Genomic DNA, 144,179 nt, shown 5'->3' on the forward strand with positions numbered 1-144,179 from the left:
GAGCCCATTATCTGTTGCCCACTTCGACTTCCCAAGTGCTCAGTCCAGCGCTCTGCGCACTGTAAGTGCTCAATAAACGATTGAATGAATGAATTTTACTTGTACATACTTATTCTATTTGTTTCATTTTGTTACTATGTTTTGTTTTGTTGTCCGTCTCCCCCTCTAGACTGTGAGTCCCTTTATCTGTTGCCAACTTGTACGTTGAGTGAATGAATTTTACTTGTACATACTCACTGTATTTATTTTATTTTGTTAATGTGTTCTGTTTTGTTGTCCGTCTCCCCCTTCTAGACTGTGAGCCCATTATCTGTTGCCAACCTATAGTTCCCAAGCGCTTAGTTCAGCGCTCTGGGCACAGGGAGCACTCAATAAATACGACTGAATGAATGAATTTTACTTGTACATACTTGTTCTATTTATTTCATTTTGTTAATATGTTTTGTTTTGTTGTCCATCTCCCCCTTCTAGACTGTGAGCCCATTATCTGTTGCCCACTTCCCAAGCGCTTAGTCCAGCGCTCTGAGCACAGTGAGCGCTCAATAAATACGATTGAATGAATGAATTTTACATGTACATACTTGTTCTATTTGTTTTATTTTGTTACTATGTTTTGTTTTGTTGTCCGTCTCCCCCTTCTAGACTGTGAGCCCATTATGTGTTGCCCACTTCGACTTCCCAAGCGCTTAGTCCAGCGCTCTGCGCACAGTGAGCACTCGATAAATGCGATTGAATGAATGAATTTTACTTGTACATACTTATTCTATTTATTTCATTTTGTTAATATGTTTTGTTTTGTTGTCCGTCTCCCCCTTCTAGACTGTGAGCCCATTATCTGTTGCCCACTTCGACTTCCCAAGCGCTTAGTCCAGCGCTCTGCGCACAGTGAGCACTCAATAAATACGATTGAATGAATGAATTTTACTTGTACATACTTATTCTATTTATTTCATTTTGTTAAAATGTTTTGTTTTGTTGTCCGTCTCCCCCTTCTAGACTGTGAGCCCATTATCTGTTGCCAACTTGTACATTGAGTGAATGAATTTTACTTGTACATACTCATTGTATTTATTTTATTTTGTTAATGTGTTCTGTTTTGTTGTCCGTCTCCCCCTTCTAGACCGTGAGCCCATTATCTGTTGCCAACTTGTAGTTACCAAGCGCTTAGTCCTGCGCTCTGCACACTGTAAGCGCTCAATAAATGATTAAATGAATGAATTTTACTTGTACGTACTTGTTCTATTTATTTCATTTCGTTAGTATGTTTTGTTTTGTTGTCCGTCTCCCCCTTCTAGACTGAGCCCATTATCTGTTGCCAACTTCGACTTCCCAAGCGCTTAGTCCAGCTCTCTGCACACAGTAAGCGCTCCATAAATACAATTGAATGAATGAATTTTAATTGTACGTACTTATTCTATTTATTTTATTTTGTTAATATGTTTTGTTTTGTTGTCCGTCTCCCCCTTCTAGACTGTGAGCCCGCTGTTGGGTAGGGACCGTCTCTGTATGTTGCCAACTTGTCCTTCCCAAGCGCTTAGTCCAGTGCTCTGCACACTGTAAGCGCTCAATAAATTATTGAATGAATGAATTTTACTTGTACGTACTTATTCTATTTATTTCATTCTGTTACTATGTTTTGTTTTGTTGCCCGTCTCCCCCTTCTAGACTGTGAGCCCATTATCTGTTGCCCACTTCTACTTCCCAAGTGCTCAGTCCAGCGCTCTGTGCACAGTGAGTGCTCAATAAATACGATTGAATGAATGAATTTTACTTGTACATGCTTATTCTATTTATTTTATTTTGTTAATATGTTTTGTTGTCCGTCTCCCCCTTCTAGACTGTGAGCACGCTGTTGGGTAGGAACCGTCTCTATATGTTGCCAACTTGTACTTCCCAAGCGCTTAGTCCAGGGCTTTGTGCACAGTAAGTGCTTAATGATAATAATAATAATAATAACAATAATAATAATAATCACATTTACTAAGCGCTTACTATGTGCAGAGCACTGTTCTAAGTGCTGGGGAATTTACAAGGTGATCAGGTTGTCCCCCGTGGTGCTCACCGTGTTAATCCCCATTTTACCGATGAGGTAACTGAGGCCCAGAGAAGCGAAGTGACCTGCCCAAAGTCACACAGCTGACGAGTGGTGGAGCCGGGATTTGAACCCATGACCTCTGACTCCAAAGCCCGGGCTCTTTCCACTGAGTCACGCTGCTTCTCAATCAATAAATGATTGAATGAGTGAATTTTACTTGTACATGCTTGTTCTATTTATTTCATTTTGTTACTATGTTTTGTTTTGTTGCCCGCCTCCCCCTTCTGGACTGTGAGCCCATTATCTGTTGCCCACTTCGACTTCCCAAGCGCTTAGTCCAGCGCTCTGCGCACAGTAAGCGCTCAATAAATACGATTGAATGAATGAATTTTAGTTGTACATGCTTATTCTATTTATATTATTTTGTTAATGTGTTTTGTTTTGTTGTCCGTCTCCCCCTTCTAGATTGTGAGCCCATTATCTGTTGCCCACTTCTACTTCCCAAGTGCTTAGTCCAGCGCTCTGTGCACAGTGAGTGCTCAATAAATATGATTGAATGAATGAATTTTACTTGTACATACTTATTCTATTTATTTCATTTTGTTAATATGTTGTGTTTTGTTGCCTGTCTCCCCCTTCTAGACTGTGAGCCCATTATCTGTTGCCCACTTCGACTTCCCAAGCGCTCAGTCCAGCGCTCTGCGCACAGTAAGCGCTCAATAAATACGATTGAATGAATGAACTTTACTTGTACATACTTATTCTATTTATTTCATTTTGTTCCTATGTTTTGTTTTGTTGGCCGTCTCCCCCTTCTAGACTGTGAGTTCATTATCTGTTGCCAACTTGTACATTGAGTGAATGAATTTTACTTGTACCTACTTGTTCTATTTATTTTATTTTGTTAATGCGTTTTGTTTTGTTGCCCGTCTCCCCCATCTAGACTGTGAGCCCATTATCTGTTGCCCACTTCGACTTCCCAAGCGCTTAGTCCAGCGCTCTGCGCACAGTAAGCGCTCAATAAATATGATTGAATGAATGAATTTTAGTTGTACATGCTTATTCTATTTATATTATTTTGTTAATATGTTTTGTTTTGTTGTCCGTCTCCCCCTTCTAGACTGTGAACCCATTATCTGTTGCCAACTTGTAGTTCCCAAGCGCTTAGTCCAGCGCTCTGCCCACTGTAAGTGCTCAATAAATACGATTGAATGAATGAATTTTACTTGTACACATATATTCTATTTATTTTATTTTGTTAATGTTGTGTTTTGTTGCCTGTCTCCCCCTTCTAGACTGTGAGCCCATTATCTGTTGCCCACTTCCCAAGCGCTTAGTCCAGCGCTCTGCGCACAGTGAGCGCTCAATAAGTGAGGCCTTCCCAGACTGAGCCCCCTCCTTCCTCTCCCCCTCGTCCCCCTCTCCATCCCCCCGTCTTACCTCCTTCCCTTCCCCACAGCACCTGTATATATGTATATATGGTTGTACATATTTATTACTCTATTTATTTATTTATTTATTTATTTTACTTGTGCATTTCTATCCTATTTATTTTATTTTGTTGGTATGTTTGGTTCTGTTCTCTGTCTCCCCCTTTTAGACTGTGAGCCCACTGTTGGGTAGGGACTGTCTCTATGTGTTGCCAACTTGTACTTCCCAAGCGCTTAGTACAGTGCTCTGCACATAGTAAGCGCTCAATAAATACGATTGATTGATTGATTGATTGAATAAATACGATTGAATGAATGAATTTTACTTCTACATACTTATTCTATTTATTTTATTTTGTTACTATGTTTTGTTTTGTTGGCCGTCTCCCCCTTCTAGACTGTGAGCCCACTGTTGGGTCGGGACTGTCTCTAGATGTTGCCAACTTGGACTTCCCAAGCGCTTAGTACAGCGCTCTACACACTGTGAGTGCTCAATAAATGATTGAATGAATGAATGAATTTTACCAGTATATGCTTATTGTATTTATTTTATTTTGTTACTACGTCTTGTTGGCCGCCTCCCCCTTCTGGACTGTGAGCCCCTTATCTGTGGCCCACTGGTGGTTCCCGAGCGCTTAGTCCAGTGCAGTGAGCGCTCAGTAAGTACGACTGAATGAATGAATGAATGAACGTTGTGAGGGGAAGGGGTGGCGCTTCAGGGCGGTTGGGGCCGGTTGGGGCCGGTTGGGGCCGGGCCGGCCGTGTTCCCGCGCGCGCGCGTGCGCCCGCGCCTGCGCAGTGGGTCCCCGCCGGGCGTCCGTCGGCGGGAGGATGCGGCGTTCGGAGAGCGGCGCGCGCTGGGCCCACACCCGAGCCGCCCTGCGCCGGCTGGAGACCAGCCTCGGCTGCTCGCGCTGGTAAATCCCCCATCGTGCCCCGCGCGGGCAGGCTCGCGGCCGTGTGGGGTGGGGGGAGGGGCAAGCCCGGAGGGCCGCCGGGTGGCGCAGTGGGAAGAGCCCGCGCTTTGGAGCCAGAGGTCACGGGTTCGAATCCCACCTCCGCCACTTGTCAGCTGGGTGACTTTCACTCAGTCGTATTTATTGAGCGCTTACTGTGCGCAGAACACTGTGCTAAGCGCTTGGGAAGTACAAGGCAACATATAGAGACAGCCCCCACCCACCAACGGGCTCACAGTCTAAAAGGGGGAGACAGGCAACCAAACCAAACATGGAGCCGGGTGTCACGTCACTTCTCTGGGCCTCAGTGACCTCATCTGTCAAATGGGGATGAAGACTGTGAGCCCCCCCGCCGTGGGACAACCTGATCACCTTGTAACCTCCCCCAGCGCTTAGAACAGTGCTTGGCACAGAGTTGACTGTGAGCCCACTGTTGGGTAGGGACTGTCTCTATATGTTGCCAGCTTGTACTTCCCAAGCGCTTAGTACAGTGCTCTGCACATAGTAAGCGCTCAATAAATACGATTGATGGATTGAGCCCACTGTTGGGTAGGGACTGTCTCTATATGTTGCCAGCTTGTACTTCCCAAGCGCTTAGTACAGTGCTCTGTACATAGTAAGCGCTCAATAAATACGATGATGGATTGAGCCCACTGTTGGGTAGGGACTGTCTCTATATGTTGCTAACTTGTACTTCCCAAGCGCTTAGTACAGTGCTCTGCGCACAGTAAGCACTCAGTAAATACGATTGATTGGTTGAGCCCACTGTTGGGTAGGGACTGTCTCTATATGTTGCCAACTTGTACTTCCCAAGTGCTTAGTACAGTGCTGTGCACACAGTAAGCGCTCAATAAATACGATTGATTGATTAGTAAGCGCTTAATAAATGCCATTATTATTATTAAGGGGGGGGGGGCAGCCCGGCCTTCCCCCACTCTCCGGGGCTTCGGACCCACCTCGGCATCGCTTCTTCTAGAGAAGCAACCTGTCTTAGTGGGAAAGAGCCCAGGCTTTGGAGTCTGAGGTCATGGGTTCAAATCCCAGCCCCGCCACTCAATCAATCGTATTGAGTGCTTACTGTGTGCAGAGCACTGAACTGAGCGCTTGGGAAGTACAAGTTGGCAATATATAGAGACAGTCCCTACCCAACAGTGGGCTCACAGTCTAAAAGCCCCCACTCTCCGGGGCATCGGACCCACCTCGGCACCGCTTCTTCTAGAGAAGCAACCTGTCTCAGTGGGAAAGAGCCCGGGCTTTGGAGTCTGAGGTCGTGGGTTCAAATCCCGGCCCCGCCACTCAATCCAGCAATCAATCAATCAATCGTATTTATTGAGCGCTTACTGTGTGCAGAGCACTGAACTGAGCGCTTGGGAAGTACAAGTTGGCAACATATAGAGACAGTCCCTACCCAACAGCGGGCTCATAGTCTAAAAGTTCACAGTCTAAAAGCCCCCACTCTCCGGGGCTTCGGACCCACCTCGGCATCGCTTCTGCTAGAGAAGCATCCTGTCTCAGTGGGAAAGAGCCGGGGCTTTGGAGTCTGAGGTCGTGGGTTCAAATCCCGGCCCCGCCACTCAATCAATCAATCAATCGTATTTATTGAGCGCTTACTGTGTGCAGAGCACTGAACTGAGCGCTTGGGAAGTACAAGTTGGCAACGTATAGAGACGGTCCCTACCCAACAACGGGCTCACAGTCTAGAAGGCGGAGACGGGCAACAAAACGTAACATGCACTGGCTCTTGAACTAAGCCCCCAGATTCTTCTGCGATATTTCATTCTTGTCGCTGATGGAGTCCATAAGTGTGAGGAAAGAGCTTTTCTTTGTGGATATTCCATTACCGCACGTCTTGTTTGTAAAATCTCAACCTCATAATATGGAATCTGCAATCAATCAATCAATCAATCGTATTTATTGAGCGCTTACTGTGTGCAGAGCACTGTACTAAGCACTTGGGAAGTACAAGTTGGCAACATATAGAGACGGTCCCTACCCAACAGTGGGCTCACAGTCTAAAAGGGGGAGACAGAGAACAAAACCAAACATAGTAACAAAATAAAATAAATAGAATAGGTATGTACAAGTAAAATAAATAAATAAATAAATAGAGTAATGAATATGTACAGACATATATACATGTATACAGGTGCTGTGGGGAAGGGAAGGAGGTAAGATGAGGGGGATGGAGAAGGGGAGAGGAAGGAAGGGGCTCAGCAACATCTAGAGACGGTCCCTACCCAACAACGGGCTCACAGTCTAGAAGGGGGAGACAACAAAACGTAACATGCACTGGCTCTTGAACTAAGCCCCCAGATTCTTCTGCGATATTTCATTCTTGTCGCTGATGGAGTCCGTAAGTGTGAGGAAAGAGCTTTTTTTGTGGCTATTCCATTACCGCACGTCTTGTTTGTAAAATCTCAACCTCAGAATATGGAATCTGCACAACTTCATACCCAAGTAATTGAAGATGTCTCTGTTTAATGGCTTCTTTTCCTGCTAAATTTTGGCTATTGAAACAAAATCTCTTTGGACCATCAATACGAAGAGCTATTCTTTTATGCACTTCGTCGGATCCTGAAACTGGTAGTACGAATCCCTCTTCATTAAGTTTAAGCTCAATGTCTATTGTGTAACAATAAGGGGTCAATACTTTTGAAGCAAGATAAGCTCTTGCTCCTAAAAGACAGACAAGTCCTTTCTTCACACTTTTGTAGAGGTGAAAATCCACAGGGGTCTCCAGGGAACCACTTGGAGTGAGAAAGGACTTCACTTGATACTTTGGAAGAAGTTTAGGACCCTTATAGAAGGGACATTTCAGGATCACGGTTAAAAAAATGCTGGGTCCGCTGGGACAGGACCAAATGATTCAAGCCTGAATCTTGGGCTTGTAAATATTGAAGGAAATAGCACTCGTCTACTGTGTGACTTTGGACAAGTCACTTCACTTCTCTGGGCCTCAGTCACCTCATCTGTAAAACGGGGATTAAGACCGTGAGCCCCACGTGGGACAACCCGATTACCTTGTATCTGCCCCAGTGCTTAGAACAGTGCTTGGCACATAGCGCTTAACAAATACCAATATTATTACTATTACCATGTACATATTGAGAAGCAACGTGGCTCCGTGGAAAAGGGCCCGGGCTTTGGAGTCAGAAATCGTGGGTTCAAATCCCGGCCCCGCCACTCGTCAGCTGTGTGACTTTGGGTAAGTCACTTCACTTCTCTGGGCCTCAGTCACCTCATCTGTAAAACGGGGATTAAGACCGTGAGCCCCACATGGGAAAACCCGATTAGCTTGTATCTACACCAGTGCTTAGAACAGTGCTTGGCACATAGTAGGTGCTTAATAAATGCCATCATTATTATTATTGATATCATCAGCATGATTGGCATCATCACCATAATAATGATGATGGCCTTTATTAAGTGCCTACTATGCATGGTTCAGTGGAAAGAGCCCAGGCTTTGGAGTCAGAGGTCGTGGGTTCAAATCCCGGCCTCTCCACTCATCTGCTGTGTGACTTTGGGCAAGTCACTTCACTTCTCTGGACCTCAGTCACCTCATCTGTAAAATGGGGATTAAGACCGTGAGCCCCACGTGGGACAACCCGATTACCTTGTATCTACCCCAGGGCTTAGAACAGTGCTTGGCACATAGTAAGTGCTTAACAAATAGCAATATTATTACTATTACCATGTACATACTGAGAAGCAACATGGCTCAGTGGAAAAGAGCCCGGATTTTGGAGTCAGAGGTCATGGGTTCAAATCCTGGCTCCGCCACTCGTCAGCTGTGTGACTTTGGACAAGTCACTTCGCTTCTCTGGGCCTCAGTCACCTCATCTGTAAAACGGTGATTAAGACCGTGAGCCCCACGTGGGACAACCCGATTACCTTGTATCTACCCCAGCGCTTAGAACAGTGCTTGGCACATAGTAAGTGCTTAACAAATACCAATATTATGACTATTACCATGTACATATTGAGAAGCAACGTGGCTCCGTGGAAAAGAGCCCGGGTTTTGGAGTCAGAGGTCGTGGGTTCAAATACCGGCTCCGCCACTTGTCAGCTGTGTGACTTTGGGCAAGTCACTTCACTTCTCTGGGCCTCAGTCACCTCATCTGTAAAACGGGGATTAAGACTTTGAGCCCCCCGTGGGACAACCTGATCACCTTGTAACCTCCCCAGCGCTTAGATCTGTGCTTGGCACATAGTAAGCGCTTAATAAAGGCCATCATTATTACTATCATTATCAGCATGATTGGCATCATCACCATAGTAATGATGATGGCCTTTACTAAGCGCCTACTATGCATGGTTCAGTGGAAAGAGCCCAGGCTTGGGAGTCAGAGGTCATGGGTTCTAATCCCGGCTCCTCCACTTGCCTGCTGTGTGACTTTGGGCAAGTCACTTTACTTCTCTGTGCCTCAGTTACCCCATCTGTAAAATGGGGATTAAACTGTGAGCCCCATGTGGGACAACCTGATTACCTTGTATCTACCCCAGTGTTTAGAACAGTGCTTGGCACATATTAAGAGCTTATTCATTCATTCATTCAATCTTATTGAGCGCTTACTGTGTGCGGAGCACTGTACTAAGTGCTTGGGAAGTACAAGTTGGCAACATCTAGAGACGGTCCCTACCCAGCAGCGGGCTCACAGTCTAATCCTGGCTCTGCCACTTGCCTGCTGTGTGACTTTGGGCAAGTCACTTCACTTCTCTGGGCCTCAATTACCCCATCTGTAAAACGGGGATTAAACTGTGAGCCCCATGTGGGACAACCTGATCACCTTGTATCTAACCCAGTGCTTAGAACAGTGCTTGGCACATAGTAAGCGCTTAACAAATACCAATATTATTATTATTATTACTATGTACATATTGAGAAGCAACGTGGCTCAGTGGAAAAGAGCCCGGGCTTTGGAGTCAGAGGTCATGTGTTCAAATCCCAGCTCCGCTACTCATCAGCTGTGTGACTTTGGGCAAGTCACTTCACTTCTCTGGGCCTCAGTTACCCCATCTGTAAAACGGGGATTAAACTGTGAGCCCCGTGTGGGACAACCTGATCACCTGTAACCTCCCCAGTGCTTAGAACGGTGCTTTGCACATAGTAAGCGCTTAATAAAGGTCATCATTATTATTATCATTATCAGCATGATTGGCATCATTACCGTAGTAATGATGATGGCCTTTATTAAGTGCCTACTATGCGTGGTTCAGTGGAAAGAGCCCAGGCTTTGAAGTTAGAGGTCGTGAGTTCAAATCCTGGCTCCGCCACTCATCCACTGTGTGACTTTGGGCAAGTCACTTCACTTCTCTGGGCCTCAGTTCCCTCCCCGGTAAAATGGGGATGAAGACTGTGAGCCCCCCGTGCGACAACCTGATCACCTTGTAACCTCCCCAGCACTTAGAATGGTGCTTTGCACATAGTAAGTGCTTAATAAATGCCATTACATATTTACTATTCTATTTACTATTCTATTTATTTTACTTTGTTAATATGTTTTGTTTTGTTGTCTGTCCCCCCCTTCTAGACTGTGAGCCCGCTGTTGGGTAGGGACCGTCTCTAGATGTTACCAACTTGTACTTCCCAAGCGCTTAGTCATTCATTCATTCATTCATTCAGTCGTATTTATTGAGCACTTACTGTGTGCAGAGCACTGTACTAAGCGCTTGGGAAGTACAAGTTGGCAACATATAGAGACGGTCCCTACCCTGCAGCGGGCTTACAGTTTAGAAGGGGGAGACAGACAACAAAACCAAACATATTAACAAAATAAAATAAATAGAATAAATATGTACAAGTAAAATAAATAAATAGAGTAATAAACACATATAAACATATATACATATGTACAGGTCCAGTGCTCTGCACACAGTATGTGCTCAATAAATGTGATTGAATGAATGAATGAATACTACGTGCAAAGCACCGTGCTAAGTGCTGGGGAGGATACAAGGTGATCAGGTTGTCCCACGTGGGGCTCACAGTCTTCATGCCCATTTTACAGATGAGGGAACTGAGGCCCAGAGAAGTTAAGTGACTTGCCCAAAGTCACACAACTGACAAGTGGCGGAGCTGGGATTTGAACCCTTGATCTCTGACTCCAAAGTGCGGGCTCTTTCCACTGAGCCACATTGCTTCTCATATTATTCTCATATTATTCTCATATTATTATTCTCATATTACTCTCATATTCTCATATTATTATGATGCCAATGATATTGGCATCGTAATAATAATAATGATGATGTGAGCCCGTTGTTGGGTAGGGACCGTCTCTATATGTTGCCGACTTGTACTTCCCAAGCGCTTAGTCCAGTGCTTTGCACACAGTAAGCGCTCAATAAATACGATGGAATGAATGATTGATGGCATTTATTAAGCGCTTACTATGTGTAAAGCACTGTTCTAAGCACCGGGGAGGTTACAAAGGTGATCAGGTTGTCCCATGGCGGGGGCTCACAGTCTTCATCCCCGTTTCACAGATGAGGAAACTGAGGCCCAGAGAAGTGAAGTGACTTGCCCAGAGTCACACAGCTGACAATTGGCGGAGCGTGGATTCGAACCCCTGCCCTCTGACTCCAAAACCCATCCTCTTTCCACTGAGCCACACTGCTCGTTAAGCGCTTACTATGTGCCGGGCACTGGATTAAACGCTGGGGTGCGTGGCTCAGTGGAAAGAGCCTGGGCTTGGGAGTCAGAGGTCATAATAATAATAATAATAATAATAATAATAATAATAATAATAATGATAACGATGGCAGTTCTTAAGTGCGTGCCAAGAACTGTTCTGAACGCTGGGGTAGATACATGGTCATCAGAGTGGATCCACTCCCTGCTCCACGAGGGGCTCACAGTTGGTTTTTTTTAATGGTATTTATTAAGCGCTTACTATGTGCAGAGCACTGTTCTTTTAGACTGTGAGCCCACTGTTGGGTAGGGACTGTCTCTATATGATGCCAACTTGTACTTCCCAAGCGCTTAGTACAGTGCTCTGCACACAGTAAGCGCTCAATAAATACGTTTGATTGATTGTTCTAAGCGCTGGGGAGGATACAAGGTGATCAAGTTGTCCCACGTGGGCTCACCGTCTTCATCCCCATTTTACAGATGACGGAACTGAGGCCCAGAGAAGCGAGGTGACTTGCCCCAAGTCACACAGCTGACAAGTAGCGGAGCCGGGGTTTGAACCCACGACCTCGGACTCCAAAGCCCGGGCTCTGTCCACTGAGCCACTTCAAATCCCAGCTCTGCCAACTGTCGGCTGTGGGACGTGGGGCAAGTCACTTCACTTCTCCAAGCCTCAGTTACCTCATCTGTCAAGTGGGGATGAAGACCGGGAGCCCCACGTGGGACAACCTGATCACCTTGTAACCTCCCCTGTGCTTCGCACATAGTAAGCGCTTAACAAATATCATTCTTTTTATTATTATTCCAAGGTCATCGGGTCAGTCCCAGTCCCCTGAGGGGGCTCACAGGCTCCGTCCCCGTTTCACAGATGAGGGCACTGAGGCCCAGAGAAGTAAAGCGACTTGCCCAAGGTCACACATTTGGGACCGTCTCCATCTGTTGCCGATTTGCACTTCCCAAGCGCTCAGTACAGTGCTCTGCACACAGCGCTCAATAAATACTATCGATTGATTGCACACAGTCAGCGCTCAATAAATGCGATTGAATGAATGAGTGGATGAATGAAAGTGGTGGAGCTGGGATTAATAATAATAATGACTGTGTTTGTTAAGCGCTTACTATGTGCCAAGCACTGCTCTAAGCGCTGGGGGAGATACAAAGTAATCAGGTTGGTCCACGTCGGGCTCAGCCTTAGTCCCCATTTTACAGATGAGGTCACTGAGGCTGTGAGCCCGTTGTTGGGTAGGGACCATCTCTATCTGTTGCCGACTTGTACTTCCCAAGTGTTTAGTACAGTGCTCTGCACAGAGTAAGGGTTCAATAAATGATTGAATGAATGAATGAAGCACAGAGAAGTGAAGTGACTTGCCCCAAGTCACACAGCAGACAAGTGGCAGAGCCGGAATTAGAACTCATCACTAGGCCATGCTGCTTCTCTACACCCCATCTCTGTAATTTCCTTATTTCTACTTTATTTCTAGCCTCCCCCCAGACCGTGAGCTCGCAGCGGGCTCGTTCCTTTGTTGGCAGCAGCCAACAAAGCCGTCCCAGCCCGGACCTGCGAGCCAGAAGGGCCTGGGTTCTAATTCCGCCTCCGCCACTTGTCGGCTGTGTGACCCTGGGCAAGGTACTTCACTTCCCTGAGCCTCAGTTCCCTCATCTGTAAAATGGGGATTGAGACTGTGTGCCCCATGTGGGACAGGGACTGTGTCCAACCTGATTTGCTTGTATTCCCCCCACTCCCGCCCCAGCGCTCAGTACAGTGCCTGGCACACAGTAGGCGCTTAAGAAATAACACAATTGTTATAATTATTACTGTTACCCTCCCAATCGATTATGCTATTGATGCCTGTCTACTTGTTTTGTTATGTTGTCTGTCTCCCCACTTCTAGACTGTGAGCCCGTTGTTGAGCAGGAATCGTCTCTATCTGTTGCCGAGTTGTGCTTTCCAAGCACTTAGTACAGTGCTCTGCACACAGTAAGCGCTCAATAAATACGATTGATGATGATGATTGAATGAATGAATGAACGAATTAGTACAGCATAGCATAGTGGATAAAGCACGGGCCTGAAAGTCAGAAAGGTATGGGTTCTAATCCCAGCCTCACCACTTGTCTGCTGTGTGACCTTGGGCAAGTCATTTCTCTTCTCTGGACCTCAGTTCCCTCCTTTGTCAAATGGGTATTGAGACTTTGGACAGGGACTGTGTCCAACCCGATTTGCTTGTATCCACCCCAGTTCTTAGTACGGTGTCTGGCACATAGGTGCTTAACAAAGGCCATAATTATAATAAGAATTATTATTATTATTACTGTGCTCTACACACAGCGCTCAATAAGTACGATTGAGGGAAGGATATACCCTGTGGTGGTCAGGGGTATGTGCTCAGGGGAAGCTGTAACCTGTTTATATTATTGCCCCCCTTTATGCCAAAATACTCTAGCTTTGGAACAGCCCTTTCTGGATTGTTGCAGGGCAAATAATAATAACGACGATAATAGTTGTGGTATTTAAGCACTTACTTTGTTCCAGGCACTGTTCTAAGCATTGCGGTAGATACAAGCTAATTGGGTTGGGCACAGTCCCTGTCCCACTTATGACCCACAATCTTAATTCCCATTTTACACATGAGGGAACTGAGGCACAGGGAAGTTAAGTGACTTACCGAAGGTCACACAGCAGACATGTGCCAGAGCTGGAATTAGAAGCCAGGTCCTTCTTAGTCCAGGGCTGTCCTCTAACCACTAGGCCATGCAATCAACCAACGGTATTTATTGAGCATTTACTATTTACAAAGCACTTTACTCTTGGAAGAGTACAAGAGTAGTAGACACCGTCCCATAATGACATTAGAGTTTTCCCCAAGAGTTCTAGATTTGTTTTTTATATTTGTTATATGCTTACTGGGTCCCAGGCACTGTACTAAGCCCTGGGGTAGATACAAGCTAATCAGGTTGGACACAGATCCTGTCCCGCGTGGGGTTTACAGTCCTAATCCCCATTTTACAGGTGAGGGAATGGAGGCCCAGGGAAGTTAAGTGACTTGTGCAGAGTCACAGAGCAGACCAGTGGCGGAGCGGGGAGGAGAACCCAGGTCCTCTGATTCTCAGGCCCATGCTCTGTTCATCCAGTTGTATTTATTGAGCGCTTACTGTGTGCAGCCATGCTACATCTCAATTTTGATCCAGTTTTCTGAGAATTCTGCTTTGGAGATCTGAAAATTTTTTACTGCAAGCCGTCCTTGATCAATACCTAGATCATTACATGACTGTGGTATTTTAAGCATTAACTATAAGGCAAGCACTGTACAAAGTCCCGGGGTACATACGAGATAGCCAGGGCCCACGTGGGGCTCACAGTTTAGTAGAAGGGAGAACAGGCATTGAATCCCCATTTTGCAGAGGAGGGAACTGAGGCACAGAGAAGTAAGCCAGAGACTCCTTCATTCCATCCAGAGTGGTGATGAATGAAGCAGGGAAATGGTGCAGATATTTATTCATTCATTCACCCGTATTTACTGAGCGCCTACTGTGTGCAGAGCACTGTACTATGGGCTTGGGAAGTACAAGCCTATGAGCCGCAAGGGAGGTGATGAATAGTCTTCAGAGGGGGGAAGGAGCAAAGGAGCACAGTGCTTCTCACCTGCCTCCTCACTCACACTCCTCCCCCCTGTAAATCTATATTACTACCTCACGGACACCTCCACTCTCTCTACCCCATCCATCTTTCTCAGTGCATCACACCCCACCTCGCCTCCCTATCTTCTCTACCCAATCTTGATGACCAGACTACTGCTCTCAACTCCACCCTCTCTACTCAACTCCCTCGTTCCCCTTTCCCTTCGCCACTCTCATACCACTAACCCCCACAGCCTTGGATCACTGCCACTGTCCACCTCCTTCTCTCTTACGCTCGAGCTGCTGAACGCTGCTGGCGAAAATCTAAACACCAAGCCAATCTTGTTCACTTCAAGTTTATCCTTTCCTGCCTTAACACTGCCGTCTCCTCTACCAGGCAAAACTATTTCTCCTCCCTTATTGACACCCATGCCCATCGTCCCCATCAGCTGTTCCGTACATTTAACTCCCTCCTCAGGCCCCCTGTTCCTCCCCCTCCTCCTTCCCTCACCCCCAACGATCTGGCCTCCTACTTCATTAGTAAAATTAACTCCATCAGGTCTGAGCACCCCAAAGTCACTCCTCCCCCTTCTCCAACCCCTCAGCTCTCAACAGTCTCTGCTACTCTCCCATCCTTCCCAGCGGTATCCTCAGAGGAGCTCTCCTCCATCCTCTCAAGTGCTACTCCGGCCACCTGTGCTTCAGACCCAATTCCCTCTCATCTTATCAAATCTCTCGCCCCTTCCCTCCTCCCGTCCTTAACTTCCATCTTCAGCCGCTCACTTTCCACTGATTCCTTCCCTTCTGCCTTCAAACATGCCCATGTCTCCCCCATCCTAAAAAAACCCTCTCTTGACCCCATCTCCCCTTCTAGTTATTGCCCTATCTCCCTCCTACCATTCCTTTCCAAACTCCTAGAACGAGTCATCTACTCCCGCTGCCTCGAATTCCTCAATGCCAACTCTCTCCTCGACCCCCTCCAGTCTGGCTTCCATCCCGTACATTCCACGGAAACTGCCCTCTCAGAGGTCACCAGTGACCTCGTTCTTACCAAATCCAATGGCTCCTGCTCTGTCCTAATCCCCCTCGACCTCTCAGTTGCCTTTGACACTGTGGACCACCCCCTTCTCCTCAACACGCTATCCAACCTTGGCTTCACAGACTGCATCCTCTCCTTGTTCTCCTCTTATCTCTCTGGCCGTTCATTCTCAGTCTCCTTTGCAGGCTCCACCTCTCCCTCCCATCCCGTTACAGTAGGGGTTCCTCAAGGGTCAGTTCTTGGTCCCCTTCTGTTCTCTAGCTACATTCACTCCCTTGGTGACCTCATTCGCTCCCACGACTTCAACTATCATCTCTACCCAGTTCTACATCTCTGCCCCTGCTCTCTCTCCCTCCCTCCAGGCTCGCATCTCCTCCTGCCTTTAGGACATCTCCATCTGGATATCTGCCCGCCATCTAAAGCTCAGTATGTCCAAGAGTGAACTCCTTATCTTTCCTCCCAAACCCTGCCCTCTCCCTGACTTCCCCGTCACTGTAGACGGCACTACCATCCTTCCTGTCTCACAAGCCCGCAACCTTGGTGTCATCCTCAACTCCTTTCTCTCGTTCACCCCACACATCCAATCCATCACCAAAACCTGCTGGTCTCACCTCCACAACGTCTCCGAGATTCGCCCTTTCCTCTCCATCCAAACAGCTACCTTGCTGGTTCAGTCTCTCATCCTGTCCCAACTGGATTACTGCATCAGCCTTCTCTCTGATCTCCTATCCTCCTGTCTCTCCCCACTTCAGTCTGTACTTCACGCTGCTGCCCGGATCATCTTTGTGCAGAAACGCACTGGGCGTGTTACTCCCCTCCTCAAAAATCTCCAGTGGCTGCCTGTCAACCTTCGATTCAACAAAAACTCCTCCCTCTCGGCTTAGAGGCTGTCCATCACCTCACCCCCTCCTACCTCACCTCCCTTCTCTCCTTCTACAGCCCAGCCCGCACCCTCTGCTCCTCTGCCGCTAACCTCCTCATTGTGCCTCGTTCTGGCCTGTCCCACCGTCGACCCCTGTCCTGGAATGCCCTCTCTCCACAAAACCGCCAAGCCAGCTCTCTTCCTCCCTTCAAAGCCCTACTGAGAGCTCACCTCCTCCAGGAGGCCTTCTCAGACTGAGCCCCCTTTTTCCTCTCCTCCTCCCCATCCCCCCCGCCCTACCTCCTTCCTCTCCCCACAGCACTTGTATATATATTTGTGCAGATTTATTACTCTATTTTACTTGTACATATTTACTGTTCTATTTATTTTGTTAATGACATGCATATAGCTTTAATTCTATTTGTTCTGACTATTTTGGCACCTGTCTACATGTTTTGTTTCGTTGACTGTCTCCCCCTTCTAGACTGTGAGCCCGTTGTTGGGTAGGGACCATCTCTATATGTTGCCGACTTATACTTCCCAAGCACTTAGTACAGTGCTCTGCACACAATAAATACGACATAATGAATGATTGAATGCTTCCCTAGGTGGTCTTTGAGGTTCATCTCTATAATAAATAATGTTGGTATTTAAGTGCTTACTATGTGCCAAGCACTGTTCTAAGCACTGGCGCTCCATCTGATTCTCCCTCAATCAAGCAATGTTAGCGAGGTGGTGTACTAAGTGCTGGGGTAGATTCAAGGTAATCAGGTTGAATTTAGTCTCACAGGGTGGGGCTCACAGTTTTAATCCCCTTTTTACAGATGAGGTAGCTGAGGCCTGGAGAAGTTCAGTGACTTGCTCAAGGTCACACTGCAGACGAGTGGCGGAGCTGGGATTAGAACCCAAGTCCTCTGACTCCTAGGCCCGCGGTCTTTCCACTGCTTCTTCTAGTTATGAGGGTTGACAAATTTTTCTACTTCTGACGCTGGTGAGAAGTGTCCCAAAGGGGTGTCTGGCTAATCAAAACTCCGAGATAAACATCCTGAACCTCTCCATCATTTTTTTAAGGGATTGACTGGAAAAGGAACTTAATGGCTTCTGCTTCTGCTTCTAATAGTTTTACCAAGTAACCTTTGCCCTCTGGCTTCAGCAGAAAAATGTAACTGACAAGCTGATAAATAATACCCTTCCTCCGGGGCCATCCACAGTGATGGTGGTTATTGGGGTGCAGGGCCCCAGTGGCAGGGAAGGGAGAGTTTAGATGTCAGAAATTCTGCGGTTAAATCTCCCTTCCCCATCCCCACAAAAGTATCTTGCAGTAGCCTAGGATTCAGAGAACCTGGGTTCTAATTCTGACTCTGCCACTTTACTGCTCCATGACCGTGGGCAAGTCACTTAAAGTCACAGTCACAAGTCTGTGCCTCAGTTTCCTCATTTGTAAAATGATAGGTCCAAACCCTTTCTCCCTCTTGCGTTAGAATGTGAGACCGGTGTGGGACAGAGATTGAGTTTGATCTGCATAGACTATATCTACCTGGTGCTTAGTACAGAGCTTACCACATCATAAACACATAACACATATCATTACCCCTCACCCTTCTGATCCGGAATCACTCAGTGATATTTGTTGAATGCTTAGTCCATGTAGACTGCTGTACTGAGCGCTTGGGAGAGTTGAGTAGTGTTAGTAGCGGTGATACTTGCCCTCAAGGATCTTCAAATCTGGCAATTCCAATCTTTCAGATGCCTCCCTGCACCTTCATTGTTCTCCTTTAGCCAGGGTCCGAGTCCCCTATTCCCTTTGTTCCCTGTTCATCCGTGCCGCCCCTTACGATGGCATCTCTTGGGAGGGAGGTGGTCCTGAGAACGTGGGGCCCAAGGCCTGTCCAGGTTGCCACCAAGAAGGGTAGGGAGGCAATGCCCGTAACTTAATAATAATAATAGTAGTGATGGTGGTATTTAAGTGCTTACTATATGCCAAGTACTGTGCTAAACACTGGGGTGAATACAAGCAAATCGGATTGGACACAGTGTCTGTCCCACGTGCGGCTCACAGTCTCAATCCCCATTTTCCAGATGAGGCAACTGAAGCCCAGAGAGGTGAAGTGACTTGCCCAGGGTCACACAGAAGAAACGGGGCAGAGCCGGGATTAGAACCGTGTCCTTCTGACTCCCAAGGCTGTGTTCTATCTACTAATGCCATGCTGCTTCCCCACCCTGCCCTTCTAGGTGACAGTCTGAACAGGCCGTAGGCGACCCCTCGCCTCTGCCAGGAAGCAGAGAATGGCCCTGCTCTGGACTGCCGTAACATCAAGGGGGCACCTGGGACAGAGGTGTGAGATTTGCATGCAGTAGGTGCCCAGAGATTTACTTGCCATGGGGTGGGGTGTAAGGCCGTTGCCCAGTTGGCTTGTATACAGCTTTGGGGCAGTGCGGAACGCTTTACCACGTGCTTGAGAGAGTATGACAGCCTCCATTTATTGAGCACCTGCTGTGTGCAGAGCACTGAAGTAAGCGCTCCCTTCTCACAAGGAGTTTACAGTCCACTAAGGTAGTCATGAAATTATATACAAGTCAGTCAGTGGTACTTATTGAACGCTTCCTACGTGCAGAGCACCAGACTAAGCACTTAGGAGAGTGCAGTATAACAGATACCTTCCCTGCCCATGACGAGCTTACAGATGGACTTCTCTGAGTTTATGCAAGCTTCCCCGGACAGAGGAAGGTGAGCTTTCCAAGCCCAGATCCCATCCTCTTTTCCTCCCTTGGAAACCCCATTGGGAGGGATTTACCTGTAAATAGTCCGAGCGGTTTTAAGTCAGCTCCCTGGCTGCAGCGGCGGTGCGGATCTGGAGCTGAAAGGGGTGACATTGGGCTCCTCTCTATGGCCCGGGTGGAGCCCTTCACACTGATCTCCATTTTTCCGGCCCCTCAGTCCAGCCTGGCCCGCTCCCAAGCCAGAGGAGGAAGGAAGGGCTCATGGAGTCTGTAAAGCACTTTGTAAGACAGTGCAAGGATGTGGAAGTACTAAAGGTGTGCAGAAATGCTGAGAAAGTAGGGAAGATGTGACCTAGGGGGAAGGAAACTTAAGAGAGGAAAGCCTCGAGGAGGAAATGAAATTGCAGAAGGATTTTTGAATAGGGTAAGAGTTGTGGTGGGGAAGATTTGGAGGGGGAAGATATTCCAGGCAGGAGCCAGGGGTCAGAGGAGGAAGAGGTGAGAATCAGGCACAAGAAGGTGTTAGGGAAGAAAGGGGAGAGAGACCTGGGCTGTAAGGGGAGAGTTAATAGGTGAGAGGGAGAGAGCTGAAAGAGTGCTTTAAAAGCAATGGTGAGAAATTTCTGTTTGATGCAGAGTTAAGCGGGTAGCCGTCGGGAGGTTTTGAGAAGTGGGGAGATGTGTGCCGAATGTCATATTAGATCATCATCATCATCAATCGTATTTATTGAGCGCCTACTATGTGCAGAGCACTGTACTAAGCGCTTGGGAAGTACAAATTGGCAACACATAGAGACAGTCCCTACCCAACAGTAGGCTCACAGTCTAAAAGGTCTAAAAGGTCTAACAGTCTATTAGATGAGTGAAGTAGAGGCCAGAGAGGGGAAAGACTGGATTTAGGGAGACTAGTAAGGAGATTATTGCAGTATTCAAGCCGGGATGTGGCTAGGACCCAGACCAGGTGGACAGTTGGATAGAGAGGGCAGAGCGGATCTGAGAAATACCGTGGAAGAAAATGACAGGATTTAGCAACAGACTAGATGTGAGAATTGAAAGAGCGAGGAATTGAGGAGTGTGCCCAGGTTGGATAGTTCAGAAACAGGGAAGATGGCATGTGGGGGTGTCAAGTTTGATGGGAAAGTCTGGTGGAGGAGAGATGAGTTCAGTTTGTGACAGACTGAGGGATTGGTGAGGCACCCTTATGGACAGGTTTTTTCAGGCAAGGGGAAGGAAGGGAGAAGTCAAGCCTATTCAGAGACTTGGGAGTCATTTCTAGAGAGGGGGTGGCAAATGGAGTCCCTGAGGAAGGTAGTATGAAGTGAGAAGAGAAACCCATAGTTAAGGGGTGACAGGTTGAAGAGGAACCAGTGAAAGAGACTGAGAGGAAAGGGAAGCAGCGTGGCCTAGTGGAAAGAACACGGGCCCTGGGAGTCAGAAGGATCTGGGTCCTAATCCTGGCTCTGCCACGTGCATGCTGTGTGACCCTGGGCAAATCTCTTCCCTGTGTCTATTAACTCATCTGTAAAATGGGGATTAAAACTGTGAGCCCCATGCGAGACATGGGCCGCGTCCAACCCGATTACCTTATATCTACCCCAATGCTTAGAGTGAAGTGCCTGGCACATAATAAATACTTAACAAATACCGTTTAAAAAAGGAGAAAAAAGAGGAAAATTGGGAAAGGGCTGTAGATTGTACGCTCTAAACTGCAAGATTGTTGTGGGCAGAGAATGTGTCTGTTATACTGTTGTGTGGTACTTTCCCAAGTGCTTAATTCAGTGCTGTGCACACAGTGAATGCTCAAGAAATAGGATTGATTGATCAAGCCAAGATTAGATATTCTTTGGAGGAAAAAGTAGTTCATTCATTGTCGTATTTATTGAGCGCTTACTGTGTGCAGAGCACTGTACTGTTTGGAAAGTACAAATCGGCAACATATAGAGACAGTCTGTACCCAACAACGGGCTCACAGTCTAGAAGGGGGAGACAGACAACAAAACAAAATAAGTAGACAGGTGTCAATAGTCTATGGTGTCATAGGCGGCTGAGAGGTCAAGGAGGATGAGGATTAGAGGAGCAGCATGGCATAGTGGATAGAGCACGGGCCTTGGAGTCGGAAGGTCATGGGTTCTAATCCCGGCTCCTCCGCTTGTCTGCTATGTGACCCATGGCAAGTCACTTCACTTCTCTGTGCCTCAGTTTCCTCATCTGTAAAATGGGGATTGAGACCGTGAGCCCCACATGGAACAGTGACTGTGTCCAACCCGATTTGCTTGTATCCACCCCAGCGCTTAGTACAGTGCCTCGCACATAGTAAGCACTTAAGTACTTCAATTATTATTATTATTATACAGTAGCACCCATTAGGCTTGGTGAGGAGGAGCTCATTGGTAACCTCAGAGTGCAGTCTCAGTGCAGTGAAGAGGCTGGAAACCAGATTATAGAGGGTCACTAAGGAAGGTGGAACAGAGGAAGCCAAGGCAGGGAGTATATGCATCCCACTTCAGTAATTTGCATGGAAATGGGAGCAGGGAAATTGGAATCCTTAGAGGCTGCAGTGGGATCCGGAAAAGATGAACACATTTAATGGCAATGGGAAAGAAGGAGCTGCCAGAGTGAGTGATTGAAGATGACAAATACCATCATCATCACGGCAGTTAAGGAGGGAAAGAAGATGGGAGCCACTGTTTTCAGATAGCGAGAGGTGATGTGGTCAGAGGTGTTGGTGGAAGGTATAGATTTTCAAAGTAGGAGAGAGATCTCTTGAGAGACAGCTGAGAGGGAATGAATCTCACTCTAGTGTGGGGTGATTATACAACCAAGTGCTTAGGTTTACCGTGTCCTAATGCACAGGTGACTTTTATAATGGCTGCGTAGACTGACATAAGTTGTTGAAATGATCCTTTTTTAAAACATAGTTCATTTTTGCCTTCCTTGATACATCCATGCCAACTAATCAATCAGGCAGTTGTATTTATTGAGTGCTTAATGTGTGCAGAGCACTGTACTAAGTGCATGGGATAGTACAATATAACAGAGTTAGTAGATATGTGACCTGCCCATAATGAGCTTACGGAAGGGTATATCCTTGCGAAAGCTCATTTTTAGGGAAATTTATGCTGTAATACACAGTCTGACATGGCACATGCCAGGCAGGGTATTTGAGTGGCACTGAACTAAACACGTAGGAGAGTACACAGAGTTAGAAAATGCTATCCCTGAACACACGGAGCTAAGTGCATGCTATAGGGAAGTGGCGTGTGCTCATGAACCATTTATTCAATAACAAGGCATGCCAAGCTCTATTAAGTAGAAAGTTCCCTTATTCCCTAATTGCATTCTAAAATGTGTATTGAAAGCACACATTATGATGGAACTGAGTGGATAAATAAAATGGGATTTATATATATATATTTTGTATATAATATATGGCATGTTAGTAAATGTAAGTCTACTGTTATTGAAACTTCCTTGCTCAATATTAAATAGCCATTAATGTGTCATCAGTAATTTAGCCAGCCATTCGGTAAAAGAACAGGTTTGGTGGTGTACTTTTATTCACTATATTTTCTCTACCTTTGGGTTTTTCTTTTTCCCCCCCCAGAGGGTATTTCATAGCAGTAAGACCTTTTGTTTCCATACAATTTCATTTGTTCTCGCTGTGTTCATTCCCCTAAATCAGTCCTCCAACGGCCCAGTCACTTCTAAATCAGCCACTTATGATGTCACAGAGAATTTGATTGCAGATGGGAGCAAGGGGAGTGAAAGTAAACAGTTGAATTTTTCAGAAATTCATCTCCCATTATTATGCAAATGCCTTTTGTTATATGAAAATGGAAACAACAACAGAAAATGGAAAACTCTGTAGTAGAGGTATCAGTAGTAGTGGTTTTTTTTTTTAAGTCCTTCCATTTGGGAACAAGATTCTCATAATTGCCCTCACCACTTCCTCCCCTAAGCTCTCATTCCCCACCCGATTAACATTAATGGTATTTATTGAACACTTACTATGTGCAGAGCACTGTACTACGTGGTTGGGAGAGCACAGTACAGTAGAGTTGGTAGACACGTCCCTGCCCACAAGGAGCTTACAGACTAGTCACGGATCTGAATTTTATTTTTTTTTAATGCTAATGCAGTAAGTTTGGGGAAATATAGGCATATAAGGTTGTTTGTATTAAAAGATGATCATCATCATCAATCGTATTTATTGAGCACTTACTGTGTGCAGAGCACTGTACTAAGCGCTTGGGAAGTACAAATTGGCAACATATAGAGACAGTCCCTACCCAACAGTGGGCTCACAGTCTAAAAGGGGGAGACAAAACCAAACATACTAACAAAATAAAATAAATGATACCCCTTATATGACCGACAGAGCAAGCATGGAATCCACAATCCCGGCCACACTCTGAACAAAAGAGGCCATCCCTGGTTGTGTTGCCATAAATCAGTGTCATCAATCGATGCGGAGAACTGTACTAAGCTCTTGGGAGAGTACAGTTCTTTCAATCGTATTTATTAAGCGCTTACTGTTCGGAGCACTGTACTAAGCCTTGGGAGAGTACAGTACAACAATAAACAGGCATATTCCGTGCCCACAACGAGCTTACGGTCTAGAGGGGGAGACAGGCGTTAATATAAATAAATAAATTGCAGGTCTGTACATAAGTGCTGTGGGGATGGGAGGGGATATGAATAAAGGGGAACGCAGAAGGGAGTGGGAGGGAGATAGGGCAATAACTGGAGGGAATTGTGAGGCCAAGGGAGGGTTATTTTTTAGGATACAGGGGACATGAGAAGCAGCGTGGCTTAGTGGAAAGAGCACGAGCTTGGGAGTCAGAGGTTGTGGGTTCTAATCCAGGCTCCACCATTTGTCAGCTGTGTGACTTCGGGCAAGTCACTTAACTTCTCTGGGCCTCAGTTACCTCATCTGTAAAATGGGGATTAAGACTGTGAGCCCCATGTGGGACAACCTGATCACCTCGTGTCAGCTCCAGCGCTTAGAACAGCGTTTGGCACATAGTAAGCGCTTAACAAATACCAACTATTATTATTATAATTGTGAGCATGTTTAATAATAATAATGGTACTTGTTAAGCACTTACTATGTGCCAAGCACTGTTCTAAGCACTAGGGTAGTTACAAGTTGATCAGGTTGGACACAGAGTCTGTCCCACATGGGGCTCGCACTCTTAATCCCCATTTTACGGCTGAGGTAACTGAGGCCCAGTGAAATGACTTGCCCAGGGTCACACAGCAGAAATGAGGTGGGGCCCGGATTAGAACGCGTGACCTTCTGACCTCCAGGCCCTTGGGTTATCCACTGCTTCTCAAAAGCAGCAGTGGGGAAGAAGCCTTTGAAGAGTGAAAGTGCAGTGCTCTGCACATAGTAAGCGCTCAATAAATACGATTGATGATGAAAGTTGCAGATGGCGGTCAGGGAGGGAAGAAGGGATGGGCAAGAACTTTGGTAAGATGTGAAGGGAAGAGGTCAGAAGTGCAAGTGGAGTAGATTTTGAGGTGAGGTGGGAGACCTTTTGATACCTTCCTGGGAAAGATGGGAGAGTTGAAGAAGGGACGGAAGGAGGCAGGGACTGGAGAGGAGCAGGGGAGATTTTCGGGAGATCACCCGGAATGGTTTCCATTTTTATCAGTAAAATACGTGGCCAGGTCACTGGGGCAAGAGATGGAGGTGGGTGGGGGCAAGGGGATGGGGGCTTGAGGAGGAAATTAAATTTCTAAAACAGCTGGCACAGGCAGTGGACAGCTGTTAAGGGAGTCAGGAATAACGATAATAATTTGCAGTGTTTGTTAAGCGCTTACTACGTGCCAGGTACCGTACTAAGCAGTGGGGTAGATAGATACAAGCAAATCGCACTGGACACAGTCCGTGTCCCACGTGGGGCTCACGGTCTCAATCCCCATTTTGGAGATGAGGGAACTGAGGCACAGAGAAGTGAAGTTACTGGCCCAAAGTCACACAGCAGACAAATGGTAGAGCCAGGATTAGACAGATGGAGAAATCACGTTGCTGGGTGGGCCTGTTTATTTATTCTCCCTTTGCTTAGTGCAGTGCTCCGAACACATTAAGCGCTAAATAAACATTGTTACTGCTACTGCTAGTAGGACCTTAATGAAACCCTAGTAATTGCTATTTAGTCTTGCAGGACTGTCTCTGTTGATATTGTGACTGGATGTTTTGCGAATAGTACATTATGCCTTTTGAATTATTCCTTGCGCTAGATGTTTTGATGACTTAATGGGCATTTTTGTAACAAAACCGCCCCTCTCCTCTTTAACATTATACTATCTATCTCAGCAATTCAGAGAGGGAGGTCGTGTCTGTTGTCATACGTTTAGTCTTTGAGAGAAGTAGAGAGGCCAGTGCCAGGTCTATAGCAGTAATTTTTCAGAGTCTGTAGGCCATGTTGCCTTTTATGTCTTAACCAAGCACGTTCTTGTAGCAGGTAAATGCAGGTCTTGGAGAAGCAGCGTGGCTCGGTAGAAAGAGCACGGGCTTTGGAATCAGAGGTCATGGGTTCAAATCCCGGCTCCACCGATTGTCGGCTGTGTGTCTTCGGGCAAGTCACTTAACTTCTCTGTGCCTCAGTTGCCTCATCTGTAAAATGAGGATTAAGACTGTGAGCCCCACATGGGACAACCTGATTACCTTGTATCCCCCAAGCGCTTAGAACAGTGCTTCGCACGCAGTAAACACTTAACAAATACCATTGTTATTATTATTATTACACCCTTTATAACCAAAATGTCCATTGCTAGATTCTCATCCACCTTTTAATGGGACAGTATTAGTCTCCTTTAAGGGCACATCCTATTTGTAACCAGCATGGCCTAGTGGATAGAGCCCGGGACTGGGAGTCAGAAGGCCCTGGGTTCTAATCGTGACTCTTCCACTAATCTGCTGTGTGACCTTGGGTAAGTCACTTCACTTCTCTGCGCCTTTGTTCCGTCTTCTGTAAAATGGGGATTTCGGCTGTGAACCCCAGGTGGGACAGGGACTGTCTCCCACCCATTTTGCTTATATCCACTGGAGTGCTTAGTACAGTGTTTGGCACATAGTATGCGCTTAACAAATACCACTGTCATTAAGTACAGTGCTCACAGCTACTTAAAGTGTTGCCATTATTCCTCTCTTCCAACAGCAGCAAAATACTGAAGGAGCCTGTTTGCCTGGGGGGATGTGAACATATCTTCTGTAGGTAAGTAGCTGGGACCTGAAGGATAAGAGCTATGGGCGGGATCATAATTCAGGTAGAATAAATCTGTGTCCCCCCTGACGTTTTATGAAAAGTGTAGTTTGAAAAATCACACATTTTTCAGCGACCTGAAGGCCTCAAATTTCATTCTGGGTCGACTTTGAGATGGTGGTCTTGTTTCCTCAAGAAGGAGCCAGTAACTGCAGTGTGAGAAGCAGCATGGCCCAGTGGATAGGGCAGGGGGTCTGGGAAGATGAAGATCGTGGGTTCTAATCCCGGCTCTGCCACTTGTCTGCTGTGTGACCGTGGGGAAGTCACTTCACTTCTCTGTGCCTCCGTTACCTCATCTGTGAAATGGGGATTGAGACTGTGAGCCCCACGTGGCACAGGGGCTATGGCCAACCCAATTTGCTTGTATCCACCCCAGCGCTTAGTACAGTGACTGGCACATAGTAAGTGCTTAACAAATACCATTATTATTATTATTATTATTATTATTATCCCATTCGAAAACACATCTCTCTGTTGCTTGTTGCACTTGTGAGTGTAAGCTCTTCGAGTGCAAGGATCCTGCCTATCGATTCTATTGTACTCTCCCAGGGTTTAATACATACTGTGCCGTCAATCAATTTATGATGTTTATTATTTTATTCATTCAGAGAAGCAGCGTAGCTCAGTGGAAAAAGCACGGGCTTTGGAGTCAGAGGTCATGGGTTCGAATTCCGGCTCCGCCACATGTCTGCTGTGTGACCTTGGGCAAGTCACTTAACTTCTCTGAGCCTCAGTTACCTCATCTGTAAAGTGGGGATGAAGACTGTGAGCCCCACGTGGGACAACCTGATCACCTTGCATCCCCCCAGCGCTTAGAACAGTGCTTTGCACATAGTAAGCGCTTAACAAATGCCATTATTATTATTATTATTATTCAGTCAGTCATATTTATTGAGCACTTACTGTGTGCAGAGCACTGTACTAAACGCTTGGGAAGTACAAATCAGCAACATATAGAGACTGTCCCTACCCAACAATGGGCTCACGGTCCAGAAGCGGGAGACAGACAACAAAACAAAGCAAAAAATGGTATTTGTCAAATGATTGCTCTGTGCTAAGCACTGTACTAAGTGCTGGGTTAGATGCAGGCTAATCAGGTTGGACACAGTCTCTGTCCCGCATGAGGCTCGCAGTCATAATCCCCATTTTACAGCTGAGGTGACTGAGGCACAAAGAAGTCAAGTGACTTGCCCAAGGTCACACAGCAGGCAAGTGGTGGAGCTGAGATTAGAACCCAGGTCCCTTCTGACTCTCAGGCATGTGCTATATCCACTTGGCAAAGCTGCTCCTAACAAACAGTCTTCCTGAGCGCTTACTGTGTGCAGAACACTGAATGTAGTGCTTGGGAGAGTACATCATCATCATCATCAATCGTATTTATTGAGCGCTTACTATGTGCAGAGCACTGTACTAAGGGCTTGGGAAGTACAAATTGGCAACATATAGAGACAGTCCCTAGACTAGACAGTGTACCAGAGTTCGTAGAAACATTCCCTGCTCACGAGCACCTTAGAGTCTAGAGGGGGAGTGGATAGTTTAGAGTTTAGCTGCCATTGTTGATTTTATTTTGAAGAACCAGTGTTATGCAAGTACTGAAAATTTACAAATGAACAGTTAAAAAAAATCCTGTAAAACAAGGGCACAGTTATCTGCTCAGGTAAATAATCCCCCAAGAAACTCTCAAATGAGGACAGAAAGAGTAGTTTGTGGTATTTTTTTTAAGTACTTTGTGCCAAGCACTGTAGAAAGTGGCGTAAGTCTAGATTATCAGGTCCCATAAAGGGCTCACAGACTAATTAAGAGGGAGAACAAGATGCTGATGCCCCATTTTGCAGATGAGGAAACTGAGGCCCAGGAAAGTTAAGTGACAGGGGAACCAGCATGGTGTAGTGGACAGAGTATGGGCCTGGGATTCAGAGGACTGGCGTTCTAATCCCTGCTCCAACACTTGTCTGCTGTGTGACCTTGGGCAAGTCACTTAACTTCTATGTTAAATGGGGAATAAGGCTGTGAGCCCCATGTGTCCAATCTGATTATCTTGTATCTATCCCGGTGCTTAGTACAGTGCCTGGCATACATTAAGCACTTAACAAATACCATTAAAAAAAATCACAAGGTCACACAACAGACAAGTGGTGGAGCTGGGATTAGAATCCAGGTCCTCTATCTCCCAGCCCCATAAAGAAAAGAGTAACTTTGATTTTTGACGCCTTCTTCTGATCCTGAATATTTCCTAGTTCTGAGTCATAAAGGTGATGATGATGATGGCATTTGTTAAGCGCTTACTATGTGCAAAGCACTGTTCTAAGCGCTGGGTTGTTCCAAGGTTGTACAAGCTGATCAGGTTGTCCCACATGGGTCTCACAGTCTTAATCCCCATTTGACAGATGAGGTAACTGAGGCACAGAGAAGTGAAGTGACTTGCCTAAAGTCACAGAGCTGACAATTGGTGGTTGCGGGATTTGAACCCATGACCTCTGACTCCAAAGCCCGTGCCCTCTCCACTGAGCCACGCTGCTTCTATGTTATTCTATGTTAAAATGTTATTCTGAATCTGTGCAGCACTGCAGTTCCTACTCTGTAACTGTGGGTTGGAAGGGAAGCCCCTTTCTCTCCTTCCCTATTGTTTTGTGGCTATTGATGTTGTGGAAAAAAATGTTTCCTTTTTCCTCAACTCAAAGCGGAAAATCAATCAATCAATCAATCAATCGTATTTATTGAGCGCTTACTGTGTGCAGAGCACTGTACTAAACGCTTGGTAAGTACAAGTTGGCAACATATAAAGACTGTCCCTACCCAACAGTGGGCTCACAGTCTAAACGGGGAGACAGAGAACAAAACCAAACATACTAACAAAATAAAATAAATAGAATAGATAGGTACAAGTAAAATAAATAAATAAATAGAGTAATAAGTACGTACAAACATATATACATATATACAGGTGCTGTGGGGAAGGGAAGGAGGTAAAACGGGGGGAATGGAGAGGGGGACGAGGGGGAGAGGAAGGAGGAGGCTCAGTCTGGGAAGGCCTCCTGGAGGAGGTGAGCTCTCAGCAGGGCCTTGAAGGGAGGAAGAGAGCTAGCTTGGCGGATGGGCAGAGGGAGGGCATTCCAGACCCGGGGGTTGACGTGGGCCGGGGGTCGACGGCGGGACAGGCGAGGACAAGGTACGGTGAGGAGATTAGCGGCAGAGGAGTGGAGGGTGCGGGGTGGGCTGTAGAAGGAGAGAAGGGAGGTGAGGTAGGAGGGGGTGAGGTGATGGAGAGCCTTGAAGCCCAGGGTGAGGAGTTTCTGCTTGATGCGTAGGTTGATTGGTAACCACTGGAGATTTTTGAGGAGGGGAGTAACATGCCCTGAGCGTTTCTGGACAAAGACAATCCGGGCAGCGGTGTGAAGTATGGATTGAAGTGGGGAGAGACAAGAGGATGGGAGATCAGAGAGGAGGCTGATACAGTAATCCAGACAGGATAGGATGAGAGCTTGAACGAGCAGGGTAGCAGTTTGGATGGAGAGGAAAGGGTGGATCTTGGCAATGTTGTGGAGCTGAGACCGGCAGGTTTTGGTGACGGCTTGGATGTGAGGGGGGAATGACAGACACATCATCTGCCGACAGACAGTTTACAGTCTAGAGTGGGATGTAAGTCTGTCATCAAATGTACCTCAAGGATGCCACCACATTTTCAAGGAACAAGACCCACAGGTATCAGGAAATATGCTTGCAGTGAGAAGTGTTAGCTTGAAAGAAGATTTTCATTCTTCCCAAGGTGGCATAGTGGATAGAGCCTGGGCCTGGAGGTCAGAAGGACCTGGGTTCTAATCCCAGTTCTGCTATTTGTTCGCCATGTGACCTTGGACAAGTCACTTCAATCCTCCATGCCTCAGTTACCTCGCCTGTAAAATGGGGATTGAGACTGAGCACCCACATGGGTCAGGGACTTTGTCCAATCCTGTTTTCTTGTATCTTGTATCTACCTCAGTGCTTAGTACAGTGCCAAGCACATAGTAAGCACTTAACAAATACCACAATTATTATTGTTATTAGAGTAAACGACTCTGTCAACTGGCTGGAGCCAGTGAGGCAAGATTCTCATGTCATTGGCAAATTTTCAGGCACTTTATAGCCTTTAATTTGACTTAAAATAAATCGGGGCACCCAACATATCTGTTGGTGTAATTTTACTACCTCTGTACTTTAAAAGTGTACCTGGTGATGGGAACATTTATGTTATTTATGTTAGTTAGGTTTGGAAGATTTTTGTTTTCCAGATTTACTGAAATTCTCTCAATTTCTACCAGGGATAAACTCCCTTAGGGGAATCCTACTGATATAAGGTTGTGAGAGACTGCAGTGCATCTTGGAATGTGTTTCTGAGATTGGAAAAAATATTGGAAGGATAACTCTTTCTGGGATGGTTTAAATTTAGGAGTACCTGAAGGTGGAGGAATGGGCATGGAGGTTTCTTCTGTGGTTTTGCTACTTTATCTTTCTAATCACAGTAGACTGTCACATTTCAGAGATTTATGTATATGAAACAATATCTTTTTCCTCTTAAAATAATATAGGGCTTTTAAATGCTTTCTCCATCTTCTTCTCCCCACATCCTGGCCCCATCATTTTCATTCAGTTGTAAATAATGTACTATCCAATTCAGTGGACCATCTCCAGTAATATTTGGTAATATATTTTGGATTAGAGACCATTAGATTTGTATAGATGGCTTTCAGGAAGATATTATTGGTATGCTCGCTCCTGAAAAATGGAACAATTTTTAATTCAAATGAGATAGTTGAAATCCAAGCATATCAAAGATGTAAGCTCGCATTAACCAAAGTAGTCAATTGAAAAATGATTTAGAGGAAAGCTGATCTAGTTTCAGTGATGGAATGTATTGGAAACTCTGATCTGGTTTGTTTTATTTTCCTGTTTGCCTGGTTTCAGTATTAGACTGTTATGTTATGCTTCACAAAATTGAGATTGGGATCCCGTATAACATCAGCTAGGAATAAAGTTAACCATGCAGTATTCTGGGCATTCCAAGAAAGGTGAGTGGTTAGAAACTCCAACAAGAATCTAGTTAATAGCTATGGGTAGCCTCCATTAATCCCGTCTGAACCAGATCCCGAACAGGATAATAGCCAAAATTGAGACTTAATCATTTTTCCTAATTGGAGAAAATAGCAGAAGAAGATATCAAAATTGAGGTTTCCAGAATGATATTTCAAGCCACCGGTATTTCAGGCTGCAAATGCAAAGCTTGAGTGCCTGAATGCCAGAAACTCATCAGCACGTGCTTAGCCACGTGGCAAGCTTTAGGGTTTGCACTGTGGAAGTGGTTTGGAAAAGGTTATTATATTATTATAAAGTAACCTATATTAGCTCTTGCTAGCCTTCTTTTTTTACCCCAAATAGAGCTAAGCAGAGAGAACTGCATTACCACATGGAAATACTTCTGGTTGGGTCCCAGGAAACAGATAAAACGTGGCACAACTCAGCACTGAAACTCTTAATGAGGAAAACTCTGTGTTGTCCCTGGGGATAGACTACTCCCGCTATTGGCAGAGAAGCTGGCCTCATCCCAGAGAGCTTTTGGGAAGTATGGAAGAAGCCAGCCCTTTTGCCCTGTGGAATGAGTAGTTTAATGCTCCTTTCCCTTCAGTCCTCCTCGCAGCTCTGCTGCTAAAAGTGGAACTCATCATCTAACAGTGAAGTAAAATGGCAGACTTTTCTGCAGGTATTGGAAAGTGAATTGTGAGTATTCCTGTACCGAATATGAGATATGTAAGTGGCTCAGCGTTTTAAAAGGTAGCAGTTAAAAAAAAAAAAGTTCTGGTCTTTGGAGTAATTTACATTCTTTTTTGTGTTGATCTATAATTTAATTGTGACACTTTTTTCTGATTTTTTTAAGCGCTTGTGTAGTTGACTGCATCGGTGCTGAATGTCCCGTGTGCCACACGCCAACCTGGATACAAGATGTGCAGATAAATAGGCAATTAGCGAATACGATCCAACTTTTCAGCAAGCTCCAGACTCTGCTGAACAACACTGAGCCTGCGGGTAAGAAAGGAAATTTGTGCTCCATTAAATGCTCACTACATTCTGTAGCACTCAACTAGCACTGGACAACTAGCCTTCCTTGACTAAGCCCTTCTCTCCTCTTCTCCCACTCCCTTCTGTGCTTGCTCTTACCTGCTCCTTCCTTCATCCTCCCTCCCATCCCCACAGCACTCCCACTAAGCCATATATGTGAAATTTAGTTTAATGTCTACCCCTCATGCTAGATGGAGGACAGGGATCATGTCTACTTCCTCTGTTGTGTCCTCCCAAGAGCTATGCTCAGCACAGAGTTAGCGCTCACATACCATTGATGAGTTGAGAGTGAGGTACAGTTAGAAGGTTTGAATGGGAGGAACAAAGAGAGCAAACTGGAGAGCAAACCAGGGGGAAGGAGATTGATACATCAGAGAGAGCTCCTGGAGAAACTTGAAGCCAGTGGCAAGGTATTTTTTTGTTTGATGTTGGAGGACTATGGGCTACCATTGGAAGTTTTTGGGGAAGTGGAGACACATGGGTATAGGAGAGTTTCAGGAAGATAATCTAGGCAGCATTAATCATTCATTCATTCAGTCGTATTTATTGAGCGCTTACTGTGTGTAGAGCAGTGTACTAAGCGCTTGGGAAGTACAAGTCGGCAATGTATAGAGACGGCCCCTACCCAACATCGGACTCACAGTCTAGAAGGGGGAGACAGACAACAAAACAAAACATTATGGAGGGTGGACTGATGGGAAAGGGACAGGGGGTACAGTGAAGACCGGAGGCTGATTCAGTAGTTTTTTGTTGATCTATATTGTGATCCTTTGTGTTTAAAGAGTTTGCTGAAGGTATCCGTGACCGAAAAGACTAGCTTTTGACCTGCCTTCCTTCTCAATCAATTAGATTTTTTCTCTTATTTGTTAATCGCATATATCCTTACACTTTGGCATTTCCCTGTCTGTAATTTATTGTAATGTCTGTCTCCCCGGCTGGACTGAAAGTTTCTCATGTGCAAGGGATCGTGTCGCCGAACTCTATTGTACTCTTCCAAATGCTTAGTAGAGTGCCCTTCACACAGTAAGCGCTCAATAGATACCATCGAATGATTGAAAAGGTATGGCTTCTGATGCTCCAAATTTCAGCCTCGTGAGCCAGTATCTTTGTGTCAGTTGAACCATGTCAACCCTGACCCTGCATATCAGTGTGATTTTTCAGTAATAGTGATGAAAGTAATAGATTCAAGCAAAACGACCCAAGATGGTTGACTCAATTTTAAAGGGTATCCAAACTCTTGCAATGATGAATTGCAGATAGAGAATTACATTTTCATATTTGACTCTGAAGAGTGATATTTGTAATGGTAACAAAAAGTGTGCTGGATTGACAGCCCTAAGAATTGGAACAACTTCCCAGGAGGGCCCGAAATTCCTCCTGCCTCGTTCTCCGTAGGAATTACACACGGTGATAAGCAGGTTCTTCATTTTCTTAGGCCACTCATCATTTCAAATACCAAATTTTCCCCAGCAGTAGGATCATTGCAGGCATAAGATGGCTCACATTCTCCAAAGATAGATTGAAGTTATTTTATTTGGACACTAACCTGATGTTCATCAGGTGATAACGACTATCAGGATCACCACTCTCTGAAATGCACTTAAAGTTAATTTTTCTTTATGGTGTTTGTTAAAGCTCTTAATATGGGCCAGACACTATACTAAGGGGTGGGGCAGATACAAATTCATCAGGTTGGTTACAGTCCTTATCCCTCATAGGGCTCACAGTCTTAATCCCCAGTTTACAGATGAGGTAGCCAAAATAACTGTGTTCTGTCTATGTGACCATGATTCTCATGCTGCACTGAAAACTCAGTTATCTGGGCTGCAGAGGAATGAGGTTACCCTGGATTTTGAGAAGTCTAGATAATTCAATCATTGTATTTATTGAGCACTTACTGTGTGGAGAGCACTGTACTAAGCGCTTGGGAGAGTACAATGTAAAAATAAACAGACATATTCCCTGCCTACAATGAGCTTAGAATCTAGAGGATGAGTTTACAGTCTAGAGGACAAGCTTACAGTCTAGAGGATGAGCAAAAGGATAGGGTTAGACATGCAGGTGGAGGGGTAGAATTGGAATGGAAGCAAGAGATCAGCTCTCTAAACACCATTGGAAAGGATGGGAGAATCGAGGGGGATAGGAGAGGGTGGGACTGGAGAGGTTCAGTGGAGATTTTAGGGAGATCATGCCTGAGGGCTTCAATTTTATCCTTGAATTAATGTAATTCAAGTTGACTTCAGATAGCTCTCAAGTGTAGCTTTGATTTCTTAGTGTGGAGTGCTTTTTCCATTACAGTAACTGCTGTTTTCTATAAATTTATGCTGGGAGGTGAAGAGTATTTTCTGTAGTGGTTCCTTGATTAGATAGGCCTAATTACTTGGTAAATACAAGGTCTGCCGATAAAGGCACAACTTTTTTTAGGCACTTAGTTCTGAAAGCCTAAAGCAGTAAAACAGTAAGTACCTAATCTTGGATATAACCCAGAAAGAATCCATCCCACTGTCTTCCTAAGGCGATGTGAAAATTTCTCAGGCAAAATTCTATGAAATAGAGAGATTCATTTATTCAGTCATATTTATTGAGCACTTACTGTGTGCACAGAACTGTACTAAGTACTTGGGAGAGTACAGTATAACAATACACAGATACGTTCCCTGCCCACAACAAGTTGACAGTCTATTCCTAGGTGATTTGTAAGGCTCCAGCTTGGCCAAAGGTAGATGCCTTTTACTCCTAGGACTTTGAGGTGTTATCTTAGACTGTGAGCCCACTGTTGGGTAGGGACTGTCTTTATATGTTGCCAACTTGTACTTCCCAAGCGCTTAGTACAGTGCTCTGCACACAGTAAGCGCTCAATAAATACGATTGATTGATTGATCCAGGAAATATAGGCTCTTTGATTTGATTTTTTTTTTAATTGGGATTTGTTAAGCACTTACTATATGCCAGACACTGTTCTAAGTGCTGGGATAGATACAAGCTCATTCATTCATTCATACAATCGTATTTATCAAGCACTTACTGTGTGAAAAGCACCGTACTAAGCTCTTGGGAAGTCCAGTTCAGCAACACATAAAGCTAAAAATAAAGCAAGCTAATCAGAGTGGACACTGTCTCTTTCCCACATGGGGCTCATAGCCTTAATCCCCATTTGACAAGTGGGGAAACTGAGGTACCGAGAAGTGAAGCGACTTGCCCAGGGTCACGCAGCAAACAAGTTGGCGGAGCCAGGATTAGAACCCATATTCTTCCGACTTCCAGGATCGTGCTCTATCCACTAGGCCATGCTGCTTCTCTGGAAACAGTTCTTTGAATCTTTTGACATTTACAGGGACAAGCAGCTTCCAAAAGGAATTTTTCCAAGTGATTGCTCATCACATGGCTAAAAACAGTGGAATTGCAGTCAGTCATTCAATCAGTCATGTTTACTGAGCACTTACTATTTGCAGACCACTGTACTAAGCACTTGGGAGAGTATAATACAACAGAATTAGCAGACACATCTTCCTTGTAAGGTATTCCTTTCCCTTATTGGGACCCAGTAGCAGCTTCTGTGTCTCTCCAAGTTTAATGATCTGGTTTATAAATGACCACTATGAAGGCACAAGTTGAGAAGCCGTGTGGCCTAGTAGATAGAACATGGGCCTGGGAGTTGGAAGGACCTGAGTTCTAATCCCATCTCTGCCATTTGTCTGCTGTATGACCCTGGGCAAGTCACTTAACTTCTCCGTGCCTCGGCTATCTGATCTGTAAAATGAGGATTAAGACTGTGAGCTCCACGTGGGAAATGCACTGTGTCCAATCTGATTAGCTTGCATCTACCCCAGTGCTTAGTACAGTGCCTGGCACATAGTAAGTGCTAATGAATACCATCAAAAAGTGCAGGTTGCTCACCATTATCCGGGTCACAGATGCGTTCAGGCCAGACCGCCCCCTCAAGAGCCGTGCTTTGCACATAGTAAGCGCTTAACAATTGCCATCATCATTATTATTTTTATTATCTCTCCGGGTCTGTTTGGAATATTCTGGGAGAGGACTAACTTTCGGCCAATAGGGGGAAAAGTTGCATCCTCCCCATGGGAGTGGCACTCACCCGGATGAGTGAATGAGTATTGGCTGAAAATGGTGTTGCAGGCCTGACTCTGCTCTGAAATCAATCATTCATTCAATCAGAGGTATTTATTGAACACTTTCTGCGTACAAAGCACTGTACTAGGCACTTAGGAGAGTCCAATCCAATCCCCACCCTCAGGGAGTTTACAGTCTAGTGGATAATAATAATCGTGGCTTCTGCTAAGCGCTTACTATGTTTCAAACACTGTACTAAGCCCTGGGGTAGATACAAGATAATCAGATTGGGCATCATCCCTGTCCCACCTGAGGTTTATAGTCTAATTAGGAGAGAGAACAGGCAACTGGTCCTCATTTTACCGATGAGGAGACAAACGTGGAGCAGGTCAGTGACTTGCCCAAGGTCACACAGCAGGCAAACAGCAAAGCTGGGATTAGAACCCAGGTCATATGACACCCAGGCCTGTGTCCTTTCTACTCAGCTATGCTCGATCCAGATAGAAAAATCCACCCCCATTTTGCCCCCTCCCAACTACCTCTGGGATAAAAAAGGGTTAAAGTAGGTTAATTTGGTCATGAGCATAATTTGTGGCTGATAAATTTGGTCCAAAAAGGTACCCCAAACAGAGAAAGGCTAGCTGAGCCCCAGGAATGCTGGCTGGCAAGGCTTGGGAAGAGAACTTCTCGTTTTGGTAGAATCTTCAAAATTTTGTAGGCACAGAGAACATCTCTTTGCCCCTGTGTGACTAAGCCTGTTAGGCTTTCATTAGTCGTTAGAGAAGAAGAAATGTAGATGTCTCCAAAGCCTTGATTTGGAAGTGACTTACTTTTAGAAAATGTATTTTCAGCTGATTACCCTCCGTTTCTTGATAAGAAAACTTGATTACAGAGTAATCCGTGTTCTCACTGGAAGCACTAGTATTTAGGCTTTCCTTATTTTCCTCTACCTCATCCATCCTACCTGTAGAGACCTTATTCTTGGAGCGACTCGCTAATGAATTCAGGGGAGTAGTCAGAGAAAATTCTGTAGTTGGCGTGATAAAGCAAGTGTGCTTTAAAAATGTTTTTGTCTATTTCTTTTCCAACTGAACCTTACTACTTGCATTTGCTATGCGATGTACAATTATAGCAATTAAGGTGGCTAATTAGGAAGAATTTGTCAAATCATGGACAGGGTGTACTGTATACCAGAGATAAAGAAGCTTGATTTATAGTCACACTTTTCAAAATGTGCTTCTAAATATTTCAGGAGATTTTTCAGTTCAGAGTACTTTCAAGAGAAGAGATTGTCATAAATTTTCCTGGCACCCATTTGTAGAAAAGCGTACCTTAATTCTTCAGAGCATAATCCGCCATTTGCTAATAGAGTTAAATTGACAAGTTTTTTTTCCTGCCTCTTCTGTCTTGTTTTAATTCAGACCATGCAGGTGCCGGTCAGGTTCCGTTGAGCACAGTGTTGAAGCTGGTGGACAGTAAATGAGATTCTTTGATTATGCCTTCATACGATCACAATTTGCTTTTTCATTTTCTCACGTGAGGGAAAACGATGGGCGCGCTCTGTAACAAATTACATAATGTTTCATGCGTGCTATGACATTTTTCATAATCGCTGAAGATGAGTGAATTGCTCTGGTTTTTTTTTAGAGCTGAATACTTCTTAACTCGTGAAATAATTATTCTTCAGTGAAAGCACTAATGTTGCACAGATGGTAGCAAAGTACCTTGCTTTGATTTTTAATAAGGGACTATTTTGTTAAAGAGGTTTCTCAACTTTTGTTGTGAAACCCATAATAGAGAATAATTCGAAAGGCACACAGTGCACATCATTATATTCCTTTGATGCAGATTAATGATAGCTAAACCACATTTTCTAATTGCCTTTCTCTCTGCCATTTGGACTATATAGGAAAAGCTTGGGTAAACATCTTTGTTAGGTAAAAATCTCTCCAATATTTTCGGTCTATTTTGAAATGTTTTAAGACAAGGGACACTAAATAACTAGCTTTTATGATGAGGGAAAGACTTGAGATGAATTTGATGATTGATCATTCGTTTGAATATTCCACTAAACACTGAGCATTCAAGTGTAAAGACCATTGATGCTGTTCGTGTCCTAGTTTGTAGAATGGTTATGTGGAAATTTTTCCTTTCTACATGTGGTAGATAATCCAGAATTGGCAACCCTGATAACTATGGTGTCCTTTGTCTAGTTGCAAGAACACATAATTTAAAAATTTTGAACAAATTCTCATGAATGATGAAATTATAATACATTGTATATATTTCATACATCAGCTCTGGTTTTGTTTATAATTTGAGTTAATTATTGACTTGAAAATTAGAAAACAATTGTTTTTGTTCTTTTGGATTGCGTTCTTTATATAAATCCCTAAAAAAGATTTAATTACGCCTCATACGGACACTTAATATTGCCTTCTGTGTTTTAGGATTTGGAGAATTCACTCTATCCTTCCAGTATCAGTCACAGGGTTCAAATGAAATTCAAGGATTGCAAAATGTGTATTCACACATCCTTATTCCCTTTTATCTGTGACTTTGTTGACATGAGATTTTATCAGGGAAGACTTGGTTTTCAGATCATTTTATCACCAGGGTCGAAAGAACTTGATGAATTTAACTTTTCTCTTTGTTTACCATTTTGACTTCCTGGTTTCCAAAACGTTTCCGTATCACAGTAATATGACATTTAAATGCCATTCTTTCTAATATGCCATGTAAAACTAAAAATTCTTCTAGATTCCTGGAATCTCAAGTACATGCGGTTCTGTGATGATGCCTGTTTTCAGACTCTGTTTTGGCTAGAACACAAGTAGGGGATTAGAGGCAGTTTATTTCATTTATTCAATCGTATTTATTGAGCGCTTACTGTGTGTAGAGCACTGTACTAAGCGCTTGAGAAGTACAGTTTATTTCCAGAAGCATGAGCCTCTTTGTACTTGGCTGTCTTGTTTCGAAGAAACTGAGTGCTGGATGGATGGGGTGTGATGGCATGAGCTTTCCCTTTCCCTTTCCTCCCTTACATACTCAAGCACCTTGCCCCCTTCTACCTGACCTCGTTACTATCCTTCTACAACCATCATCATCATCATCATCAATCGTATTTATTGAGCGCTTACTGTGTGCAGAGCACTGTACTAAGCGCTTGGGAAGTACAAATTGGCAACATATAGAGACAACCCAGTCCGCACGTTTCGCTCCTCCAGTGCTAACCTCTCACTGTACCTCTGTCTTGTCGCCGACCTCTCGCCCATGTCCTGCCTCTGGCCTGGAATGCCCTCCCTCTTCACAATTGAGAAGCAGCGTGGCTTAATGGGAAGAGCACTAGCTTGGGAGTTAGAGGATGTGGTTTCTAATACCGGCTCCGCCACTTATCTGCTGTGTGTCCTCGGGCAAGCCACTTAACTTTTCTGTGCCTCAGTTCCCTCATGTGTAAAATGGGGATTAAGACTGTGAGCCCCACGTGGGACAACCTGATTACCTTGTATCTACCCCCAGTGCTTAGAACAGTGCTTGGCATATACATTGCCAAGATCTGCCCTTTCCTCTCCATCCAAACCGCTACCCTGCTTGTTCAAGCTCTCATCCTGTCCCGTCTGGACTACTGCATCAGCCTTCTTTCTGATCTCCCATCCTCGTGTCTCTCCCCACTTCAATCCATACTTCATGCCGCTGCCCGGATTGTCTTTGTCCAGAAACGCTCTGGGCATGTTACTCCCCTCCTCAAAAATCTCCAGTGGCTACCAATCAATCTGCGCACCAGGCAGAAACTCCTCACCCTGGGCTTCAAGGCTGTCCATCACCTCGCCCCCTCCTACCTCACCTCCCTTCTCTCCTTCTCCAGCCCAGCCCACACCCTCCGCTCCTCTGCCGCTAATCTCCTCACCGTGCCTCGTTCTCGCCTGTCCCGCCGTCGACCCCCGGCCCACATCATCCCCCGGGCCTGGAATGCCCTCCCACTGCCCATCCGCCAAGCTAGCTCTCTTCCTCCCTTCAAGGCCCTACTGAGAGCTCACCAACTCCAGAAGGCCTTCCCAGACTGAGCCCCTTCCTTCCTCTCCCCCTCGTTCCCTCTCCATCACCCCAATCTTACCTCCTTCCCTTCCCCACAGCACCTGTATATATGTATATATGTTTGTACATATTTATTACTCTATTTATTTATCTTGTACATATCTATTCTATTTATTTTATTTTGTTAGTATGTTTGGTTTTGTTCTCTGCCTCCCCCCTGTAGACTGTGAGCCCACTGTTGGGTAGGGACTGTCTCTATATGTTGCCAACTTGTACTTCCCAAGCGCTTAGTACAGTGCTCTACACACAGTAAGCGCTCAATAAATAAATAAATAAATAAATAAATATATTGATTGATATAGTAAGCACTTAACAAATACTATAATAATAATAATAATAATTATTATTATTATTATTGTTATATCCTACAATCACTCTCCCCTACCTTTAAAGTTTTACTGAAGGCACGTCTCCTCCAAGAGGCCTTCCCCATCTAGGCCCTCATTTCATTTTCTCCCACTCCCTTCTGTGTCACCTTTGCATTTGGATTTGCTCCCTTTATTCACCCCTCCCTCAGCCCCACAGAACTTGTGTACATATCTACAATTTACGTGTATTGTTGTCTCTCTGCCCCTCTAGACTGTAAGATCATTGTGGGCAGGGATTGTGCTTACCAACTCTATTATACTCTCCGAAGCTCGTAATTCTCTCCCAAGCTCTCTCTGCACACAGTAAGTGCTCAGTAAATATGATTGATTGATTTCCCGAATGTGAGGTTTCGCAAGAATGGGTCCCTTGCAAGATGGGAGAACTAGGTATAGCAAATAAAAGCCAGTGGGCCTTAACTTTGGAAATTGGTTTCCTATTTTGAACCTGGTTTGTAAACCCCTTTTTCTGAGAGTCTGCATCAGATTGTTTGCATTCGTTGCAGTTGAAAACTACCAGGTTTACCACTTTTAAAAATTGTTTTCACAGTCTGGAACTTCTTACCTAAGCAATCTGCTGATATACTTTTTCTTTGGCCTGTTCATGGCCTTTGGGGATCTTCCGTTTTGGTCTTCCCAACCCTTTCTTAGGCCCTCAGAACCCCCGGCCTTCCCCAACATATCAGGCAGTTCAGACAATAATGCCGAGTATGTTTCTTTCTCTCTTCACTGTCCCTGCCCCATTCTTGCAGATTCCAGAGGATGACAGAAATTGGTCTTAGAAGGTGACTCCTTTAGAGGTTTTTTTTTTTTTAAAGGTATTTGTTAAGCACTTACTATGTGCCAGGCAGTGTACTAAGCACTGTGATAGATACAAGCTAATTAGGTTGGTCACAGTCCCTGTCCCACGTGGTGCCCTCTGTCATAATCCCCATTATTTTACAGATGAGATAACTGAGGCACAGAGAAGTTAAGTCACTTGCCCGACATAATAAACATATTATGCTTACCTCAAGGAAAATTACACCTGCCCAAAAAGGAGCCTTTGGAGAGACTATGCTCCATTCTCCGCTGAAACCCAGAGAACGTGGGCTCCTGTCTTCTGCTCTCTGTCATTACTGCGGTCCTCCTCCCCAAAGAAACTAAAACCTTACCCAAAGTCTGGTTTTAGGGGATTGAATAAAAGCACTTCCTATGTACTGAGCTCTGTCCTAAGCGCTGGGGGAGACACAAAGGTAATCAGGTCAGACAGTTCCTATCCTACATGGGAATCACAGCCGGATTGGGAGGGAAAACAGGTATTGAGTCCCTTTGTTACAGGTGAGAAAACTGAAGCCCAGAGAAGTTACTGTCAATCAATCAATCAATCAATCGTATTTATTGATTGCTTACTGTGTGCAGAGCACTGTACTAAGCGCTTGGGAAGTACAAGTTGGCAACATATAGAGACAGTCCCTACCCAACAGTGGGCTCACAGTCTATAAGGGGGAGACAGAGAACAAAACCAAACATACTAACAAAATAAAATAAATAGAACAGATATGTACAAGTAAAATAAATAAATAGAGTAATAAATATGTACAAACATACATATATACAGGTGCTGTGGGGAAGGGAAGGAGGTAAGATGAGGGGGATGGAGAGGGGGACGAGGGGAAGAGGAAGGAAGGGGTAATAATAATAATAATGATGGCATTTGTTAAACGCTTACTATGCACAGAGTACTGGTCTAAGCGCTGGGGAGGAAACAAGGTGATCAGGTTGTCCCATGTGGGGCTCACAGTCTTAGTCCCCATTTTACAGATGAGGGGAACTGAGGCCCAGAGAAGTGAAGTGACTTGCCCAAAGTCACACAGCTGACAAGTGGCGGAGCCGGGATTAGAACCCATGATCTCTGACTCCCAAGCCCGGGCTTTTTCCACTGAGCCACGCTGTGGCCCAAGCTCACCCAGCTTCCTGCTGTTTTCAGAAGGGGGGAATATGGGCAGAATGTTGGTTACACTACTTTATGATGAGGTGGAGGGAAGGAGAAAGAGAGAGCAGAGAAGAGTGAAAAGAAACAGGAAGTGAGGTTCATAGAAATGGACAGAATTTCAGGAACGGTAGTAAACACAGAAATGTAGCAGATCAAAGGAGAATGAAACGAGGAAATGAGACGAGGTCCTAAGGTGGGCTCAGAGGAAATAGGAGCATAGTAGTACAGGTGTGAAAGAGGACGTATAAGTAGAGATTACTGCATCAGCCTCCTCTCTGTTCTCCCATCCTCCTGTCTCTCCCCACTTCAGTCTATATTTCATGCTGCTGCCCGGATTGTCTTTGTCCAGAAATGTTCTGGGCATGTTACTCCCTTCCTCAAAAATCTCCGGTGGCTACCAGTCAACTTACGCATCAGGCAAAAACTCCTCACTCTCGGATTCAAGGCTCTCCATCACCTCACCCCCTCCTACCTCACCTCCCTTCTTTTCCTCTACAGCCCAGCCCGCACCCTCTGCTCCTCTGCCGCTGATCTCCTCACCGTGCCTCGTTCTCGCCTGTCCCGCCGTCGACCCCCGGCCCACGTCCTCCCCCTGGCCTGGAATGCCCTCCCTCCGCACATCTGCCAAGCTAGCTCTCTTCCTCCCTTCAAAGCCCTACTGAGAGCTCATCTCCTCCAGGAGGCCTTTCCAAGACTGAGCCCCCTCCTTCCTCTCCCCCTCCCCATCCCCCCGCCCTACCTCCTTCCCCTCCCCACTGCACCTGTATATATGTTTGTACAGTTTTATTACTCTATTTTACTTGTACATATTTACTATTCCATTCATTTTGTTAATGATGTGCATCTAGCATTACTTCTGTTTATTCTGATGACTTGACACCAGTCCACATGTTTTGTTCTGTTGCCTGTCTCCCCCTTCTAGACTGTGAGCCCATCGTTAGGTAGGGACCGTCTCTATATGTTGCCAAATTGTACTTCCCAAGCACTTAGTACAGTGCTCTGCACACAGTAAGCGATCAATAAATACATTTGAATGAATGGAGAGACAGGTAAATGAGGAAAGGAAGAGATACCTAGGAAAAGAAGAGTTCCTCTCCCCATTCCCCCCTGCCTTACCTCCTTCCCCTCCCCACAGCACCTGCATATATGTAGATATGTTTGTACGGATTTATTACTCTATTTATTTTATTTGGACATATTTATTCTATTTATTTTATTTCGTTAATTTGTTTTGTTGTCCATCTCCCCCTTCTAGACTGTGAGCCCGCTGTTGGGTAGGGACCAGATCTATATGTTGCCAACTTGGATTTCCCAAGCACTTAGTACAGGCTCTGCACACAGTAAGCACTCAATACGATTGAATGAATGAATGAAAAGAAGAGGAGAGGGAAATTAGGGGAATATATCACTCTTCTCAAATATCATACCTATTTTCTAAATACACACCAACTCAAACTTTTTACTCCACTTAACTAAATCTCTGTCTCTCACTCTTGACTGTCCCACCTCCTAACCATTGTTCAAGCCTCTTGTTTCCTTGGAACAGTCTCCCCTTTCAGCTTTGCCAAACCAGGTGCTTACTGTGTTTTAAAGTTCTTCATAAAAGGCACCCCCAGGAGACATTCCCTGATTCGTGTCTCCACCTTCCTAGACACAACAGCCCACCAGCCCCCTCATCATTTATTTACTTACCTTTTTATTTGTTATTTTACTTATGCATTTGTTTCCATTATTTTGAACTATCATCCTATTTCTGGGTAGCGTAGTCATCATATATGTCTATTTCCTTACCCATTAGATTTTAAACCTCTTGAGGGCAGGGAGTATTATGTATAGTCTTGGAATACCTAAAATGGTGTTCAGTAAATACTGCTGTTTCAAGGGAAGATAAAATGACAGGGCTGCAGCTGCTCTTCCCCCGCTTCTAGACTGTGAGCCCGTTGTTGGGTAGGGATTGTCTGCACAGTGTAGCATGCATAATATGTGCTCAGTTATTGTTATTTCCTACTTCTAAATGATGGGTGCTGGGAGCTCCCTCCAGACTATAAACTCCTGGTGGGCAAGGAATGTGTCTACCAACTGTGGAGTGGGGGGCTCTCTCAGGTGCTTTGTACAGTGTTCTGCACACAGTAACCGCTCAATAAATTCCACTGATTGATTTGAATAAGGATGTGCAATAGCTGGGCCTTGTAACATGGAACAGTTTACAAGGTGGTAAATTTCTTGAGAGTAGGGATTGGGTAGCCCCAGTGGGTTACCCAGAGGGATGGCTTTTTCCCAACTGCTTTCAAACATATTTACGTCTCCCCTATTTTAAAACCCTCCCTTGACCCCACGGCTCCCTCCTGTTATCACCCCATTTCTCTCCGCAAATTCCTTGAGTGAGTTGTATATACATCTGCTGCCTCCACTCCTTCTCCTCCAGTTCTCTCCTTGACCCCCTCCAATCTGACTTCCACCCGCTTCACTCCACTGAACCTGCCCTCTCAAATGACACCAAAGATCTCCTTCTTGCCAAATCCCACGGCCTCTATCTACTCCATCATAATGCTCCTTGACCTCTCTTAATAATAAATAGCCATAATAATAATGATAGTATTTGTTAAGCACTGACTGTCTGCCAAGCACTGTTCTAAGCTCTGGAGTAGATACCAGGTAGTCAGGTTGGATACAGTCTCCATCACACATGTGGCTCACAGTCTTAATCCCCATTTTACAGATGAGGTAACTGAGGCACAGTTACTTGCCCAAGGTCACACAGCAGACAAGTGGCAGAGCTGAGATTAGAACTCATGTCCTCTGACTCCCAAGCCCGTGCTCTTGCCACTGGGCCATGCTGCTTCCCTACTGTCTTTGACACTGTTGACCGAATCCTTCTGGAAATAATATCCAACCTTGGTCTCACTATCCTCTCCTGGTTCTCCTCCATTTCTCTGGCCACTCATTCTGTTACTTTCATGGTGTCCACCTCTATCAACCACCCACTAACTATGGGAGTCCCTCAAGGCTCAGCCCTGGGTCCCCTTCTGTTCTCCATGTACACCCACTCCCTTGGAGAACCTGTTTGCTCCCATGGCTTCAACTACCATTTCTAAGCGGATGTTCCCAAATCTACATCTCCAGGCCTGATCTGTATTCTTCTCCGCAGTCTCATATTTCCTTCTGCCTTCAGTGCCTCTCTACTTGGATGTCCTGCCTACACCTGAAATTTAACACGTCCAAAACAGAACTCAAACCCTGTCCTCCCCGTGACTTTCCCGTCACTGTAGATGGCACCACCATTCTTTGTGGCTCACAAGCCCGTAACCTTGGTGTTACCTTCGACTCATCTCTCTCATTCAACACACATATTCAGTCTGTCACCAAATTCTGCCGGTTCAAGCTTCACATTACTGGTATCCGCCCTTTCCTCTCCATCCAAACTGCTACCACATTAGTCTAAGCACTTATCCTTTCCTACTGTGATTACTGCATCAGCCTCCATGCTGACCTCCCTAACTCCTGTCTCTCCCCACTTCAGTACGTACTTCACTGCTGCCCGCATCTTCTTTCTCGAAAACCATTCAGTCCATGATTCTCCAATCCTCCAGAACGTCCAGTGGTTGCCCATCCACTTCTGCAGAAGCTCTTTCCCATCGGTTTTAAAGCACTTAATCAACTTTCCCCTTCCTACCTTATCTCCCTGATTTCCTACTACAATCCAGCCTGCACACTCTGCTTCACTAATGCCCACCTACTGGTTGTACCTCTGTCTCCTTTGTCTCACTGCCAATCCCTTGCCCACATCCTGCCTCTGGCCTGAAATGTTCCTCAAGAAATGAGCTTACAGTCTAGGGGATCAGTCAATCAATCAATCGTATTTATTGAGCGCTTACTGTGTGCAGAGCACTGTACTAAGCGTTTGGGAAGTACAAGTTGGCAACATATACAGTCCCTACCCAACAGTGGGCTCACAGTCTAAAAGGGATGAGCTTACCTTTTAGCCCCATCAAAGCCCTCATTTCCTCTTCTCCCACTCCTTTCTGCGTCACCCTTGCCCTTGGATTTGCATCCTTTATTCACCCCTCCTCAGGCCCCTTAACATTTATGTACGTGTCCATCATTTATTTGTATTATTGTCTGTCTCCTGCTCTAGACTAAGCTTGTTGAGGGCAGGGAACATGTCTACCAACTCTGTTATAGTGTATTCTTCCAAGTGCTTGGTGCAGTGCTCTGCAAACAGTAAATCCTCAGTAAATACCATTGATTGATAGATATTTATTCCAAGCCCTAGGTGGTGTTTCAGTTATTTATTTTGTGCAAAAGGAAGGAGACAAGGACAGTACCTGTTTGTTGATAGTCTATTAAAAGAAGTGGGAAAAACACTGCACTAAAGTTACTAATAATCAACCCAGCCATGGACTGGATGACAACGTACTTAAATCTTCCTGAAGTTGATGTATTTCCCTTGAAGTTGTAAAATTCTTCCAGTGTGACTGCTTAATTTGTTGTGCTAATGGAGAGCAAAAGTTCCAGAACTGTATGAAGGATTTGTCTTGTTAAGCTCAGTTGTCATTTACCTTCATTTGTGTATATTTATAATGTTTCCTAGGCATGATATTTTCTTATCTCCAAAAATAGAACTGTGTTAATAATTGGAACTGTGGTTTCTTGTTGGTGAGCTGTGACACTGGAATGATTTTGGAATCCCTGTAGTTTCCCCAGAGGATTTTCTGGGTGCCACCAACTTCTATTTCATTGCATGTATTTAAGAGCAGGCCTATACCTGCACAGTGTAACGAAATCAGTCAGTCAAATAATGGTATTTATTAATGCTTGTGTGCAGAGCACTGTACTAAGCGCTTGGGAGAGTACAATGCAAGAGAGGCAATAGACATGTTCTCTATCCACAGAGAGCTAAGATGGCAGCTGTCTCGACTGAGAAACTCCTCCCTTCACATAACAAGCAACATACGAACATCCTCTTCCCCTCTATCATATGTAATAATAATTGTAGTATTTGTTAAGTTATAAGCGCTGAGGTAGATACAAGATAATCAGGTTGGACACAGTCTCTGACCCACATGGGGCTCGCAGTCTTTACCCCCATTTTTCAGATGAGGAGACTGAGGCACAGAGAAGTTAAGCGGCTTATCACCACGCCTATGGGTATCTGATCATAACTTGTATTGAACCGTTCGCCCGCTTGACTGGCTGCTATTACACCCAAAATAGAAAGTTGGGGGTTACTGTTATGTAGATTTTTGTATAGGGCTTCAGTTTAGCTAAGGAAGGAACTAAAGAATAAAATGAAGTGGCGTGGCATGCCAGAAGTAATATAATGCCATCTGTAGATTCGTCCCTGACTAATATTAATTATTGTCTTTCCTTTCAAATTTCTCCTCTTTCTCTCCAATTACCAATTTAGAAGAAAACACATCTGGCCCCGGAAGCCCAGAGCAGGAAAAAGACACCAAGAAGAAATCAATAAAAATGTGGTTTAGTCCTCGGAGCAAGAAAGTTAGATATGTTCTGAATGAAATTTTAGTGCCCAAGCAGCCTCAGCCATCCCTTAGTGTCGGGAGAGTTAACAAAGACACGGCAGACTCATATGAATTTATCTGTTCACCTCCTCCGAAAACTTCTCCCAAGAAGGTGACAAAGAGAGCTCCCAGATCCAAAAAGAAGCAAGAAAAGAAAAGCTTAGCAGAAATCAATGAAGCATGGACCTTGGAGATGAACAACCCCAAAGAAAACAATGCGAGTATGCAAGAGACTCAGGAAGAACTTAAGGAGAAGATGGTATCATTTTGCAGTCAGCCGTCTGTCATTGGCAGCCCAGAATTAAGTCGTAATGTAGAAACATCAGGAGCTGGAACAGAGGCTGACGCTATTGAAAGTGGAAGTGAGGTTGCTTTACCCTTGCTGGATGTTGAAACGGATCCCTCAGAGCAGTATAGCAGAAAGGAGACCATGTCTCCGGTTGAGAAGCCTGATAATAGTTGCACGTCCGAGGACCCCCTGCCTCAAAGAAATGAAATTACTCCAGGCAAACGAGAGAGGAAGCTGCACAGTTCTGTCACCACTCCCGTACCTAAACGACTTAAAAGAAACAAGCAAAACCCTGATGGAGATTCTTTCAGCCAAGATGTGTGTGCAGAGGATCTACCACCACGTGTACCTAAAACTGAAGCGCATTCCTCTTCTCCTCCTCCTCCTCAACTTGCCACTGGTGACTTGTCACCCAAGTCCAGAAGCGATAGTGTATTAAGTGAATTCAGCAGCTCTCCGCTTTCAAGAACTCCATGTTCTCCTTCTCCGTCATCATTTACTTCTTGTCATCCCAGCATAGGATCCAGCCCTTATGGGATAAAGATGTCTCCCAATAGCATCATAAACAGCAAGAGAAATCATAAAGGAGAAACTTTGCTGCATATTGCTTCAATAAAGGTAGGGTTGTTTTTATGAAAACCGTATGGGAACGGAACCTTAGTAAAAAGTATTTCTTGAATTTTTTTTGAAGGGATCCCGTTGGATGATAACAATAATCCCGGCTCTGCCACTTGTCTGCTGTGTGACCTTGGACAAGTCATGTCATGAGCCCATCGCCAGGAAATTGTCTCCCCTTTAATATCAGGTGCTCAATTTATGAGCCCTTCGCTGGGTATTCGTCTCCCCTTTAATATCAGACACTCAGTCTATGAGCCCTTCACCAGGGAAGTGTCTCCCCTTTAATAGCAGTTGCTCAATGACAAATTCAAAGTGAATAAACCAAACCACCAGTGTATACAGCGGAAAACTTTAGTCCATACTTAACCTACTAAAAACCGAGGATAGATGCGTACTCACACACACAAATTACGACAAATATAGCTACCAACCTGACTGGTTTCCCCAAGTTTCGTGAAAATGGTCCCACATTGGAGGAGTTCAAGGAGTCCAGCTGCCATCGTCCTGGTTCAAGTCTTAGGTGCTTTGGCCACGGCCCCGGGGAATCAGTTCCTTCTCCCTTTTATCGGTTGTCGAGTGAGGGGTGGGGGTCCAATTGGGGGTCCTGATTCGCTGCCCCGATTTTCTGCTGTCTCAAGGTCTTTACCTAGTGAAGCCAGTGGCTACCCCTTCCCCCCCAACATTTATCCCTTGGGCTTGTCCTACAGCCTTCCTCTGGCTCAACAGCAGGGTGCTTCAGCTCCTCCTCAAACTCCTCTGCAGAACAATTCCATTTTTCCTCTGCAATTCAAGTCCTCCTTAAACTTCTCAGCAAGATAATCCAGTTTCTACTCCGATTCCTTCTTTGACCTTGTTGCTCATGGGGTCAGAGAACAGTCTCTTAGGAAATGGCTTTTGCGTTACAAGATGGAGTCACTCTTGCTCACCTCAAGTCACATCTCTATGCCTCACTAACCTCATCTGTAAAATGGGGATTAAGACTGTGAGCCCCATATGAGACATGGGCTGTGTCCAACCTTATTATTACCCCGGCGCTTAATTTATTGTTTTGTTTTGTTTTTTATGGTATTTGTTTAGCAGTTACTATGTGCCAGGCACTTTACTAAATACAGGGATAGATACAAGCTAATCAGTTTGGACACAGTCCAAGTCCCACATAGGATTTACAATCTTAATCCCCTTTTGACAGAGGCAGTAACTGAGGCACAGAGAAGTCAAGCGATGTGCCCAAGGTCACAGTCACACAGCAGACTATTGGCGGAGCCAGGATTAGAACCAGGTCTTTCTGACTCAGTTCTGTGCCTGGCATAAAGTAAGCAGTTCATAAATACCGTTGAAAAAAAATCAACAAACAAAAAAACTTGCCCTAGGTTACCTAGTAGACAAGTGGTGGAGCAGGAAATAGAACAAATACCATTTAAAAAAACACTTGTTCTACAAATGGACTTTGACTTCTTTTGTATGTTCCCAAGCACTCAATACAGTGTCCTTGTGTACAGTAAGACCTCAGTGAATACCTTTCATTAGCATCATGGCTTAGTGGATGGAGCACCATGGGCCTGAGACGCAGAAGGTCTTGAGTTCTAATCCTGCCTCCGCCACACTAGTCTGCTGTGTGACCTTGAGCAAGTTACTTCACTTCTCTGGGCCCAGTTCCCTCATCTGTAAAATAGGGATTAGGGACTGTGAGCCCCATGTTGGACAGGGGCTGTGTCCAACCCTATTTACTTATATCCACCACAGCGCTTAGTACAGTGCCTGGCACATAGTTAAGCGCTTAACAAATACCACAGTTATTGTTATTATTATCATTAGAGCACCCACTTTGATTCTGGGTGATTGAGAGAGCACTGTTTCTCTCACACTTTGTTATTTGGGTCAGGGAAGACCTTGTGTTTTTTTTTGTCCTCTTTCCTTTCAGGATCAGCCAAAGAGTTGATACATATTGCTTAATTAATTATTCCCTTTTCTGTTGCTATGCTGGAAAAAGGAGAGAGAGAGAGAGAGAGAGAGAGAGAGAGAGAGAGAGAGAAAGAAACCAAATTTAGTTGAAGTCATTTTGGGCATTCTTGTTGTTACCAGAATTGCTGAATTGCTGAAGCAACACTAAGTATGTGAGGACAACAGGCGGCAAACATCGCTGGTTGTGAAATGATTTATTTTCTACGGGAATATTAGTTTCAGAAGGAGAGGGAACCATTAATATACAAGATGCAGTATTGGGCTCTCACGCTTGTTCTCTCAAAATTTCACATTCTAGTTCCTATGTTGAGAAGTAATTTTGGTCTATGCGAAAAGTGTTTCCTTTTATGGATCGTCTCTTCCTCGGTCTTTTTTTTTAAAGTTTGTGCACCTTTTGTAGTTTTCAGATTTTATGAGTTTTACAAAGTAATTGTGACTAATGAAGCAAATTAACCCACTAACCCCTGTTTTTCTCAAAAAAGTACATTGAGAGTAACAATTCGGAATTGTAGATATTGGTATATCAATGGACATGGAAGGGAAAATACTTAAAAATTATAGTAGATGAAAACATTTAAAAAATTATCCTGATGCAACTGTTCCTCAGTGTTATTGATATGTTTTTGATTTATTTGCGGGGGGAGACTGAATTTATTTTTAACACATTTTTCCCCCTAGCCGTTCTTCTCCTTAATATGAGTGTTATCATATGCAGTATAGGATTTACCAAAGGCAGTGCTATTCTGTGTGGAAAACGAATATAGAACTGGTTTGCAGGGATTCCAATTTCAGAGCGTGAGGATAGTGTTTGTATTTCACCTTAAATTTTACAAGTGGGATTTAGCTAGTTTTAGAGTGGTAGGTTAACTACGTTTGGGGCTTATGGTGGGTGGCGTAGGTGAATCATCATCATCATCATCAATCGTATTTATTGAGCGCTTACTATGTGCAGAGCACTGTACTAAGTGCTTGGGAAGTACAAATTGGCAACATATAGAGACAGTCCCTACCCAACAGTGGGCTCACAGTCTAAAAGGGGGAATCCTTCCAAGAGCCAGTGTATGTGTGTTCTCCAAGACCGAAGTCGCAAGTGGCTTGTATACGCATCCTAGACTAGCTATCCTTGGTGTAGATTTTGGAAAACAAACCATATAGTTCAGGGAAGCAGTGTAGCCTAGTGGGAAGAGCATGGGCGAGGGAGTTAGAGGCCCTGGGTTCTAATCCGAGCCCCGCCACTTGCCTGCTATATGATCTTGGGCAAGTCACGTAGTTTCTCTGTGACTCAGTCCCTCGTCGGCAAAATAGGATTCAGTTCCTCTTTTCCCTCCTGCTTATACTGCAAGTCTGTTGTTTAATCTGATATCATCATCATCATCATCATCAATCGTATTTATTGAGCGCTTACTGTGTGCAGAGCACTGCACTAGGCGCTTGGGAAGTACAAGCTGGTAACATATAGAGACAGTCCCTACCCAACAGTGGGCCCACAGTCTAAAAGGGGGAGACAGAGAACAAGACCAAACATACTAACAAAATAAAATAAATAGAATAGATATGTACAAGTAAAATAAATAGAGTAACAAATATGTACAAACATATACATATATACAGGTGCTGTGCTTGGCATATAGTAAGTGCTTAACAAATACCACAGTTATTAAAGTTACCAATAATACCCTGTACAAACGTGCCCGTTTTTTACATTCTAAAGTTTTTTTCGTTACTTCTCAGAAGAAGAGTCTGAAAGCAGCGTGGCTTAGTGGAAAGAGCACGGGTTGGGAGTCAGAGGGCATGGGTTCAAATCCAGCTTCTGCCAACTGTCAGCCGTGTGACTTTGGGCAAGCCACTTAACTTCTCTGTGCCTCAGTGACCTCATCTGTAAAATGGGGATTATGACTGTGAGCCCCCTGTGGGACAACCTGATCACCTTGTAACCTCCCCAGCGCTTAGAACAGTGCTTTGCACATAGTAAGTGCTTAATAAATGCCATTATTATTATTATTACCAATTTTAACCCATTTTCTCCCATCATCATCAATCGTATTTATTGAGTGCTTACTGTGTGCAGAGCACTGTACTAAGCGCTTGGGAAGTACAAGTTGGCAACATATAGAGACAGTCCCTACCCAACAGTGGGCTCACAGTCTCCCACCCTTTAATATATATAGTTTTCAATTAGATCAGGAAAAACTTGAGCAGTTGAATTAATAAAAGTCGGCTTTGGCAGATAATATGTTAGGAAAGCAAGTAGATTTACAAATCTATCATAATTTGCCATGGTTAATTTAAATTGATTTTGCACATTCTTGTGATAAATTGTCTATCCCCAGGTTGTCGATAGAAGCAGTGTATACTTCAGAATGTGATTTCTGGAGGATTTGGACATTTTTAAGGGCTATGTTAATTTTTTTTTTCTGGGGGATTTTCTCAGTTTCAGAGAGTCTGTGTAGTTTCCTTGCGTCAACATTCTTATTGTTTGAGTTGAGTGCTCTCATCTTAAACCAAAATTTGAATTTCCCCTCCTTCCTCTCCCCCTCCATCCCCCTGCCTTACCTCCTTCCCTTCCCCACAGCACCTGTATATATGTATATATGTTTGTAAGTATTTATTACTCTATTTATTTTACTTGAACCTATTTATTCTACTTATTTTATTTTCTTAATATGTTTGGTTTTGTTCTCTGTCTCCCCCTTATAGACTGTGAGCCCACTGTTGGGTAGGGACCATCTCTATATGTTGCCAACTTGTACTTCCCAAGCGCTTAGTACAGTGCTCTGCACAGTAAGCGCTCAATAAATACGATCGAATGAATGAATGGTCATAGGTTTTGAAATGATCCTGGCATTAGATACCTAAATGAAACGGGGTTATGGTAATGTTTCTAAGTATCCTGAAAGATCATTGTAATGCCAGGCCATTATTTAGTGGTATCATTTGTAAATTCCATAAAGAAGTAGCGTTACCCGGCAAAAATCACCACCACATTTCGGGGAGATTTTATAAGTTAATCGTAAAAAGGAAGCCAAAGTAGTGCCTGAATTTTAGCCGAATCAAAAAATAGAGTTACCTCCCCCTGCGATAAAGCTTCCAAAATCCATACCTTACCCATAAATAGTTCCTAGGCGAAATATTGGTTTGATGAAGCTACTAGATCCATGATGACCACTTAACCCAGGAAATAGGGTATGAGGGCAGCTCTAAGGATTCAGCTTTACAGATCTGGAAAACCAGGTTTTTTGGACATGCAGAATTTAAACTTGGGTGTTTTTAACAGTACTTTCTTCTCATAGAGAAGCAGTGTGGCATAGTGGGTAGAGCACGGCCCTGGGAGTCACAAAGTCATGGGTTCTAGTCCTAGCTCTGTCACTTGTCTGCCGTGTAACCCTGGGCAAGTCACTTCACTTCTTTGTGCCTCAGTTCCTTCATCTGTAAAATGGGGATGGAAAATGTGTGCCCCTCACTGGACAGGGACCGTGTGCAACTTGATTTGCCTGTATCCACCCCAGCGCTAAGTACAGTGCCTGGTACATAGTAAGCACTTAACAAATGCCATTGTCATTTAAAGAGCTGCTTTTATTGAGCTTTGTTTTTTCCAAATTTTATACTTGTGTAAAATTATTATTTATATATACTAGAGAAGCAGCATGGCTCAGTGGAAAGAGCATGGGCTTGGGAGTCAGAGTTCATGGGCTCTAATCACGGCGCTGCCACATGTCTGCTGTGTGACCTTGGGCAAGTCGCTTAACTTCTCTGAGCCTCAGTTACCTCTTCTGTAAAATGGGGATGAAGACTGTGAGCCCCACATGGGACAACCTGATCACCTTGTATCCCCCTCAGCACTTAGAACAGTGCTTTGCACATTGTAAGTGCTTAACAAATGCCATCATTATATATATATGGATTCCAAGTCCAAAGGTGAATTAATCCTTTGAAAGGAGGTAGACCATTAAATGTGGAAGAAAGATCTTGGAAAGTTCCTGGCATTCAGTATGCACACAAATGCCATATTTTATAACTTTTTTATCTACCCAGCATTTAGCACGTAGCTCAATAAATTCCATAATTATTATTAATTTATCATTTGTGGAGTCTTAGCCAATCCGGATGAACATGCTAACATCATACAAAAAAATCACACAAAAAATATGTAAAGTATCTAAATAAGGTACACCCATAGTTCGTAACCAATATAGGGATGTCATTCTAACTTAGAAGACTTTTGCACTGAATTGTGCCAGGAGAGAAGATAGATGGAGAATTGTGCCAGTAGAGAAGATAAATGGGGAGTGGAGAACGCCAGTCTGGATGAAGAATTGTGTAAGGCCCAGAAACTTGGCAAAAAAAAAGAAAGAAAGAAAGAGGAGCTTATACTTTTATTGTTCACTGAACTCTCATTTTAACGAACACCATAATGACAAACCATTTACTTTTCAGAACACATTTTGCCCCCAAAAATATATCTCCCCAGTCCCCTTAAACTCTGTTTAGTTTGGCTTCATATAAAGAGAATTCATAATATACTAAATGGCATTTTAATCTTCTCTCCACTTGATGAGATCATAGGAATGTGTCTGCTTACCAGTCATACCCATTGTACATATCCTTCATGCGTATTAACATGGAGAAACATATCTTTTTCCTAATCCCTGATGAGTATTTTACTTAGAAAACCTGTCCTTCCTTATGGAACTACTTTTTTTTTCAACCCCCCCACTATTCATTGTGTCTGACACTATACTGGTACATTTTTACTCTTCAGTAAGGAAAATAATCTTTTCAATGCTATTGTACAAGAAATGGAAGAAACTGAAAAGTGTAGGCAGGAAAACAACATCGAACGAAACAGAACAAACCACATTGGTAATATGTTTTATACCCTGAGACCTTCAGGATTTCTTCACCTGTGTGCGACAGAGTGTTATAGTAATTAAAATTGCCTTGTCAGTATCATAAGAAATTCAGAGCTTCTCGAATGACAAAATTCACGTCATTGGCATCATCTGATAGTCTCTCATGTGTTCCTGTTATGTCACCTTTGATTATGACCATTTAAACCATTGATTAGTAATATTAGACATTACTACACAACATTCCAAACTAAAATATTTGGAAAAATTTGATTTCAGTGAATGAGACCACCGCTCTCCCTTCAAAGCCGTACTTGGATCACATCTCCTCAATCAATCAATCAATCAATCAATCGTATTTATTGATTGATTCCCAGAAGCCTTCCCTGACTAAGCTCTCCTTTCCTCTATTCCACCTTAAGTACTAGACAGTCACTCACCTACTTAGCCTCATACTCTCCCATTTCCCCTCTCTGTAATTTATTTTAGTGTCTGCTTCTCCCTCTAGACTGTAAGCTCCTTTATTATCATCAGTAGTATTTATTGAGCACTTACTGTACTTACTAAGCACTCCAGAGAGTACAGTACAACAGAGTTGGTAGACAAGCGTAGTGTCTAGAAGGAGACAAATAATATTAAAATAAAGAAATAATTTGTAATTTATAGGTATGTACATAAATGCTGTGGGGCAGATATCAAATGCCCAAAGGCCACAGATCCAAGTGCGTAGATGACACAGAATGGAGAAGAAGCTGGGAAAAAGAGGACTTAGTAAGGGAAAGAGCCCCTTGAAAGAAATGTGACCCTAATAATGCTTTGAAGATGGAGATGGTGGTCTGGCATACAAGGATGGGGAGGGAGAACATGGGCAAGGAGTCGGCGGCAAGATAGACCAAGTCAGGGCACAGTGGCGCTAGAATCAATCAATCAATCAATCATATTTATTGAGCGCTTACTGTGTGCAGAGCACTGTATTAAGCGCTTGGGAAGTACAAGTTGGCAACATATAGAGACAGTCCCTACCCAACAGTGGGCTCAGAGTGTGCAGGCTGGGCTGTTGTAGGAGATCAGCGAGGTAAGGGAGGAGGGGGCAAGCTGAGTGAATGCTTTAAAGGTGATGGTAAGGAGTTTCTATTCTGTTTGTGGAGGTCAGTGGATGGGCAACCACTTGAGGTTATTGGGGAGAGGACCCCTGCTTTGTGCTTTATCTGCTTTGTGACCTTGGGTAAGTCACTTCAACTTCTCGGTTCCTCTGTTACCTCCTACGTAAACTGGGGAAAAAGACTGAGTCCCATGTGGGACAGGGGCTGATTAGCTTGTTATCTACCCCAAAGCTTAGCACAGTGTCTGGTACATAGTAAGCACTTAACAAATATCGTAAAAGTTTTAAAAAAGCAAAGATTTGAAGTGGGCCCGACCTTGTTCAGTTTGATTCTATGCAGCCATGTGAAAGGTGATCATCATTAATGGTATTTATTGAGCACTTACTCTGTGCGGAACCCTATACTAGGCTCCTGGGAGCGTATATACAATACATCAGAATTGGTAGAAACATTCCCACAAGGATGCAACACGAGTCCTGGATACAGCTATTAAAGTGGCATTCTGTGCCTGTGGGAGATTCTTCTAACTCAGCCGTTCTAAAGGCAGTCAGTAATTGCAATGAGGATGACTTCTTCCTCTCACCCTGCTTGAAGTGTGGCATCAAGGGAAAAAAGTTTTTGCCCAGTAGTGGTTTTGCTCTGTTCATTCTTTTTTTTTATGGTAATTGTTAAGCACTTACGACGTGCCAGGCACCGTACTAAGGTCTGAGCTAGATACAAGCAAAACAGGATAGACACAGTCCCAGTCCCACATGGGACTCACAGTTTTACTCCCCATTTTTTACAGACGAGATAACAGAGTCACAGAGATGTTAAGTGACTTGCCTAAGGTCACACAACAGACAAGTGGCAGAGTTGGAATTCAAACCCAGATAATAATAATAATAATGATAGCATTTATTAAGCGCTTACTATGTGCAGAGCACTGTTCTAAGCGCTGGGGAGGTTACAAGGTGATCCTTCCAACTCCCAGGCCTGTGGTCTGGCTACTAGGCCATGCTGCTTTTCAATATGGCTACACAGTGTTCACTATGATACTGTACCCCTTACCTTTTTTATAATATATATATATATATACATACATATATATATATATATAATGCATATATGCATACATATATGCATACACATATATACAGTCCTCTAGAGTGTAAACCCATGCAGGCAGGGAAAATGTCTACCAATGCTGTTATAGTCTCCCAAGCACTTAGTACAGTGCTCTGCACACAGTAAATGCTCAATAATGCGACTGATAGATTGGTTATTTGCTTAAGAAAGAACAGTGCTCGGTAGTCAAAGGTTCCAGGTATTTTGTAAATACAGAATTATCATTACTTGTTTTAGTTCCTGGTTTTCTACCAAATTCAGTGTTCAGTGTCCTGGAAAAGTTTTATAACACAAAGTAGGATTAATGCTGTCCTTTGTCCCGAAAGTGTTTCCTCAATGACATAAAAACGGGATTAATGTCCCCTATTTGCCTCAATGCTCTTCTCATTTTTGTGCTTCATTTAATTTTTTCCCCAAATCAAGAGGTGAATTCTAGTACAGAGTTGCTAGAATAGGCTTCAGTTAGTAACATGTAAGGCAGAAAAAAAAAATCGATCTTGATTTTCTTAAAAATCTTCTGTTCTTCCATAGCTCAATTGTATCTGGTAGTTTCGGTCTTTAACTGGGGGAAAAAGTGAAGTCTGATTCCCAAATTGCATTTTGAATAGATTTGTGTAGACCATGCACTCGGCTTCCACAAAATAACTGCTTCAGTCCTGAAATATCTTCCCACAAAGGAGTAGAGCAACAGCTAAATTAAAATAATAGGATAGAAAGTAACTGCCAAAAGAAAGTGTTAGCAGTTTTAGCTTTTGTTGTTTTAGCCATCCTGTACTTCAGGAGTTCAGGTATTAATAGGTAGTACATGTGTTTTCACATATATTCTTTTCCTAGTTTGCAAATTATATAGTCAAATGCTTAGTTTTTTTGTTTTGGTTTTTATTTTAATCTTTTGCTTCAAGAGCAAGATATTGTTTTTACTAGCTTCCCTTGAAGTAATTCTCACCTTTGGATTGCTAGCTGCAGGTAATGATGGACATTTTGATCAGTGAATTCTGGAAATGATTGTTTTATTAATTCAACTCAGATCCAGGTCATTTGCACTAACCACGTTGATCTTTTTTCCCTTTTGAGTATAGGAGAAATATTTTGATCTAAAAGAACTAAATCACAAGTTTGTGTGTTGTAGGAGAGGTGGGTATATATTATCTTCTGCTGGGAAAGGAAGTTTGTGATTCCGGGTATTGTCAAGTGATACATGGATGCCAATCAAGGATCCTTTTTAAATTTCCAGTCCAGGCTAGTCCTTTAAGAAACTGGCCCCTAACTACGTTGCACTTCATTTTGCCAGACAAAATGTGAAACTCTTGAGATTATTCAGGTACAGGCTCTTTGTAGGTGATTGTCCAGTATTGCAGGACAGGAAAGCTGCTGTGGGTGTTGGTAGCTTTTCCCTCTCCTTGGTTCTTCTTATTCCAGAGACAAGGTGGGACAGAGTTACTCAACTAGGCTGGGAATATACTATAAGCTCATTGTGGGCAGGGAATGCGTCTATTTCTTGTTAATGTTGTACTCTCCCAGGTGCTTAGCATAGTGCTCTGCACACAGTAAGCACTCAGTAAGCACCACTGAATGAACGAATGAATGAAAGAGGACATGGGTTTTTTGATATTTGTTAGGCTTCGTGCCATTGAAGCATATAAACTGCTTTGTTAGCAGCTTGTTCAGTGTTCACCGTGGACACCCCTTCCTTTAATAACAATAATAATAATAATAATAATAACGATGGCATTTGTTAAGCACCTACTATGTGCCGAGCACTGTTCTAAGCTCTGGGGGAGATACAAGGTAATCGGGTTGTCTCATGTGGGGCGCACAGTCTTAATCCCCATTTTACAGATGAGGCAACTGAGGCACAGAGCAGTTAAGTGACTTGCCCAAAGTCACACAGCTAAGTGGCAGAGACAGGATTAGAACCCATGACCTCTGACTCCCAAGCCTGTGCTCCTTCCACTGAGCCACGCTGCTTCCTTTACCCCAACATCTTCTGACGAATATTAATGTCTTCTATTTTGTTTTCGTTTTTTGTCTTTTTAGGGTGACATCTCTTCCGTTGAAAATCTATTAGAAAATGGAACTGACCCAAATGTTAAAGACCACGCTGGGTGGACACCCTTGGTATGTAATCATTTTCCATCTTTCTTTTTTGTTTCTATTCTTCTTTTCATCTCATTGTGTTCCCTTTTTCTCTAATCCAATACATTTTATTAACAGGTAGAAATCTTTGCTTTGTACTTATGTTTGCCAGGTTAAACCAGAAATTGATTTGGTGGCATTCCTGGTAGACAACCTCATTGTTTTGGAATTTAGTGACAACTTTGACTGAATTACTATTATTACTACTATTATTATTGTTCATAGTAAGTAATAAGTTCATAATAAGTTCATAGTAAGTCTGATTATTTTTCTTTTCAGTAGGAATAAGTTATTGGATGAAACTCATTTATAATGTTTCTCCAATCAAAAATTTCTCCTAAATTTAAATTAGGAGTATCGGGTTGTAAAAAGTATTCACTGAGTTATGTTTGCGTGAGTTAATTTATTTGCGTGAATTAATTGTTTAGTTTTGTCGTCTGGCTACCCCTTCTAGACTGTAGGGACCATCTCTACATATTTGCGATTTGTACTTCCCAAGCGCTTAGTACAGTGCTCTGCACCCAGTAAGCGCTCAATAAATACGATTGAATGAATGAATGAATAATAATGATAATGACAATAACAGTGATATTATTTTCTAATTTCTTATTATGTGCCAAGCATTATACTTGATGCTAAGATCATTATACTTAGGTAATCAGGCTAGACACAGTTTTTGTCCCGCATGGGGTTCTCACAGTCTGAGAGAGAACAGGTTTTTTTTTAAATAGTAATGGTCTGGAATCCTCATTTTACAGATGAGGAAACTGAGGCCCCAAGAAGTAAAATGACTTCCCCGAAGTCACACAGCAGGCAAGTGACAGAGCCAGGATATAAACACAGGTCTTCTTACTCCTTGTCCCAAGGTCTTTTTTTTTTTTAACCTCTCAAGCCAAACAGTTCGATATTTTATAGATGCCAGACTTCTCCCATTGCTCTCTTCAGAGCCAGAAGTGGGCCTTTCCTTTTAAATGGGAAGTATGGAAACAGCACTTCCCCATGAGGAAGGGGCATGCTTTAGGAGACACACAGACTTCCAGAGAGCTTCCTCTCATCTATCTATATGGTGTCCGATCTCCAAGAATACAAATAGCACTTCTTGAAGATAAGCTTTACATCAGTTTGGCAAGATGCTTTCAGCTATTTTGCAGTAAATTCATTTAAAAAAAATCCCAATTCTGTTTTTCAGCATCTTCTGTAAAGTTTTAATGAGGAAAGAGCAAACTGCTTGATGAGCTGTAACTGTCCTGGCTGATTACATTAGAAAAATAAGAGTGGCACAGGGAATTCAGCTCAGTCCGTCAGTAGTGTTTATGGATCACCTGCTTTTACCTACTGTGTGTCCAGGAGCCTACTAAGTGCTTGGAAGAGTTCAGTGGAGATAAAAGACACAGCCTTGCCTTCAGTGGACCATCATACTAATGAAGGAGGCAAGCAGACACTAATTATTTATAGTGAACAGGAATAGGGGTAAAATAAAGATAGAAGTGGTGATAGCCAAGAGCCACATCTTGGGGTTAACTAGCCCTAATTGGAGGATCTAATTATATTTTAAAGTCCTGGAAGTAGCTCTAGGATCCATATCCTAGACAAAATGATGCTAATATTGACCTTGAGATTTATCTGAGCGAAAGTTGTCTGCAAGCTGCTTCAAACAGAAATAAGACATGTTTACAGCAGCCCTTAAGGCTAGCAGCTTGAAATGAGCTTAGAGACTATTGGATTGGATTGACCATTGACCTGACTCAGGAATGACTTTTTTAGTGCCAGGAATGGATGAAATCTTGACCCAGTAAACTGTATTCATCACTGAAGGCCTTAGAGTAGGAAAATGGGTGGGCGCCATTGGTGTGTAACAATTTCCCCTTTCTTTTTTGTTCTTATTCTCCTTATCATGTCAGTGTGTTTCCTTTTTCTCTAATACAATCAATTTTGTTAACAGGTGGAAGTTTCTATATTTAAATATATATGTGTATATATAAAACAGACTTTTTTAATGCCAGGAATGGATGAAATCTTGACCCAGTAAACTGTATTCATCACTGAAGCTCTTAGAGCAAGAAAATAGGTGGGCACCATTGGCGTCTAACAATTTTCCAGCTTTCTTTTTTGTTCTTATTCTCCTTATCATGTCAGTGTGTTTCCTTTTTCTCTAATACAATCAATTTTGTTAATAGGTGGAAGTTTCTATATTTAAGTATATATGTGTATATATAAAACAGACTTTTTTAATGCCAGGAATGGATGAAATCTTGACCCAGTAAACTGTATTCATCACTGAAGGTCTTAGAGTAGGAAAATGGGTGGGCACCATTGGTGTCTAACAATTTTCCAACTTTCTTTTTTGTTCTTATTCTCCTTATCATGTCAATGTGTTTCCTTTTTCTCTAATACAATCAATTTTGTTAACAGGTGAAAGTTTCTATATTTAAATATATATGTGTATATGTAAAACAGACTTTTTTAATGCCAGGAGTGGATGAAACCTTGACCCAGTAAACTGTATTCATCACTGAAGCTCTTAGAGCAAGAAAATAGGTGGGCACCATTGGTGTCTAACAATTTTCCAGCTTTCTTTTTTGTTTTTATTCTCCTTTTCATATCAGTGTGTTTCCTTTTTCTCTAATACAATCAATTTTGTTAACAGGTGGAAATTTCTATATATAAAGATATAGATGTGTTTAGAGCAAATATATATAAAACAGATGTTTTCCAGCTTTGGGGGAAGTAACATGTTACAGTTAATTTTATAAGTAACCTGCCATTCACGTGTTTGACTAAATAGTTTTGATGTGGTAAAAGTGTCCCATAATTGTGTCTTTTTCTTCTTTTCCCATAGCTCCATAGGATATTCAGGGCTTTTGCCAGTTATTCCTTCCCAGTATTTCTTGTATCCCTCCCTTCTTCTCCTCCCTTACTGCTACCATCTTGGCCCAAGCCCTTGCACAGCCTCCTGGCTGGATTACTTAATATTCTTAATATTCTTATAATATTAATATCCTTAATATTCTTCCTCTGCTCTCCTCAATTGTAAATTCAGCTGCTCACGTCATCTACAAATGCCATTCCGAGCACATCACTTAGATTGTGAGTCCCTTGAGGAACAGGATCTGCATTTCGTTCCCACCTGCATACTCTTTCCTGACGCTCAGTACAGTGCTCTGCATACAGAAAGCTCCTAATAAATACAAGCGACGTTGCCTAGTGGGTAGAGCCCGGGCCTGGGGGTCAGAAAGTCAGGGGTTCTAATCCCAGGTCCGCATTGTCTCCTGTGTGACCTTGGGCAAGTCATTTAACTTCCCTGTGCCTCAGTTCCCTCATCTGTAAAATGGGGATGAAGACTGTGAGCCCTGCGTGGGACTAGGAATGTGCCCAACCCAGTTACCTTGTATCTACCCCAAGGCTTAGAACAGTGTCTGGGAAGCAGCGTGGCTCAGTGGAAAAGGTCATGGGTTCAAATCCCGGCTCCACCAATTGTCAGCTGTGTGACTTTGGGCAAGTCACTTCACTTCTCTGTGCCTCAGTTACCACAACTGTAAAATGGGGATTAAGACTGTGAGCCCCCCGTGGGACAACCTGATCACCTTGTAACCTCCCCAGCGCTTAGAACAGTGGTTTGCACATAGTAAGCACTTAATAAATGCCATCATTATTATTATTATTATTATTACAAAGTAAGCTCTTAATAAATTGTCTTGCTTATGCTCTCGAGTCATCTCCAACCAATAGCGACACCATGGACACATCTCTCCCAGAACGCCCCACCTCCATCTGCAAGCATTCTGGTAGTGGATCCATAGAGGTTTTTTGGTAAAAATAGGGAAGTGGTTTACCCTTGCCTCCCTCCGCTTAGTGAACTCGGGTCTCTGCCTTCGACTTTCTCCCATGTCGCTGCTGCCCAGCACACGTGAGTTTTGACTTGTAGCCGATTGCCTTCCACTCGCTAGCCACTGCCTGAGCTCGGAATGAAATGGATAGGCCTCTGCTTGATTCTCCCATAGTCGAGACTGGTGGAGTACTGACTGGAAACTCTCCAGGTGCGACCCTGAGAGGAAGCTTAACAAATACCAGAAGTATTGTTATTAATTATTATTATTCCTCTTCTCAAAGGCCTCCAGTCGCATCAAACAAATTCCTGATCCCCGAATTCAAAGCTTTCCATCTGCTCGCTCTTTTTTACTGCTCCATTCTTCAGATCCACCGTCCCCCAGCTAACTCTCTTTGCTCCTCCTCAACCGATCTACCACTACCTTGCTTGCGGCTTTCCCAGCTGCATGGGATTTCCCCTTCCCACACCATCCCCCACTTTCATCCACTCCAGAGAAGCAGTGTGGCCTAGCTGACAGAGCACAGGCCTTGACATCCGGGGACCTGGGTTCTGATCCTGGCCCTGTCACTTCAAGTCACTTAAATAGTCTCTCCCTCAGTTTCCTCATCTGTAAAATGGGGGATTCAATACCCGTTCTCCAAACCCTTTAGACTGGAGGCCCCGTGTGGGACAGGGACTGTGTCTGATATATCAGAGACTGTGTACCACATCTACCTCCATGCTTAGTGCAGTCCTTTGCAGATAGTAAGCACTCAACAAATGCCACAATTGAGAAGCAGCATGGCCTAGTTGAAAGAGCACGGGCCTGTCTGGCTCTGGAACCGAGTAAATTTCCACTCGTCTTGCAAGCCCCTTCTCAGGCCTAGAACCCAGCACCTCTCCGAGGTAAATTGGGAGCCCTCTTGCTTCTGGTCTGCCCAGACTGCCTACCATGGGTTAGACAGCCCAGCCTTGGGGCCCCTGCAGTTCTATTCATTCATTCATTCAGTCGTATTTATTGAGCGCTTACTGTGTGCACTGGACTAAGCGCTTGGGAAGTACAAGTCGGCAACATATAGAGCTGGGCCCTACCCAACAGCAGGCTTACAGTCTAGAAGGGGGAGACAGACAACAAAACGAAACACGTAGAGGGGTGTCAAAATCATCAGAACAAATAGAATTTTAGTATAGGCACGTCATTAACAAAATAGAGTAGTAAATATGTACAAGTAAAATAGAGTAATAAATCTGTACAAATATGTACAAGTGCTGTGGGGAGGAGAAGGAGGTAGGGCTGGGGGGAGGGGGAGGAGGAGAGGAAAACGGAGGCTGAGTCTGGGAGGGCCTCCTGGAGGAGGTGAGCACTCAGTAGGCCTTTGAAGGGAGGAAGAAAGCTAGCTTGGCGGATCATCATCAATCGTATTTATTGAGCGCTTACTGTGTGCAGAGCACTGTACTAAGCGCTTGGGAAGTACAAATTGGCAACATATAGAGACAGTCCCTACCCAACAGTGGGTGTGGAGGGAGGTCATTCCAGGATGGGGGAAGGACATGGGCCTGGGGACGATGGCAGGACAGGCGAGAACAAATCAATCAGTGGTGTTGATTGAGTGCTAAGTGCAGAGCACTGTACTAAGCGCTCCTCTGCAGTTCCTCTGCAGACACTGGACCAAGTCTCAGAACTGCCACCCAGCTCACAGCTTGCAAAGCTGGGCTGGCTGCCTTTGCTTCCGTCGGTTGTCTGGATGGATGTGCCAATAGAAAGAGTGAAACTTTCCCCCTTCTCCCATTTACCCTTCCTCCCCTTTCTCCTTTTCCGTCTGCTCTGCCCTTTCTTTTTCTTTCCTCCAGTCAACTCACTTCAGGCCTGGCCTCCAACCCATTTAAGGTAACCAGAACTTAGCTCACATTGGAGTCACCACTGATCCATTCATGCGGGCTGGGGGAGACTCTGGGTTCAGAGAAGCAGCAAGGCCTAGTGGATAGAGCCTGGGAATCACAAGGACCTGGGTTCTAATCCCAGATTCACCACTTGTCGGCTGTGTGACCTTGGGCAAGTCACTTCACTTCTGTGCCTCAGTTCCCTCATCTGTAAAATGGGGATTAAGACTGGGAGCCCCATGTGGGACAGCAACTGTGTCCCACCTGATTAGCTTGTATCTACCTCAGTGCTTATCTGGCACATAGTAAGTGCATAACAAATACCATTTTAAAAAAAGGAAGCTCCACTTTTACTAGAGAGGCTTGTCAGAAGCTCCCACCATCACAGCACACCTTGCCTGCTCTCGTAGTTTAACAAAGGGTCCTTTAATCTCAGGGGGCTGCAGGGCCCAGGTGGGCTCCATTTCTGGTTGGGGCCTTTTCAAGTGGCCACCTGGGACTGTGGTAGCTTGCCAAGCTCTGGGGTAAGATCTGAGGGCTACTACTTTCCCTCACGGCTTTGAGACCAGCCGAGCGCCTTTTGAAATGACATGGAAGGGCGGGGGAAAGAGGATGGTAGTTCAGGAAATGAAAAGTTGACTCATCTGTCACTGACTGTACAAATATATGTGGTAATAATAATGGTATTTGTTAAGCACATACTATATGCCAGGCACTATGTTAAGCACTGGGGTGGATAGAAGCAAATCGGTTGGACACCGTCCCTTGTCCCACGTGGAGCTCACAGTCTCCGTTCCCAGTTTACAGATGAGGTAACTGAGGCCAAGAGAAGTGAGGTGACTTGTTCAAGGTCACACAGCAGACAAATTGCAGAGCTGGGATTAGAACCCACGACCTCAGTGGAAAGAGCACGGGCTTAGGAGTCAGAGGATGTGGGTTCTAATCCCGGCTCTGCCGTTAGACTGCTGTGTGATCGTGGGCAAGCCACTTAACCTCTCTGTGCTTCATTTACCTCATCTTTAAAATGGGGATTAAGACTGTGAACTCCACCTGGGACAACCTGATTACCTTGTATCTATCCCAATGCTTAGAATAGTACTTGGCACTTAGTAAGCGCTTAACAGATGCCATAATTATTATAATTATCATTATTCTAATTCCCCGGCCCTTGTTCCATCCAGTACACCATGCTGCTTCTCATGCATGTAGTATATGTATACCTCCTGAAACCTTGAAATTCTGCACAGAAATTAGTTCAGTTTCATCGGGCCAGATGTCTACAGGTTTGAATGGCATCTAATGGCTTTTCCACTTGCCAAACGAGCCAACTGGGAAGATGTGAGTGTGGCTCCAAATTTATTTTATGTGGGATTCTTTGACCCATTTTCCCTAGCATTTCAGCAACCAGGTTTAACCTGTATTTTTTCTGGCCAGCAAGATGGACAGAGTTGAAAGGAATTTACAGTTCTATAAATGGTTATGATACCTCGCTCATTTGGATCCATCTAGAAAAAGCTAAGGGCAGATGTCTTAGTACCCCATGGAGCTGTGTTGAATTAAAACAGATGCACCCTTGAAATACATTGTGCCAGAGGAAACTAGTTAATATGCAGAGTGTTGACATTAGCAGTGATTTTTTTTCATAAAAACAAAGAAAGACGTCTTTCCTTGAGGGTTTATTTTTATGCATTTTGACACCGTTCTGTTGCCAATTATGTTCATTTAATCATCATTAGGAACAAGCCAATTAATTTTTTCTGGGTCCCATTAACACTGATACAGTTTTAACTTGCTGCATGCTCTGCAAATTGTCCTCTTACAATTGAATGTTATACAGTATGGTTTCAGTGCGTTGAGAGCTACTTCTTTATACTGCAAATGCTACCTTATGTGAAAAACACTGGAATGAAGAAAGACTGAATTCCCAAGTATTCTAGATAATTGAGTTTTTTGAGGAAGCGAAAACTAACCAGTACCAACAAGATCTTTTTTTTTATGGTATTTGCTAAGCACTTACTATGTGCCAGGCACTTTATTGAGTGCTGGGATCAACACTGAATAATCAGCTTGGTCATAGTCCATGTCCCACGTGGGACTAACAGTCTTAACTCCCCTTTTAGAGATGAGTTAACTGAGGCCCTGAGAAGTTAAATGATTTGCCCAAGGTCACGTGGAAGACAAGTGGTGGAGCCAGGATTAGAGCCCATGTTCTTCTCTTACTCCTTTGGGGAAATCACCATTACTAGGATGGCTGTTTTCAATAAAGAGGGCCTCACAGGTTGAGACTAGATTTGTGATTTCTCTTTCATTGAAGCTTCGAGAATTGGCAACTTTTTACAAATCATGAAACACTTAAATATGTATATATGTTTGTACATATTTATTACTCTATTTATTTATTTTACTTGTACATATCTATTCTATTTATTTTATTTTGTTAGTATGTTTGGTTTTGTACTCTGTCTCCCCCTTTTAGACTGTGAGCCCACTGTTGGGTAGGGACTGTCTCTGTATGTTGCCAGTTTGTACTTCCCAAGCGCTTAGTGCAGTGCTCTGCACATAGTAAGCGCTCAATAAATATGATTGATTGATTGATTGATGTGGCAAAATTTATATTCATTCTGATTACTACTAAAAAAGTCACGAGTTCAAGAAGTTACCTCTTGAACCACCAGTGTGTTTCCCCAAGAAGACATGTGACCCATCTATAAATGAGAGATGTTTCTCTTTTTTTTTCCAAATGATATTTATTAAGCACTTACTCTGTGTCAAGCAGTCAGTCAAATCCTATTGAATGTTTACTGTGTGCAAAGCACTGTACTAAGCGCTTGGGAGAGTACAATGTAACATAGGCAAATTCCCTGCCCACAGTGAGCTCACAGTCTAAGTGGGAGACAGACATCAATATAAATAAATAAATTGCAGGTGGGTACACAAGTTCTGTGGGGCTGGGAGGGGGGCGGAATAAAGGGAACAAGTCAGGGTGACTCAGAAGGGAGTTGGAGAAAAGGAAAGGAGAGCTTAGTCACGTAAGGCCTCTTGGAGGAGATGGGCACTGTTTTAAGTACTAGACCAGTATGATTTCATGGTGTCCCCAAGCCTCTCTTCCTCAGAGAATAAATAAATAAATAAATAAATAAATAAATAAATAAATAAATAAATAAATAAATAAATAAATTTTATTAGTGATGTTAATGATGATTTCTGTGGTGTTTTACCATTGAAATACTCAATTCCGTGTTGTGGGTTCTCGGTCCAAAGGTCTTGGGATCATCGTTCCATCATTCTCAGCAGGAGCCCCCCACCCCATACACACACCCCCCCCCCCAACACACACACACACACCCACCCCCCCCCCCCACACACACCCGTAAACTCCTTGTGGACAGGTATGTGTCTACCAACTCTGTTGTATTAGAACAATCCCAAGCACTTAGTACAGTTTGCTGCACACTGAGCACTCAATAAATACCACTTATTGAAGGATTGAGACCATGGCAGTGTTGAAATGACTGGTAAGCTAGCTGCTCACGTCTAATTCTGCTTTAATAATATTTACTATTTTGGTATTGTTAAGCACTTACTGTGTGCCAAGCATTGTCCCAAACGCTGGGGTAGATACAAGTTAGGTCGGACAGAGACTGAGGAGAGGCATGCCGGACACAGTCCGAGGAGAGGGAGATGAGGAAACTGAGGCACGGAGAAGCTAAATGATTTTCCCCAGGTCACCCACAGCAAGCAAGTGGCTGAGCCAGGATAATAACAATAATAATAATAATAATAATAATAATAATAATAATAATAATAATAAAGATGTTATTTGTTAAGCACTTGTTATGTGTCAAGTACTGTTCTAAGCACTAGAGTAGAGACAAGCTAATCAGGTTGGACACAGTCCCTGACCCACAAGGAGCTCACAGTCTTAATCCTCATTTTACAAATGAGGTAACAGGCACAGAGAAATTAAGTGACATCCCCAAGGTTACACAGCGGACATATGGCGGAGCGGGGATTAGAACCCAGGTCCTTCTGACACCCAGGCCCATACTCTTTCTACTGGGCCTTGCTGCTTCTCAGTGAATGACACCTTGTTAACCAATTAAACTACTCCTTTTGGAATTCTGTGATTTTATCAGATCTTCTTATCACTCTATATGTGTCAATTTTCTCAATTAGCATGAGGCCTGTAATCATGGACACAAAAAGGTGGTGGAATTGTTGCTGCAGCATAACGCTTTGGTGAACACTACTGGATACCAGAATGACTCACCGCTTCATGATGCTGTCAAGAATGGACATGTGAGCATTGTCAAACTCTTACTGACCCATGGAGCCTCCCGGGATGTTGTGTAAGTAGATAATGCGCTTTTTTATTTTGACTGACTGAACTTGGACAGGGGGTAAGGATTCTAGTAAAATAGCAGCAGTCTGCAAATGGGCAAAATAAAAGAATGAGATCTGATTTTAAATTCAAGGTTTGGAAAACTGGTAAGTTCAGAAGGGCAGTAGATCTGGATTGGCAAAACCCCCGAGAGAGAGGTAACTTCAGATCGTGAAAATGCCGGGAAGGTTGGGAGGGAATTGTGGTAGCCCGTCTAATAGGTTGAGAGGTGTAGAAATCAGCAAAGAAGCAAAGCTTCCTTTCCTAAGTATTTCTGGGTTAAAATTGGGTGAATTGGAGACTTAGAAGCTAGAGAGGATCTTGATATGATTGGTCAAATGAACATCTGCAGTTTGGTAGGAAGAAAACCAGTGGAATACAGGGCGGTCAGCAGTAACGCTCCAGGAGACACCAAGATAGCAGATGGGGGTGGCACTTCATATGTAAGACAGTGTTAAACCCGTCGAAGCCTGAAGGTGTAAGGAAAAAGTTTCACAAAGTGGATGGTAAATAAGCTTGTGGAATTTGCTAAAACCAGGGATTGTGCAGTTGGAAAAGATCAATAGGTTTAAGAAGAGTTTGGAGAAATCTGGAAGGAAGAGATCATTATCAACAACGATTATTGAGTGTTTAAGATCTATAGTTCGAGCGAAAAGTTAGGGATGTCGGGAGGGAAAACAAAGGCTAGAGTAGAATTTAAATATTCATTAACAGTAGGGCCGTTGAAAAAGGTTCCTTATGATGAATACTTGCAATAGCCAAAGATAACCGTCGAGCCATGTGTTTCAAAAGTGTTTTGCTTTTCTTTTCACGATAGTGAGGTTTGTAAAATAGGCTGTACGTGTATTTTGAAGTTTCGCCTGTTTTCAGAGGTGGGGTTTTTACTTTGAAGGATTTATAACTTCATAGTTTTCAAATAGCTGTCTCCCTATCTTATTGATGACTATCGCTGCCGAAAGCCGCTACTTAAATATTGAAGAAAATGCACATTTGTTAACACATCAGAATGATTTCAGTTGTTTTTAAAGAGTGCTTTCAATTTTGTTTTTTGTAGATTGAAAAAAATAACTTTTTTTAAGATTTAGAGGTTGACACCTTTTGGGTATTTACAAAGTTTCCTCTAGCTAAGGTAGGTTATGGAATTGCAAATGGAAAATAATATTATGTGGACCAGTGGACCTGTTAATTGTCCTGTAGGTCTAGTTAATTTTTTTAAGTTAATCTCCCGCACAGAGATAATTTATATTTTATAGCTGTTTTTTCATTTGCTTTTTCTCTCAAATTCCTGTATCTCTTCCTGCTTCACAGTGAGCCAAGTGACTTGAAAAATTAGATCTATGTTTGCAATTTCACAGTTGTTCCTAAATACTTTAACTCAAATGGACTATCCTGCCAACTCTTCATGCACAGTAAGTTTAGTGTCAGTAAAAATTGACTTGCAGCATATACTTTAGTTATATGATAGTCTGTACGGCAGATGCAAGTTTAAATTTGGCATAAACTCCAAAATGGGAATATTCATGCAGTACCCAGTTGTAGACAGGCATTTGTCATATCACCCTGAAGAAAATAAAAAAATAAGTTGTGCTGAATTCAGTGATTTACACTGCATTTCTTGGAAGATGATAAAAAGTCAAATGCAGCTTGCTCTCTGTACGCTTTCTATACTGGCCATAATACACGCTCATCGTACTAAAATTTTAGACTGTGGACCTCTTGCTGAATCGATTAGTGGTATTTACTGAGTGCTTGCTGTATGCAGAGCACTGTACTGAGCATTGGGGAGAGCACAGTGCAACAGAATTGGTAGACACATTCCCTGCTCACAAGGAGTTTACAGTCTAGAAGAGGTGGACTGGTAAGATATTTCTACATTTGTGGTTTTGCTTCTCTGATCCCTTGGTGAAATCAGTTTTGTTCCCTCACTTGATCCAAGTGAAGTTCCTTAGCTAAAAACGAGTTTGGAACTTGCTCGAAACTTTTGAGTTCACAGTATGGAATACCCAGGTACATCGTAGGAATCAGTATCGTTTGGAAGAGACTTTAAGCAGTCACCTAAGTCTTCTCCTTCCCGCACCTTCAGGCAGGACACAATCATACGAGCAGGGGAAAAACCGCAGCTCAGGAAGGGTCTTGCTGCTCATCCTCACGTGCTGTGCGTGTTGCAGCGTGTGATTTAAATTTCCCGTGGCAGCAGGCTTCAGTGTGTCATTGGTGTGAGGCCCTGCTCCTTGTACCAGGAGAAGGGTGTGACTTCTGGCTGTTACTCCTCAACCCCACTAAGTGCCTGCTTCTTGCTCCTTACCTCCACCCCAAACACCTGCTTTCCATCCCTCACCATCACCCCAATCTCCTGCTCCTTACCCCTTGCCATCACCCCAAATTCTTTCTCCCCACCTCTCACCATCACCTCGAAAACTTCTCCTCCTTACCATCATCTCAAACTTCTCTCCACCCCTCGCCCTAACCCCAAACTTCTGTTCTCTGTCCCTCGCCGTCACCCCAAAACTTCTGCTTTCCCCCGCCTCTGAAAGCCTGCTCTCTGCCACAAAGCGTCTCCTCTCTGGCACTTGCAATCACCGCCCACCCACCCGAACCCCTGCTCGCCACCTCATTCATTCATTCAGTTGTATTTATTGAGCACTTACTGTGTGCAGAGCACTGTACTAAGTGCTTGGGAAGTACAAATCGGCAACATATAAAGACAGTTCCTACCCAACAATGGGCTCACAGTCTAGAAGGGGGAGACAGACAACGAAACAAATAGACAGGCATCAATATTATAGCTATTCCAATCCTCACACCCCCTCAATGCCTGTTCTCTGCCCCTTACTGCTCTGAGCTGCGGCTGGTGGGCTCATTAAGTTCTGGGTGGCAGATGGGGCCTAAAATTATTTTTAAATACTTCCGAGAAAGAAACCTTCTAGATTTGCCTTTTTCACTCACTCAGATGGGTGTCAGTAACTTTCCAGCTAGGGTCCTGCTACCCATCAGAGAAGCTAGCTGCGTGTGCAGGGAGTTGTTTGAGACCCCGACACTTACAGCTGCCCATTTCCAACTCTCATTTTCTCAGAATCAGAGCAAACCACATAAAACTAGTTAAATAGTGTCTCAGGAAAATTATCAGGCAGAATCCATTTGTCCAGTTTGGCTTTTTTTTGCTTCCTCTTTGTTAGAGCGTTCTAGGCATTTGTGTAGGTTGCCTCAAGGGTTCTGGAAAAGACAAAAGGGTAGGAAAAAGGGAGGCTTGAGAAACCCTCCTTCACTCTTCTGCTCATTCTAACCAATGAGTTAAGTCAGTGGTAATCACTGAATGCTTACTCTGTGGAGAGCACCGTAGAAAGCACTTGGGAGACTACAATATAACAGTTGGTAGACATTTTCCCTGCCTCCAAGGACGTTACAGTCTAGGAGGGAAGACAGACATTAACTTAAATAAACAAATTACAGATAGATACATAAGTGCTGTGGGGCTGAGTGGTGTGAATAAAGGGTACAAATCTAAGTGCATGAGTGATGCAGAAGGGAGTGAGAGAAGAGGAAATAAGGGCTTACTCAGTGAAGGCCTCTTGGAGGAGGTGTGATTTTGATAAGGCATTAAAAGTAGGGAAAGTGATAGTCTATCAGATATGAAGGGGTAGGGAGTTCCAGCTCAGAGGCAGGAATGAGTGAGTGGTCGATGGTGAAATAGACAAAATCGAGGTACAGGAAGTAAAGGTTGGCATAGGGCAGCAAAGTGTGCAGGCTGGGTTGTAATAGCAAAGGTAGAGGGCAAAGTGATTGAGTGCTTTAAAGCCAGTGGTGAGGAATTTGATGCGGAGGTGGATGGGCAGCCACTGGAGACTCTTGAAGAGTGGGGAAATATGGACTGAAGGTTTTGTAGAAAAATGATCTGGGCAGCAGAGTGGACCAAGCTGGGGAGAGCAGAAGGCAGGGAGGTCATCAAGGAGACTGATGCAGTAATCAAAGCGGGGTAGGATTAAGTGCTTGGTTTAAAGTGGTAGGAGTTCGGTTGGGGAGGAAAGGATAGGTTTTAGTGATGTTGATGTTTTTAGTGAAGGGGTTTAGTGATGCTTAGTGATGTTTAGTTTAGTCGAACCAACAGGATTCTGTGACCGATTGAATGTGTGGGTTGACTGAGACGTGAGTCAAGGATAATGCCAACGTTATATGCTTGTGAATCAAGGAGGATGGTAGTGCAGTCTACAGTGATGGGAAAGTCTCAGGGAATACAGGGTTTGGGTGGAAGGATGAGGGGTTCGATTTTGAACATTTTAAGTTTGAGGTGTCAGTGGGACATCCAAATAGAGATGCTCTAAAGGCAGAAGGAAGGGTGAGATGCAGAGAAGGAGAGAGCTCGGGGCTGGAGGTGTAGATTTGGGAATCATCTGTGTAAAGGTGGTAGCTGAAGCCATGGGAGCCAAGGGAATGGGTGGAGATGGAGAATAGAAGGGGACCCAGAACTGAGCCTTGAGGGACTTCCCCCGTTAGGGGTTGGGAGGCAGAGGAGGAGCCCACCAAAGAGACTGAAAAGGGGCAGCCGGAGAGAGGAGGAGAACAAGGAGAGGACAGTTTCAGTGAAGCTGAGGTTGGATAATGTTTCCAGGAGAAGGGGTGGGCCACAGTGTTGAAGGTAGGTGGGGGAGGTAAATTGGAAGGCTGGCTTCATCAAGGTTGGAACTGCGTGCTGTTCATTTAAAGGAAAAGAATAATTATAATTATGACAAATACCATAATAATAATAATTATTATTTGGTTAAAAAAAACAGAAAAATAACTCCACTTGTTCTGCTTCCTGTGGGCTTTTCAAACAACTAGTCATACTCTGCATTACTTCATATTTTTGAAGACCTCCTTTCTCATGCTTGAACCTTTTTTTACTGGGATATATATGTTATGGAATAAATATTGTATTTACTTCCATGATTGCCCGCCTTTTCTGTATAATTTTGTAAGAGTCAAACAGGGGCAAGGCTATTTCCTGGGTTTTAAGAATTCAGTCTCATAATAAGAGGAGGGGGAAGGTAGAAGGGTACATTTGAGATTACATCTCTTTTTGTATTGAACTCTCCCAAGTGCCATGGATACAATGGGCACACAAGGAATGAGTGCACCCTCTGACCCCTTTTGTGTTGTCACATTCTGTTTTCTGCTTCTCCTTCCCTGGCACATAGGAGTCTTTATCAATCAATCAGTCATACTTATAGAGTGCTTATTATGTGCAGAGCACTGTACTAAGTGCTTGGAAGACTACGACAGAATTAGCAGAGCGACCTAGTAGAGAGAGCACAGGCCTGGAGTCAGAGGATCTGAGTTCTTATCCCAGCTCTGTCTGCGTCTCCCCCTTCTAGACTGTGAGCCCGTTGTTGGGTAGAGACCGTCTCTATATGTTGCCGACTTGTACTTCCCAAGCACTTAGTACAGTGCTCTGCACACAGTAAGCGCTCAATAAATACGATTGAATGAATGAATAAATGAATACACGTTGCATTCTGTGTGATTTTGGGCAACTCACTTAACTTCTCTGTGCCTCAGTTGCATCATCTGCAAGGTGGGAATTCAATATCTGTTCCCCCCATCCTATTTAGACTGTGAGCCCCAAGTGGGACAAGGACTGTGCCTTTTCCTGGTTGACTTGTATCTACCCCAGCGCTTAGAATAATGCTTAAAGCATAGTTAAGTAAATATCATCATCATAGTTCAGCAAATATCATCATCGTCATCAAGTCCTATTCCCACACTGTGGGGTCATGTTATTTTACCCTACTGCTCCTCCTTCTCTGCCAGGCTTAGCTATCACAGCTAACAGTTATGTACAAAAATAATATTTTATCAACTCCAAAATTGAGGTAAGGCAACGTTAAGAGCAAATACAGTAGAATCTATGCTCCATTAATGTGGACTACTCCAGGCAGTAGAATCGTTCAAGTCAAATATGTATTTCCTCAGATGGGACTCCCAAGCACTTAGTACAGTGCTCTGCACACAGTAAGCGCTCAATAAGTACGATTGATTGATTGATTGACTGGAGGAATAGTACGTATTTTCAGTTTGCTTTCCAAGGCCCAGTGATTAAGAAGGAATTTTACAGGCAGTGATTTTTTTTCCCCCTTTGGTTATAGTATTTGTAAGAATATTTTCAGTAACCTGAAATAGCAGGTTACTAACCTCAAATTAGAGACTAAATTCCTCTTTTGATAGTGCATGACAGGCTGGTGTTTTAATCTAAAGCATTTGTATTATGTCAACATCTAATTCATTAATTGTATTTATTGAGTGATTACTCTATGCAGAGCACTGTACTAAATGATTGAGAATAGAAAAGAACTAAGAAAGTGCCCCGGGCCATAAGCCAAAGAGAATCCAACCCCAAAAGTAGATAAGGATGTAAACTTTGTGCCACACATACGGTTTAAAAAGTAATTGAAATCCCACTAATCATTTTAAGTGGTTATGTTTGGGAAGTAAAGGTCTTTACAGCCTGGAGATTGATTGTACCAATTGGTTTTGGTTTGCTGAAAAGTTAACTCATACTGGTGATTCGGAAGGTGTTCTGAATTCATGTTTTCTCATTTTATAGTGGTCTTTCATCACCCTAATGGGAGATCATCGGTTAGTGTCCTTAAAAGACATTAAATTGTACTCTAACATTAAGTTTATTTAAAGTGCAGTTTATTCCATTTAGACTTATTTGGAAGTGACCACATTTACACTGGGAATGTAAGCTCATTAAGGACAGGGAATGTCTGCTAATTCCATTGTATTGTTCTCTACCAAGCTCTTAGTACGGCCCTCTGCACACAGTAAGCACTCATTAATGATATAATAATAATAATAATGTTGGTATTTGTTAAGCGCTTATGTGCCAAGCACTGTTCTAAGCGCTGGGGTAGGTACAGCGTACTCAGGTTGTCCCACTTGGGGCTCACAGTCTTGATCCCCATTTTACAGATGAGGTAACTGAGGCACAGAGAAGTGAAGTGACTTTGCCCAAAGTCACACAGCTGACAAGTGGCGGAGTAGGGATTAGAACCCACAACCTCTGACTCCAAAGCCCGGGCTCTTTCCACTAAGCCGTGCTGCTTCTCTAAATAAATACCATTGACTGAGTGATTTGAGTGTCTTGTGTCACACCAATTTTGGAAGCACCTTTTGAGATTCTGTAATCGATAAAGGTACAGTTTTAGGATTTTATTTCCTTGCAACAAGAAATAATTTGCTTGGATTCATTTCTCTGTCCCCCATAAAGTTTTCATTTTTTCTTGATGTCACAACTGCAGTCTGACCAGTTATCTAGAAGTGGCAGTGAGGAATGAAGGTGAAATTGGCCGAGTCAGCGAATTAGGAGAGTTGGAGAGGCAGCTATCACTTCTGGAAATAACAAGGCCAACTTCATTGCGTATAGAACATCCTTTAGTAAGCGCTCACTATACTAAGTGCTGGTGTTGAGGATAGTTGATTGAAAATCACCAGTTATCCGTAAAACAGTATGAGAGCATAGGCCTCCAGGGATTTCATTCATTTAAGAGATGCCCACGATCACTTTTCCTTTCTTCGTTAGGTAGAAGAGTTTATCAATCAGTCAGTGGTAGAGCGCTTACTGTATGCAGGACACTGTACTAAGCGCTTGGGAGAGTACAATACAACATTGTTGGCAGCCCCATTCCCTACCCACAATTGTGGGGTCCCATGTGGGATAAGGGACTATGTTCAACCTGATAAACTTGAATCCACATCAGCTCCTGGCACATAGTAAGCACTTACCAAATACCACAGCAACAACAACAACAAAAAACCAACAACAAAGAAGCTTGCAGTCCAGGTGATTTGTAGAGGAACCAAAGCCTGGCTTGTAAATTAGCTTTATTTTTGTATCGACATACAGTGTATAACTACTCTTTCTTTGCAGTTGACGTGGTTTGGTTAGGTTCCCCTACCTGGTGATAAGGTGGTGATGAGATATTACACAAAGTCTATTTTCCAGGAAAATCCAATTGTCGAAAGCTATCTCTGTACAAGTAACTATGCATTCCTATAAAGAATGAGGTTTGCAAAGCTGTAACTATGCATTCCTGTAAAGAATGAGGTTTGCAAAGCTTGACCTTCTAAAATGTCACCTGTTCTCTTTCTTGAATACGGCATCAGCTTGTGATACAGGATCCGTCTGCCTTGTTTGAAATTCTGACTGGAAGCTTTTGTGTATGTTTTAGTTAAAATTGCATATTAATAAGAAGATTGAAAAAAATGACTCTCCTAATGGATCCAGTTAGTTAAGAATCAAGTCACATATTTTATTTACTTAAAACCATCTGTGCTTGTTTTACCAGTAATATATTCGGTCGGCGGCCTGTGGATTATGCAGAAACTGAAAATATGAAATCCGTGTTACAGCTACCAAAGCAGAATGAGTCATCCTCAACTAGCAAGTCTTCTACCGTAAGTTCAAATTGAATTTGGGTTAACGCGGATCTGTGATCTTTTCCCTTCACCCAATTGAAACAAGGCTTTTTATAAAATTTGACTACATTTAAAGAGGAGCTGCATGACCTAGCCTGGGAGTCAGAGGACCTGGGTTCTAATTCCGGTTCCGCCACGTAACTGCTGTGTGACTTTGGGCAAGTCGCTTGATTTCTCTGTGCCTCAGTTCCTTCATCTGTAAAATGGGGATTCAATTCATTCATTCAGTCGTATTTATTGAGCGCTTACTGTGTGCAGAGCACTGTACTAAGCGCTTGGGAAGTACAAGTTGGCAACATATAGAGACAGTCCCTACCTAACAACGGGCTCACAGTCTAGAAGGGGGAGACAGATAACAAAACAAAGCCATGTCAGTCCTCCCTCCAACTCAGATTGTGAATCCTGTGAGGGACAGGGATTGTGACTTACCTGATCGTCTTGCATCTTCCCCAGTGCTTAGAACAGTACTTGACACATAATAAGCACTTAACAAATACCATTATCATTATTATCAGTATTAATGTAGTACTAGGCAAAATTATGCGTGATTTCATTATAGATGCTCTCTTAAGGTAAACTTCACCACCATGTTGGGCAGAATCAGGCAGAATCAGTCAATAGAATTTGTTGAGCACTTCTCGTGTGCAGAGCACTATGCTAAGCACTTGGGAGAAATACAGTAGAGTTAATAGACATGATCCTTGCCCTCAAAGAGTTTTACAGTTGAGCAGGGAGGACAGGTACTGAAATAAATACAGGTAGGGGAAAGCAAAAGGTATAAATAATAATGATGGCGTGTGTTAAGTGCTTACTACGTGCAAGGCACTGTTCTAAGCGCTGATAAGATATGTTCATAAGGGCTATGGGAAATCTGAGCACCCTAGCACAAAAGTTACACAGAAGTGGGGTAGGGCGTTAAGGGATTAATTAGGGAAGGCCTCCTGGAGGAGATGAAATTTCAGAAGGGCCTTGGAGACGGGGAGAGGAGCGATCTAATGGATGTGAAGGTGGAGGGTGTTTCAGACAGAAGAGCGGGCGCGAGCAAGAGGTCGGTGGCGACAGAGAGATGAGAATGTGCCCCAGTAAGCAGGTGAGCTCGACGGATGGAGCTGTTAATGGGGATGGAGTGGTAGAAAGGTGAAGAGAAGCAGCGTGGCTCAGTGGAAAGAGCCCGGGCTTTGGAGTCAGAGGTCATGGGTTCAAATCCTGGCTCCGCCAACTGTCAGCTGTGTGACTTCGGGCAAGTCACTTACCTTCTTAAGGCCTCAGTTGCCTCATCTGTAAAATGGGGGTGAAGACTGTGAGCCCCCCGTGGGACAACCTGATCACCTTGTTACCTCCCCAGTCCATAGAACAGTGCTTTGCACATAGTAAGCACTTAATAAATGCTATCATTATTATAAGGAATGGAGAGGGAGCTGATTGAGTGCCTTAAAGTCAGTGGTTCATTCATTCAGTCAGTCATATTTGTTGAGCGCTTACTGTGTGCAGAGCACTGTACTAAGCGCTTGGGAAGTACAAGTTGGCAACATATGGAGACAGTCCCTACCCAACGATGGGCTCACAGTCTAGAAGGGGAAGACAGCAAAATCAAACAAGTAGACAGGTGTCGATACCATCAAATTAGGTAAATAGAATTACAGATATATACATACCGTTAACAAAATTAATAGAGTAATTGAGAGTAATTAATAGAGTAATTGAGAAGCAGCGTGGCTCAATGGAAAAGAGCCCGGGCTTTGGAGTCAGAGGTCATGGGTTCAAATGCCGGCTCCGCCAACTGTCAGCTGGGTGACTGTGTGCAAGTCACTTAACTTCTCTGTACCTCAGTTCCCTCACCTGTAAAATGGGGATGAAGACTGTGAGCCCCCCGTGGGACAACCTGATCACCTTGTAACCTCCCCAGCGCTTAGAACAGTGCTTTGCACATAGTAAGCGCTTAATAAATACCATTATTATTATTATTAATAAATATGTAGAAATTTACACAAGTGCTGTGGGGAGAGGAAGGGGGGAGGGCAGAGGGAGGGAGTGGGGGCGGTGGGGAGGGGAGGAGTAACAGAGGAAAAAGGAGGGGGGGCTCAGTTGTGATTTGCCGAAGGTCACACAGCAGACGCATGGCGGAGGCAGGATTGGAACCCAGATCCTCTAACTCCCTAGTCTGTGCTTTTTCTAATAAATCGCTCTGCTTCGCCTGATTTGAGTAAACGTTGTTATGCTGTTGGCCTCTCCGCTCCTCCACCATGCGTAGGGCTATAGTTTGTCACCAAATCCTGCTCATGGCCTAGTGGATAGAACAAAAGCCTGGGAGTCCAAAGGACCTGGATTCTAACCCCGGCTCTGCCCCTTTTCTGCTGTGTGACCCTGGGCAAGTCACTTAACTTCTCTGTGCCTCAGTTACCTCATCTGTAAAATGAGGATTAAGGCTGTGAGCCGCATGTGGGATAGGAACTCTGTACAACCTGATTTGCTTCTATCCACCCCAGTGCTTAGTAGAGTGTGTGGCACATAGTAAGTGCTTAACAGAAGCCCCAATTATTATTATATTTATACGGGAATTTGAAGAGAGAGGGTGGTCCAGGCCAGAGACGGGCGAGGGTTCGGCGGCGAGAGAGATGAGGTTGAGGTACAGTGTTTGGCATTAAAGAAGAGCCCGGTACTGGAACTGGTGCCAGAGACAAATCGGTCTGGCATGCAGCAATTAGAAATAGGATGACTGTCTTAGAGGCAAGGCCTCGAGGAGACTGAGAGGTTTTGAGAAGGTAGTGATACAAAAGTGTTAAAAAAAATGCTTGAGGTGTGGCTAGCAGATGCTTCAGAACAGCCTCGAATGACGTTGCCACTCTTGTTGGCCTTATACGTTTCACTAATGCAAAACTCATTATTTCAAGTACCCTCTTTCACACTCCAGAAATGCATGGTCCATGCACATAAAGTTCCGGACGAGCCAAGCAGCTTGCTTATGATGATAGCCATCTGTCTGCCATTACTACCCATTGTTTCGTGATACAGTTTTGTTTTTTTTCATGTCTGTGGTGATTGTCACTAAAAAGCAGTCATCAAATGCTTTTTTGATGGTCTTTATTAAGTGCTTACAATGTGTGAGGCTAGATACAAGCTCTTACGTACATATCTGCAGTTTATATTAATGTCTGTCTCCCCCCCTGTAGACTGTAAGCTTGTTGTGGGCAGGGAATGTGTCTGCTTATTGTTCTCTCCCAAGCGCTTAATACAGTGCTCTGCGCACAGTAAGCTCTCAATAAATTTGATTGAATGAAGCTAATCTGGCCGGACCCAGTCTAAGTCTCAGATGCGGTTCACCGTCTTAAACCCAGTTTTACAGATGAGGTAATTGAGGCACAGAAGTTAAGTGACTTGTCCACGGTCCCACAGCAGACAAGTGGCAGAGGCAGGATTAGAACCCAGGTCCCTCTGACACCGAGGCCCTTGTTCTACCCACTAAGCCATGCTGCTTAACTGTTTAGGGACTGTCTCTATGTGTTGCCAATTTGTACTTCCCAAGCGCTTAGTACAGTGCTCTGCACATAGTAAGCGCTCAATAAATACGATTGATTGATTGATTGATTGATTGATTTATGGCTCTATACTGGGCCCAGAGCAGAGCATTTGAAATTGAAATGACCCTTGCATTGTTGTTGCTGCCAAAGTAACTTGGAACAAGCAGTTGGTTGTGGGCAGGGAACGCATCTACCATCTCTGTTGTACTGTACTCACTCAAGCACTTAGTACAGTGCTGTGCCCACAGTAAGGCAGGACTTGATGCATACCACTAATTGAGTAAGCCTCAAATAAGCAAATAATACATTAATATAGAAAAATAGTAAAAGTGTACAAATATCTAAAATCTGCACCACACTTCTTCAAAGACAGACTCCAACCTCTTTCCCTTCCTCCTGGGCCCATTCCATCCAATTCACCTGACTGTCTCCCCCCACCTCCCTACCTCCCTCCCCAAGATTGTAAGCCCGTTGTGGGCAGGGAATGTGTCTGTTTATTGTTGTATTGTACTCTCCCAAGCGCTTAGTACAGTGCTCTGAATGTAGTAAGCGCTCAGTAAATATGATTGAATGAATGAATACGCGATAGCGAGCCTCACAAGGGACAGGGATTGTCTAACTCAAACTTGTCTATATTTTCCCTGCAGTTAGTGCACGAGAAAGCGCTTGATCACTACTATTACAGCTACTACCAGTTTTAGGCAGGCACTGTTTGGACTGCTCACTATCTGTGGCCAGAGGTTGAGTCTACCAGCTCTGTTGTATTTTACTTTCCCAAGCATTTAGTACAGTGCTCTGAATAGAATAAGCGTTCAGTAGATACGATTGATTGACTGACCACGACTAGTCTCCCCCATCTTCTGATTATACTGCCACTTCTACCGCTTTTCCCTCTGGTCAACACGACTTCTTCCTTTAGTCGTTTTTTCACCAAGATGGCCCTGATTCCTTCCTCTAGACTGTAAGATCTTTGTGGGCGGGGAATGTGTCTGTTATATTGTTGTATTGTACTCTCCCAAGTGCTTAGTACAGTACTTTGCGCACAGTAAGAGCTCGGTAAATGTGACTGACTTCCTCTCCTCCCCTCCGCGACCCCGGTGTCCCCCTCCCCCCATCCATAATTGCCTGGGAACGCTTCCATCTTGGATTCTTGGGCCCCGTTCCTGAACTGAATGGTTCACCAATAGAGAGGTTGGAGCAAAGGGTTCAATAATAACAATAATGATGACATTCGTTCAGCACTTATTTTGTGCCACACACAGTACTGAGCGCTGAGCTGGATATAAGATAATGAGGTTGGACACTACTGCTGAAACCCTACCCTCCTGCCGAGGTGGTCCTGCTGTTGAGTTGGATCATCCTGAAAATAATCTGTCTGCTTGCTTGGCCTAACAAAAGTAGCTAGTTCTCTCCTTGCCTCATCTTGCTTCACACTTTACTGGCTGCTCCCTAGGCCGTAATCTCATTGTGGGCAGGGAATGTGTCCTTTATATTGTTATTTTTACTTTCTCAAGCACTTAGTACAGTGTTCTGTACACAGTAAGTGCTCAATAAATATGACTGCCTGACTCTGTTGCTCAGCCCTCTGATGAATCACTTAATAATTAATGATAATAATAATGGTGGTATTTGTTAAACACTTATACTATGCCAAGCACTGTACTAAGCACTGGCGTAGATACAAGATCGTTGTGTCCCACATGGGGCTCGCAGCCTAACTAGGCTAGGGGAACAGGTATTGAATATCCCCATTTTGCCAGGGAAGTAACCGAGGCACAGAGAAGTGAAATGACTTGCCCAAGTTCACACAGCAGACAAATGGCGGAGCTGGGATTAGAACCCACAACCTAGAACAGACGATCACTCTCCACACCTTCAAAGCCACATTAAAAGCACATCTCCTCCAAGAAGCCTTCCTTCCCTGACTAAGCCCTCACGTCCTCTTCTCCCACTCCCATCTGCGTTGCCTTTGCTCACGGATTTGCAGCCTTTATTCGCCCCTCCCTCAGCCCCACAACACATATATTTATATTCATTTATATTATCTGTCTTCCCCTCTAAACTGTAAGCTCCTTGTGAACAGGGAGCAGATCTACCAACTTGGCAGTTTTGCACTCTCCCACACGCTCAGTATAGTGCTCCGCACACAGTAAGTGTTCAATAAATGATTGATAGATAACCATTGGGTTTAAAGCACTCAGTTCACCCCATCCAACCTTGCGGCTCTGATTTCCTGCGCATAGTTTGCTTCTCTCATGCCAACTTACCGTACCTCGATCTCATCTACTTTGCTGCCGACACCTAGCTCACATCCCCACCCTGGCCTGGACGTCCCTTCCCGTTTATATCCGACAGACCACCATTCTTCCCACCTTCAGAGTCTTACTAAAGTTACATCTCCAAGAGGTCTTCCCGGTCTAGCTCTCCTCCTCCCTTCAAAGCCCTCCTCCTGGAGGCCTTCCCAAACTGAGCCCCCCCTTTTCCTCTCCTCCGCATTGCCCCCCTACCCTACCTCCTTCCCCTCCCCACAGCACTTGTGTATATTTGTACATATTTATTACTCTATTTTATTAATGATGTGTATATAGCTATAATTCTATTTAGATGGCATTGACACCCTCTACTAGTTTTGTTGTCTGTCTCCCCCTTCTAGACTGTTGTTGGGTAGGGATTGTCTATCTGTTGCTGAATTGTACTTTCCAAGTGCTTAGTACAGTGCTCGGCACACAATAAGCACTCAATAAGTACGATTGAATGAATGAATGACTAAGCCCTCATTTCTATACTCCCTCTCCCTTCTGCATCGTTTATGCACTTGGATCTATACCCTTTAAGCACTTGGCATTCACCCCACGCTCAGCCCCATAGCACGTATGTATATATCCAGAATTTATTTATGTCAGTGTCTGTCTCCCCATCTATGCTGTAAAAGTTCACTGCGGGCAGAGAACGTGTCTCCTAACTCTGTTGTATTATACTCTCCCAAGCACTTAAAACAGTGCTCTGCACACAGTAAATACCATCGATTGATTGTTGCTGAAGTGTCTTGCATGAAATATTCCAGTTCCTGAAGCATGACAGTGTAGCATTTCAGCCCATCAACCTTTGCTAAACCGTAATCAATTGTTTTAAAGGTGATGCTATTGACATGTTTTCCTTGGATTATTTTGATACCCTCTGGTGTTTAATTCCTGCTGCAAAGCACTTTTCTTGGTCCCATCAGAAGTTATCCCCTTTTAATTAAAAGTAACTTGGTAGGATGGATTTCATAATTTTGAAAGCTAGCCACATAGAAATGAATGCATTTTAATATAAGAAAATAAAGTATCATACAGTTTGTAAGGTATTCTGAGAGCCCTATGCAAATTTGCAGATCTGGTTTTCCAGTTTACATTTTTAAAATCAGTCAGATTTCTTTACACTTCGCCAGCCTTTCAAAACTATGCAGAGTTAATTTTAGATCTCATTAATTTCCATTTTCCCTTCTAGTTAAATTCATTAGCTAGTTAAATCTAGTTAAATTAACTCTCAAGAACTAGGGAAACTACAAATCTGAACTTTTCCTTGGAAATCAGAAATAATCTGCGTTGGGTATGGCAAATGATAATGAACCACGCTTAGACTAGTTACCCTTTAGTAATGTTATTTATTGAGCACCTACTGAATGCTTTGCACTGTTCTAAGCACCCAGAGTAGTGGTACAGAGGCACAAGACAGAGTTTCTGCTCTCAAGGAGGGAAGCAAATGTAGAAATCTGTAATTTTTTATTCTTTTAATCAATCAATCAGTCGTATTTATTGAGCGCTTACTGTGTGCAGAGCACTGTGCTAAGTGCTTGGGAAGTACAAGTCGGCAACACATAGAGACAGTCCCTACCCAGCAGCGGGCTCACAGTCCTTTTATAATATCTGTTGCCCTCACTGGACTGTAAGCTCCTAAGGGGCACAGATCATGTCTATCAACGCTATTGTATTTTATTTTTCTAGACTGTGAGCCCGCTGTTGGGTTGGGACCATCTCTATATGTTGCCAACTTGTACTTCCCAAGCACTTAGTACAGTGCTCTGCACACAGTAAGCGCTCAATAAATACGATTGAATGAATGAATGCTGTGCAAGCACACAGTATTACAATAATAATAATAATATTTGTTAAGTGCTTACTAGGTTCCAGGCACTGTACTAAGTCCTGAGGTGGATGCAAGCAAATCAAGTTGGACACAGTCCGTGTCCCACATGGGGCTCACAGTCGCAATCCCCATTTTACGGAGGTGGTAACTGAGGCACAGCAGACAAGTGCCGGAGTCTGGATTAGAACCCACGACCTTCTCACTCCCAGGCCTGTGCTCTAGCCGCTAGGCCATTCTGCTTCTGCACATAATATAGTGATCTGCACATAGTAAGCGCTCAGTAAATATGATTGATTGATTGATTGATGACGATGATGGTGTTAGGGAAAAACTCCTGATAACAAGGTCCTCCCGTCAACTCTTTCTTACTCCCATCAACTGCCCCACACTAACACGGATTCAGGTGGAACCAAGCCAGAGATGATAAAGATGATATTTGTTAAGGGCTTACTATGTGTCAAGCGCCGTTCTAAGCCCTGGGGTTGATACAAGATCATCAGGTTCGACACAGTCCCCGTCCCACGTGTGGCTCACAGTCTTAATCCCCATTTTCCAGATGAAGTAACTGGAGCACAGAGAAGTTAAGCGACTTGCCCAAGGACACGTAGCAGACAGATGGCAGAGCCGGGATTAGAACGCACGTCCTCCCAACTTCCAGGCCCGGGCTCTTATCCACTAACTAGGCCAGGCTGGAATTGGTAAAGGGAGCAGGACTCATCTTTCACAAGAACCCGGGCTTTGGAGTCAGAGGTCATGGGTTCAAATCCCGGCTCCGCCACTTGTCAGCTGTGTGACTTTGGGTAAGTCACTTAACTTCTCTGTGCCTCATTTACCTCATCTGTAAAATGGGGATTAAGACTGAGAGCCCCCAGTGGGACAACCTGATCACTTTGTAACCTCCCCAGCGCTTAGAACAGTGCTTTGCACATAGTAAGCGCTTAATAAATGCCATCATTATTATTATTATAAAATTATAACAAGAATTGTGGTATTTAAGTGCTTGCTATTTGCCAAGCACTGTAGTAAGTGCTGGGGTAGGTACAAGGCAATAAATTGTACTTTCCAAGCACTTAGTACAGTGCTCTGCACACAGTAAGCACTCAATAAATACGAGCGAATGAATGAGTGAAAGTGGGACAGGGTCCATTTCCCACAAGGTCCTCACAGCTGAAGAGGAAGGAAGAACAGGTATTGAATCCTCAAAGGTGAAGAATGTGAGGCACAGAGAGGCTAAGTGACTTACCCAAGGTCACACAGCAGGCACTTGGTCAAGCCGGGCTGGGAACCCAGGTCCCTGGACTCTCAGGCCCACGGTCTTTCCGCTAGTCTATGCCGCTGCTTAATAATAATAATAATAATGGCATTTATTAAGCGCTTACTATGTGCAAAGCACCGTTCTAAGCGCCAGGGAGGTTAAAAGGTGATCAGGTTGTCCCACGGGGGGCTCACAGTCTTAATCCCCATTTTACAGATGAGGGAACTGAGGCCCAGAGAAGTGAAGTGACTTGCCCAAAGTCACACAGCTGACACTTGGTGGAGCCGGGATTGGAACCCACAACCTCCGACTCCAAAGCCCGGGCTCTTTCTACTGAGCCACGCCGCTTCTCTGCTTACGTTCCTATCTCGTGTAGCGAATGATTTCACCCAGAAAGCTTGTTAAGTGCATTTTCAAAATACTGTACACAAGTTTTTGGACAATATTACTAACCGGTTGTGCCACCAAAGGTTATTTGCACTGGGATGGCGCGTGGTAGTCCTTGTTACTTAAAGCTTCTGTAAATTGGTAAATTAGGAGGTAACCGCTACAGAACTGTAGGGGCAAGATTTGGCGAAAACAAGCAGAGTGACAGATTAAATGTTTGCACAGAAGAGAGTAAATATTTGTAGGAGGAACGCAGCAAAAATATGTTCCTTTGGATGAAACTAAAGCTGAATAATAATTCACAGCTGCTGGTGGGAGCTAGGTAGGACGGAATCCAGCCCAACGACAATTCACACTAATCTAACTGGGGGCAGTTTTTGATTTCATTTTAATGTCAGAGTTGTAGAATTCTTACCTCCTTCCCTTCCCCACAGCATCTGTATATATGTATATATGTTTGTACGTATTTATTACTCTATTTTACCTGTACATATCTATTCTATTTATTTTATTTTGTTAGTATGTTTGGCTTTGTTCTCTGTCTTCCCTTTTTAGACTGTGAGCCCACTGTTGGGTAGGGACTGTCTCTATATGTTGCCAACTTGTACTTCCCAAGCGCTTAGTACAGTGCTCTGCACACAGTAAGCGCTCAATAAATATGATTGATTGATTGATTGATAGCATGCTCTCTTCTCATCCTTAGGTGAGCCCTAGCCAGCGTAGAAACTACCGTCTTGTTTTGATGGGCAGCGGCCTCACTCCCAGTCAACAGGGATTGCTAAACGACCTCGTGGTGATTCTTAAGGCTAAAAGATGCGTTGAGTTTAACAGTACAGGTGAGTATTTTCTTGTAGAAATTTCAAGTAGGCAAGTTTTCCACTGGTATAGCTTCAGCTTGGAGTTTGAGCCTCTGGGATCTACGTTTTGAGGCTTGTGGTAAATTTAGACTCTTCCAAGAATTATGAAATATTTCTACTGATAATTAAGCAGTGTAAAGTTAAAGTTAAATAGGAAAATCCGTAAAACCAAGAGATGAGCTTGCTAGAAGAACTGAATTAATATAGTGATATCATCCCTTTCTGTAATGCCGTGTGGTTCTCAATGTAATTAAAAAGAAAGTGTTCTTTACCAGTATGTCAAATTGAGACTGATTTTAAGTTGTGTAACTTGAAAATTGAAATTTCATGCGTATGGCCAAAATGAAAAACCTGAAAGGGAGGGTGGTAATAAGAATTAAATAAAAACTGTAGGTTTCGGAGGAGATTCAGGTCAGTTTATTAAAGTATTTTGGTTTATGTTTCTTATACTGCTTCATTTTATGTCCTAGTAACTCATGTTATCGTTCCTGGTGATACAGTCCAACGAACCATTAAATGTATGCTTGGTATTCTCAGTGGATGCTGGATCCTGAAATTTGAGTGTGAGTATTTGACTTAGCATTTTAATTAAGATGCATTTGCCTTTTTCACATTCCCTCCTATTTAAACAGTAACACCCATGTGGTCCATGTTGGACTCTGTCATTCAATCGTTCATTCAGTCATATTTATTGAGCGCTTACTGTGTGCAGAGCACTGTACTAAGCGCTTGGGAAGTACAAGTTGGCAACATATAGAGACGGTCACTACCCAAGAGTGGGCTCACAGTCTAAAAGGGGGAGACAGAGAACAAAACAGAACATAGTAACAAAATAAAATAAATAGAATAGTAAATATGTACAAGTAAAATAAATAGAGTAATAAATCTGTACCAACATATATACAGGTGCTGTGGGGAGGAGAAGGAGGTAGGGCGGGGGGGTTGGGGAGGGGGAGGGGAAGGAAGGGGCTCAGTCTGGGAAGGCCTCCTGGAGGAGGTGAGCTCTCAGTAGGGCTATGAAGGGAGGAAGAGAGCTAACTTGGCGGATGTGCGGAGGGAGGGCATTCCAGGCCAGGGGGATGATGTGGGCCGGGGGTCGATGGCGCGACAGGAGAAAACAAGGCACAGTGAGGAGATTAGCGGCAGAGGAGCGGAGGGTGCGAGCTGGGCTGTAGAAGGAGAGAAGGGAAGTGAGGTAAGAGGGGGTGAGGTGATGGACAGCCTTGAAGCTGAGGGTGAGGAGTTTTTGCCTGATGCATAGGTTGACTGGTAGCCACTGGAGATTTTTGAGGAGGGGATTAACATGCCCAGAACATTTCTGCACAAAGATGATCTGGGCAGTGGCGTGAAGTATAGACTGAAGTAGGGAGAGACAGGAGGGTGGGAGATCAGAGGGGAGGTTGTTGCAGTAATCCAGTCGGGATAGGATGAGAGATTGAACCAGCAGCATAGCGGTTTGGATGGAGAGGAAAGGGCAGATCTTGGCATGTTGCGGAGGTGAGACCAGCAGGTTTTGGTGATGGATTGGATGTGAGGGGTGAATGAGAGAGCAGAGTCGAGGATGACACCAAGGTTGCGGGTCTGTGAGACGGGAAGGATGGTAGTGCCGTCTACAGTGATGGGAAAGTCAGGGAGAGGGCAGGGTTTGGGAGAGAAGATAAGGAGTTCACTCTTGGACATATTGAGTTTTAGATGGTGGGCAGACATCCAGATGGAGATGTCTTGAAGGCAGGAGGAGACACGAGCCTGAAGGGAGGGAGAGAGAGCAGGGGCAGAGATGTAGATTTGGGTGTCATCAGTGTAAAGGTGATAGTTTTTAGACTGTGAGCCCACTGTTGGGTAGGGACTGTCTCTATATGTTGCCAACTTGTACTTCCCAAGCGCTTAGTACAGTGCTCTGCACACAGTAAGCGCTCAATAAATACGATTGATGATGATGATGATAGTTGAAGCCATGGGAGCGAATGAGTTACCAAGGGAGTGTGTGTAGATAGAAAACAGAAGGGGACCAAGAACCAACCCTTGAGGAACCCCTACAGTAAGGCTGATCATCTTGTTATCACCCCAGTACTTAGTACGCTGCTTGGCATATAGTAAGTGCTTATTAAATACCATATGAAAAATACATTTGTTAAGGTGAAGGCTGGTTCTGGAGGAGATCACTTATGTTTCCAAATCTTGGAAGGGATTAGGTTAAATAGACTATGAGACCTCTTGGACAGCTCCCTGGATGAAAAACTTCCAGTCCCAACTAGTAGAAGTACATTTTATTGAGCACCCACTGAATGCAGTCACTGTACTAAGCACTTAGGAAGTACTAGCCAAACAAGTAACACATTCCCTGCCCACAAGGAGCTTAAACTCTAATGAGGGAGCCAGACATAAAGGTATTTACAGACTAATCCAGATAAATATCTGAATGTACAAGTGTGCACAGGTTTAAGTGTTGAGGATGGAGCTAACTGATCGATCTGTCAAGCGCTTACTGTGCTAAGCACTTGGGAGAGTCCAACACAACAGATCAGGCAGACATGGTCCCTGCCCTCAAGGAACTTAAAGTCTAAAGGGGGAGACAGACACTAATATAAATCAATAAACTACAGATATGAACTTAAGTACTATGAGGCTGTGGATGTGGTGAGTATGTCAGTACATAAGTGCTAGAGATGGGTTATATGGCTTGGGATGCTGGGAATTAACTGGGGGAAGTATGTTGAAGTTTTCAGGAGAACATTGAATATGGAGAGAGCCCCGTCTTACCTCCTTCCCTTCCCCACAGGACCTGTATATATGTATATATGTTTGTACATATTTATTACTCTATTTATTAATTTATTTTACTTGTACATATCTATTCTATTTATTTTATTTTGTTAATATGTTTGGTTTTGTTCTCTGTCTCCCCCTTCTAGACTGTGAGCCCACTGTTGAGTAGGGACTGTCTCTATATGTTGCCAACTTGGAATTCCCAAGCGCTTAGTACAGTGCTCTGCACACAGTAAGCGCTCAATAAATACGATTGATTGATTTGGGAAGGAAGAAAATTCAGAATAAAGAATGGTGTGAGGGAAGGGATGGAGGCCGAAGAGTTGAGAGGGAAGTAGAGTATAGAAGGTTGATTTAGGAAGATAGAAAAGAGTGAGTTATGGGGGGAACGGAGCAGCCATATAAGACGGAAGGTTGGTGGCAAGCCTTAAGGCCAGTTGTGAAGAGCTTTTGTTAATGGGACCTGGGACATTGGGAGCTGGTAGTGAGTTTTAAGGAGCGAAGATAAGTTTGTCAAGGGGTGCATCAGGAAGATGACTTATCCAGGAGAAGGTTGCTTGAACTGGAGAGGGTAGGAACTGGAGGCAGAAAGAGAGCAATGGGAGGGACGATAGAGGAATCTAGCTGAAAAATGGCCAGAGCTGATACCAATGTTTTAGCTGTTTGGGTGGAGAGAAAGGAATGGATCTGAAAGATGTTGAGGATTTAATAATCTGTGGCTATAGATTGAGCGTAAGAGTTGATGATGATAATGGTATTTATTAAGCGCTTACTGTGAGCCAGGCACTGTACTAAACGCTCGAGTGGATACAAACAAATCGGGTTGGACACAGTCCCTGTCCCACGTAGGCTCACAAACTTAATCACCATTTTATGGGATGAGGGAACTGAGGCCCAGAGAAGTTAAGTTTGAAGGAGAGCGAAAAGTCATGGATGATACTGAGGTTGTGGAGCTTCTGGAAGAGGATGGGTGTTTGTGTTATTGCTTGAAATGGGAGGAGGAGATTTAGAAGGGAAAATAAGCGGTTCATTTGTAGACACTTTAGGTATGAGGTCTCCTGGGGACATCCAAATGGAGATGTTCTGGAGGCAAATGGTGATGTGCCTCAGCAGCGTGGCTCAATGGAAAGAGCACGGACTTTGGAGTCAGAGGTCATGGGTTCAAATCCCGGCTCCGCCACTTAGCTGTGTGACTTTGGGCAAGTCACTTAACTTCTCCGGGCCTCAGTTACCTCATTTGTAAAATGGGGATTCAGACTGTGAAACACCTTGGGACAACCTGATCACCTTGTAACCTCCCCAGTGCTTAGAACAGTGCTTTGCACCTAGTAAACGCTTAGTAAATGCCACTGTTGTTATTATGTGGGATTGCAGGCTAAATGAGAGGACTCCAGGCAGTCAGTCATATTTATTAAGCGCTTTCTGTGTGCAGAGCACTTTACTAAGTGCCTGGGAGAGTACAATATAGCAATAAACAGATGCATTCTCTGCCCACGAGCTTACAGCCTAGAAGGGGCAACACATTAATATAAATAAATTGCAGGTATTATTATTATTATAATGGCATTTATTAAGCACTTACAATGTGCAAAGCACTGTTCTAAGCTCTGGGGAGGCTACAAGATTATCAGGTTGTCCCTCATGGGGCTCGCAGTCTCAATCCCCATTTTACAGATGAGGTAACTGAGGCCCAGAGAAGTGAAGTGACTTGCCCAGAGTCACACAGCTGACAATTGGCGGAGCCGGGATTTGAACCCATGACCTCTGACTCCAAAGCCCGGGCTCTTTCCTACTGAGCCACGCTGCTTCTCTGTGTATGTTCAAAAGTGCTTTGGGGCTGGGAGGGAGAATAAATAAAGGGAGCAAGTCAGGGTAACACAGAAGGGAATGGGAGTAGAGGAATGGAGGGCTTAGTCAGGGAGGGCTTCTTGGAGGAGTCGTGCCTTCCGTAAGGAAGAGTAATTGTCAGTTGTGAGGAGGGAGGGCATTCCAGGCAGGATGTGGGCAAGAGGTCGGCAGCGAGATAGATGAGATGGAGGTACAGTGAGAGGGTTCTCATTAGATAAGTGAAATGTGCCGGCAGAGTTGTAGTAGGAGAGTAGTGGTGAGGTTGGAAGGAGCCAAGTGAGTGAGTGCTTTCAAAGCCGACGACGATGGGTTTAGATTATCAGGCTGCTGTGGGGTGTGCCCTGGCTGGTTTAAGCAGCTTCTGTTGTTCTCTGTTTCAGTGCATTTCCTTGAACATCACTAGGTGCCGGCGTGAAGAATAATGTATCCCTGTTTAGAGGATGCCAATCAAAACTCCTAGCCAAAACTACCCCTACCCATCAGCTGCCAAACAGTCTTCCCTAGAGAGAAACGCTTCTGTCTGATGAAAAGAAGAGAATTGTCTTGGCTGGGTATCTTAGAGCCCGTGGGCCGGGGGAATTGGGTGGGAAGGTTCAGCGGATCCAGAGTAAGGGAGGACAGCCCAAGCCACAGTGGGAATCTCTGAGCTCATTGGAAGGAGGACAATGTTTTAACTTCCCCATCCTCAGGGCTGTTCAGGTCCCATGATGGGAATGTTCATTCATTCAATCGTATTGAGCGCTTACTGTGTGCAGAGCACTGTACTAGGCGCTTGGGAAGTACAAGTTGGCAACATCTAGAAACGGTCCCTACCCAACAGTGGGCTCACAGTCTAGAAGACTAAAATGTTGTCGTCCTGATCCTCGAGGGTGGCAGCTACTGGCTGCTGTTTCCAGTTCCTCACCTTGGGAGATGTTCTAACTCAGCTGCCATTCGTTCAATCATATTCATTCAGGCGTATTCATTGAGCACCTTCTCTGTGCAGAGCACTGTACTAAGTGCTTGGGAGAGTATAATGCAACCATAGACACAATCCCTGCCCATAACGAGCCAACAGTCTCATGTGAGGTATCAGGGCAGTGCCAGGAAGCTTGTTGTGAAAATCAATCAATCACATTTACTGAGTGCTTGCTGCGTGCAGCGCACTATACTAAGTGCTTGAGAGAGAACAGTACAACAGAGTTGGTAGACACGTTCCCTGCCCACAAGGAGCTTACAGCCTAGAAGAGAGCTGAGGTTTGTAGGAGGCAGAAGAAAATGTGCCCCCATAGTGTTATTTTCATACTAAAATGAAGGTCTGTGCTTGATGTTAATTCCAACAGGAGCACCTATCAATCAATCACTCAGTCGTATTTATTGAGTTCTTACTGTGTGCTGAGCGCTGTATTAAGTGCTTGGGAGAGTACAATATGTTTTATTGTACTCTCCCAACCACGTAGTACAGTGCTTTGCACACAGTAAAACTCAATAAATACCATTGATTGATTGCTTAAAAAGAAGGCTCATTATTTCCAGAGAATTACTTTATTCTTCTTATTTTGGATGATCAAAGACATCTTAAGGTTTTAGTGATTAAAATTATTTTATGTGAAGGAGATGACATTTGAGTCCGGGGAATTTTAGAACTTTAGTTTTTTGAGGTTAAGATTTTGTAATAAATGCCTACTTTGCTGAAATCCCAGTTCCAACTAAGTTTATTTTGCATCTTATACTTTATTTGATCTATTATTAAAATACTTAGTACACTCTTGGCTGTTGGAGGCACACCTCCTTTGTTAAAGAGCAACTGTTCCTAGTCTCTGCTGGGAACCTCCAGTAATAACTCATGGGGTCCGATGCAGCTAAGTGGCTATAATTAACAACACCCTCTCCATCTGTTCTCACCCGTTTCTGTTATTAGTCTTCCTCTGAGTCGTTACAAGTTAAGGAGTGTTACGACAAATAATTGGACTCAGACTGCTGGAACATTTGTCTCAAAAAAAAGGATTTCTTGATGTTTGCTCTCGTTTGTGTCCCCATTCATGTTTCATAATGCAAAAAATGACCTTTTGCAGTAATGACTCAAATAGAGATTGGTTTGCATTGGTCCCAAATCCTCCAGGAAACCTGGAAGTGATTCCACAGGGTGCAAGGTTTCCGGAGTATTGGAGTTGCAAGCGCTTTGGAATGTCAGGGTTTTTACCACGAGTTCATAGCTGGTTCAGGTGAAAATGCTAGGCCTTGTGGGTTGAAACAGCCTAAATAAAGAGTAATATTTTAATTGCTGTATCTTTTCCTGAAAAAGCAAATTTTCAAGTCTGAAGAGGTTGACTGTATTTTAAAGAGTATAGTGTCTGTCTACCCCTCTAGACCGCAATCTTGCTGTGGGCAGGGAATATATCTGCTATTTCTGCTATATTTTCCTCTTCCAAGCTCTTTCTGCAGTACTATGTACAGTTATCTGCACATTGTAAGTGCTCAATAAATACCACAGCTTGATTGATTGGTAAGAATTGATACTATTGGGTCAGATTGGTGGTTCATCCCACCCAACATTCTGACTCCAACTTTGGCTAAAGACACTTGGAAGAACCATATAATTATTGCCCTCCTTGATATCACCCTAGTGTTTAGATATATCCCACATTATTTTAAAGAATTGTGGAAGGATTTAAGGGTCCTTCATGCAATGTGATATGCATTAAACCAGTGACCTTCACAGCAGTGAAAGGTTCTCAGACAAGGCAGCACTTTTTCTTGAAGAAAAATTGACAGTCGAAATTCCAAGATGAAGTGAGTGTAAAAAGAAGGTGGCAAAAACTAAGGGCAATTTGATTTTTAAAGAGAAGCAGAGATTTTAGAAATAGAAATCCTCTAATTGATGATTATAAATAAGGAACAGGAACCTGTTTTATGTTTGCTGTAGAGTGATCTGCCAGGTCACTAATTTCCTTGGTTCTACTATTGCTTCTGTAACTTATGTACCCAACATTGTTCTTAAAAAAGCCTTAAGCCCCTGCCCTGCTCCTTCTTCATATCTAGCATCTAAATTCCTTTACCCTGGTATGTAGCCCAAGATGACCTAATTCCTGCTCTGGGTCAGGGAATTTTGTTTCCCTGCACAATAAAACCAAAGTGAAAGAATTTTAGTTTCGAGTTACAAATTCATTCAATCAGCAGATTATAGCAATAGACCCAAGAAGGGATCAGTCAGGCAACTGGATTTGTTGGGCGCTTACTGTGTGCAGAGCACTGTACTAAGCACTTGGGAGAGTACAATAGAGTTGGTAGACACATTCCCTGCCCTCAAGGAGCTTGTAGTCCTGAGGGGTAGGGTAATTAACGGTTGAGAGGTCTGGGTATTAAATAGATCCGAGAGGTTACCTTGTGGAATGTCGAAATTCTCTACTTCATCTTAGGATGAGTAAGCACTTAGAAATCAGAAGGTAAGCTGTAAGCTAAAACTCAATATGTCCAAAATTGAACTCATTTCCCCTCCTAAATCCACTTACCACCTTTTCCATACAGCAGCAGTACCACCATCCTCCCTTAAACTCTTAGGTTTGGCATTAACCTCCCTCTCCCTTAACGCTTTATTCAGTCTGCCCCCAAATTCTGTCTGTTCTGCCTCCAAACATTTCCAGAATCCACTCCCACCCCACTGATCTAGGTACTTATCATATCTTGGTTTGCCTACCACATCAAAGCCTCCTCGCTTATTTCCCTGTCTCCAGTCTCTCCCCTCTCCAGTCTGTACTTCACTGGCTATCTGTATCATTTTGAAAAATGTCATTCTGCTCACATTTTCCCAGTGAACTCTCTCTGAATTTAAGAAATGGCTTGTTTGATGTAGAACACCTTAACTAAAAGTGGTATTCTGAAAAAAGATTTTCCCTGTTGAGGAAATAGAACACGAAGTAGAGATAGTCACTTCTGCGTAGAGTCACCTGTGGGCAGGAAACATGTCAACCAACTCTGTACTCTCCCAGGTGCTTCATATAGTGCTCTGCACATAATAAGCACTCTATAAATGCCATCAATTGATTAAGTGGACAATCTTGATTGAACCTCAGAGCTGGAGGTTCTTCTTCCTCTCCTTCTGCCTTCTGTGTCACCCTGGCCTGCACCCTTTATTCATGCCCCAACCCCCTCAGTCCTTATATACATATCTGTAATTATTTTATGTATTTATATTAATATATGTCTCCCCCTCTGGATTGTAAGCAGATTTTGACAGGGAATGTGTTTGTTATGTCATGTTGTACACCTTCCCTGTCTGCAACGAGCTTACAGTCTAGAGGAGGAGACGGTAATATAAATAAATATTTAATATATATTATTAATATTAATGTATTTATATTAAATATAAATAAATATAAATATAAATAAATGTATGGAATATAAATATGTATGTAAGTGCTGGGAAGGGGGATGAATGAAAGGGAGCAAATTAGGGTGAAGTAGAAGGGAGTAGGAAAAGAGGAAAGGAGAGCTTTGGTCAGGGAAAGCCTGTTGGGGCGTGTGCCTTCAATAAGGCTTTGAAGTTTAGGGAGAGTAATTCTCTGTCGGATATGAGGCGGGAGTGCTTTAAAGCCAATGGTGAAAATTTCTGTTTAATGCTTAGTACAGCGCCTCAGCACTTAGTACATTGCCTGGCACATAGTAAACACTTAACTAATACCATAAAGAAGTGGATTATTATTATGTGGAGATGGATGAGCAACCATTAGAGGTTCTTGAGGAGAGATCTGAAAAATTGTAGAAAGATAATGCAGGCAGCAGAGTGAAGTATGGACTGAAGTGGGGAGAGGCAAGAGGCTGGGAGTTCAGCAAGGAGGCTGATTCAGTAATCCAGGTGGGATACGATGAGTGATTGGATTAATGTGGTAGCAGTATTGATAGAGAGGAAAAGGCGGATTTTAGCAATGTTATGAAGGTGGAACCAACAGGATTTAGTGATGGATTGAATATTTGGGTTGAATGAGAGAAAGGAATCAAGCATAAAGCCAAGGTTATGAGCTTGTGAGAAAGGAAGGATGGTGGTGCCGTTTACAGTGATGGGAAACTGAGGGGGAGGACAGAGTTTGGGTGGGAAGATAAAAAGTTCTGTTTTAGACATGTTAAATTTGAGGCGAAGGGAGGACATTCATTCACTCATTCAGTCATATTTGAGTGCTTACTGTGTGCAAAGCACTGTATTAAGCACTTGGAAAGTACAATTTGGCAAAATATAGAGACAGTCCCTACCTCACAGTCTAGAAGGGGGAGACAGACAGCAAAACAGAACAAGTAGACAGGCGTCAATACCATCAAAATAAATAGAATTATAGATATATACACATCATTGAAAAAATAGAGTAATAAATATGTACAAATATATACAAGTGCTTTGGGGAGGGGAAGGGGATACAGCAGAGGGAGGGAGGAGGAGCAATGGGCAGGAGGATGAGAGGATGTGGGGGGCTCAGTCTGGGAGGCCTCCTGGGGGAGGTGAGCTCTCAGTAGGGCTTTGAAGGGAGGAAGAGAGCTAGTTTGGCGGATGTGTGGAGGGAGGGCATTCCAGGCCAGAGGAAGGACGTGGGCCAGGGGTCGATGGCAGGACAGGCGAGAACGAGGCACAATGAGGTTAGCGGTAGAAGAGCGGAAGGTGCGGGCTGGGCTGTAGAAGGAGAGAAGGGAGGTGAGGTAGGAGGGGGCGAGGTGATGGACAGCCTTGAAGCCGAGAGTGAGGAGTTTTTGCCTGATGTGCAGGTTGATAGGCAATCACTGGAGATTTTTGAGGAAGGGAGTGACATGCCCAGAGCATTTCTGTAGAAAGATAGTCTGGGCAGCAGAGTGAAGTAAGGACATCTAAGTAGAGATCTCTTAAAGGCAGGAGGAAATGTGAAACTGTTGGGAGGGAGAGAGATGATTTGGGAATCGTCCACATAGAGGAAGCAGTTGAAGCCCTGTGAGCAAATGAGTTCTCCAAGGGAGTGGGTATAGATGGAGACTTCCCTATCCTAAAAAACTCTCCCTTGATCCCACAGCTCCCTACAGTTATCGCCCCATCTCCCTCCCACCATTTCTCTCCAAACTCCTTGAGCAAGTTGTCTACACCCGCCGTCTCAAGTTCCTCTCCTCCAGTCCTCTCCTGGACCCCTCCAATCTGGCTTTCTTTCCCTTCACTCCAGAGAAACCTCCATCTCAGAGGTCACAAATGATCTCCTTCTTGCCAAACTCAACGGCCTCTGCTCCGTCTTAATCTTCTTCTACCACCTCTGAGCTGCCTTTGACACTGTCAACCACCCCCTTCTCCTGGAAACATTATCCAAACTCATCTTCACTGAAACTGTCCTCGTCCTTTTCTCATCTCTCTGGCTGCTCATTCTCAGTCCCTTTCATGGGTTCCTCCTCTGCCTTTCCCCTAACTGAGGGAGTCCCTCAAGGTCCAGTTCTGTGTCCCCTTCTATTCTCCATCTACACCCACTCCTTTGGAGAACTCATTCATTCCCATGGCTTCAACTACCACTTCTAAACAGATGATTCCCAATTCTACATCACCAGCCCTGATGTCTCTCCCTCTCTGAAGTTTTTCACTTCCTCCTGCCTACTTGGATATCCTACATTCACCTGAAACTTAACATGTCTAAAGCAGAACTCTCTATCTTCCCAAACAAATCCTGTCCTTTCCCTTATTTTCCCATCATGGTAGACAGCACCACATCCATCCTTCCTCCCAGGACATAGACTGTGAGCCCCATGTGGTACAGGGCACCATGTCTGACCTAATTAACTTGCATCCACCCCCAGTGCTTAGAACAGTGTTTGACACAGTAAGCGCTTTATAAATGCTATTAAAAAGAACATATCATTTAGTGGACACCATAAAAAAGGCATCTTGAGGGAGGCAGGGAGATCTTTGGTGGGGGAGAGTGTCTAGACTGTGAGTCCTACCTGAGTTGGGTAGGGACTGTCTCTATATGTTACCAACTTGTACTTCCTAAGCACTTAGTACAGGGCTCTGCACACAGTAAGCGCTCAATAAATACGATTGATTGATTGATTGATTAAGGGGAGGTTTTGGGACCAGGATGGTGGGAGAATCGAGAGCTAGGTATCCTAGGAGCAAAGAGTGCCAGTGAGTGAAGAGCCCATGTATTAGATGAAGAAAACTGGTGGAAAGCCTTTCCCTACTTTAGTCTATACTTCACGCCGCTGCCCGGATCATCTTTGTGCAGAAACACTCTGGGTATGTTACTCCCCTCGTGAAAAATCTCCAGTGGTTGCCTGTCAACCTGTGCATCAAGCAAAAACTCCTCAGTCTCAGCTTCAAGGCTTTCCATCACCTCACCCCCTCCTACCTCACCTCCCTTCTCTCCGTCTACAGCCCAGCCCACACCCTCAACTCCTCTGCCACTAACCTCCTCACTGGGCCTCATTCTCGCCTGTCCTGCCATCGACCCCCGGCCCACGTCCTCCTCCTGGCCTGGAATGCCCTCCTTCCACACATCCGCCAAGCTAGCTCTCTTCCTCCCTTCGAAGCCCTACTGAGAGCTCACCTCCTCCAAGAGGCCTCCCCAGACTGAGCCCCCTTTTTCCTCTCCTCCTCTTCAACCCCCCCGCCCCGGCCCTTCCTCCTTCCCCTCCCCATAGCACCTGTATATATGTTTGTACAGATTTATTACTCTATTTTACTTGTACATATTTCATATTCTATTCATTTTGTTAATGATGTGCATTTAGCTTTAATTCTATTTGTTCTGATGACTTGACACCTGTCCACATGTTTTGTTTTGTTGTCCATCTCCTCCTCCTAGACTGTGAGCCTGTTGTTGGGTAAGGACTGTCTCTATATGTTACCAACTTGTACTTCCCAAGCGCTTAGTACAGTGGTCTGCACACAGTAAGCGCTCAATAAATGTGATTTAATGAATGGTAAAGAGATTCTGCTCGATGTAGTGATAGAAGGGTGGCTGTTGTAGGTTTTTGAGGAATGGAAAGAATTCAGACTGTTATATAGTATATATGTGTATAGTGTAATATGTATATAGTTAAAGAATGCAACATAGCAAAGCAGAAATACATTCATTGTGTGCAGTAAGTGTATACAATAAGGAGATGTTCCACTAATGAAAATGTTCTCAGAAGCAGAGAGAATATGGTTGAAAATGTGGAAAGAAAAAGACATGCCTACAGAATAGCTCTAATGATTTAGCATTTTCGGTAAAGTTGCCATGCGCTACTGATATTATCTTTATGAAGATTCGCTTACAGTGAGAAAAGTGACTGTCAAAAGGAATCTTGATGTTCCATTTTAAATCCTTTTTCAACTCCTTCAATATATTTATTTTGAAGCTACAGTCCCCAAAATGCATCTTGGAATCTGTAATCCAAGATATGTGCTCCCTCAGTTCACTAGCAAAATACTCAAGGATCTCAATTTGGTTAGCAGTTTCATGATGATTCGGAAGAGAGCTAATTATCCCTGCAGTTCCATCTTAAGCCTTGGAGTTCCAATTTGAATCACCCCAGGTTTACGTCAGTTTTGCAGGTCTGGAACAAGTCTCCCAGCCCTTGAAGCAGTAACCTCAGACCTTTTCAACTTTAAGCTCTGTGTGGGAAAAGAACATGTCTATCATCTTCAATGGTATTCATTGAGCACTTACTGTGTGAAGAGCACTATGCTAAGCACTTGGGAGGGTACAGTAGAACAGAGTTGATCACACAGTAAGCACTCAATAAATACGATTGTTTTTGTGAAGATCTGTAAGCTACCATAGGATACTTGGAATCAGATGTGTGTTTCTGCACCCACGGCCTTCTCCTAATATAATCGTGGCATTTGTTAAGCATGTTCTATGTGCCACATGCTGTAATAAGCCCTGGGGTAGATACGAGGTAATCAGACATCCCATTTGGGGAACACAATATAAAGGTCAACAAGTATTCAAAATCCCCATTTTGCAAATGAGAAAAGTGAGGCATGTTGACCAAGGTCACCCTGCAGGTTCGGATATTGTACTCTCCCAAATGCTTAGCACAGTATCCTGCCTACAGTAAGTGCCCAATCCATACCAGTAATTGATTGATTGAAGTGGTAGATTCAGGTTTAGAACCCAGATTCCCTGGGTTCCCTGAGCAACAGGTTGCTCAACTCCAAATAAATCTAGAGCTTCTAGGTTTCAGTGGAAGCCATTTGCTGGCCAAAGACTGTTGCTCAGAGAGGCCAGATTATAAAGCGACTCTAAGGTAGCATCCAGTTGACTAACAGGTCCTTCACTAGTTCCTCAAGAGACGGGATCTCTTGTTTCCCTAGGCAAAATCCTGCCTCCTTATCTCAAGCAGATAAAGAACAAAATAAGAGTTCAAGCCTTGGTTATTTTCCTTTTTATTCCACATTAGATTGCCGGAAGAGAATCATCCTACCACTTTTTACTGTTCCATGTAAAATAGCTGCCTCTCATCCTGTCGTCATGGGAAACAAAATTATGAATCCTCCCAACCCTAATGCAATTGGCTTTTCTATTTTTTATAGAAAAAGAATTCACTTTCCCAGAAATCAATCTCGTGTGTGTTAGGGGGAGTGAGCTTAGTTTTAATTCTATATAATTTTATTTATTTATATTGATACCTGTTTACCTGTTTTGATGTTTTATATATATATATAAATATATGTATATATATATCTGTAATTCTAATTTTATATATTATGCCCGTTACGTGTTTTGATGTCTGTTTCCCCATCTCTAGACTTGTAAGCCCAGCGTGGGCAGGGATTGTCTCTCTTTATTGCTTAATTGTACCTTCCAAGCGCTTAGTACAGGTGCTCTGCACACAGTAAGTGCTCAATAAATACGACTGAATGAACGAAAGAATTTTTAAAAATGAAGGAAAATACTCATTAAAAAAATTATAGTAAAACCTGGTTTATAACATTACCACTTAGAAAGCAGACCTTGCCATTTCCCGGACCTGCAGAATTCCAGATAGGATGCTAGCTCTGAGTTGTTACCTCTCTGAACGGCATTTGGCTTCAGGATCATTGATTTCTCCACTCCTCAAATAGCATTATAGCCAGTTTCTGTTGTACAAAAACTTTGTAACTTCTGTCCCCAGAGAGTAGTTTAACTATATGTTTGTTTGATCTTGATCATTTTTATTTTCTTTCCAGGGGTGAAAGCATGCTTAGAAAGCAGAATTTGTGAACAAGAAGAATCATTTGAAATTACCGATGGCCCACAGAGAAGTAGACTCAATCGAGAACAACTGGTATTTTCTTTATTAGTATTGATACAGTGCTGCAGTCTTTATGAGTATTGATGAAATGGCTACTGCCCTTTGCCCCAGAAACAGATAACAGAGTTAAAATGGCAATTATTCACTTTTTCAGTCTCTTGTTCTTGCGAGGTGGTCACAGTGACTGGTGAAGTCCAAATGGTAGTAATTCTGCACGATTAATTGGATTTTTGTCATTTGGCACATTCTCATAAACCGTTCAGAATCACAGCAAAGCCTCCGATACCAGGGAGGTGTTTCAAATAAGACTTATAACTGCCACTTGATTAAAGGTTTCTGACCTGCCATGTGTTTCATAGGAGAGGCAGCATGGTGTAGTGGCTAGAGCACGGGCTTGGGTGTGATAAGGTCTTGGGTTCTAATCCTCACTCCACCACTTGTCTGTTGTGTGGCCTTGGGCAACTCACTTCATTTCTCTGTGCCTCAGGTACCTCATCTGTAAAATGAAGATTGAGACTGTGAACCCCATGTGGGACAGGGATTGTGTCCAACCCAATTTACTTGTATGCACCCCAGTGCTTGGCACATAGTAAGAGCTTAACAAATACAATTATTATTAATAATAATAATAAATATTTTACTAGGGACAGTTAATTTCATTTTTAAGGTTTTAAGAAATTATAGTGAACCCTTCAATATTCAGGAACTCCTTCTCCCGGAGGAAATAGAAAGTATGTCTTTACAGAAAGGGCAAGGGAACACTTTTAAGTCAGTATACAGTTTTCATAATCCCAATTATAATGAGTTGATGCTCAGCTAAGCCTAGGTTGTAAAATCCATACTTAATGATGTTCATTCTTGTTTACACTTTGAAAAGTGTTTAATTGAAAAATTACATTTTATGGTTACTAGATTCATAATTCCCCTGGTGCTCTGAGTTGGTGTGACAATGTTTCCTTTTTCCTTCCAGTTGCCAAAACTATTTGACGGCTGCTACTTTTATCTTCTGGGGACTTTTCACCACCCTCCGAAGGAAAAGCTCATAGAGCTGGTCAGAGCAGCCGGAGGCCAGATTCTCAACCGTCAGCCCAAGCCAGACAGCGACGTGACTCAGACCATCAATACTGTCGCCTACCATGCGGAACCCAATTCTGACCAGCAGTTCTGCACACAGTACATCATTTATGATGTATCCTCTAAGTATCACCCAGATAAAATTCGTCAGGGCAAGGTCTGGACGGCCACCTCCAGCTGGTTTCTAGATTGCTTGCTGTCCTTCCAACTGCTTCCCGTTCCCGGATGAATTTCGCTGGAGGAACGGGGCCTCCGCATCAGTCTTGGACACAGCCGTCATGACAGAGCTGTAAGACAGAGCTGCTCGTCTTCATTTGCGTTCTTACAGATGGGTGGGATTGTCTATTTTTCCTCTCACGAGCTTTATAGCTTTAATCTCAATGTCACAGCAATTGCTGGCACTCAATCCAGGTTTCCCATTTGGAAATAGGAACTATAGGGGAGGGATATTTCTAACAAAAAAATGCTAATAGTTTGGCCCATTTGTAAGATTCTTCCTTAGTGATGAATGAATAAAAGTGCTGTTACATCATTAAAAGCGTCTGCACCATTGTTTAGGTAAAGGAGTGTTATCATTATTATTTTCAGCACTTAGCGTTTGCTGTAGTGAAAATCTACACCAACACAGGCAAAGACCTTTCCTGCCATTTAGAAATCAGAGACTTCAGAAAATGTATTCTGTGTGTTAATGAAAATTGGAGGAGACTAATTAGCGTGGATTAATCACCAGTGTTCAATATTTGCGTTTTTTTTTAATTATTTCCTCTTCCTTGAAGAGTACACCTTAGGCTCTTGCGTTTACTTTGATTTTGATTAATTTGAATGTGTTTCCTAATACTTTCTGTTCTGTCTGTATTAAAATCATGACTTTAAATAGTGGTTTTTTTGGAGGCGTTGAAGCAATGAATTTTATACTCGTGACATTCTGAACAGTGTGTAAATCAATCTGATATTGATCGAACGCTTACTGTATGCAGAGCATTATACTAAGTGCTTAGGAAAGTACAGTACAGCAGAGTTGATAAGACATTACCCCTTCCCCACAAGGGTAATTCATATTCATTCATGTCAAATAACGTATTACACTGTGAAATTAATTTTGGAATATCTCTAAAAGTTCTGCATATTGTAGCTGAAGTTTAACAAATGAATATGTATGTAGTTTGAGTTTGGTACGAGTCCAAAAGCAAGTAAAATGCATAGAGCCTGCTTTCTATGTAAAATAGATGCTCTATATAAAGACAAGAAGAGGTGTAATGCAGTGAAAAGAGCTTGGGCCTGGAGGTCAGGACACCTGGGTTCTAATCCCAGCTTGGCCATTGGCCTGCTGTGTGAGCTTGGGCACATCACTCGGCTTCTCCGTGCCCTTTCCTCTCCTTCCAGACTGTAACCAAGTTAATCCAAGCATTTACCTCTCCCACCTTGATTACCTCATCAGTCTCCTCGCTGACCGCCCTGCCTCCTCTCTCTGACCACTCCAGTCCATATTTCACTCTGCTGCCCGGATCATTTTTCTACAGAACTGTTCAGTCCATGTTTCCCCCATTCCTCAAGAACGTCCAGTGGCTGCCCATCCACCTCCGCATTAAACAGAAACTCCTTTACCATCACCATTAAAGCATTCAGTCACCTTGCCCCTTCCCACCTAACTTCACTGATTCCCTAATACAACCCAGCCTGCTCACTTTGCTCCTCTAGTGCCAAACTGCTCACTTTACCTCCATCTCATCTATCTCGCTCGCACCCCTCACCCTCGTCCTGCCTCTGGGCTGGAACTCTCTTCCTCTTCATATTCAACAGGCCATCACTCTCCCCATTTTCAAAGCCTAATTAAAATCACATCTCCTCCAAGAGGCCTTCCCTAACTAAGCCCCCATTTCCTCTCTCTTCCTCATTACCCCTGCACTTGGAGACGTACCCTTTATACATCCCACTCTCAGCCCCGCATCATTTATGTACAGATCTGCAGTCGATTTATTTACATTAATTTTAGTCTCTCCTTCTGGTCTGTACGATCCGTGAGCAGAGAGCATGTCTACCAACTCTGTTATACTTTCCCAAGTGCTTAGTACAGTGCTCTGCACACAGTAAGCGCTCAATAAATATGATTGACTGAGATGCCCACTTCTGGAGGAGAAAAGATTTGGTTTTTATAGCAATATGCACACATCTTTTCCAGTCAGATCCATGTGAGTTAGTGTATAAATTCTGCTTACTGTGTATTAGAGTTGCTTTTACTAAATATGAGAAGCAGCACAGCCTAGGGAAAAAGCACAGGCCTGAGAGCCAGGAGACTTGGGTTCTAATTCCAGCTCTGCCACCTACCTTCTGTATGAGTTTGGGCATGACACTTCACTTCTCTGTGCCTCTGGTTCCTCATCTATAAAATGGGGATAAAATTCCAGTTCCTTAGCCTGTGAGCCCCATGTGGGGCAGGGAATATGTCCAACCTGATTTGTTTGGTGTGAACAGTCTTTTCTGTGGCTGGTACGGGTTCGGGGGGTTGGGAACGCAGAAGAAGACGTTTTCTCCTCACATCCGCTGAGAGGCTGTGGAAGGAGAGCAAAAGGGTAGAGAGGCCAAGTGCATAGTAAGTACTTAACAGATACAATTATTATCATCACTCAGCTACTCCTTTCATTTCTTTTAACGTAGCTGTCAGACTTCACAAAATGATTCACCCATAGGAGTAAAAAGAATGGTGTATGAGGGAGAAACCTCCTTTTTCTGCCTTTTCCACCCTTAGTGTGTGTGGCAGTAGCAGAAAAAACTTCACACCGAAGGAATATTCAATCAATCAGTCATATTCACTGAGTGCTTACTGTGGGCTGGGCATTGTTCTAAGTATTTGGAGAGTACAATATAAAAGTTGGTAGACTCATTCCTTGCCCATAATGAGCTTAAAATCTAGAAGGGGAGATGAACATTGTATTATAGTACTGAGGATGGGGTGAATAAAGGGTACAGATACACAAGAGGGAGAGAGAATAGGGCAAATGAGAGATTAGTAGGGGAAGACCTCTTGGAAAGCAGCAGGTCCTAGTGGAAACAACATGGGCCTGAGTATCAGAAGGACCTAAATTATAATCCTGGCACCACCACTTTTCTGCTGTGTGACCTCGGGCAAGTCGCTTAACTTCTCTGTGCCTCAGTTACCGCTTCTGTAAAATGTGAATTATGACTGAGCCCCATGTGGGACATGAACTGTGTCCAATCTGATTAGCTTATATTCACCCCAATGCTTAGTACAAGGCCTGGAACATAGTAAGTATTTAACAAACACCATTAAAAAAAATTGTAGGTTTTTCTGGAATTTGTTAAGCACTTACTACGTGCCACATAGTGTACTAAGCACTGGGGTAGATAGAAGATAATCAGGTTCCAGCCTAAGTCGGAGGGAGAACAGGACCGAATCCCCATTTTGCAGAGGTTGTAACTGAGGCACAGAGAAGGTAATTGAGTTGCCCAAGGTCACACAGAAGTAAGCAACAGAGCAGAATTAGAACTCAGATCCTCTGACTCCCCAGCCTGTGCTCTTTCCACTAGGCCACTCAACTAAGCACCTGGTAGTGTACAGTGAAATAGAGTTGGTAGTCACAATCAAGGAGCTTACAGTCTCAAGTTCAATCAAACGCTCCGTGTGCAGAACACTGTACTAAGGTCTTGGGAGCGTTCTCTACAGCAGAGTCGATAGACATTCCCTTCCCACAAGGTACAAACAATCTAGTGTTGGAGATAGATGTTAAATCACCCCAAATCCTGCACACTAATCACCCCCAACACTGTGGAAGCCGGCACACCGTCAGGATCTAGTAAATATTATTGAATAATTAAATATTATTAATTGATGGGGTTACTCTCTAATCTGTAAAAAGGGGATAGTAATCTGTATCCTGCACCACCTCACAGGGTTGCTGAGAGACAATGAGATCATTATTTGGAAAAGTTAGTATGCCCTATTATTATCATCATTATTTTCATTACTTTGATTCCAAGCTCCTGCATTATATCTGTGCCCTACCCTGCCATCCTGCTCACATTTACGCTCTTTCTTTCCATCCTTTAGTCAGCTTCATTTGGCAGTCTCTTGCATCATTATTTTGGTTCAGAACCATCACCTTCACTTTCTGACAGCCAACTTTCTTGGTGGATATCTTTGTAATTTACTTTGGAATTTTCTTTGGAATTTACTGGTAGTGTTTTAATTTCTTGATTGACAGGTTCTTTTACTTTTTACCATAGTTTGTTTATTGTGTTGTATTTTCCCAAGTGTTTCGTACAGTGCTTTGCACACAGTAAGCGCTCAATAAATACAAGTGAATGAACGAATGAATGAATGCAGTGTTTTCTTCATATTGTGCTACTTCTAACTCCATGTTTTTTGATATATAGCCTGTCGTGATGGATTAGATTTTGAGTTTCTTTAATTCCTTTCTGCCCCTCACTGGTGAGGTTAGTAGCTAAACCCAATGATATTGCTGGAAGCTATCTTTCTAGGGAACGTGTCTAATTTTCCCAATTATGGTTTTTTTTGGCACTTGGTACAGTGCTTTGCACATAGTAGGGGCTTAATAAATAAATAAATAAATACTTCTAACTTGGGTCTGTTTTCATTTTGCGTCCTTTCTAGACCATAAATAAAGGAGAATGTTAACATTTCTAGGATTCATATTTTGATGGTATGAGAGCTTGAGAATTTATTGAGCGCATGTGTGCAGAGCACTGTACCAAGAGCTTGAGAGACTATGATATAACAAAGTTGATAGTCACTTACCTGGCCCACAAAGTTCTTACAGTCTAGAGGGGGAGAGAGACATTAATATAAATAAATTATGGATAAGGGCATTAGTGCTATGGGGCTGATGAAGAGGGGTAAAAAAAGGTGCAAATCTAAGTGCAAGAGTGACACAGAAGGCAGCGGGAGAAGAGCAAATGAAGACCTTCATAATACAGTTATGATATTAAATTATGACTGGAGAAGCAGCTTGGCCTAGTGGATAGAGCACAGTCCTGGGAGTCGGAAGGGCCTGGGTTCTAATTCTGATTCCACCACTTAATCTGCTGTGTGATCTTGGGTAAGTCACTTAACTCCTCTGGGCCTCAGTTTCCTTGTTTCTAAAATGAGGATTAAGACTGTGAGCCCCAAGCGGGATGTGGGCTGTGTCCAACATGATTAGCTTGCATCTACTCCAGTGCTTAGTACAGTGCCTGCCACATAGTAAGTGCTTAATAAATACCATTAAACAAAATTCAAGTTTTATCAGCGCTACACCCCAGATGCCATTTGAGTACCTCACATCTCCCCCTCTAGTTAGTAAGCTCCTCTCTTGTGTTATACTCTCCCAAGTGCTTAGTACAGTGGTCTGCATGTATCATAAGCACTCAGTAAATATCATTGATTGAACACCTAGCAGTTTTGTAGTGACCAAAGCATGAAGGGCAGAAGTGCTTTAAATTGACAGTGAAGCAGAGCCTCAAACCACAGCACTCATGTGCATATCCATCAGTGGTATTTATATGAGTAGTTATTGGGTGCAAAGCACTGTACTGAGCGCTTGGGAGACTACAATTATCAGGAGTTGGTTAACATCTTCTTTGCCCACAATACCCTCACGTTTCGTCATGCTTTCCCACTTCCCCTCATCTGCAATTTATTCTGATGTCTGTCTCTCCCTCTAGACTGTGAGCTCCTTGTAAGCAGGGATCATGTCTACCAACTCTGTCTTATTGTACTCTTCCGAATGCTCTGTTCAGTGCTGTGCACGCAGTAAGCGCTCAATAAATACCATTGATTGATTGATTTGAACACCCAGCAGCTTTGTGGTGAGCTGAAGGGCAAAATAAATGCTTTAAACTGACAATGAAGCACAGCCCCAAACAACAACCCTTATGTATCTAATAATAATAATTCTGTTATTTGTTAAATGCTTACTGTGTGCCAGGCACTGTGCTAAGCACTGGGAAGGATACAAACAAATCGGGTTGGACATAGTCCATGTCCCACATGGAGCTCATAGTCATAATTTCCATTTTTGCAACTGAGGCACAGAGAAATCAAATGATTTGCACAATGTCACACAGCAGACGAGTGGTGGAGGTGGGGTTAGAACCCCGGTACTCTGACTCCCAAGCCCGGGCTCTTTCCATATAGTTTGTATTTGACTTGCTTATATACCTCTTTTTATCAATTCAGCAAACTCTATCAATCACTGGTACTTATATGAGCGCTCACTGTGTGCAGAGCACTGTACTAAGTGCTTGGAAGAGTACAGTATAACAGAGTTGTTACATGTTCCCTGCCCATGACGAGTTTACTTTTCTTCATACTTTCTCATTTCTCCCCATGTGCCGGCATTAGAATGCAGATCCCCTGTGCTTTTGCCACCAGCCCACGTTGCTTAAATGCAGGAGAATGCCAACTTGTACTTCCCAAGCGCTTAGTACAGTGCTCTGCACACAGTAAGCACTCAATAAATGCGATTGAATGAATCAATGAATGGACCTAGCTTGTCTGAGATCATTTCTGGTCCAGAACGCACTTGAAACTTGGCTTTTTTTCAAGCCTTGCCAAGCGGAAGTCTCTCTCCCACTTTCCATAATCACCTGGGTGTTCAGCAGGGAAGCTGAATTTGCTACTTTTCCTGCTCGGAGAATTTTCGATCTGTAAGAGCATTCATAGACCCAAAACATGCAACTCAGTGTTTCACTGAACGGAGCTGAGAATTCCCAAGTACTGTTCAATTGGCACAGGTAGCTTCAACGTCTTAAGATCATTCACACAGTGGCTTAGATCTCTTCAGATAAATTCTGGTGCAGAACGGCAACTCCTGCTCTTTTTTAAAAAAATCACTATTTAATTTTCATAATATTAATGCTGCTCTTTAGTAGTTCTCAGTATTGCCATTAGGAAGGAGATTTTAAATAACGCTGGCAGAAAAGCACTTCTCGAACCACAGCCTGCTTTTTGATTTTGCTCTGCACCGTCTTCATCAAAAGTGTTTGTCGAGCACTGACAACGTATGATGTTCTAGGCTTAATGAGGGATATTTGCTGCCCACAAGGAGCTCACAATTTACTGGGGGAAGACAAAAGAATGGCTGGAAATGAAACAAAGGAATTCTCATGAACGATGGAACAAGGGGTATCTGCAGAAAATCAGTTTGTCCCCTGTCCCTCCTCAGTCCATCACTGTCGCAGAGTCCAGCACACAGCCTCAGTCCTTCTCCTCTCCTAAAGTCACCTATTATGGGAAGGATATTTTGAAATCTGAACTAAGGACACCTTCACGTGATCTCCCCCATCCTCTCACTTCACACTGCAAGAGGTAAACACACCTTTGTCAAGAGCAAGAGGTAGATTGGAGGGAGTCAAGCCATCTCGCCCCAAACTTCCCTCCACTGGTAGTCCAGGGTACAAAGATTGAGTTTCTGACCCTTCCCTCCTTTTTCAGCCATGCCAAAGGAAGACAAGGGAAGAAACCCACCACCATATTTACTGTATCAGGGAAGCTATGGCAGTTTCTCACTCAGGAATTTTCTTTCCCTGAGATGCCCCTCACCTCACCCCCACCCGAGTTAACTTGGGTAGATGATTCTGTTTATTTCTGACTGGTTAATATTCTTGTTTTATTATATCCTCCCTCTATTTCAAAGCCTTTATTCATTCATTCATATTTATTGAGTGCTTACTGTATGCAGAGCATTAAGCACTTGGGAGAGTACAATATAACAATAAACACATACATTCCCAGCCACTAAATCCCGTGAGTTCATCCTTTACAACACTGCCCACCACCTGCCTCCTGTCTCTCCTCCTTCCAGTCTGTACTTCACTCAGGGGTCTAGCTCCCTTTCCTAAAACATTGTTTTCAGACCCCACCTTCCCGCTCTTCACAAACCTTATGTGGTTGCCCATTCCTCTCTGCCTCAAGTAGAATCCCCTGAATTTTGGCTTTAAGACACACCGTGCTCCACCACACTTCAATTTGCCGCTCCACCATCAACCCAACCAACTCACTGGGCCTCCTTCTCATCTCTCCTGCTGCCAACCTCTTGTTCACACCTTCCTTTCTTCCTCCTTCCTGAGGGGATGCAGTGTGGCCTAGTGGATAGAACACAGGCCTGGAAGTCAGAAGGACCTGGTTTCTACTCCCGGCTTGGCTGTGTGACCTTGAGCAAGTCACCTAACTTTCCTATGCCTCAGTTACCTCATCTGTAAAACGGGGATTAAGACTGTGAGCCTCATGCGGGACAGTGAGCCCCCCCACATTAGACTGTGAGTCCACTGTTGGGTAGGGACTGTATTTATATGTTGCCAACTTGTACTTCCCAAGCGCTTAGTACAGTGCTGTGCACACAGTAAGCGCTCAATAAATACGATTGATGATGATGATGATGACAGGGACTGTGTCCAACCTGATTTGCTTGTATCCATCCCAGAGCTTAGTACAGTACCTGGAACATAGTAAGCGCTTATTCTGATGACTTGACACCTGTCCGCATGTTTTGTTTTGTTGTCTGTCTCCCCCTTCTAGACTGTGAGCCCGCTGTTGGGTAGGGACCATCTCTATATGTTGCCAACTTGTACTTCCCAAGCACTTAGTACAGTGCTCTGCACACAGTAAGTGCTCAATAAATGATTGAATAAATGAATGAATGAACACACATAGCAATCATTATTATAAGCAGAGAATGTGTCTGTTTATACTGAACTCTCCTAAGCACTTAGTACAGTGCTCCACACACAAGTGCTCAGTAAATATGATTTAATGAATGAATATTATTATTATTATTGTTATAATTCCTTGCTCCCTCCTACCTCGCCTTGTTTCTCACCTACAATCCAGCCCACACACATCACTGCTCTAATGCTAACCTTCTCACTGTGCCTTGATCTCTCCTGTCTCATCACCGACCCCTGGCCCACAGCCTGCCTCTGGCCTGGAACACCCTCTCTCTTCAAATCCGACAGACAATTACTCTTCCCCCCCCCCCAAGCGCTTAGTACAGTGCTTTGCACACAGTAAGCGCTCAATAAATACGATTGATTGATTGATTGATCTCCTTCAAGAGGCCTTTCTGACTAAGCCCCACTTTTCCTCATCTGCTACTCCCTTCTGCGTCACCCTGACTTGCTCCCTTTGCTCTTCCCCTGTCCCAACCCCATAGCACTTATGTACAGCACTTCTGTACATATCTGTAATTTTATTTATTTGTATTGATGTCTTTCTCCCCCCCGTAGACTGTAAACTCGTTGTGGGCAGGGAATGACACTGTTTATTGTTGTACTTTCCCAAGAACTTAGTAAGGTGCTCTGCACACAGTAAGTGCCCAGTAAGTACTAATGAATGAATTACTCCTGGAAACCTTTCCGCTTTCACACCTGACAGATTACCGCACTCTGCATCTTCAAGACCCTTCTGAAATCACATCTCCTCCAGGCAATTTCTCATCTCCCCAACCTAATCCTCCACCCCCACTGCCACTTCAGCACTTCTGTAACACCCAAGCACTCGGGCAGATTCCACAACAAGTTGGCACATATTTGGCTGCAAAATACTGAGGCAAAATCCCTCAAGATGCCATGATAAATGGGTGATTGTTAATGGCTATAGATTGAGCATCTCTTAGTTTAAACTATTTGGTCACACTCAATCGTCTGAGCAGGGGGCGGCACCAAGGAAGAGGGAGGCGGGCCTACCCGTGACGCTCTGGAAGAGGAAGGGACAGTGCATTCATTCATTCAATTGTATTTATTGAGCGCTTACTGTGTGCAGAGCACTGTACTAAGTGCTTGGAAGGTACAATTCAGCAATAAAGGGAGATAATCCCTGCCCATATTGGGTTTACAAGTCTAGAGCGGGGAGACAGACATGCAGGGAGACAGACATGCGGGAAAGAGGACACATGCATGCGACTTCCATTACTGGACCAGGGGAAATGCCTCAATATTGGCTTTAAAGCACTCAATCGCCTTGCCCCTCTTACCTCATGTTGCTATTCTCCTACTACAAGCCTGCCCACACACTTCAATCCTCTAAAGTCAGCCCTCTCACTGTACCTCGATCTCCACTACCTCACCTCTGACCTCTCGCCCGTGTCCTGGAATGCTTTTCCTCCTCATATCCAACGGACCCTAACTCTCCCCCTACTTCAAAGCCTTACTGAAGGCACATCTCCTCCAAGAGGTCTTCCCTGACTGACCCTTCCTTTCCTCTTCTCCCACTCCCTTCAGTTTCGCCCTGACTTGCTCCTTTCATTCATCCCCCTCCCAGCACCACAGCACTTATGAACAGATCTGTTCATAGAGAAAGCAGCGTGGCTCAGTAGAAAGAGCTTTGGAGTCAGAGGTCATGGGTTCGAATCCTGACTCTGCCAACTGCCAGCTGTGTGACTTTGGGCAAGTCACTTAACTTCTCTGTGCCTCAGTTACCTCATCTGTAAAATGGGGATTAAGACTGTGAGCCCCCCGTGGGACAACCTGATCACCTTGTAAGCTCTCCAGCACTTAGAACAGTGCTTGGCACATAGTAAGCTCTTAATAAATGGTATCATCATTATTATTATTATTATCCGTGCTTTATTTATATTAATGTCTGTCTCCCCTTTTAGACTAAGCTCAGTATGAGTAGGGGATGTGTCTTATTTACTGTTATTTAACATTTTTCCAAGCACTTAGTACAGTGCTCTGCACACAGTAAGCGCTCAGTGAATATAGTTGGCTGACTGACTGACAGGTGGAGGCTGTGGGGGTGAAGGGTGACACACACGGGTGGCTGAACTGGGGAAAACAAGGAAGTGGCTACCGCTCCTCACCAGACCCCGGGAGGCCCTACTGAGAGCTCACCTCCTCCAGGAGGCCTTCCCAGACTGAGCCCCTTCCTTCCTCTCCCCCTCGTCCCCCTCTCCATCCCCCCATCTTACCTCCTTCCCTTCCCCACAGCACCTGTATATATGTATATATGTTTGTACAGATTTATTACTCTATTTATTTATTTTACTTGTACATGTCTATTCTATTTATTTTATTTTGTTAGTATGTTTGGTTTTGTTCTCTGTCTCCCCCTTTTAGACTGTGAGCCCACTGTTGGGTAGGGGCTGTCTCTATATGTTGCCAACTTGGACTTCCCAAGCACTTAGTACAGTGCTCTGCACACAGTAAGCGCTCAATAAATACGATTGATTGATTGATTGATTGGCCAAGGTCAGATTGTGTCCAATGATTGGCAGGGGGTGGTACGACCATGTTGAGTTGTAGTTCAACCCCTTCACCTTGGTAGAACTGATAAATCTGTAATCCAACCAAGTGCATCCTTTGCTAATTGCAGCCCTGTCGTGAACTCCACAGGCACTAGCACCCCCTCACGATATAGCTCTTAGGTCTTATTATTATCTTTAATAATCGTGGTATTTTTTAAGTGCTTACTCTGCATCCAAACATTGCACTAAAACCCGGGATAGATACAAGATAATCCGGGTGGGCATAGTCCCTTTCCCACATGGGGCTCAGAACCTAAATAGGAGGAAGAACTAGTTTGTAATCTTCATTTAATAGATGAGGAAACTGAAGCACTGAAAAGTTACATGACTTGTCCAAGGTCATGCAACAGGCATGTACAACAGGTAGAGAAGCAGCGGGGCTCAGTGGAAAGAGCCCGGGCTTGGGAGTCAGAGGTCATGGGTTCAAATCCCGGCTCTGCCAATTGTCAGCTGTGTGACTTTGGGCAAATCATTTCATTTCTCTGTGCTTCAGTTACCTTATCTGTAAAAGGGGGATTAAGACTGTGAGCCCCCCGTGGGACAACCTGATCACCTTGTACCCTCCCCAGCGCTTAGAACAGTGCCTTGCACATAGTAAGCACTTAACAAATGCCATCATCATTATTATTATTATTATTTATACTCCATTGCTTCCCCCCACCTGTCTTTTTTTTGTGTTTGTCTTCCCTGCTAGACTGTGAGTTCCCAAGGCCGGGGATCATGTCTGCCATCTCTTATGTACTCTCCCCAGCCCTAAGTATAGGAGCAGCATGAAGTAGTGGACAAAGCAACGGCATGGGAGTCACAAGGTTGTGGGTTCTAATCCCGGCTCTGCCACTTGTCTGCTCTGTGATCTTGGGCAAATCACTTCACTTCTCTGTGCCTCAGTTACTTCATCTGTAAAATGGGGACTGAGACTGGGAGCCCCATGTGGGACAGGAACTGTGTCCAACCTGATTTGCTTGTATCCACCCCAGTGCTTAGTACAGTGCCTGGAACACTTTAAGTGCTTAATAAATACCACAATTGTAGTGCTCTGTAGCATTTAGCCTTATTGATTCTCTTCATTCTAGCTGTCCTGGACTGCATTTTATTTCATTCATACATTCATTCATTCAATCGTATTTATTGAGAGCTTACTGAGTGCAGAGCACTGTACTAAGTGGTCTATATGTTGCCAAGCACTTGGAGTCTCTAAGCAATTGGAGAATTTGGCAACAGAGTGCATTCATTCATTCATTCATTCAATCGTATTTATTGAGCCCTTACTGTGTGCAGAGCACTGTACTAAGTGGTCTATATGTTGCCAACTTGTACTTCCCAAGCGCTCAGTACAGTGCTCTGCACACAGTAAGCGCTCAATAAATATGATTGATTGATTGATTGGGAAGTACAAGTTGGCAACCTAATCCCATAATCCCATAATTACGTGAGTTGAGCATCACGTAATCACCACCAGCACTTGGTACAGTGCTTTGCGCAGGAGAGGCACTTAAAAATGTCAACAATATTAAGAATAATCACTAATAACAGTCACAATAATCACCCAACATCATCGCTGTCATTGAAATGGCGTGAGCCGAGATGGGAAATTGGATGTTCCCGCTTGAGTTACAGGATCACATTAAGGAGCCTGGTGTCTGAGGGGGGGAAGGGGGGGTCCAGAAGAGCCTCCTTGTCCAAATGAACAGAGCCCTCAATTTCCCAGCAGCTGCAGGTCAGGGTCAGATCCAGAAGAGAGCAGGCTCCATTTCGAGCCCTGGCAGGATACAAAGCGTTGCCATCCCCTCGTGCTATTTAAAGCTCCCTACTCTCGGATTTGATACATGGGGAACTTGACAGATGGTCTTGCACGTCTCTGTTTGATGCAGAGAGCAGAACCATAACCTTCTAATTCCTGGGCTCATTTGGGCACCGTTATTTTTGGGATGATCCAGGACTTCATTTGTTCGGGGGCAAAACCCCACTATCCGTCTCGAACAAGAACTAGCGCATCTTCAGCGCGCAGATGGGCGAGGGGATGCACGTGTTTAAACTCAGTTTTTACACGATCCAAGGAATTCAAATTTCAACACTCACAGATAGGAAAAAGGCCCGAAATGGGCCAAGAGATAAAAAGCCAAAAGCAAAGGGACTGGGAACAAAATTTCCGCAGAAGAGGGAAAACGAAAAATCAACGTGGGCCAAGGGATCCTGTGATGGGAAGTGAAGTAAAAGTGGGTCAGTGGTGCAAATAGATGAACGATAAGAGAAATGATGAAGGTACCAGAAGATTTTGATGATGGAATATGGTTTTTAACAAGGAATTACAATGGGAAATTTTGCTAGAGTATAATAAAAGTTTGGTCCTCTGAAGGGCTGAGGGCAAGGGTGATATGGCTGATGGAAAACTTAGTGAGGAGTCAGAGTTGAAGAGTCTGGGTTGTCTCAAAGAACCTCTCTTGAGATGGAGGTTGAAATGAGTGCACTGAAGGCTAATAGGAACACATTCCAGAAAAAAATGAGAACTTTCACCTAAATTGCCCATTTAGAGGGAAAGTAGCACCTCATTCAGAAAATGGCCAAACTGAGCTTAAAGAAGCGATCCAAATCCCTGATAATGAATATATCAGCTGTTTAATATGTTTGCTGCCTTTTTGGGGTTGCATCTCTGTTTCTCACAAGCACGGTGCAATGCATATTACTTCCTAGTTAACATTTGTTCAATGTCTTTGGAAGAAAAAAAACTGATTTAAAATAATGGTACTTGTGAAGTGCTTACTATGTGCCAAGCAGTGTAGTAAACATTGGGGTAGGTATGAGATTATCTAGTTGGGTACGGTCTTTGTCCCACATAGAGCTCACAGTCTAAGTAGGAGGGAGCACAGGTATTGAATCCCTATTTTATAGACAAGGAAAGTGAGGCACAGATACGTTAAGTGAAGGCCCCAAGGTCACCCAGCAGGCAAGCAGGGCAGCAGCATGACCTAGCAAAAAGAGCACGGACTTGGGATGCAGAGGACCTGCATTCTAATTCTGGCTCCACCAATTGCCTACCGTGTGACCTTGGACAAGTCACTTCACTTCTCTGGGCCTCAGTTCCCTCATCTGTAAAATCTGTGAGTCCCATGTGGGACATTGACTGTGTCAAATTGGATTAGCTTGTTATCTATCCCTGTGCTTAGTACAGTGCCTGGCAAATACCATCATCATCATCACATAGTAAGCGCATTAGAAACACCATTAAGAAAAGTTACTTAATAGCTCTGTGCCTCAGTTTCCTGAATTGCAAAATGAGGATTCAAAACCTGTTCTCCCTCCTACTTGGACTATGAGCCCCCTGTGAGACAGGAACTGCATCCTACCTGATTAACTCGTATCTACCCCGGCGCTTTGAAAAGCACTTGCCTGATAGTAAGAATTTAACAGATACCCTAAAACAAACAGGATTAGAATCCAGGTCCTCTGACTCCCAGTCCTGTGATTTATCCACTAGGCTCTGCTGCTGTTTAGGATTTGCATTCACTGGTAAAGTTAAGTACATGGTGGCATTGATGGAATCTGGTGGTCATTTCTGTGGGTGTCTGCCCTCTTCGGGGTGTGCGTTTGTGGAACCCAATCTCTTTTGTGGCTAGCTTTAGATGGTTCACAGAATTCCTGTGCTTTTCTCGCCTTTCAGCCCTCTATGGTGCTCAGTAAAGGGCTCTGCACACAATAAGTGCTTAACATATACTATTATTACTAAGCATGTTTAGTGCATGTCACCTGTGCTTCCCAAGCACTTAGTACAGTACTCTACACACAGTAAGTGCTCAATAAATATGATTGAATGACTATTACTTCCATTTCCTGGTACTTCGCTGCCCAATTCTTACCCGCAAAAGTCAAAGATTTATGAAATGTAACCTCTTTACAACAGTTGATGAAATTTGTGTCTGTTGCTCTCACACCCGGCTCTTTCTCAGACAGGATTTTTTTTCAGCATGGGATTTTGAGCTATTTGGCTACTCTAAGAATAAATTCAAGCACAGCATTTCCAAAACACAATTCAGTCAAATGGGACGTTTTTATCAAGTAGGTGAATGTATTTCAACTACTGACCATGGTAACAACAATAACAATTGTGGCATTTAAGTGCTTATTATGTGCCAAGCACTCTACAAAGCGCTGGGGTAGATTCAAGGTAACCAAACTGGACACAGTTCTTGACTCACAGAGGCTCACAATCTAAGTAGGAGGGGGAATGGGTATGGAATATCTATTTTAGAGATGAGGAAACGGAGGCACAGAGAAGTTAAGTGATTTTCCCAAAGTCCCACAGCAGGCAAGTTGCAGAGCGGGAATTAGAACCCAAGTCCTCTGACTAAAGCCATACTGCACCTCTAGGCTGTAAGCTCACTGTGGGTAGGGAATGTGTCTGCTATCTCTGTCGTACGGTACTCAGTACTCGCCCAAGTGCTTAGTACTGTGCTCTTTACATAAGTGCTCAATAAATATGATTGAATGATTGATTAATCTCATGAAACCCTGGAGATGCCAATACTTAGAATCCGAGTCCTATGCGGGACAGGGGCTATGTCTGACCTAATTAACTCTTATCTACCCCAGCGCTGAAAACAGTGTTTGACACATAGTAACTGCCATTCAATAAAAGATCTTCTGAAATCAAGCCCATCATCATCATCAATCGTATTTATTGAGCGCTTACTATGTGCAGAGCACTGTACTAAGCGCTTGGGAAGTACAAATTGGCAACATCACATTACTGATAAAATGGAGAGAAGGAAATTGGAACGGACATGGCCATTGTTTGGATTCATGCAGCGGGCTGCTACAAGGTTTACTCTGCTGGAACAATATTAGCTCTGCAAGACTGAATATTAGCTCTGCAAGACTGATGGGCAGAAACATTCTTTCTTCTAAGCAGATCAGAATCATAAGACTCGTGGGATGTAATCAATGATCAATCACTAATTGATCAACTGATCATAAGGAGTCCTAGTGGAAAGAGCAACTCCCTGAAAGTCGGAGAACTTGGGTTCTAATCCTGACAACACCACTTGCCTGCTGGGCAACCGTAGGCAAGTCACTTAACTTTTCTGAACCTCAGTTACTGGGGATTAAAATGGGGATTAAATCCTCCTTGCAAAGATTTAGATTGTGAGCACAGTGTGAGACAGGGGCCGTGTCTAACCACTATGTTGTGTCTACCCCAGTACTTAATGCAGTGCCTAGCACATAGTAAGTGCTTAACTAGTACCACTGAAAAAATGGTATTTATTGTGTGCTTATTGTAGAATACAATAGATTTGATAGATGAATTCCCTACCCTCATAGGAACTTACAGTCTTGGGTGCAGGGATGGGATGCATGTAGAAATCATTCTAAAGTTCTATTTTCCAAAAAAAAATGTGGTTACGAAGCAGCGTGGCCTTATGGAAAGTGCCCAGAACTGGGAGTCAGAGGACCCGAGTTCTAATTCTGACTCTATCAGTTAACTGCTCTCAGACTTTGAGCAAGTGTCTTAACTTCTTTGGGCCTCCATTACCTCACCTTAAAAATGAGGATAAAATACCTGTTCTCCCGCCCTCTAAGACTGTGTACCTCATGTGGGACAGGGACTGTGTCCAACTTGATTATCCTCTACCCCAGCGGCACCACTGCGATTAAAAAACCCACTATTCTTATCATTATAATTGGCCTGAATAATACCGATAGCAGTATTATTAATACTAATAATAATGGCATATTTTGGAACTCTAATTTTCTATTCTACCCAGTTTTTCACAATTTCCAACCCAGCCCACATTAATCTGCACTTGTTTTGCAATGGACGAGTTATTCTTGGTTTTTCTATTCATCTCTGTTGCTAAGCAAGCAATCATTAACAAATAGTATTTTTTTTTTCTGTTCTAACAAAGTGGTTATTACATGCCTACTACGAACGGAAATCAGCAGTGCTAAAATGAGAAGATTTTGTCCACTTTCCCAAATAGTCTCCCATTTCTGAGTCCCCGCTTACCTTTTTCCTCGCTCTTCAGGCTTCTCTCCCCTCTCAACTTTGCAAACTCTGACTAATAATGATAATAACTGGGTTATTTGTTAAGTGTTTACCATGTGCCAGGCACTTTACTAAGCACTGGGGTGGATACAAGCAAATCGGGTTGGACACGGCCCCCATCCCACATCGGGCTCACAGTCTTAATTCCCATTTTCTAGATGAAGTAAAGGAGGCACCGAGAAGTTAAGTGATTTGCTCAAGGTCACACCTCCTCTACCTTAGAAGCGCTCCTGTTAAAACACCTCTTCCAGGAGACCTTCCCTGATTTAGCAACCAATCAATAGCATTTATCAAGCATTATGCTGGTCCAAACACTGCACTAAGCACTTGGGAGAGTACAAAAGAGTTAGTAGGCATGATCCCTGCTCTCAAGAAGCTTGCAGTCGGGTGGAGAAGCCAGACACTACAATAAATCTCAGGTAGGGGAAACAGCCAAGTATGAAGGTATGGACATACTTGGGGAGTCTGCGGAGAGAGGAGATGGAGTGTGTGCTTAGGAGGGTAAAATCCTCTGCTGAATTTCTCGTCTTTCTAGCCAACTCATCTCATCCACCATTAATACCCAATTTTCTCATATCCACCCCAGCGGATACAAGTACAGTGCCCAGCACATAGTAAGCGGTTAACAAGTACCGCAATTATTCTTATTACTGTTGCTGTTATTTACTGGATGTTTCTGCTGACTTCCAGCCTTCCATCTCCAAGCACTAAGAGGTTGCTGGTTTCTACACATTAGCCACACCCTGACATAGACAGTCAGTCAGTCAGTTAATTGTATTTATTGAGTGCTTACTGTGTGAAGAGCACTGTACTAAGTGCCTGGGGGAGGATAATATAATGGCGCATAAGAGACACAATTCCCTGCCCTTAGTGAGTTTACAGTCTAGAGGGGGAGACAGACAATATAAATAAATAAATTACAGATATGTCCATAAGTGTTATGGGGCTGAGAGAGGGGATGAATAAAGGGAGCAAGTCGGGGGCGCAGAAGGGAGTGGGGGAAGAGGAAAGGAGGGCTTAGTCAGGGAAGACCTCTTGGAGGAGGTGTGCCTTGTACCTCATAACTACAAAATCAATCAATCATATTTATTGAGCACTTACTGTGTGCAAAGCACTGTACTAAGCGCTTGGGAAGTACAAGTTGGGAACATATAGAGGCAGTCCCTACCCAACAGTGGGCTCACAGTCTAGAAGAGGGAGACAGAGAACAAAACCAAACATATTAACAAAATAAAACTGCAACACCTCTGAGACTACAAACTCATACCTCCAACTCTGCCCAAACCCTCCTAACCCATCACTTCATCCGTATTCTCTCTAAACCTGCCCTTCATAATAACAATGATTGTATTTGTTAAATTCCATACTATGGGTCAGCACTGTGGTAGACAACAACCTAATCGGGTTGGACACAGTCCCTGTCCCACATAAGGCTCGAAGTCTTAATCTCCATTTTACAGATGAGGTAACTGAGGCATAGAGAAATTAAGTGACCTGTCCAAGGTCACACAACAGACAAACGGCAGAGCTGGAATTAGATCCTTGGTCCTTCTGACTGCTTGGCTTATGCTCTATCCACTAGGCCATGCTGCTTTCCATGGAAATTTCCAGCACCTGGGTGGCAGGGAATGTGTCTACCAACTCTGCTGTACTGTAGTCTCCCAAGTGCTTAGTACAGTGCTCTGGGCACAGTAAGCACTCAATAAATACTAGTGATTTACTGGTGGGCCCTCTCTATTAAATTCAACATCCATGGGTCCTAATCTCTCCACTGCTTTCCCACAACCAACCCCAATCCTGAATCACCCCAACAGTCACGTCCCCTGTTCCTGCACTGAGCCTGCGTAATGGAAATCCCGAAAATGGGTGCATTCTGCTTCTATTGTTTCACTAGCTGCCCTTAGTGCTCATTTATCTATCTGACAGTTGTGGGCAGGTAATGTGTCTACCAATTCTGTTGTATTTATCCTACTGAAAGCTCACCTCCTCCAGGAGGCCTTCCCAGACAGAGCCCCCCTTTTCCTCTCCTCCCCTCTCCATCACCCCAACTCCCTCCCTCTGCTCTACCGGCCTCCCTGCCCGAGAGCACTTGTGTATATATGTGCATATTTATCATTTATTTATGTATTATTCTATTTATTTTATTAATGATACGCATATATCTATAACTGTATTTATATTGATGCTATTTCTTCCTGTCTACTTGTTTTGCTTTGTTTTGTTGTCTGCCTATTTATACTTTCCCAGCATGTACCGTAGCTCTCTAGACAGTAAAGTAAGCTTGTTGTGAGCAGGGAATGTGTCTACCAGTTCTTTTATATTCTCCCAGGTGCTCAGTACAGTGTCCTGCATACAGTATCCTATGACTGATTGTTCTGCACACAGTAAGCACTTCATACATACTATTACTATTGCTAATCAATCAATGGCATTTATTGAAAGCTTACTACTGAGTGATCCTTACTGTTTAGTACACTGATTTTCATATAGACAGTGCCCAATAAATACTTTATGCCAAAGGTGAATTTATCTATTTACTTGTTATTTATTTATCTTCATTAGCTTATTTATTTGCTTCTCTTCACCCTGTTTTAAACTATTCACGTGGGTCCATTTGTAACCATTTTTCTTCTGCACTACACTGGGAGCTTCTGAAGTAGTACTAGTAATAATAATGATAACAGTGATTATGGTATTTGTTAAACATGGGGAAGCAGCGTGGCTCAGTGGAAAGAGCCCGGGCTTTGGAGTCAGAGTTCATGGGTTCGAATCCCGGCTCTGCCACTTGTCAGCTGTGTGACTTTGGGCAAGTCGCTTAACTTCTCTGTACCTCAGTTACCTCGGCTGTAAAATAGGGATAAAGATTGTGAGCCCCCTCGTGGGACAACCTGATCACCTTGTAACCTCCCCAGTGCTTAGAACAGTGCTTTGCACATAGTAAGCACTTAATAAATGTCATTATTAATTAATTAATTATGTGTCAAACACTGTTCTAAGCACTGGGGTAGATAAAAGTTAATCAGGTTAGACACAGTCCCTGTCCCACATAGGGCTCACAGTAAAGTTTAACTTATACTTCCCAAGCACTTAGTACCGTGGTCTGCACACAGTAAGTGCTCAATAAATACAATTGAATGAATGCCTGAAAGAGTAGTAGCATCTGTAGTCCTCTATAAATTATGGTACTTGTTAAGTGCTCACTATGTGTCTTTGAAGACTGTAAGCTCTTTGTGGGCAGGGAACACCCCTACCATCTCTGTTATATTGTACTCTCCTAAGTGCTTAATACAGTGCTCTGCACACAGTAAGTTCTCAATAAATACAATTGAATGATTGTTGTGTTAAGCACTTTTCTAAGCGCTGGGGAAAATGCAAGGTCATTCATTCATTCAATCATATTTATTGAGCACTTACTGTGTGCAGAGCACTGAACTAAGCTCTTGGAAGGTACAATTCAGCAGTGAAGAGAAACAATTCCTGCCCATGCTGGGCTTCTAAGTCTAGAGATGGGGAGACAGACATCAAAACACATAACAGGCGTAACATATAAAATGAGAATTACAGATATATCTATATCTATCTATATGCAAGTTAATCATGTTGAACACATTCCTTGTCCCACGTGGGGCTAAGCACTTAGTACAGTGCTCTGCTCACAGTAAACACTCAATAAATATGATTGAATGACTAATAGGGGTAGTAGCAGAGTAATAGCATTTTATAAGTGCTTACTGTGTGCAGCACACTGTACCAAAAGGGAAGAGACTGCGTTTTAACCTCATGCTCCAAGTCACCAGTATAATGTCCTGTGCCTAGTAGGTCATCAATATACGATGATTAAAACTAAACCATTAGGTGGATAGTCAGTCAGTCATTCGTATTTATTGAGCACTTACAGTGTGCCGAGCACTGTACTAAGCACTTGGGAGAGTACCTTTAAACAACATAACTGACACATTCCCTGCTCACAACAAGCTTACAGTCTGGAGGGGGAGACAGACATTAATATAAATAAATAAAATTACAAATATGCACAGAAGTGCTGTGGGGCTGTTGGGGAGATGAATAAAGGGAGCAAGAAATTTACATTTCTTAGTAAGGGACTAGCTTTAGTTGAAAATTCCTTTCAATCCTAACCTAGTAAAGTTGAATTCTTTTTTCCTCCCATAAAATGTTAAAGAATTTCAATCCCAAGGTGAGATGCATAATTATAGGCTCTCAGTAGTTTAGAAGAATCATAAATCACAATCAAGAGTAATGCAGATTCTGTTCCAAAATGATCAAATTGTAGATTTAGGGTGCACATTTATAAGAAATAATTATGCCTGAAGCCTCTAACTTTGCTCCTTTAACATCAGCCTTCATCTCATCTCATTTGCAATAATAATAAATAATAAGTTTGGTATTTGTAAAGCACTTGTGCAAAGCACTGTTCTAAGCGCTGGGGAGGACACAAGGTGATCAGGCTGTCCCATGTGGGGCTCACAATCTTAATCCCCATTTTACAGATGAGGTAACTGAAGCACAGAGAAGTGACTTGTCCAAGGTCACACAGCTGACAAGCAGTGGAGCCGGGATTGAACCCGTGACCAGCCCATTGCTCGTGTCCTCCCTCCTGCCTTTTTTGTACTTGGTATTTGTTAAGCGCTTACTGTGTAACGAGCACTGTACTAAGCGCTGGGATAGATACAAGAAAATCAGGTTGGGAGTAGTCCCTGTCTCACAGGGGCTCAATATTTTAATCCCTATTTTACAGGTGACATGACTGAGGCACAGAGAAATCAAGTGTCTTGCCCAAGGTCACACAGCAGACAAGTGGCAGAACTGGGTACTTTTTACTCCCAGACACCGTGGTGCTTCTTGAATTCCTTCCCCCTTCATATCCTGCAGACACCCCATCTCCCCACTTTCAAAGCCCTACTAAAACCATATGTCTTCCAAGAAGTCTTCCCTGCCTAACTTCTCATTCCCCGCTCTATCTGTCCTTCTTTCTGCATCACCTATGCACTTGGGTTTGAACCCTTGAGCATTTTGATACTCACCTCATCCTGAGCCCCACAACATTTACGTTCATTTTCCTTATACTCCATTGCTTTCCCCCTTGGGAATGTATTTTAAGGTCTGTGCCCTCCATTGGACAGTAAGCTCCTTGAGGACAGTAATGGTGATCTACTAACTCTATGGTACCGCGTGGAAAGCGCACAGGCGTCTTGGAGGCAGAAGAACTGGGTTCTAATCCCAGCTCTGCCACGTACCTGCTGTGTGACCTTGGGCAAGTCAGTTAAGTTCTCTGTGTCTCAGTTCCCTCACCTCCAGTGTGGAGATTCATTCATTCAATTGTATTTATTGAGCACTTACTGTGGTGCAGAGCACTGTACTAAGCGCTTGGGAGAGTACAGTATAACAATAAATAGACACATTCCCTGGCCACAACGAGCCTACAGTCTAGAATCAAATCTGGTTCTCTTTCCTTCTTAGACTGTGAGACCCATCTGGGACCTGAAAATCTGTATCTGCTTAGAGCAGGTCTTGGCACATACTAAGCACTGAATAAGTGCAATAATTTATTTTTTATTTACTCTTTCAAGCATTTAGTCTGTATACATTAAAGACTCAAAGGTATTGACTGATTACCATTGATGGATTGAGTAATTGACTGAAACCACAGGCAGTGAGGTTGGAGGCATGGGGAAATTTATTCCCTCATGTTCCGATTTGCCCCTCCCTGACCCCTGCTGCAGTTCTACTTCTGGGGAAGGGAAGGAGGGAAAGTCTGAAGCCATAATGCTGCCTTTCCAGCTTCCGCCAGACCTCACCTCACTTCTCTCTTTCTACATCCCAGCCCGCACACTCCGCTCCTCTATTGCTAACCTTCTCACTGTGCTCCGATCTCACCTGTCTTGCCGCTGACCCATGGCCCAGCTCCTGCGTCTGGCCTGGAACACCCTCCCTCCTCAAATCCAACAGATAATTACTCTAACTCCCTTCAAAGCTCTCCCAGACTAAGCCCCACTTTTCCTCATCTCCTACTCCCTTCTGCATCGCCCCGACTTGCTCCCTTTGCTCTTCTCCTTGCTTCCAGCCTCACAGCACTTACGTCTATAACTGTAATTTTATTTATTTATATTAATGTCTAGACTGTCTCTGGTCTAGGCTGTGAGCTCGTTGTGGGCAGAGAATATCACTGATTATTGTTGCGTTGTACTTTCTCAAGCACTTAGTACAATGTTCTGCACACATAAGCACTTAATAAATATGATTGAATGAATGAAGCAATTGACAAAGCCAGGTTTAGAGCTCAGTTTCTCTGACTCTGTTCTTTCTAATAGGTCATACTGCTTTCCAGCAGCCTTAGCCCAGAACATGGGTAGAATCTCACTCTGTAGTAACCACCTTCAAATCCAAAGCCAGTGTTCTGCCTATCTGATCTGTAGCGTTGAATAGGGGTTATCATTTTTCTTTCATAAGAGGTGTTCTCTTGAAGATATTGCAGAAGGTAGAGGGAGTAGAAGAAATAAGGGCTAAATCCAGGAAGGTCTCTTGAAGGAGATAGGATCTTAAGAAGGCTTTTGACAGTGGGGAGAGTGGTTCATTCATTCATTCATTCAATTGTATTTATTGAGCGCTTACTGTGGGCAGAGCACTGTACTAAGCACTTGGGAAGTACAAGTTGGCAACATATAGAGACAGTCCCTACCCAACAGTGGGCTCACGGTCTAGAAGGGGGAGACAGAGAACAAAACAAAACATATTAACAAAATAAAATAAATAGAATAAATATATACAAATAAAATAAATAGAGTAATAAATACGTACAAACATATATACATATATACAGGTGCTGTGGGGAGGGGAAGGAGGTAAGGGGGAGGAGGAGTGGTGATCTGTCACATGAAGGGGGAAGGGAATTCCAGGCCAGAGGGAGGATGTGGTGAGATAGATGAGTTCAAAGTGCAGTGGAATAGGTTGGCATTAGAGAAGCAAAGTGTGAGGACTGGGTTGTATTAAGAAATCCGTGAGGTAAAGTATGAGGAACCCTCTCAGGGTCGTACCTGGAGAGTTTCCAGTACTCTACCAGTCTCGGCTAGGGGAGGGAGAGTGAAGCAGAGGCATACCCATCCCATTCCTAGCTTGGGCAGTGGCTAACGAGTGGAAGGCAATCTGCTACAAGTCAAAACTTCCCGGTGCTTGGCAACATTGGCACAGGAGAGAGTCAAAGGCAGGGATTCATGTTTACTGTGTGGAAGGAGGCAATGGTAAACCAATTCCATATTTTTACCAAGAAAACTTTAGGGATACACTGCCAGAACAATTGCAGATGGAGGTGGGATGTTCTGGGAGAGAAGTGCCCATCGTGTTGCAATGGGTCGGAGACGACTAGACAGCATAAGACAAGACAGGGTAGGAGGGGATGAGTTGATTGAGTGCTCTAAAACTCAAAGTAAATATTTTCTCTTGGATGCAAAGGTGGATGGTGGTTTCACTAGAGGTTTTTGATGAGTGGGGAGATAAGGACTGAATGTTTTATTTGAAAAATGATATAGACAGCAGAGTGAAATAAGGACCAGAATGGGGAGAGACAAGAGGCAGAAAGGTCAGTGAGGAGGTTGATGCAACCTCCTCCAGTCAAGATGGGATATGATATGAGCTTATGTCAGCATAGCAGCAGTTTGGATGGAGAGGTAAGAGTGGGTTTTAGCAATGCGGTGAAGGTAGAACTAACAGGATTTGGTGGTAGATTAAATATGTGGGTTGAATGGCACTGATGATTTGAGGATAATGGCAAATCTGTCTTCTTTAGTGGTGCTGTCTATGTTGATGGGAAAGATAGGGAGAGGCCAGGGTTTGGATGGGAAGCTGAAGAGTTCTCTTTTGGACATGATAAGTTTGAGGTGTTGGCAGGACATCTAAGTAGAGAAATCCCGAAGGTGAAAGGAAACGTGAGACAGCAGAGGGGAGAGGTCAAGTCTAGAGAGGTAGATTTAGGAATCAGTCTCATAGAAATGGTAGCTGAGGTCGTGGGAGTGAGACCCAGCTCTGAGCCCTGAGGGACTCCCACAGTTAGGGGATGGAAGGCAGAGGAGGAGACTGTGAAAGAGACTGAGAATGAATGGCCAGAGAGAGAGGCGGAGAACCAGGAGAGGACAGTATCAGTGAAGCCAAGGTTGGATATTGTTTCCAGAAGAAAGGGGTTGTCCACATAATCAAAGACAGGTGAGAGATTGAAGAGGATTAGGATGAATTTGGGAAGAAGAAGGTCATTTGTGGCCTTAGATAGAGGAGTTTCCATGGAGGTGGAAGCCAGATTGGAGGGGGTCAAGGAGAGAATTGGAGCAGAGAAAATGGAGCCCGTGGGTGTAGATAACTCCCTCATGGTGTTTGAGGAGGAATGCGAAGAGAGAGATGGGGGTGATAACTGGAGGGAGTTGTGGGGTCAAGGGAGGGATTTTTAGGAGAGGGGAGACCTGAGCATGTTTGAAAACGATGGGGTAGAAGCCTTTGGAGAGTGAATGGTTGTAGAAGGCAGTCAGAAAGGGGGTAAGTGTTTTGTTAAGGTGTGAAGGGCTGGGGGCAGAGTGGATAAAGATACTTTTACAGAAAGGGTGATTTTGCTTTCTCTTTTGTTGCTTTGACTATCCAAAGTACTAATGATTATCCCAAACAAGAAAAAATTAAATCCAATTAAATCAAGTAGGACGTTAAATATTTGTCTTATTAACATACAATCAAGCATTGATAAAAAAAAAAGAAATCATGCACCGTTCATTCTATAGGAGAATTCAAACCAGGCTGTGAAAATCATTCTTCTTTTGTACTTTTTTTTTTTACATATTTTTTCTCCACTACGTAGCCTCTATTGCTTATAAGGAAGGAACAGATTTTAGTGAGCCACAGTGGTAGGCAATAGCAAATAACTGCCTCATAAAGCATACTTGCTTTATTATTTTCAGATAGCATACAACATTCTCAGCTTACTCATATGCAGCTTACATCACTGAACGAAAATGATCTGTGCCTTTATCTTGCATAGCCTCAATCTAAGCGAACCTGTACTAGTTACTTTATCACTAAGAGACTTTCCAAACTGCTAATTTTATATTAGAATTAAAATAGACCACTATTGCTTTAGATATGGGAAATAAAAATTCTTTTTTCTCCACATATTTACTCTAGCTGATTCACAACCAGTACACACCTTCAGTTACGGATCACACTTTACTAAAGAGGGTAAGTATCCTAGAATCCAATGCCAAAACTTGTTACTGAGCTTTTACCCCTTATTATCTCAGTTCTGTGCACCAGTGATGCCCCTCTAGTACTATGTGCCAGGCACTGTACTAAGTGTTTGGGTAGATACAAGCAAAGCGGGTTGGACACAGTCTCTGTCCCATGTGGGGCTCACAGTCTTGATCCCCATTTTCCAGAGAAGAAAGAGAGATTTTTCTTTATGTGACCTTGGGCAAAGAGAAGAAAAGTGATTTGCCCAAGGTCACATAACAGACAAGTGGCAGAGATGCTACAGAGAAGCAACGTGGCTCAGGGGAAAAAGCACGGGCTTTGGAGTCAGAGGTCATGGGTTCAAATCCCGACTCTGCCAATTGTCAGCTGTGTGACTTTGGGCAAGTCACTTAACTTCTTTGTGCCTTAGTTACCTCATCTGTAAAATGGGGATTAAGACTGTGAGCCCCCTGTGGGACAACCTGATCACCTTGTAACCTCCCCAGCACTTAGAACACTGCTTTGCACATAGTAAGTGCTTAATAAATGCCATTATTAGTGTTATTACTTCTCTTTATGTTATATTGCATTCTCCTAAGTGCTTAGTACAGTGTCCTGCACACAGTAAGTGCACAATAAATATGATTGAGTGACTATGGCATTCAATATTTCTAAAATTGCTCTTCCCTTATTGCATGGTGTAGTGGATAGAACACGAGCCTGGGAGCCAGATGATCATGGGTTCTAATCCTGCCTCCACGACTTGCCTGCTGTGTCACCTTAGAAAAGTCATTTCACATCTCGGTGCCTCAGTCACCTCACTTGTAAGATGGGGATTGAGACTGTGAGCCCCATGTGGGTCAGGGACTGTGTCCAGCCCGATTTGCTGGCATCTACCTCAGTGTTTAGTACAATACCTAGCAAATAGTAAGAGCTTAACAAATACCATAATTTTTATGATTATGATCTCACTTCATAAACTCAACAAAAGCCTTTGGTTAGTCACACCTCCCCATTGCGGTCTACAAATGTATCTTTATGCTCTACTCCTTCCACATCCCCCTCCCCAGTGTGGATGATCACCCTCGCTACCTCCCCAAGATCTGAACCTGGCTCCCCTCTGGGTCACTGAGAAGATTCTAACCAACCTTCCACCACCTCTCCGGGAAAGCGAAACACACCCACAACACAAGACCTCCACAAAACCCTGGGAAGACTGGTGACTGATGTAGTGGTTGATGTGGCTATGAGTGTATCCTGAACTCTGAGCCATGAGGAGCCTGAAATTCTGCTTCTCTAGCCAGAGCCCCCTTCTGATTTTTGTTTTTATTTTGTGAATTTGTCTGTGTTGTTTTAATATTCTGTCATTCCTGATGTGTCTGTCTCCAGCCTCTTCTCCCATCTTATACTCTTAGATTTGGAGCCCTCTGAGGGACAGGCACGAGGTCGAATGCCCACCTGTATATTCTTTCCCAGAACTTGGTACAGTACTCTGGACTTGGTAAACACTTAATCAATCAATCAATCATATTTTTTGAGCGCTTACTGTGTGCAGAGCACTGTACTAAGCGCTTGGGAAGTACAAGTTGGCAACATATAGAGACGGTCACTACCCAACAGTGGGCTCACAGTCTAGAAGGGGGTGACAGAGAACAAAACCAAACATATTAATAAAATAAAATAAATAGAATAGATATGTACAAGTAAAATAAATAAATAAATAGAGTAAGAAATATGTACAAACATATATACATATATACAGGTACTGTGGGGAAGGGAAGGAGGTAAGGCGGGGGGATGGAGAAGGGGAGGAGGGGGAGAGGAAGGAGGGGGCTCAGTCTGGGAAGGCCTCCTGGAGGAGGTGAGCTCTCAGTAGGGCCTTGAAGGGAGGAAGAGAGCTAGCTTGGCAGATGTTGGGAGGGAAGGTATTCCAGGCCAGGGGAAAGATGTGGGCCGGGGATCGACAGTGGGACAGGCGAGAATGAGGCACGGTGAGGAGATTAGCGGCAGAGGAGCGGAGGGTGCGGGCTGGGCTGTAGAAGGAGGGCTGGGCTGTAGAAGGGCTGTAGAAGTGATAGATATTATTACTACTAGTAATAATAATCATGGTATTTGTTAAGCACTTACCATGTTTCTAGCACTGTTCTAAGCACTGGGGAAGATACAATCTAATCAGGTCCATGTGACCTTGGGCAAATCACTTAACTTCTCTGTGCCTCAGTTCCCTCATCAGCAAAATGAGGATTCAGTACCTGTTCTCCCTTCTATTTAGACTGCAAATCGCTAAGGGACCTGATTATCCATATCTACCCCCGTGCTTAGTACAGGGCTTGGCACATACTAAGTGCTTAACAAATATCATTATTACTAATAATGTTATTATCATCATTATTCCCAAATGCTTAGTATTGTCCTCTGATTGGCTTCTATTTTTGTCCAAAAAAGTGCAACTTCAAGTGCATCAATGTGTCTGGGTCACTGATGGGTACTCTTTGGGCTCAAAGACGGCTCAGGGAAGGTGATTGGCCAATGTCTTTTGCAAACAATATTTTACAGGTTGTGGCCAGACAGAATTACAGACAATGTGGTCTTGGATTGCAGTCAAATCATCATCGACACAGCAGTGCTTGTCACCTCACAGCTCTTTGGGTGGGGTATGTGAGGAGAGAAGATGACAGCAAGATACACATCAGTTTGCTCTATGATGAGCTGCAATGGACAAGCCACAAATTCAACAGAAGGATAGTTTTATAGACCTAATGAAGCAAAACCTTAAACAATACGTCATAGCACTTGACAGTTGAAGCAGCAACCGAAGATGAGTCAGTCTGGGGAGCATTAATCAGAAGTGGGTTGATGATTCTACAGCTGAGGATTTGGGAAAACCATACCAAGAGAGAGATATGTAAACAGCCAGGAACTGTGGAAAACGAATGCAAAGTTTCCTTAGAGACCAATCTCTACCTGCTTCTGATAATACGGCAGTCACACATAGTAGTCTTTTCGGCTACACCTACACACAGCAGAAGTAGTAATAGTTTTCACTGGGCACTTACTGGGTGCAGAGCACTATACTTAGTACAGCGTGCTCTGCACACAGTAAGCACTCAATAAATACGATTGAATGAATGAAAGAGTACACAGCTGAGAATTAGACACTCAAGGGACTCACAGTCTATGAATAAAGGTAGGGGAGAGGACTGCAGAAAACACAATGGGAGGAATGAAACACTAAAACATTAAAAGATCATAAAAGATCAGTAGGTAGCTGTGGCTAGAAGAACAGAATTTCAACCACCTTATGATCCACAGTCCACAGCCATGGCTACCACAGCCGGGAGCTTTCCTGAGATTATGTTAGGCCTTCTGCTGTAGGTGCTGTTCTCCTTCCCTCCAGGGTGGTGTAAAACAATCAATCATATTCACTGATTGCTTGCTGTGTGCAGAGCACTATACTAAGTGCTTGGAAGAGTGCAATATAACAGAGATACTAGACATGTTCTCTGTCCACAAGGAGTTTACAGTCTAGAGGGGGAGACACACATTAATATACCTAAATAAAGCAGGACAGGATGGGGTCTCCTGTGGGACCAGGTGCCCGTTCCCAAGAAGGCAGAAAGGCTGGCACCCAGAGCATAATAACAATAATAATGATCGTGGTATTTGTTAAGTGCTTATTATGTGCCAGGCACCATACCAAGCACTGGGGTGGACACAAGCAAATCATGTCGGATACAGTCCCTGTCCCACATGAGGCTCCCGGGATTAATCCCCATTTTACAGATGAGGTAACTGAGGCATAGAGAGGTTAAGCGACTTGGATTGCAGTCAAATCATCATTGACACAGCAGTGCTTGTCACCTCACAGCTCTTTGGGTGGGGCATGTGAGGAGAAAAGATGACAGCAAGATACACATCAGTTTGCTCTATGATGAGCTGCAATGGACAAGCCACAAATTCAGCAGAAGGATAGTTTTATAGACATAATGAAGCAAAACCTTAAGCAATATGGTCACACAGGTCACACAGCTGACAAGCAGAGGAGCCAGGATTAGAATTCAGGTCTTTCTCACTCCCAGGCCCGTGCTCTATCTACTAGGCTACACTGCTTCTTGCAGGTAGAGCACTGTACTTAGAACTTGGGAGAGTATGATATAACAATATAACATTGTTGGTAGACACATTCCCTGCTCAGCATTGATTGATTGATTGATTTTCAGCCACATCATCTTTGAATCAGAAAAAAAGCTAGATATCTACACCTTCCCCAGCCCCAACTAGAATGCTATGCACACAGCTCATGTTCAATACACTTTTCATGATGATCTGGACCAATAAACCCCTGTAAGACTAATATTTGAGACAATGTTGATGACCCCTGAAAAATAACAATGCAAAAGCTCATTTTACTAAAGTCTTTAAACCCAACCATGCTAGAATTTGTTTCTGTTCCAAAGGAAGGAGGAGATTCTATAGATAAATAATCTTTAATATGAATACTCATAGAATCACAGCAGTAATTCTATTGTTGTTGCTTAATCTCTAGTGTAGCTCATCAGAATCATCCCTAGACTTGAACACGCTCATCAGACAAGGAGCAGCAGAACCATTTAAGCAAGAAATTATCCTTTGCCTGAGCTTTCTACTGATGTCCCTTTGTTGGTCTACCACTGCAAAATCCTTTGGTGTTTGAGGTTGGGTTCTCCAATCATGGGAGGCCATCTCTTTTATGACTGGTTTGAAGACATGAGGAGAAAAGGCATCTAGAGGAAATGATTGAACAATTGACCAATCAATCAATAGTGTTTATGGAGTGCTTACTGTGTGCAGAGCACCATACCAGGCATTTGGGAGGGTAGGGCACAGAAGTACTTAGGGTAACAGAATCAAGTGCATAGGTGATGTGGAAGGAGGGGCAAATAGATGAAATGAGCCTTTGGACAAGGAAGGTCTCTGGGAGGAGATGTGATTTAAGGAGGGCTTTGAAGGTGGGGAGAGTTGTGTTCTTTAGGATATGAAGGGGAAAGGAATTACAGGCCAGAAGGAGGATGAAGGCCAGGGGCCGGCAGTGAGACAGATGAGATTGAGGTGGAGTGAGTAGGTTGGCATTAGAGGAACTAACTGAGCATGCTGGGTTGCAGTAGGAAGTCAGGAAATCTGTAGGAATTAAGCACTTAGTACAGTGCTCTGCACAAAGTAAGCGCTCAATAAATATGATTGAATGAAATCAGTGAGTTAAGGGAGGAAGGGGAGAGCTCATTGAATGATTTAGTCAGTCAGCCAGTCAAGTTATTGGGCACTTGTGCACAGAGCACTGTACTAAGGGCTTGGGAAACTACACTGTAACAATAAACAGATACGTTCCCTGTCAACAAAGAGCTTACAGTCTAGAGGGAGAGACAGGAATTAATATAAATAAATTAGATATGTACATAAGTGCTGTGGGGCTGGGAGGGGGGATGAATAAAAGGAGCAAGTCAAGGTGAGCAGCAGGGAGTGGGAGAAGAGGAAGTGGGGCTTAGGGAAGGCCTCAGAAGAGATGTGCCTTCAATGAGGCTTTGAAGCAGAGGAGAGTAATTGTCTGTCGGATAAAGCCAACGGTAAGGTGTTTCTGCTTGGTGCGGGGATGGACTGGTAACCATCTGAGGTTCTTGAGGAGCAAGGAGATGTGGATTGAATGGTTTTTAAGAAAAATGGTCAGGGGAGCAGAATGGAATAAGGACTGGATTGGGGAGAGAAACAAGAGGTCAGTGAGGAGGCTGCTACAGTAGTCAAATCGGGGTATGGCAAGCGTTTGGACCAGAATAGTAGCAGTTTAGATGGAGGAGAAGGGGAAAATTCCAGAGATATATGAAAGTAGAACTCCCAGGAGTAGGTGACTGACTGAATATGCGGGTTGAATGAGAGAGACCAGTTGAGAGTAATGCTAAGGTTATAAGCTTGTGAGTTGGAGAGGATGGTGGCATTGTCTACAGTGATTGGAAAGTTTCTGGGGGGATGTGAATGGGGGGATGTAAAAGAACCTGGCACCACAAGGCTGGGTCATCTGAGGTCAACAACAAGATTGTTTGAGAAAAACAAAAATAATCTGAGCAGATATCTCCGACCGCCAAACCCTATCAAATAAACCGCTTGCATTTCCTCCTGCCTCCGGGGTAACTCCAGTGGATGTCCCCCCAGGACACCTTTAAGTTAATATAGCTGCAACTGAAATCCCCATCTTTCCACTCCAAAACTCATCCTCATCCTCTCTTTACTATCACAGTTTACAAAACCCACAATTCTCCCCTACACAGAAGTCCACAACCTAGGTGTCACCTGTCTCTCCCCGGGGTTTTCTAACTTTCATATTCAGTCTGTCACTAAACCTTATGTCCTAGATCCCCGCTGAATCTCCATCCTGGTTCAAGTTCTCATCATTTTCGTACTACTCCCTGGACTCCCTGCCACTCACCTGCCCCTCTGTGCTCCTAGCAGCAGCAGGGAATGGTGGATAGAGCACAGGTTGGGGAGTTAGAAGGTCTTGGGTTCCATCCCAGCTCAGTGGCTTGTCTGCTGTGTGACCTGGGGCAAGTCACTTCATTTCTCTGGACCTCAGTTACCATATCCGTAGAATGGGAATTGAGACTGTGAGCCCCATGTGGGACATGGACTGTGTCCAACTTGATTAACTTGTATCTACCCCAGTGCTTAGTACAATGCCTGGCACTAGTAAGTGCTTAACAAATACCATAAATAATAATAATAATAAGAAGAAATAATAATCATATTTGTTAAACACTTACTATGTGCCAACCACTGTGCTAAGCATTGGGGTAGATGGACACAATCTGATTAGACACAGTCCTTGTCCCACATAAGACTTAGTCTTAGGGGGAGGGAGAAGAGGTATTTAATCCCCATTTTACAGATAAGGAAACTGAGGTACAGAAAAGTTAAAAAGTAACTTGGGTAGACTGAAGCCCATTTCAATTTAGAATTATATTATAGCAGAGTTGTTTAGCAAGGTAATGACAAATCTTTGGTATATTTAAGACAATGTAGTTTTTTGCAGGAGGGGATGTGAAAGATACACTGAAAATTAAGTATCTATCTATATATGTATTCATAAAAATGTTTAATTCAAAAAAATTTTAATGAGACATATTTTGGAGTAATACCACTTGTAGCATTAAGACAATCCCAGTGAAATGGAGATTTGAATGTGATGCATTTATAGGACGTCTCAAAGGAATACCTAAATTTATGTATTTGATCTTCATTGATGCAGTTGAGAGGCAGTTTGTGGACAAAATTTCCTGGGCAATTCTCTGACTCGTGCTTTCAGCATTGTGATACCACTACAGCTAATAATGATAGTAATAGTATAGTATTTGTTAAGGACTTACTATATGCCAAGCACCGTATTAGGCACTCGGATAAGTACACGGTGCTTGGCGCATAGTAAGCACTTAATAAATACCATCATTATTATTACAAGGTAATCAGATCAGTCGCAGTCCCTTCCCAACAAAGGCCTCACAGTCTAAGTGGGAGGGAGAACAAATATTGAATCCCCATTTTACAGATAAGAAAACTGAGGTCCAGAGAAGTTAAGGGACTTGCTGATGGTCTCACAGCAGGCAAATGGCAGAGCTGGGTTTAGAACCCAGATGGTCTGTCTCCCAAGCCCATGCTCTTTCCTCTAGGCTATGCTAGATTTTACTCAAGATTTTAGATTTTATTCAAGATTTTCCTTCTGGAGATGCATCCTGGATCAGGGTCTGTTCCCTTCTACCATCCACCCCCAAGATGCAGTGTGACCTAGTGGAAAGAACACGGGCCAGGGAATCAGAGGCCTTGGTTCCTAATCCTGGCTCCATCACCTGACTGCTGTGTGACCTTAGGCAAGTTGCTTAACTTCTCTGGACCTCAATTACCTCATTTGTGAAGTGGGGATTAAGACTGTGGGCCCCATGTGGGATATGGAGAAGCAGCATGGCTCAGTGGAAAGAGCACAGGCTTTGGAGTCAGAGGTCATGGGTTCAAATCCCAGCTCTGTCAATTGTTAGCTGTGGGACTTTGGGCAAGTCACTTCAATCAATCAATCAATCAATCGCATTTATTGAGCGCTTACTGTGTGCAGAGCACTGTACTAAGCGTTTGGGAAGTACAAGTTGGCAACATATAGAGACAGTCCCTACCCAACAGTGGGCTCACTCTCTAGAGGCTCACTTCTCTGTGCCTCAGTTCCCTCATCTGTAAAATGAGGATCAAGACTGTGAACCCCCGTGGGACAACCTGATCACCTTGTAACCACCCCAGCACTTAGAACAGTGCTCTGCACATAGTAAGTGCTTAATAAATGTCATTATTATTATTATTATTATTATTATTATATGGACTGTGCCCAACCTCATATCTACCCAGGGCTTAGTACAGTGCCTGCTGCATAGTAAGTGCTAAACAGATACTGTTAAAAAAAAAGAAAAAAAGAAAAAGTGAGAGTCACAGTCGGGTAGGTTAGCCTCGGAGGCTCACGACTGTCACGTCCTAGTTCCTGGGGCTCCAGCTCAGTTCAAGAAATAGTGCCCAGTGGGTCTGCTTACCTTCTCCCTTCCTTGAGAAGGGAGCATGGGGAAGAGTGCATGCTCCTCAGATAGTTTCTAGAACTGGCCCAGGGAGATTGGATCCAGGGTTATCACAAATTAGAGTGGATTCCACCAGAAGCAGAGGTGGGTGTCTTATGTTCTCCATGAGTCACCTTCACTATGTCCAAATTGGACTGTGTGGTCTTAGGTGCTTATAAACCAATTGGATTTGTGAGTTGCAGGAAAGTTGTGTGGCTTAGTGGAAACAGTCAGAGAGCCTGGGAGTCAGAGAACCTGGGTTTGAATCCTGCTTCTGCCAATTGCTTGCTATATGACTGCAGACCTCAGTGCCTTAATAATAATAATAATGGCATTTGTTAAGCACTTACTATGTGCCAAGCACTGTATTAAGTGCTGGGGTGGACACAAGCAAATCAGGCTGGACTCAGTCCCTGTCCCACTTGGGGTTCGCCATATCAATCCCCATTTTACAGATGAGGTAACTGAGGCACAGAAAAGTAAAGTGCCTTGCCCAAAGTCACACAACAGACATGTAGTGGACCTGGGATTAGAACCCATGACCTTCTGACTCCTAGGCCAGTGCTCTATCCTTGATTCCCTCATCTGTACAATAAGGATTAAATTCTTCTCCCTCCAGTTTAGATTGTGAACCCCATGATGGGGAGAGGTTACTTAGACTGTGAGGCCATTGAGGGACAGGGACTGTGTCCGCTGATTATCTTGTTTCTAACCTAGAGCTTAACACAGTGCTTTGCACATAGTAAGGGCTTACAAATACAATTATTTATTATCATTGTTATGATTATCATTATTATTCGAGAGAACAAGTATTTAGTCTCCATTTTACAGATAAGGACATTGAGGCACAGAGACGTTAACTGCAATGCCCAAACTGAAGAAAATAAAGAACACTGTGACAGGGTCTTCGCTGGACACCAGAAAGGTTTATGATCTTCAAGATGCTATAAGTGTATGGAAAGCATAGTAAGTACTAAAGGACCATTACTATTAATAATTATTAGTATTACAATAATCATTGTTATTATCACTCCAAGTGGATACATTTTATGCACTACATGGGACAACCAAGAAGATTATACTACAGTATTACTCTCTTTTCCAAAGTAATCCTGGAAAACAGTGTAGGCAAGATTGATTGATTTATGTTACAGCTCTTCTGAGGCAAGAAGCTAGTAGAACGGAAGGAGGGCAGAAGACATGAAACCTTGAACCTTCTCACAGAGGAGAAGACAGAATGCTTGGCCTAAATAACGAGCTAGAAATGCATTCGCATTTTGCTCATTTCTGTCTCCTGAAGTTTGTAATTCTCCGAATTAGCTAGTTGCAAGGGCTGAAGAATTCCATTTCTCTCACTTTTATTTTCTCGTTAGGTTGTCTGGAGACACCACCTCTGACAGTGTGAAGCCTTATTAGCAATTCTAAATCGTGCTATCTACAGAGGGCCCCTTGCTGGCTGATTTATGACTACAGTAAGTTACCTTTGTGAAAAGATGAGGCACACACACTCTCTCAGAAGCCAAACAGAAGAAGAAAGAATACCGGGCTAAGTCATACAGTCCTTGAGATACTTTCTCATTTAGCCAGTTAACAGCTTAGTCTATTAGGGGAATTCCCATTTGGAATGAAGACACATTACGAACAGATAACAGACGTTAGGATCTTACAGTGCAGTGATTCTAATTATAAACACGTCTGACGAGAGGTATGTGGGTTTTTACCCAGATATGGAAGGTCTTATTGGATGGGATGAGAAAGGTAACTTTCCCTTGGGTTGTCTTGGAACACTGATTTAAGTTCATTCATTCATTCATATTTATTGAGTGCTTACTGTGTGGAGAACACTGTACTAAGCCCTTGGGAAGTACAATTCAGCAACAGAGACAATCCCTGCCCACAACAGGCTCTCGATATCCACATTTATGAGTTTCATTCCATTTGACCAGGAAAAGAGGATACACAGATGCATTCTGGTCTTGTGTGTGTGTGTGTACTACTTGTAGCGGAAAAGCAGCATCCCCTCCACTGTCCTACACAGGGACCCTATTAGACATCATGTGTAATAATAATAATAACTGATAGCTGTGAAATTTTTTGTGTTTATTATGTGCTAGGCACTGTAAACTTGTCTTTAGACTGTAAGCTCGTCTTTAGACTGCAAGTTCATTGTGGGCAGGGAATGTGTCCGTTACATTTTTGCGTTGTACTCTCTCAAGCACTTAGTACAGTGCCCTGCACAGAGTAAGCACTCAATAAATATGTTTGATTGATTGAAAGCACCTTGCCAAGCACAGGGGTAGATACAAGGTAATCTGGTTGGGCACAGTCTCTACCCCACATAGAGCAGACAGTCTAAACAATCAGTCAGACACAGGAAGAATCTCCTCTCCTACGAAACTCCTCTCCAAGAACACTCTTTGCTCTATGCCGCCTCAATCATTGCGTATCCGCAAGTGCTAGCTATAGTAGAAAATGTGCCACAAAAACTGAACACAGTGACAACAGGATAACTTCAGCTAGACAAGGTGAAGAGTCCAATTAGAATAACCTGGTGGTATTGCTGGATTCTTAAAGAAAACCTTCTGCTGAGTTAATGTGGTTATAGTAAGTGGTAAGCGTATTTATTAAATGCTTACTGGGTTCAAAGCACTGTACGAAGCACTGGGAAAGAATACATAGGTAGGAACTAGACACCGTTCCTGGCCCTCAAGTAGCTAGCAATTTAAGTCTATCGCGGGGAAGGGGTGACTGGTGAGAGACACAAAAGAAGTGAGGCAACAATAGAATACTAATCCCGGCTACGCCACTTTGCTGTGTGACTTTGGCCAAGCCACTTAACTTCTCTCGCCTTAGTTACCTCATCTGTAAAATGGGGATTAAAACCGTGAGCCCTACATGGGACAACCTGATTACCTTGTCTCTACCTCAGCACTTAGAAGAATACTTGGCACAGAGTAAGTGCTTAACAAATCATTATTATTATTACTACTAAAATGACACAAAAGGCAAGGACAAATGCACAGAATAAAGCTTGAAATCAGTAGGGTATTGTGGCTAAAGGAGCTGAATTTCAGGGTTGAAATGGAATGGGATGAAAGCTTTAGGATGATGCTGAGGATAGCGAGTGTGGGCTCGTATCAATGTCTTTATATGTAGTCTAATAAAAGCCTCAGACCCTAAACACTCTAAACTTTCTGCCCAAAATAAGCAATTTTAACACACTAACTCAAAATACTAATATGCCATCCTGATCTTCATCCTCCTCTTGGACAGACCGCAATACTAGCACGTGATTCCTTGACACTGTTCCTGGTAAAAATAGCAAGCTTGGGTGATATTTTAGTGATACTTTTTTTTCATTTTCCTTTATTACTGACTTTCATAGTCAAATGTCTTGGCCGGCCCTGAATAATTGATAAGAATCCTGCAGAGAAGGAGCATATAGGATAGCAGGAAACAAGGATCAAACAATAACTCCAAGACCTTCTTAATGGAGAGAGTCAAACTCCTGGGGAAAGCAGCAGAAATCAAAGCATCGAGGAAAAAGTCTGCCCTTCAAGGTTGTAAGTATTCTTAGGAACTCACAAACTTGAAACTGGCCTTGAGGGGAAATCGACTAGTTTGCTCGTTGTGGTATTATTAATGCTTCGTGAGCCACACACTGTAAGTGCCATGAATGTTACAAATATTTAATTCAGACCCAATCATTGTAACTCTCATGGCACTTGGCACAGTGCGTGCCTTACAGGAA

At 43.6% G+C, this 144,179-nt stretch overlaps 1 protein-coding gene and 1 non-coding gene across 2 annotated transcripts; both read left to right on the top strand.

The window, feature by feature from the left end:
- The first annotated feature begins 19,259 nt into the window (after positions 1-19,259).
- BARD1 (BRCA1 associated RING domain 1) lies at positions 19,260-106,618 on the top strand. Its single transcript, XM_038749629.1, has 11 exons — positions 19,260-19,301; positions 26,461-26,517; positions 32,474-32,622; positions 48,569-49,590; positions 60,647-60,727; positions 70,611-70,783; positions 79,143-79,251; positions 89,264-89,396; positions 89,888-89,980; positions 104,164-104,261; positions 105,199-106,618. The coding sequence occupies exons 1-11, from the start codon at positions 19,276-19,278 to the stop codon at positions 105,529-105,531; spliced, it is 2,274 nt and encodes a 757-aa protein (XP_038605557.1). The 5' UTR covers positions 19,260-19,275; the 3' UTR covers positions 105,532-106,618.
- Positions 106,619-129,634: 23,016 nt separating this feature from the next.
- Positions 129,635-129,772, top strand: LOC119931034. Its single transcript, XR_005451903.1, has one exon. It is a non-coding gene; the product is annotated as a small nucleolar RNA SNORA7 (small nucleolar RNA).
- Positions 129,773-144,179: the final 14,407 nt, after the last annotated feature.

Source organism: Tachyglossus aculeatus, chromosome 7 (genome assembly GCF_015852505.1).
Source record: "Tachyglossus aculeatus isolate mTacAcu1 chromosome 7, mTacAcu1.pri, whole genome shotgun sequence".
Taxonomy (NCBI): domain Eukaryota; kingdom Metazoa; phylum Chordata; class Mammalia; order Monotremata; family Tachyglossidae; genus Tachyglossus; species Tachyglossus aculeatus.

Bases quoted from the DNA above. Each gene is read 5' to 3' on its own strand.
- BARD1 (XM_038749629.1), top strand. From the start codon at position 19,276: ATGCAAGCTTCCCCGGACAGAGGAAG. The intron at 19,302-26,460 runs GTGAGCTTTCCA...CTCTTCCAACAG, and splicing joins GCTTCCCCGGACAGAGGAAG to CAGCAAAATACTGAAGGAGC. The intron at 79,252-89,263 runs GTAAGTTCAAAT...TCTCATCCTTAG, and splicing joins CAACTAGCAAGTCTTCTACC to GTGAGCCCTAGCCAGCGTAG.